The following is a 101805-nucleotide window of genomic DNA, read 5'->3' on the forward strand; positions in this document are numbered from 1 at the left end:
ACCATAAACTTCGACTACAGGTCAAGAACTTCCAGAACACGAAGCTCCTCTCTCTCCTCTAGTTGTATGCCTCTTGCCATCAGGGCCTTCCAAGGGTATAACACCAACAGCGTGTTATCAACAATGGTTACCATAGTATACTTACCTGAAGGAATAAACTTAATAAACACAAAGACTAGAATAAACAAGAAGACTAAGACCCCAAGGTTATTCAATTTTATATATTTGAAAGAAAGAGACCAGGCACGATCCCATTCCAAAATGCCACAGTACTAAAAGGGAAATGCTCAAATTTTATTAAAAGAACTGGAAGTCCTGTTTTTAAAACTCAGGAATAAAGAGCGCCCTTCCTATTGAATTTTCAGGGGTTGCCCGCTCTTCTGGAGCCCACCCCTCCCCCCGCCCGGGAAAACAGACGTTGACTAGCAGCATGCAGACACATCTCAGCATTGAAACAAGAAAAGTTTTATTTTGAAAATACAGTCTTTAAAGATAAATTTGGTTTCCATTTTCCATGTCTAGGTGCATCCAACAAGATACAAAAACAGGACGAAGACCCACGACATTATGTACAGAGCTCCAAAATGAGCCGTGAATATCTACAAGGATCTAGTATATGCTGGTTGCAAAGGGGGGTGACTTTCTAGAGAGTTCTCAGTCCTCCGGAAGAAGAGTTAAGGCGTAGGAGCTGCAGGTGCGGCTACAGCTGGGGAAGAGCTGGGGTCAGTGGGGGGGGGGGGAGTGGGGGTGGGGGTGGGTCCTCGGGTGGGAGGCAAGGAGAGGGTCTGGGGGAGGGAGCCGCGGACGCACAGAACGGATCCTGGGCTTCGCTAGAAGTTCTGCTGCGGGGTGTGAGTCAGGCTGTGCCGCCGCAGATCACAGTTTCGCCTGAACACTTTGCCGCACCGCTCGCAGCTGTAGGGCTTGATGTCTGTATGGGTGAGAAGGTGAGTTTTCAGATTACTTCTCTGATTAAAGGTTCTTCCACATGTGGGGCATTTGTGTGGAGATTCCTGTTCAGATGTGAAGCAAGGCAAAGGATTAATCCTTCACACCACCACGGGCACCCTCCTCAACAGTTTCTGTCTCCTCAGTACCAAGCTTTAACATAACAAGCGCGCGACAACAAAAGAGGGGACCTGCAGGGACAGATCGGGGCTCCTAATCCGCCAATCGGGAAACACACACGTGCAGGCGCCCGCGGAGGCCCGATTGCACCGATAAGACCACCTCGGTGGGCCACGTATTTCATCGCTACGTCAAGGGCAGGAAAGGGGGGTGCACCTAATCCGCTCCTAAGGAACTGCATTCTCCCGGGAATGAAGCTCCTGTTTGCTGGAAAATTAAACTATTCCTCAACGTCCTGAAAGCTACAAATTACGAGGCCCCTGGGAAAGAGAGCATATGGGATTTCACCATGGCTCCATTGTCAAAATTACCTTTATTTCCTCCCAAACACGGAAGTTTTAAACGCATGGATGGGATGAAAAAAAAAAGTATAAAAACTAACATTAGGATTTATTTTAAATCAGCTGGCCTGTTCGTTAAGAAAAATTCTTTGTTATGTAATATTAATTTTATATTTTAAAAACAAGTGTTGTTTCCCCACTAGAAAGCTAATCTAAAAAGAGCTTTAAGAAACAGACCCTGCTTTTTGTAAAGTCTTAATGATAAAAACGAACCATTCTTTTAGAGGAAGGAAATGAACTTACCTGCATATGTAAAGTTTTGTGAACCGCGAGAGTTCTAGACTGGCAAAATCCTTTCCCACACTCCTGACATTTGAAGGGCTTTTCTTTGGAATGAATATACCTGAAAATCAACACAAGGTTTCATTGAAAGGATCATCCCTGTGGCTTAGGATTTGCTTTCCACAATTATTCCAACGAAATTTTGAAAGGGCACAGGAAGCAGAATGTCTATTATTTATGTTGTTTTTAGACTTTCTGTGAAATTCTGTTTATAGTTAACCTCAACTAACAGATTCTTGGAAACATTCACGGGCGGTCTGGCTTTATCTACACTTGACCGCCCTCTCTGGCGGATTTCTGGGGTTCGTTCGGAAAGCGGCTCCTAGAGCCGTTCTAGGCCTCCAGGCTTTACCCTGGGATTTAACCTGGCCAAATCAAGACGAAAGGCGAGGATGGGTGGGTGCGGGGAGGGGGGGCGCCGATTTTGCGAATCACTTCACAGCCTCGAGGACCGATACGAAGTCCCACCTTAGAAGAAGACACAAATAAACATCGGCGAAACCTCCACACCCTACCATGGGAATTATTTTAACCCGCTGTCCTTTACTAATCCAGGACGGCTGCAGCTGTTGCTAAAGACGGGGACCTCAAGACCCCCTCAAAGAATAAGAAACTCTGTGGACCGCTCTAGGGTACTCGGGGTGGTGGTGGGGGGGACTCAATAGATTCTCCAAAATCTGCACCCTTCCACCCGTCCATCCAACTGGGAAGAAATCCGGGGTCCCGAGGCCTTTTCACCCCTCACTCAGTACCGAGGCAGACTCAGAGGAAATAGAATTACTGGCTCCTAGGCCAAGAACAAGCTACCAGATTTTTCCTGCTCTACGACCTAGGAAGAATTTGCGGCTGCAGGGTGGGGGGTGGGGGGTCCCTGAAGCCGGCTTTGGATTTTAGTGAAATTTATGTCTATCAGGACATTTCCTGGGCAAATTCACCTTCCTGTAGTTCCCGGTCTCACCTGTGATCCCGTAGGTGATCTTGCCTCCGAAATGCCTTGTGGCAGATGTCACACGTGGACGGCCTCTCGTCCGTGTGGGTCCTCTCGTGAATGAGCAAATTGTAGGATTTGGTAAAGTGTCTGCCGCAAAACTTGCAGATAAACTCCTTTTTCGTTTTGGAGGGCAATCTCCCTCGGGAGGGTTTTCTGTCCGGAGTCAGTTTACTGAGGCCGGAGATGGGGCTGCCCAGCCCGGGGCTCAGCTTGCTCAGGTCTCCCATTTTAGGGGGATCTTCTTGTGTGGCGGCCACCGCCAAGTTGGCAAAGTCAAAACGGGGCCGGTCTTTGTGTAGGGCCGGGAGGACGTGGGCAATGGCTCCCTGCTTGGGGTGGAACAGGTGAGTGGCGAAGGGCAGCGCGGGGAAGGGGAAGCGAGCGTCCACGAGGCCCTGCGCAGCGGCCATCTCCGTGATGGTGGAGCGTGTGATCTCGTGCATGTTGGGGTACCCCAGCGTCCAGTGGTTCATGTGCATAGTCTGCACAGCGCTGAGCCCGTACAGGCCCTGAAGGTGATCCACCGCGGCGGGGAAAGTGTTCACTGCCTGCAGGAAGGAGTAATTGGTGAGCTGCAGCGATGGGTGAAGTGGAATGGGCGCTGGCAGGGCTTTGCTCCCCATCTTCCTAACGGCTCCGGAGGGGTGCAGGAAGCCTCCCCCTTCTTCCAGGTCTCAGAGGCCGGCGGGCGTAAGAGAAAGGTAAAAGAAGCAGCAGCACGCAGAGGGACCCCTAAAAGTGTCCAGGGGAGAGAGGGAGACACCATGATTATTATCCAGTTCTTGGGCGACCGCGCGGGTCTTGCCTTCTAAGTTCCCTTCTCTTAAGTCTCCAGGACCTCAAGACATCGAGACACCAGAGGCCTGGCAGCAAGTTGGCGAACGGGTGGTAGGAAGATCGGATTTCGGGAGAGGGGACACCGCCAGGGCAAAGGCGGACGGAGGACTTGGGCGCTGTCACAGCCTGGACCCCAGTCACCCTCATCCTCTTAGGACACGGAATCAGGAGGGCTGAGAGATCAAGGCCCAAAGGCCGGAGAGTCAGCTGCTGTCGCTCGGAGAAGCGTGCCAGCTCCCTAGGACACTGTAGGTCGTGGCTCCAATCCGGCCCAAGAGGCCTGGTTCGATCCACCTGCGTGGATTCTTCCCGCGCTGTGCCCCACTCAGGTAGCCTCTCCCGCGCTTACCCGGAGCATTTCGTCCTACCCGGCCCTAGCAGGACTCGGCCTCGCCCCGCGCTGACCTCGCTGGCTTTCTTTTTCCTTCCTCTGCCTTAGTCCCATTTATCAGCAGTGACGGGCCCGCAGGAAAGAAAAGTGACACCTGGGGGGGGGGGGCTCGGCCTGGACTCACCCATTCTCCTCCTCAGGGGCTGCCTCGCCTCCCACCCCTTACCAAGATCCCTTCCAGATGGTTCAGACTCCAGCCGGTTGGAGTGAGGATACAGAACGTTTCTGAGGCCCGAACCTCTTTTCCCAGACTGAGCGCCAGACTCTCAGAAGAAGGGGGCTACTTCCTGATCTGGCACCCTCAGGAGGCGGGGGCGGGGGTAGCGCTCTGGAGGAGGCCAAGGAAGAGCAGCAGGGGATCCTTGCATTCGGAGAGTCCTGGGGTGTGTGTGGCCTGCTGGAGTCCACCCTGGGCAGCCCAGGTCTCCTGGAATACCTCACCTGCGTTCACAGCGGACCCACAGGGTCCCACAGCCAACTCTCTTTTACAAGCAGGTTTTGCCAGCACAGCCGAGGGTGGCCTCCCAGGGGCAGGGTTTGGAGCAAGCAAGGAAGGAAGCCCGCCAAATGCTAACCCCCAACACCCGAGGTTTGGGACAGGGCAGGAGGGTGAAGGGGCCTGCCAGCTCTCCCTGCCCTCCGACTTTTCCTCCCGAGAGCGGTTAAAAAGTGGCACTTGGGGCAGTATCTGCCAGCAGTTCAGGGGCTGCGCTAATGACGAGCGCTCTGGCAAGGCTGAAACTAGCTGCTTACGTGGGCCCCCACCTTCCCCGGCTGTTTGGAACAGTCTGGAGACAGAAGATTTATTAATGAACTGCTTCTGCCTGGTGGTATGCGGTCTGGGAGTTCAGGCTGGGAGTTAATGAGAGGTGTGTAACAGTCAGAGGGTCTCAGTCAGACCATTCAACCGAAACTGTAAACTCCCATTAGTGATAGACTTTCCCACCGCACAAATCAGTGTTCACTTCTGTTCAGCCGCAACCCTCACACCCTCTCCTACGTGTGTGGGGTGTGGGCGGGGGAGGAAGATTCTGCTAACATCACTGATTATTTTCTCTTCAATTAAAAATAATAAATTTCATCTTTATTTTCTTCTCCGTGGGTAATGAGAATTTTCCCCCCTAGTGTTGAAAAGCAGCCTCTCGCCTGAATAGAGAGGAAACCGAAATTATTAGTTGGGTGTTTTCCCAGACTAGATTTCTTAGAAATAAATACAAGAGGCAATGCATGATTCTCAGCATGGGCTGAGCAGGGCCAGGTAGGAGTGCTGGTTGACAGAATGACTATTAACATTAATGATTTTTTTTAAAATTCTAACTGCACTAAGTGAACTCTGCCTTAAAGGTCACACTCTTAATTCTGTCTGCAGAGACTTGAGTGCACTCTCCTCTTCCCAATAACTTAAAATGCAGAAACAAGACTTTTATCTTTTCTGTTGGTCCCAAATTGCCACTTCATATTACACAAGGTAGCTTTAATTTGCAAAGAAAGAGCAAAGCCAGTAGGCCCTCAGAAACCCTTTTACAAACAGGTATCCCCTAAACACCTACCAAACGCCGCTACCATAAGTAGCTATTGAGTTTCGTTCCCATATTCCTGTTTAGTTGTTACCAATGTATGTCAAACCATCGCTTAAATGAACGCAGAGATCTAAGGTACTTTCGTTTTGTTGGGGTTAAGTGCACACTCCATTTCAGGCACTAAATGCGGGGCCTCTGCCGCTGTCATTCCTCCACCAGCCTGGCTCCCACCACTGGCTACTTTTAATTTTGCAAGGAGAGAACCTTAAACCAAAAGTCACAAATGGTTCAGCGGAGATGAGGCTACATTTCTTCCATCCGTTTTCAATGGAATTCCCGGGCAGGTTGGATATTTCATAACATTTAGTTTCACTGGCTGTCAGCAAGGGAGAATTGAACGTACTGATTTCAGTTTGGTGAAGCTTTCAAAACACCGGGCAACACAGGATCTCTGGTAATTTGTCAAAGACTTTTCAACATTTGGTAACAGTTGTGTTACATTGAATTATCTAAAAATAATACAGTTCAGGGTCATCCGCTAAACCCCGAGTGTTGATTTGAGTGAAATGACGGACGGGTGAATACGCTCGCTGAATTTCAGCTCAAATTCAACAGGGTTGTATATAAATCAGAGAGCCCTAGTAGAAAGAGATCCAAATCATGATGGGAAGGGGGGGAAGGACTTGATCAGGTGTAGGGGCGGGGGGGGGGGGGGGAGGCAGCCACGAAGTTCCTGCCCTTTCCCTGAGCCTCTGCCCTCCCAAGGAGTTAATTAAATTAGGAAGCCTTCCGCACAATCTGGGTTTGTCTCCGCTCCCTCTCTCCCCCTGTGTCATTTTCCTATTCTGTTCAAGGCTGCAGTTTGTGGAGTCAGCTGCAGTTCGCGGTCTGTACCCAGTTTCGCTTCAGGAGCAGTCAGCGCTCTTTTGTTCTCTGTTCACAGGTGGGCAGACGGATTCTGCGCTACTGCCTCCACAAACACCTCGTCCTCCCTTCTTCCTACAACCGCGGCTCCTTTCCCGGCTATTTCTACAACCCAAGCGTCCTAGCCCCTGGAAAGCTTTCCTGCTGCCCTCTCGGCAAAGGCGGGAGTGGAGCGAAATGCAAGAGGCCAGCACATGCTTGGGGGAAAAATCACCTATGACCGGACCCGTGTGAACTGTGCCTCTGCAGTCGCTGGCTTGACCGCACCGCGTGTCCCGGCCCTTCTGTGCTGTGAGCCAGGGCTGTGGTAGGACGCAAGGGTCCGGGCTTTCTAGAGCAGGGGAAAAACGCCTCGGTTGATGGGGTTTGACTCCAAAATACGACGTTCTGTCTTTTTATAAATCATGCCGAAGGCGTAAATCTACCAAAACCAAACTAAGCGGCAGCACACAAAAGTTCGACTGGGTGTGTTTAGTCGAGAGTCGCGTGCGGGGGACCGAAGGAAGCCAGAACACGAGGCCCGGGACTGGGGTTCACCGGAGTGCTTTTCATTCTCTGAACTCGTGGCACTCCAGACAGAACCAGGGCGCCCTTGAACCCCCACATCCCTTCCTTCCTAGGACAACCACAGCTGGGTCCCGGAGACACTCACCGCCAGCGCGGAGGTCTGCCTGGCTGCAGCTCGGTTCAGACTAGGTCCAGGCAGCAGGGCGCACAACTTAGAAAGGTCGTGAAGTCCAAGTTGGGCGAACTTCTTTTTCGGCGCGCTGTCCCAGGAACTGAGATCATGATCTGGGGGAGCGAAAGCGAGAGCGAATCGTGGTCTTCGTCAGTCCGTGGGAGCGGAATGTGTAAAGAGCGAGCGTGCTCTGGATGAGTGCTCAACGCTCGCCCAGACCGCGGTGCCTGGGCCACTTTCTCGCCGCTGACTGCGGGCAAAGTCGGAACCCGCAGCCCTGCAGGGCCATCACCCTCCGGCAGCGAGCGCGCCGAGCTCCTTCCCAGCCCGCGTCCCGCCCCAGGCTGCCCCAGGCCGGGAGTCCAAGGCTTTAGTAGCGGCCCCGCCTCCCCTCCAGGCGGGCGTCCTGCAGCCTAGCGGGCCGCAGCATCCAGGCTCCGCCTCCACGCCCGGCGCCCGCTAATGGTCCACTCTGTTTACTTGTGTTTGGATAGCAACTGAGTCTTAAAGGCGCAGGTTTGCTTGAGTTTTCCCGGTTAACCCAGACTCAGAGCCCAAGGTGACTCAATTCAAATCTCACACACAAAGACAAGCCCGTCCTCTCTCTTAGGACGGCGTTTTTCCTCACTCTGCCTCACTCTGTGGGAAGCTCAACTTCTGGATCTACGCTTTTCGGAGTCCTTAGAGAAGTCCAAAGGGCATTTTGCATTTTGTACTTTTACTTCGTTAGCTGGCCGGCTTCATTTCCACGTCTTAACACGTTTATATGACCATCTGTTTCAAAGGGCCAAAACAACCACTTTTACATTTTGTTTCCTAGCGTGTACCTCCCCTCCCCCAGTGTAAAATAGTTCCGTCCATACTTTTGGTCAATTATGGCTATATGTGTAGTCTGTTTTCTGTTTTCCTCTGCTGTTTTCAAAACGAAGTTTGTTTATGGAAGTGACAATTGACTAATTTCATAATTAGTGTCAAGACATGTGGAATGTTCCAGAAGAAATTTCTTCCACCATCTAAGCTTTAATCACCTAACGTACATTTCAAAAGCAGCTAACCAACTTGGTTAAAGTTGTGGGCATCTGCGATCCATTGGCAAACAATAAAGAGCCCATCTGGAATGGGTGAAGAACAATCATTTTTAAATTTTAGGAAAATACTATTCCAACGTCTCGAAACACGCATTATCTTCATTCTCAGCAAAAATTGAGTTCATTGTTCAGCCCGCCAGGAAAACTAATCAAATTTGACGTGCACTGTTAGGCTTCCTAGCACCCCTAAAGGTTTAGTTACACTGTGAGTGTGTAAAGGAGAAGGAAGGAATTCCAGACCCTCTGGAATAAGGTGACAGGGAATGACAGGATCCACAGCAAGCAGCTTCCTTTCAGACGCGGTGCACCTGAACAAAACTGAGCAAACCATCCTTGGTCCCAAACGAGTCACCGGAGGGCACTTACGTTAGTAGGTACTTGGAGGAGCATAGATTCTTTTAAAGAAATTGTGCAATTCAAAATCGTTCCGCTAAAAGATGCTTTTCGGTCACCCTTCTCAAAGGACTGTGTGGGGAAGCGGCGGATGTAAGCAGAACGCTAAGAGCCGTCAAAGGCTATCAGAGGAGGCAGGCAGGCGCTATGCAAACCGTCTTGTAAGAAGGTAAAAGCCTTTTTATTTTATTTTTGTCGACGTGAATATAAATTTTCGTTTCTTTGGTAAAACATAATTCAGGAGCGGCAGGTTCTCTTTCCCCGTGCTTTCCAGTTTTAAGTTCGCAAGGATTACACAGTGAGCCTGTGGAGAGAGAGAGAGAGACTCCGTGTTCGGTGTCCTGCAGGGCTTGACTACTTGAGAATAAATTTGATGAACACCATGGACATAAGAGGCCGCTTCGGAGAGTTCGGAGGTCTAAAAACCCCTTTCCGAGTGGGTCCCATAGGGTGCTTTCATTTCAGCGCCTGGTCCTGAGCCTCAGCTCCCAGGATGCCTGCGGTTCCCTCTCCAAAACCGCCTCATTCCATCCACAGCCTTTCTCAATTTGGAGAACTGGAGGGAACTTTCTCTTCATTCAGATCTCCAGGACTTTTAAGCACCCGGTGGTGACCGGGGACTGTGCCTCCGGGCTTCTTTTCACTAAAGTGGAGGCAACCTCTCCAGCAGCAGGCTTCGCACCTTCAGGACCTGTGTGTATTGGGTACCGAACTGCTGGCTTCCCCCCCCCCCGGGGTAGACGCAATTAGCTGTACCCCCTTCCCCGAAAACCTCCGGAGCTAGGATGTTACTGCAAACACGTTTACCTCGTGTACCTCAGCCTCGTAAGAACTCGGCCAACTCAGCCCCAGCACTGAGGAGGCTAGAAAAGTAGTGAGGAGTCCGAGAGCTCGCACCTTTGAGCCGAGCAGCACTGCCTGGAGAGCCCCGGCGGCCTGCGAGCCCCGCGGCCCGGATGGGCAGGTGCAACCAGCCAAGCCTGCAGCCGAGCGCACTCAGCACCGCCACACCCCTCCAGGATGTGGGGCGCTCACCTGGAACCTTCAACGCAACTTCGGGGTGCTCAGAAGGGGGGGGGGCGCAAGTGCTGGCTGGCGGGCATCTAGGGCGCACTCAGAGAGAGAGCCCGCCCACGACTCGCTCATCAGCTCGACCTGCAAAATGCCGGATACAGAAAAACTGGCCCACGCGGCCACCAACTAGCTGTGGGGTCCTGGCGTGCAGAAGCCGAGGTCCCGGAGTCAGTCGCAGGCCAGCTGCGCCCCCGGTCTGAGTCTCCGCGAGCTGCCCCAGCTCCCTCCGCAGCTCAGCTGCCTGTTAATTTGGAAATTCTGGCGAATCGGGTCAGCTGCTGTCCTCGGGGCACTGGGCTTTCGACACCAGGGACGCTGGCGGGGGAAATGGCTAACACACTGATCAGCAGCGGGCTGGGCGATTGCAGCCCCAAACCCAACAGCAACGTTTACGCTGTGGGAGGAAGCTCGAGGCCTAACGCAGGAAACTCAGAGGAGCTGGGAGCTGCGGTAGTGTACTGCCCCCAGCCCACCCAGGAGTCTGCGGGTGGAGTCAACAGGTGTCACACACAGACTCCGAGGAGTTGACTGCACGCTGCGAACATTCTAAATAACTTGTACCGCTTTAAAAATAAAATTAAGGAAAGCTTATCTTTTTTTTTTTTGCTAGAATCCCTCTGAGGGCCGGCTTCCCAGTCCCCAGCTTTCCCCACACTCTGCGGAGCGGAGACCCTTTGTTGGGTTTTGCAGCAGGCAGTGCATGCTCTCCAGCCACAGAGCAGTGCGGGGGCGAGGAGAGCAAAGAGGCTGGCACACCTTAGGCGCGGAGGAGAGTTGAGGGTGCGGAGGTGGGTGCCAGGATTAAGAATCTCATCTACTAAGGAAGTGTGGCTGGTCTCGGGCTTTCGGGCTCAGGAAGGTGGGAAAGCGCCGCTGCCGACTCTTAGCTCTGCAGTTCGCTAGAAGGGCCGCAGCGCCCCCTGGAGGCATAGGTCGAACACTTCGTGGCGTGGGCTCCAGGGTGTGAGTGTGTGGCCTCCAGGGATCTCACTCACCCCTCGTTCTCCTTGACTTGAACCCGAGCCCCTTCGCAGAAGACAGAAAGTAGTGTGTACAGCAGGGGGCAGGACTGACACCACAGCCATGGGTCTTCGCTCTGGCTGTCCCAAGTCAGGCTTGATTGACCAGCCCCAGCTGCCCTTTGTTGGCCCATACCCACTAAAGAGAGGTGAGGAGGGTCTACTGTACCCAAGGGCACCCTCCTTCTGCCTGCGTCCCTCACTCAACTTCACCCCACCGAAGTCTGCAGCATACAAACTTCTGGCTACCACGTTGGGGGACACCAAGTCACACGGAAGGGAAAGCAATTTAGGGAGGCTGAACATGGAATCTCTGGGAAAACTTCATGATCAAGCGTGGAGGTGGGAGAGGGAGGTGGGGGCACACCCAGGGCTCTGTCTCGGTCTGTGTTTGGATTGTCAAGTACGGATGTGGATCAAGGCATCCCAGCGACCTGTCACCAGGGTGAGAGCCGCCCAGTCCTGCCTGCTAGACTACAGAATGTCTCCTTGTCTGGAAGTCCTGGTCAGGGCGGGAGGAGGGTATAGAAACTGTGGAACAGTGGACAGGAAAGACTCCCAAGAATTAACTCTGCATCTCAAGCCCCGTGCAGCAAAAGCATGCTTCCCAAGGTGCATGGTGACATGCATGGAGGGCTTTGTCCTCCCAGTGTCCCAGGGCAGCGGGTCTTCTGCAGTTTCCCAGGATGGAAGGAGCCAGGTCAACCCCTAGCCGACTTTCAATTCTTGGAGCTGAGCTGGTCAGTGTTGGCAAACTAGGAAGACAGCAGAGGTCAAGAACCAGGAGCATCCCAGGAGACTGCAGTTGTGGGACCAGATGGGTTATGGTGCCCTGAAAAGATCACTCTTAAAAGAGACAGCAGTTGGAAAACTGTGTTTCAACAGACTTTCACAAGGTGACACTGTGTGTTACTTGAGTGCCTGCATACATGCGTGTGTGTGTGTGTGTGTGTTAGTTGACTTTGGTTTTTTAGAATGCTGGTGGGAAGACAGCCCTAGGAGGCATGTCCAGCTCTCTACAGACAATAGGAGACTTAGCGATTTAGCATCGCTGAGGAGCTTGTGAGAGAAGCCAAAAGTATTGTCCTACCTACTGAGCCAGAATTGGGACTGAACCCTGAAAATTGTGTTTAAATAAGTCTTGCAGGTGAATATGAGACCCTATAAAATTTGGGAATCACTGACCTAGATTAAATCGTCACTAGGGAGCAATGGTGGAAGCTCCATTCATCTTTCAGGCATTGTCTTTCCCTCTTTTTCTCCTTCCCACCCTTTTCTTTCTTCCTTCCCCAGGGAAAACACACATCTAAATATCTGGCCTGGGACAACTCGCTCAGCCAGTCACTGTTTTATTCAGTCGGTCACCCTCTGGCTCTACACGGACAACTTCAGGGTCCTTGGACACCTGTTGAGGGTAACAGTAGGATTGTTAACCTAATACTAGATTTCACTTGACTTCAGAAAAAAAAAAGTTTCTTTTAGGGACCAAGTACATAGAACATCTCACTTTATTTTATAGTCCCTGGTCTTCGGATGCTCACCCACTCTCTTTATCCACGCGAATGTTGACCTTTTCTTACTGTCACTACCTTGGAGTGATTCTAAATGTCTGTCGTGCAGCCTTCCACACTCATCTGCCCTTGCCCTCTCAGTGTTAGGTCACAGGGTACCAGGTAGGATGCAGTGTGGGCAAGGAATAGGGGCTGCTGTGTTCCAGGGTCACCCCGAGGCTCTCCGGATGCTTGAAGGACCCTGGAACTCTACACATTCTGCTTATCCGCTCTGTCTGTACTGGTTCCAGCCCACTCCCGATTCTCCGTCTGTGGCCCCACACTGCCTACCTACCAGTCCACAGGTATCGACATAGGGGTTTTCATTCCAGACCTGCTAATTTGTCTCCTTCTCTAAGGACTGCAGAATGACTTCCTTGTGAAGTGACTAAAACCCTGACTGTAAGCAACACTTTCTAATCTTATGCCAACTGAACACTTTCCATGAGAGTTCTCTTTTCTCTTATGCTCTAGAACCCTGACTCCTGTGTCTGTTCTCATCGAGCAAAGGGAACCCCTCCACTGGACCCTCTGTTTCCCTTAGAGGTTTGGGGGTCAGAGGACTATTAGCAGTGAGAGTAATAGAAAACCTCACAGACAGTAGCCCTGCCAATCCAGTTTAATTAAAGGTTTTGTCATCCTCAATTTTCAGACCTTACAAAAGCTACTTTTTAATGAGTTAATACAGGAAAGCCACTGAAAACGTAGAAAAGTTAATTTTCCCACTGCCCAGAGTCATGAGTTGTACACACACCCGTCTCCAGTCTGACAAATAGCTACCATGTTAAAATGATCTTTTCTTATGAGGATTTTCAGAATATAAAATGTGTAATGGTCGGGGGCATGGTAATCTCTTTACAACCAGGGATCCTATTTCTTAACAGGATTTTGCTTCCCAGTGTAAATAGTTTGACACAGTAACTTTCAGGGGAGCCAGTACTTAGGAAATGCCAAGGCCAATATTTGAATTCAGACACAAGTTTTAACAAAGGAAAATGTATATCCTTGCCGCTGTTTGCTGTGAATATTTCCCTAGAGGATTATACGCTATTCTTGAACTCAATCCAAGTTGCCAAACTCCAAAAAAACGAATGTGGTGCCAGCGTATAAGGCCCGTACACTTCCCTTCCTACAATATTCCTTAGTGCCTATGTGTACTGTCTACTGGGCAACCGTGCCATGGTTTGAAGCCTTGAACTTTTATCCGGACTTGAGGTAGGGACAAGGAAAGTAGAATTTTTAAAATTGGTTCTTAAAAAAAAAAGAGCTTACTGTTTCTATTGATCAGTAGTCTTTAAAACACATAGCGAACTCTCCTGCCATTTTAGGGCATTCTGTGAGTCAAGGGGGAAAGGTCAATGTCTAAGCCAGCTCGTTTTTTTTTTTTTTTTGAAAACTGAAGGCCAGCCAGCAGGGTGGAGCACACCTTGAATCCCAGTGGGAGGCAGAGGCAGGTGGATCCCTGTGAGTTTGAGGACAGCCAGGTCTACAGAGTGAGTGCCACAGAGAAACCCTGTCTCATGAGGGCCAGCACAGGAAAGCCTTCGACTTCCTACCCAGAAGACATGTTACAGTGATGTTATTTCACATCAGAATGGCTCCCGGGATGGTCACCATGCATAACTCAAGCCTCTCCTCATTCTGACCCTGTAAGGAGTCCCAGAGAGAAAAGGATTGCTGCTCCCCTATCAGTAGGCCAGCTAGATTGGCCGAGTTCTTGTGGACCAGGATAAATCCAGAGTCAAACTCAAAGAGTTCAAATCTTATATAAAGTCAATAAGCTTTGTTAATTTGCCTCTGCGCCCCAAACATAGATAATGTCATAAATCAGGGGACACACCCCGAGAGGCCCACTCCTTTCTTATCCTATGCATGCCTGCTCACACTGCATGTGTTAACCACACACTCCAGTTTACAGTCACCTAACCCTCTCCTGTGTCCTTTGTCCCCACACACACCCAGGCCTCTGCTTAGCAAGCGGACTTGTCTCCAGGAACCAGACTGGGTGGGTGCTATGATGTCAGGGTCTCGGGCTGCAGCCTTTCTAATATGCATTAGGCCACAGTCACCTTTTCCTTAGCCTGGAAAAGCACACATAGAGCGTGGTGCTGCCCAGGCCATGAGGCACACTGGGCCCACCCAGACCCACCCAGACCCTGGAGAGTGTGAAGGAGAACACGATTGTGTCATGCGGGTGTGTTCAGTTGTCCTGTTCCCCTCTGCCTCATCCTTAACCACATTATCTTGACAGGACGTATGACCTAGGAGTAACCTGGTTTGCATTAGCAGCAATGGTTTCTAAAATGCTTGTATATCAAGGAAGCAAGGTCATGGGTATATTTTAACCGTGATTATTATTATTATCATCATTAGAGGCATAGTCTCACCATGTAACTCTGACTATTGATGTGGGAGGTCCTTCTGTATACATGCTGCTTTATTGGCTAATGAATAAAGCTGTTTCGGCCAATGGCTTAGCAGAGTAAAGCCAGGAGGGAAATCTGATATTTAGATATTTAGAGAGATATTTAGAGAGAGAGTAGCCGGAGTCAAGGAGACACCATCTACCTGCTGAAGGAGAAAGACGCTTTGGAACCTTTCCAGTAAGCCACAGCGTTGTGGCGATACATAGATTGTTAGAAATGGGTTAATTTAAGATGTAAGAGCTAGCCAATAAGAAACCTAAGCTAATAGGCCAAGCAGTGTTGTGATTAATATAATTTCTGTGTGATTATTTGGGTCTGGGCAGACGGGAAACAAACGAGCAGTCTCCATTTACAGACTGTCCTAGAACTCACTTTGTAGACCAGGCTGGTCTTGAACTCACAGACATCTGCCTGCCTCCTGAGTGCTGGGATTAAAGGTGTGCCCCACGTGTTAATTAACTTAAAATGTATGCCTTGTGGATTCAGTGTGTTCAGTCCTGGTTAGTGGGGTTCAGCAGTGAAGAAAGAGCTGGGGAGACAGACTCATTCATTTGTATCTATGGTACCATGTAAATCACAAAATCTCAGACCCAAGGTTCCTGGTTGATAACTCTTATTATGTTGAATAAATATTGCCCCTATTTGATGACTCAGTTAAACCTTCTACTCCAACATGGCTACCTGCTGGCCAGGTGCCAAAGAGGAAGACAGGAGGAAGGCAAGCTTGCTCTTTGATGAGACACTACAGAAAACAGAACCTAGTCACTAGGCACATCTGGTGGCAAGGGAGATTTCCAAATGAAATCTTGACTCTGGGTCTCCAGGTACAATACAGGCGTCTCCCACGTAAGAAGAAAATGGGTGCTGGGGGCAGCTAGGAGTCTCAGCTCTAGCATGTCTGCACTGCTGCCTTCTTCCTTCCGTGGGCTACCGTCTAACATCATGACCTGGTACCGCAATCACTGCCGGGTGTTTGGGACTTGTCTGGGCTCCTGTTCGTTCTGCCTTTGCTGCTCCAGTGGGAGGTGAGAGTCTCTATCTGAGGGATTCTGAAGACTTGGAGCTGGCTGCCATCACTTGTGCTTCCTTTCTCATCTGCTCCAGTTAGAGATGTCAGCAACCAGCCTGGAAAGATCCTTAAGGCCTCGTGGGCACCTCAGGGCACCGCGTCGTGCGGGCAGTTCTTCCTTGGGAGATGGGTTGAGAGAAGAGATAGTACACAGTACAGAGGCGGTCCTAGATTCTTCCTGGCCTTGCTACTTGAAGCAGACTGGGGTGGGGGGGCGGGTGAAGTGTGTGTGTGTGTGTGGGGGGGAAGCTGCAAAAGCCGGAACACTCTTTTTACAGCCTCTGTTGGCACACACTGAAGGGGGAAAAGTACAGCTCAGGTTCCACAGAGGGGCAGGGTCAAATCTGCAGGCGGACCTCACACACAGCCACACAGCGAGGAAGTCCCTGCTCAGCCAGAGCCCAAGGACACTCTCAAAAGATAAGTACAGAGAAACTTAATTACCATTTAAAGTTGTTCCGAAGGGAGCTCTGCCTGTGGTTTAGCTCTGCCTCTGAGCCTTACATGTGAGTAATCACCGGCTGCCGTTTCTCCTCCCAAAGTTAGGGTGGACAGTGGAGGCAGAAGGCCCCTAGCTCCCAGTCCCATCTGCAGTCACCCTTCAGGTTGCTACCTGGCTTGGGGCAAGTTTGAGTATTGGATCACATGTAAGGGTGTTAGTGCCAGTGGGTAGGAGTGGGAGTTTTCCCCTCTTCGGGAACATCTGGAGTGTCATTGGGGACAAACTGATATACATTTACACAAGCCCCAGGGGATTCCCGTGCCTGAGAGAACTGGCTAGATAGTTTCTTTTACACATTTATTTCCTTAAAGGAGGTATTTTATATTCTACCCTGTAATTTAATTCTTTTGGTTCCCACTCTGCTAAGGAGGAAAAGAACATACAGCCCAAACAAATTTTAAAACCCAGGTTCTCCCCCCGCCCAACTAGCAAATGTGCGCAGTTTGTGCTGACTTACACACATCTGTAAGCTATGACTTGTTTATACCAACCGTACGATATTTTAAAAATAAAAGTATAATGTTCAGTCTGTGTACAATCACATTTTCTTTTTTTTTTTTTTTTTTGGATTTTTCGAGACAGGGTTTCTCCGTAGCTTTTGGTTCCTGTCCTGGAACTAGCTCTTGTAGTCCAGGCTGGCCTCGAACTCACAGAGATCCGCCTGTCTCTGCCTCCCGAGTGCTGGGATTAAAGGCGTGCGCCACCACCGCCCGGCTCACATTTTCTTTTTATCAATCCCTTCACATACAAACTCATTTCCCCCTTTCAGGGTGTAATTACATGTCTAAATAGTAATGTATACCGTTGATGTGTAGGAAGGACATGTATGTTTTGTAGCAAACATATACAAGTATCTACAACACACACTTTCCAATAGCTTGCAAAGGTAGAAAAGCCCACCTAAGTTGGTTTGGTCCTTTTTTCCATGTTGGGCTTTAAGAATTTTGGACCAAGGAATGAGAAATTATTTTGGTGACAGTGTCATAGAGTCCTCTCCTCTTACACATTTGGCTTCAGAGGTAGGAAGGGGTTGAGGGTAGGTGGGATGAGTTTCCTCATGCTGGACCTGATTGGGACTTAACCTCTGAGATGAGGGCCCTCTTTGCTATGGCTTCACAACCACAGTGAAGCTGACATTTGGCTCCAGGAGAGATGCTGACTTGATCCGTCAAGTCTTGTCTGCTCCCAAGAACTCCCTTGGCTATCTTCTGTGTAGCTCGGAGAGAAGGGCTAACTTAGGAAGGGCTGGGTAGAACTGTCACTGATCCTGCTGACAGGGAATATTCCCTTTTAAGGAGGTAAATCCCTAGGGGATTTGGCTATCGATTGGATTTGGGAATTTGGGAAGAGCCATTGTCTACTGACAGGTGTTTCCTCAAGGAGCTTCTAAAACAGTTGCCTTGCAAAAATTAAGAACCTATAATGAGTTCCTATTGCTTATCTGTTTCTATCCAAATGTTTCAAAATTTTGATATCAATCAGTTTGTTAAACTGAGGAGTACTATTGCCCTGTTCATATACTAGACTTTCTCAAGAGCTGGAGTTGGGATTCCTGCCATTTAAAGTCCTCTCCATGTAGCTGGGTGTTAGAGAACCATTGATCCAAAACACTGCTTAGGAATAGATAAAGAGAAGTAACTATTTGAAAACAGAAAGTCTTGTTCCCCATGGCCTTCCTTTTTCCTCAGATCCCAAACCACAAACCTGTTTTCTCTTGCCCCCTTTTCGTTGGCTTTCACTTGCTTGTATTTGAGAAGATAAACTCTGCATGATTCTCAAATTAAGTCTCCTATTCCCCAGGGTTAATTACTGTCCCTGGCAGGATGGAAGTGCCCCAGAAGCCTGTTCAGTCAATTGGAGAATCCCGCCCTGGGATTACTTGGCTTTGGTTATTATCTGACATGCGGTCCCTCACTGTGACTGATTTAACTGATCTGATTTTGCTAACTGCAAGTCTCCACCTACTCATCATTCCGTTAAAGGGTTTCTTGGAACTGTCCTTGGTCGAAGGGAACAACATTCCTAGAGAGAGGGACCACTCAGCCATCAAAGTCAAAGCAACAAATGAGCTCCGTGCTTTAGGGAAAAAAGGAAGCACATGTTGTCCCTTGCAGATTTTGAACTTGACCTAACAGATCCAGGAAATGAGATGGCTTCTTGGAACTGTCCTTGGTCGAAGGGAACAACATTCCTAGAGAGAGGGACCACTCAGCCATCAAAGTCAAAGCAACAAATGAGCTCCGTGCTTTAGGGAAAAAAGGAAGCACATGTTGTCCCTTGCAGATTTTGAACTTGACCTAACAGATCCAGGAAATGAGATGGCTCTGCATTCAGGGGGAAGCCTAGCTCAGTCTGGTTGTTTCTGCTCATTAGGGCCCTTCCACAGGCAGGGCCAGTGGAAGTTCAGGGTCAGCTGAACTTTAATACCTGTGTTCACATAGGCTGTTCTGTAATGTCAGCCTTTTCCCCCTGGCTGTTCAGGTACCTCATTCAGGCAGTAGTGTCCCTCTTGAGTACCTAGCTTTACCACTGACTACAGCAGAGGCCTGGACATCATTACCTCAAATAATCTTCTTCCCCTCTTTTTTGCTTTTAAGCACATGCAGAATGATGGGGCTGGGGCAGGCAGGATAGGGGTGAGGGTGGGGGTGTCGCTCCTCTGAGAACAATGTCTGCTTGTCCAGTGTTGTGCCGCTTGCATAAAGCAAACTTTATGAGCTGTAAGCCTGCATTTTTGTTTTCTGACTTATTGTTTTTTATCCTACAATTGTTCTATTAATTTGATAGTATATACTTCCAGCCAAGCTTTTGTTCCAAGTTCTGCCAGATTAAGAGAAATTTCCAGGCGAAATCCTGCCCAGAGGCCTTCCTAAACAATCAAAGTTTCCTCAATTCATTCCCTAGCTACTTGTCCATCCACAGAAAGTCTTCTGAGAGCTGAGCTGGGTCAAGAGTTAGACCCTGTCTCAGCTTCTTTCGAGGATACTTCATTTCCCGCTGTCAAGGGACATCCCCTAGGCAATTCTTGGACAAGTTCAACAGCAGAAACATGGGTCAGACAGAAGCAATGGGTTAGGAGCTGGATCTGGGTGTTGAGCAATGGAACGTGCTGGGTTATCTTGCCTTCTTGGGTTAAGAGTTTTCCTTTAGGCTCCACGACGGTGGGTTCAACCTTGAATCCCTCTGCCCCCCCCCAGTAGCCTGTCTGTCTAATTCTCTGAGGATTTTCATGAGGATAGAGGTCACTGTCTGTGACAATTAAGCTTTAAAGTTAATTCCCTAGATAAATAGAGCAAATTGATACCACTTTGACCGTAATTTTTCTTCCTTCAAATGTTAGGACAGCAGGGAATCAGTTGCCAGACTCCCGGTTCCTGGAAATGCAAGGAATACATTTTATTTTCTACCTTTCTAAATGAAGCAATTTAGGGCTGTGAGAAACAACAAAACACATGTAAACATCTTAATTCTACAGTGTGCTTGCATTTCTGAGAGCACAGAGACCCATTGTTTCCTTTCGCGCTCTCTTTTTAAAGTTGAACAAGTAGTGGTTTCTGTTTAAAGTGGAATGATAGGAGGGCTGTAATCTTCTTAATTCAGACCTTGCAGCAGAAAAGCTGGGTTCACTTGCGAGCTGTGATTATTCAGTAACACGCTCTGCATTGGAACAGGGAAAGTAAATAACTGGATGCATACTTTATAATTACATGCAGGGGAAAATTCAAAGCTACAGAGCCTGGAGTGGAACTGGTGGGCCTGAGGCAGCAGCTGTACTTTCTGGCTTCTCCCACACAGGCGGAGGCATGGGAGAGAACAGGAGCCCGGAGGTCCCAGCAGGACCCCAGGTGCTAGGCCTCAGCTAGCAGGAGCAGAGTGAGGATTTACAGAGCAGAATGTGAGCCCTGGCAGGGACCCCCGGGACCTACGACAACTTCCTACATAGTGTTCAGGACGCATCAAAGTTTTAATAATTTCTCCGCAGTGCTGGTGGTGGGGTTGCTTCTTTTGTGAAAGAACTTTGAGAAAGGCCGTGCACTTGATCCTGCATCGGAGAAACAAAGCACATCCCAGCGTGTCTGAGCCCCAGGAACCACCTGCTTGTTGTGGTCTCCCCCATCTTCAGCCTTGATTTGTAGCAGTCCTGGCCTTGCTAACCACGCACTGGCAGCTTTTCCAACTAGTTCATTTTGTGAGGGAAAAAAACTGTGACAACTAATTCAATTTTTTGTTCCATTTTGTTTTCTGGGTATGCTGCGTGTGTGGTTTATGTACTTGTCGGCGGAGCTGTGCGTGTACGTGCTGACGTCATGAGGGATGTCTCTCGCACCCCGCTGCACTGCCCTTAGGCAGGCTGGCTGGTCAGTGAGCTCCAGGGACCCTGCTGTCTCTGGCCCCTCCTTCCAGTGGTTACAGGCCTAAACCTGGCTTTTTACATAGATTCTGGGGATTTGAACTCAGGTCCTCATGTTTGCAAGACACTTTGGGAACTGAGCCATCTTTTCAGCCCCTCAAAATTTTGAAACAAAGTTAAAATACACTCAAAAAGTATGGGTTATTTATCCCGTCAGTGCTGACAAAAAAAGCCGGCAAACTTTAATAACATTTTATTTATAATGTTATTGTTTTACTAGCAGTTGGCTCTTGGTCATTTGTCTTAATTTCTTAAGTTTTGACCTCTTTTTTTCATTCTAAGATCTTGACTTCCTGGATGCAAGAGCACCTTCTGCCTCAGCCTTTGTAGTAGCTGCTGGCATTGTAGACTTGAACCACCACACCTCTTTTGAGTTAGTTTCCTCTGATTCCCACCACCCGTACTAGTGTGGGCCTACTGACTAGAGAGCCATCTCCCATAGAACCAGCAGGTTAACCCTTCCATGCTCTCTCCACAGAATCTGTCAGTAAGTTTAGGAAATGCCTTGTGGGCCACAAAGTTGCTTTGGGGGGAAGTAATTTCAGGTAGAGTTGGTCTTCCTCTCAGGAGAATCAGCAATTCATTATAACTTTTTAAATTAGAAAAGTAATAAGAGCATTTTAGAAGTTGTGGGGGGGGGGGCGGGAAACGAAGAAACTATTGGGGTGGTGTTTGCGTGGACCATTTCAGGAGCCTGCCTTATGTTAACTCCACAGCTCAGGAACCTAGAAAGAACAGTCTACACTGGCCAACAGTGGGTGAGCCGTGGCTATTCCTCCTTAGAGGAGGTATGTAGATGTGTTACCAAACACACCACTATGATAATCTTGTTTATCACAGTTCCAAAAGTGTGTCTGTTTCGTGTTTAACCTGCATCCTATGGATTGTCTGCAGAGTGCTATAAATCCCAGGTATTTATAAGGCAGATCAAACATTTTCTCCTGCTAAGGCAATAACCTTGTTGCCTCCAACTTCAGGCTTCTTCCCAGGGGCCAGAGGATTGTGTCTGTGGACAGTCGGTTCATTTGTTGGTGGTCGCTGATACAAGCTGTGGTCATTAAAGGCTACTCGGAAGCCACAGTAATATCCACAAGATGCTCACCTGAGGCCAACGAGATGGCTCAGCAGGCAGAGGCTTTGCATCAAGCTCGACTACTTGAACTGGACCCCCAGGACTCCCAAGATAGCAAAAACCAGCTTCTACACCTACACGTTGTCCTTTTATCTCACGCATTCTATGGCACACAGATGTCCCCTCAACATACAACACATCTACACGCACACCTCCCCAGAATAAGAGATAAAAATAATTTTTAAAAAATGTTAACTTGGGGGCTGGAAAGATGGCTCAGAGGTTAAGAGCATTCCCTGCTCTTCCAAAGGTCCTGAGTTCAATTCCCAGCAACCACATGGTGGCTCACAACCATCTGTAATGGGGTCTGGTGCCCTCTTCTGGCCTGCAGGCATACACACAGACAGAAATATTGTATACATAATGAATAAATAAATATTTAAAAAAATGTTAACTTGGTCTTAAACCACATCCTGATTCACCTCTTTGCTCTCCTTTCCCCTGATCGCCCCCCAACACCCCTAAACAAGTCTTGCTAGCTATGATTTCTTATGTGTTAGGTGACAAAACCCAACTCTCTGGTTAAAGAGAGTTGACTGGTCTATGTCCCTGTATGTCCATGATTGAATGGGTTTAGACACACCTACATGCAGCAACTCAAATCATATTTTGATTTCTCTTTCCTTTCTTTGTTAGCTATTGGTCTCTGTTCCGCTCATCCGGTGTCCTGGGACAATGGCCGTTCATATCTCCAGTTTAGGTTATTCTCATAGTCTCAGGGTGGGCGCCTGTCTTTCCTTGCAGACGAGTAGGACAAACTGCTTCTGCACCCTTCCTCGGCCATCTAGTCATATAACCTCAGACAAATCACCGAACGTGTATTCCAGTATAGGGTTGCCATATCCAATTACATGGGCATTAGTTGAAAGAATACATTTTAAGCATTTAGAAAGGTTATCTGTAAATAATACATCCTAGTGTTGGCGTAGGGCGGAGTGTGCCTATCTGGCTAAACCCAAGTTCCATTCTCAGTCCTGGGCATGAGGAGGGCAAGACCCAAATCACCTGGGCAACAGACGCATCACTCTCAAAGGAAGGAGTACTGGGAAAACAAAATGCCCACGCCCACGGTTCTGGCTCGCCCTTCTCTTGTTGTAGTAAAGCAGCATGACCCAAACCAACGTGAAGAAGAAAAGGTTCATGTCTTCTTCTACTTCCAGGTCACAGTCTATCGTGGAGGGAAGTCAGACTTGGACTTCAGACAGAAGCCTGAGGCAGGAACTGAAGCTGAAACGGTGGGAAAATGCTGCTTGCTGGCTTGCCAGAGGAGCAAAGGTAAGCAGGCAAAAAGCAATGTTTTCTTCTTAGGTGCCTTTTTATCTGGGGCACAACCAGAAAGTGCCACCTGAATTTAGCTGTCTTCCAGATTCCAATAATCTGACCAGAAAATTCCCTTACAGAGATCTCAGTGGCTTGCATCTTAGTGATGCCAGATCAAGCCAATGGATAACACAGATTAGACATCATGTCCACTATAGGGCAACATCTGGTTAACTTGTGAGGGTGACAGAAACAGATGGGCCTTAGCCCTGGCCTCTGTATGACCTGGGATGAAACTGTCAGCATTTTTGTTACATTTAAAGTTTGAGCCTTGGGCCAAATGTAACCTGTAGTGTCAAGTCCTTCTGAATGGCATAAGATCAGAACAGGTGTGTCTCTACCAGCAGAAGACCATCCCTGGCAGAGTGTGGTGCAGTCCTCAGACCTTCCGCCGCCGCTACTCTTAGTCCCCCACATAACCTGGCTCCTGCTGTGCATGGCCTTGGGATTATATAGGATTTTTAAATACAGGATATGGAGGGTTGACTTGACCTGGTTACTAGCGGCATAGCTTCGTGAGCAGTAACTCATGCTGGCTGGGACTTCGTGATGACGCAGGAGCTTCTGAGTCACCCACCATGCTGGTTGGAGTTCTCGGTTTGACGCAAGTTGAGAAAAAGCCTCCAATGGATTGGCCTGTACGCAAGTCTGGGTGGCATTTTCTTGGTCAGTGTTGATGTGGTAGGACTCAGCTCACTGTGGGCAGTGCCACCCCTGGGCAGGTGGCCCTGGGTTGTATAAAACCACCAGGCTGAGCAAACCATGAAGGATGAAAGCAGCAAGCAGTGTCCTTCCAAGGTCTCTGCTTCAGTTCCTGCCTTGGCTTCCCTCCGTGACATGTGACTGGGATGTGTAAGCCAGATAAATCCCCAGGGTGCTTTGATCATGGCATTTACCACAGCCACGGAGAGCAAACCAAGGTGCCCAGGATCCTGTAAGGAACCCCTCACCCATGCGTCTAGAAGTAAGCTTAGCATGCTGCATTACCAAGCTGAACTTGAATGAAATAATTTCTTTGGTCTGATTTGTCCTGCCCGAGATTAAAAGATGTTTCTTCACACGAGCCTTAAAGTGGCAGCATCACCCTCGTCCTGATGCTTTCGGGTTGGTCTGTCTTACACATCTTGGTCCCACTTCTAAACTGGCTTTTGTGTCTTGCTTTGCCAGTTAGTTTTTTATCAGCTTGACACAAACTGGAGTTGGTTGAGAGAAGGGACTCTCACCTAAAGATGATTACCTCTACCACATTGGTCTGTGGGAATGTCCAAGGGGCGTTTTCTTGATTGCTGATTGATTGGAAGTGGGGGGGCACTGTCCACTGTGGATGGTAAAATCTCTGGAAGCCAAGGAATACAAGCAGGTTAAACAAGTGTTCCTCCATGGCCTCTGCTTCAGTTTTTGCCTCCAGATCACTGCTGAGAGTTCCTGCTTTGGCTTTCCTGGCTGACTTGTAAGCCAAATAAATTCTTTACCCATGTTGTCCTTGGTCAGTGTTTTATCAAAGAAACAGAAAGCAAACTAAAACATCAAGACATCAGCCTACAACTCCTAGCTCTGAAGATCCCTGTGATACCACAGACTTCACGTTGTGTGGCTGCGGCTCTTACATAGCCTGGTCTGGATTCTACTCCTATGACTCCCAAGATTCTGACTGACACACCTGGCGTCTCACCTCCCACCCTACCTCCACCCTGAGACCAGGAACCTTCCAGGGCCTTGCCTTGCCTCCTGGTTAGGAGCAGTTGATGGCAACATACACCCAAGCTTACTGTGTCCAAAGGCACGGGATCTTAGCTGTCCTGGGGTCATTTACCTCATAATGTTGTCCTCCTCTGAGGGAGGGATGAACGTCTGCTGGCCGTTTAAACAGGACCAGGTGGTATTTTATTTCCCTACAGTCTGTTCACCACAGTGCATGTGTCTTGGTCTCTGCTGGTCATTTTTTCATGCACCTTATGGGGAAAGCTACATTTACTTTCTCTTGAAGTGAGCGCTGGTTTCAGTGTCAGCCCAGAGCAACATAGGGGATGATAAATTTGAGTCTCTCTAAATGGCATCTTGAACGGAGCAGAAAGTTCCAGATTCCATATATATGCATTAAGAGATAACTGGTTTTCTAGCTGGCTAATAAATTACATTTCCCTGTCAGCAAGTGGGTTTTTATTTTACCATAAACGATTTCCCAAATACAAGAACTTCTAAAGAGCAGATAAAAGCAGCTGTAAATGTGATCTCAGAATAAATACCAAGGAAGGCAACACAAGCTGCCTGCAGAGTTCCAGCTGCTCGCTCTCTCCCCGGAGCTTATCAGTGTTCTATGGCCAGACACGCAGTGAAGCTGGAAGGCTCCTTTCCAACAGGGTGCACATTTCTGCGTGATTCTTAAAATTGCGCAGGCACTCTGGTTCCTATCAAAATAGCGGCCACTACCACCAAGATTATTCACTTCCTTCTTCTTTGTTTTCCCTCTGGCCCCTCTTTGGCATCTGGGTCTTCCATCCTGTTGTTGAAGATGACAAGTCTTGATTAGGGGAGGCTATGACGGTGTATGTTTTAATTCGGGCAGAGCAAAGGTTAGCCCCTGTGATTTATGGAATCGGGCTACTCACTGGGGTAAGCAAGGCTCTCTTAATCCCTCCCTACCTCCAAGCCGGTCGCATTTCCATCCTAGAGTTGCAGCTGCACTCAGAAACCCAACTGCACTTTTCCAGGGATGGTAATTCCATCTTCCTGAGCTGATTCAAAGATTAAACAGAGTTCTTTAGGGAGCTTGCACTGTCAGCAGGCAGAAGGGGGACTTGAGAAGTTGTCTTTGGGCCAAGAACAATACAAACCTCAGTTGGAAAGAAGGGCTGAAAAAAAATCCTACAATTAGACTCATTTGAATGAGATTGTATTATTTTTTAAAAACATAATTGTTCTTTCTCTCTTTGTGTGTTTCTCTGTCTCTTTCTCTCGTGTGTGTGGTGTGTGTGTTGTATGTGGTGTGTGTGTACGTGTGTGCTCAGGTCACCAGGCTTCTGAGGCAAGTACCTTTACTGACTGAATGTCTCACTGGCCCTGAATTTGTGTTCTTGACCCTGAAGGCTAAGGGGCTGCTTCTCTACTGTCGGCAGTATTGTTTGTCTCAGTATTACCTCACAACCTAAGCCATCCGTTAAATCAGCAGTGCATTCAGCATAGACACCATTTCCTCCTCAGTTCTTACGTCATAGTTTTCTTGCTTTGGCTTTGAGATAGGGTTTCAATATCTTGTTAAGATGGCCTCAAATTTGCACTCCTTTTGCCTCAGTGAACCGAGTGCCAGGATCACAGATGTGTGCCACTATGTTTAGTTCCACAGAAATTCTCATTCACATCCCGGTAACCATATTTTCCTGACACTGGAGGTCTGGATGCTGTCGTCTGGATAACTTTAAATCTGAAGCTATGTCCTCATTTAAGTTGGGTATGTAACTCAGTGGATCCGTTCTTGCCTAGTATGTATGAAGACCTGGGTTCAATCCCCAGGATGTAGGTGTGGTGGTATATGACTGCAATCCCAGCACTCAGGGGATAAAGACAGGTGGATTCATTTAAGGTCATCCTCAGCTGTACAGTTTGAGGTCAACCTGGAATAAAAACAAAACAATGCCAAAATTGTCATAAGGCTGGAAGAGAAATTAGGATTATTGAACCAAAGCAAGGTTCAAAAGCTGCTTTAGGAGTTGTCAGGAGAGTCTTATGAAGCTGTTGCATAGAGAAGGAAGGCCATAGAGCCTGGTGGGGACTTTGTTGAGCAGATGGGTATCAGAACACTGGCTCAATCCAGTCAATCAAACCCCTTCAAGGCTTCCCTGGAGAAAGCCTGGACCACAGCATGACATTCCCTTTGCAGAACCCTTTCCAGGTGAAACCACATTTGAATAACTATAGTAAATAGTTTCTCACCTGCTCTTCTCCTTTGTCTCTCATCACAGTAAAAACCAGGAGATTTTGTCCTCTTCCTTCTGATTGGTGCTGTGCTATGTCACTCACTGACTACATCCTGGGATGTTTTCTGTGCAGGCTGCCCCGTGAACGCTGCCCCACAGTACCGGAAAGAGCACATTCCTTGAACTCACAGCCTCCTAGCACTCTTTCTGCGGGCCCACCTTCTAATCTTTACCCTCCTACTCTCCAGCTCTTTGACCTTGGCCCAGTAAATTTAACTCTTTGTTCCTTAGTTCTGGCTTTTTATGAAGATCCTTGCCTGTGTGGTGCAGCTTAATGTCAAACCCTACCTCCGTGTCCCAACTTCAGTCGACAGTGACTCATTCCTTGGCCTATGATCTTTCTCATTTTTTTCAAGTTGTTGTTTTCCTTCATTTTCTTTTAAACTTAAAGACTGCTAGAAATAGATCCATTAGTCCTTAATAGGTTGATGCAAGATGAAAGCACCGGCTTCACAAGTCATCTGGACCTTTAAATGAGGGAGAAATATGCATAAAAAAGAAGAAAGGGTCTCAGAAATAAACTCTCCTGACTCCACGCTCCACGCAGGGCTGCCTGCTAACACAGCATTGCTGCGTCTTTTTCCCATGCACATACAGCCTTTATATAAGCAGTTAGGGGAAGAAGAAACTCAGCTTAGCAGAGAACCAGAAACAGATAATGCTTGTTTATTAACAAGGGAAGCGACCAGCCTCTTTGTTCACAGACAGACAAGTCCTTTCTGCGGCCTAAACTTTGATCTGAAGAACAAGATGGGGAGGCCACCAAGGGAAGCAGAATGGCCACAAAGTCTGCAGAGACAAAACAGGATTCTTGTCTTCAGGTGTCCACCCCTGCTCCGTGTGTGTGTGTGTGTGTGTGTGTATTCATGTGTATGGGGGTGATGTACCCATGTGTACACAAGTGAAGGTCAGAGGTCAGATAACAAAAAAAATGAGTGTTTTTATTTGTGGAGCCCCCCCCCTTTTTTTGTTGGAATAGGGTCTCTTACCGAACTGAGGACTTGATGGTTCAACTCAACAGGCTGGCCAGTGGGCTCCCAGCTTCACCTCCCCCCCTCACCCAACCCCCCCCACCTGACTCTCCAGTGCTGGGGTTACAGGCACATGTTACTCTCTCCACATCCCTGACGTTTCCATGGGTACTGGGATCTAAACGTAGGCTTTATCCTTGTGTAATAAGCATTTTGCTCACTGAGTTATCCCCCAAGCCTTGGCTTCCTAGTAATAGATGTCAAACCTCTTCAAGTACCCGCACCTTCGGTATGCCTGACAACTCCTCCAACGTGAGAATGTTTCTTTTTTCTTATATCATAAATTTAAACATCTTCCACAGGGGGAACAATAAAAACAACTGGCTGGCTTAACATAAAACAGGTGACGTGCATCTAGATTCTCTCTACCTCTTGTCAACACAAACCCACACACACATGTGCACACACATGTGGATGCACACACATGCGTGCACACACACACATTTTTCAAGTTTTATTGACTTTATTCATGGATGCTATGTCTTGACTTGGCTGGTTCCCCGAGCTCCAATTATTTGCTTTTTTATTTATTTGAAACAGGGTCTTACTATGTAGCCAGGCTGGCCTAGAACTTACCAGCATATGCTCCCTGCCTAGCTTCAACTGTTTTGAGTGACTAGAGAATAGTTCATCTTATTCATGGGTCAAAGGCTACATAATAATTTATGTTCACACTGTGGGCCTGTAGGATCTTCTGTCTTAGGGAGAACCCATCTATCTTCTCCTAAAGGACATGGTGGGACCTTCCTCAGGCTTTTTATTTATATTTATTTTATTTTTTTATGACTATGACTAGGTTTTTGGTTTATCGATTGGTTTGGTTTTGAGATTTTTTTTTTTGATCATGGTTTTTACGTGAGGATGTCATTTTGCTTTGCTTTGAAAAATATCACATTCATCTTGCCAGCTATCAGGGCACCGGTTCTCTATTGCAATCAAGGCCCGCCGTTAGAAGCCAGCCGGGCAAGGGTGGCCACCTGTTGATGGAAAATGCATTGCTCTCGTTTCACTTGGGCTCTGATGAAGAACAGCATGAAAGGAAAAGAGAAATCTTATTATAATCCCCACAAATGTAATCCCTAAGCTTATTAGCATAATATTTGCATCATTGCTGTTCCCTTTGTTATTTCAGACCCTCTTTAACATGGGTCATTGACTGTGGGCTAGTATACATTTTGCTTCATTATAATTTGCATTAGATATATTTAAAGCCTTTCCATTTGATCAAGGTTCCACATTTTTTTTAATTTAGAAGTTCCAAACATCAAACATTTTGAAACCCCATGGATGGTATATCCTAGCCCTCTAAACAAAGTGATGTCAGCAAACAGCTAGAGTTTGACAATCCTCAGCGGAACCAATTTCAGCTCATTTCAAAGAGGAGAAATAGTTTCCATATTTCATAGAAAGGGTCTGCTAATAAACATAATAGAGAAACTTAGAAGGACAATTCCTCTTCGCCAAGCTTCCAGAACAAATATGTGTGTGTGTTGTGTATATTGAGAAGACAAGCAAACAGCATACACTTTGATAAACCATACTTTATATAAATCAAAGAGCAAAAACCAAGAGTTACAATTGCTTGAAACCAATATCTTATAAATATGATGGTTCGAGAATATTCGACTGAATAAATTCCATGCTCAGCAGCCAGCAACACTTGTGCAAAACAACAGCTCACAGGCGACCTGCAGAAATGCTTTTAGTCACCTTTGATCCAGGTGTCTGTGCATTCAGTAGTTACCGCATTCTAAGCTAGGTGCTTGGAAGTAACTCATTTAAAATACAAAACTAAACAAAAACAACAAAACAAAACAAACTCTGTGGGAGTTAGGAAAGACACTGGTTAGGAGGTATTTAAAGACAAGTGACAGAAAATCAAGGGAGGCTGTGATGCAAACCTCAGAGATATTTATATTATCTTACTTAAGCAGAAGGCTGGAGATAATTAGTTCCAGAGATGGTTCCAGTGACTCAGTGAGGCACAAGGAGGCAGATTATTTTTATGTTTTTATGCTTCAATCATTGAGCATTGTATTTCCTTCCCCCTGTTTGCCACTCTTGGTTGTAAGATGAGGGTCATAATGTCTGACTTTGAGTCTATAGTCACAGCAGTGAAGAATGGGAAAAGGAAACTCTAGAGATTCTATTGTTTTATCTGAAAAAAATATTTTTTAGAAGTCAGGAAACAAGGTATCTTTTCCAGATGTGTCTCAGTGGTCTGCTCTTATGCCATATTGTTAGTGGTACCACGTGGCCACACCTGTCTGTAACGGAGCCCCTCCATGCAAGCTGGGCAGGTGCTCTACACGGGTTATATCCCAAGTCCTTATAGGGTAGCATTCTAACTTTTGTCGTAGGAAGGAGAAAGGCGAAAGCAGGTGGAAATGACTTACACCCCAGCTAACAGACAGACCTATGCAGTATGAAATTGCAGTAGGGCCTCACAGCCTGTAGCAACTCGATGACTTGATAGTCACCTATTCATTCATTCAGGAAAGATTTACTCGAGAGCTTTCTCTGGGCTATGCCCTGAAGGAATTCTAGTTAATAAGGCAGACATAGCCCCTGCTTCCAAGACACTGAAGATCCAAAAGGGAAGCAAACACTGGGCAATAAAAATAATGGTAATAAAATATGGTGACTTGCTATAATTATCTGATTTTAATGATCCACCCCAAATCCCGTCAAACCCCAAATCCCGTCACAGCAGGTTAACCTGCAGTTTAGAAATGTAGAGGATGGACAAAGGGATTTAAAAATACCTTATACATGTAACTGAGCTAACAAGCAACTGACTTGCTAATATGTTTCAACCAACTAACTTGTTGATATGTTTCAACCAACTGACTTGTTAATATGTTTCAACCACCTGATTGCTAATATGTTTCAACCAATTGATTGCTAATATGTTTCAACCAACTGACTTGTTAATTTGTTTCAACCAACTGGTTGCTAATAAGTCTCAACTTGTTAATATGTTTCAACAACTGAGTTGTTAATTTGTTTCAACCAACTGACTCGCTGCCATGTTTCAAGCACACACTTTAAAGGTGGGTGTTACAATTAGGCTTATTTGCAGTTCCAGAGACTGGTTTTAGGTGATTTTCATTTTCAACTGGTACCTCCCAGCTCTTCCACTGTGCGGAGAACCCAGGCACTGACAAGGTAGACCACAATTTACCAGGCTGAGGCCTAATCCTCTGTGGGTCTAACTTTGGCCTCGGGCTATGTTTCTCCATGGACCAGGGTACATGGCTAGGCAGTGGGTGTGGCTGAGGGCCAACACAGGAGCCTGGAGCGATTGCTCAGCATCCATGGGTAACATTTGGACACACTGGAGCTTCTGGAAAATTCAGACAGCAAAGTCTCAGCTCTCAGAAAAAGCCGTCAATGAACTCCACCAGGCCCAAACAACGGCTGGGCCACTTGTGGCAACATAAAAGGCCAGCATCCCAGCCATGAGTAATGTGCTCTTGGCAGCTGTTAAAAGGGGCCTAAAACCCCACTGGCTCCCAGATCCAGCCGGACAGGCCAGGTGCAGGCTGACAGGAGAACTGTGTTGATTCTAAAGGCCAGATATGTTATTTTGAGGTTTGACTGTTTATGTCTCATTACTGCTAATTTCCATGAGTTTGCAGACTTTTTTTTCTGACAACCCCAGGCCGCGGTGGAGAAATTCATCTACACATGAAGGCTATTCACGAAGTCACCTTCCCAGCCCCCCAGTTTTTGTTTGATGAGAGCCATTTCTGGGAACACAACAATCTTCATGTGGAAATTTCTTAAACAATTTTAGCTTGGGTTTGTGGGTCTCTCTCTGAAGTCACTTACTGGGTATGAGTGGAGCTGGCCTGGGACACATTTAAACAGTTTTTACCTTCTAAGTCTCCTTCCTTTGGAATGGTAACTTTTAAGATAGTGATCTGTGCTGTTATAGTTAGAACACTCAATGGGGAAAAATTCAAATTCAGTTGAAAAGGAGGGGGGGGGTAAAATAAGTAAAACTTTATACATAGGATTATATGTGAAAGCAGTGTGCAGGAAAGAAGGGGCTCTTTCCTCAGGCATTCTAGTCTGTTCCCACACTGCAGTCCTCTGTGTGGGCCTCAAACCTCATGGCTCCTCACTCTCTCCAAGGCTACCTTCCTTTGTTTTTAATAAAAACTTCCCTAGCTTTTATGTATGTGAAAAATTCTGAACATTCAAAGGAAGCAGAACATAGATGCATTCACCTCCCTGCTTCAACTTCATTACTATTTATCTTGTGTGTGTGTGTTTAAGTAAGGTAAGGTTTATTCTTTCATTTATTTAAATGTATTTTGTGTATGTGTTATATATCTGTGTGCATGTGTGTGTGGAAGGGCACTCACCAGTATAGGAAGGTGTGGAGGTCAGAGGGAAATGTAGGGGTGTCTTTCCTCAGTGGCTCCCCACTATGGCCCTCACTGAACCTGACTGACCCTTCCAGGTTAAACTAGTGAGCTACTAGGGTCAACTTGACCTGCCAGTGCTGTGGTTGCAGACACATGCTGCTGTGTCCCGCTTTTATGTAGGTGTTGGAGAACTGAATTGCAGTTTTCACCCTGCAATTTACACACCCAGCCATCCCCCCATCCTGTCTTACAGTTTTTAAGGTGATTTACACACGCAGCTCTTGGCCACATAAGTGTGGCAAATGGCTACATCAATTATACATGCAATTTCCACACCATCACAATAGTTATTTTCATGATCCAGGGAAAATCGCTGATGAAGTACTGTCTTACTCAGTCTTCTCAGACAATCATTGGATCATTGGTCTGAGATACACACACACACACACACACACACACACACACATATATATATATATATATAATTTAGTGCACACTTAAGTAAGATAACTTATTATCTTCCCCCTTGGAGATTAAATGAGTGAATGCATATAAGCCTGGCCCACAGAAAGTAAAATAGCATTTAATATTAGCGATGGGTGATTCCTCTGGACAGGGTTGCATAGGGAGGAAGGAGTACAGAAGAGGCATTGAGCATTCCATCTTTCTCTGCACCCCTGCAGATGCTCACTGAGTCCTCTGACCTGCACCCCTGCAGATGCTCACTGAGTCCTCTGACCTGCACCCCTGCAGATGCTCACTGAGTCCTCAGACCTGCACCCCTGCAGATGCTCACTGAGTCCTCAGACCTGCACCCCTGCAGATGCTCACTGAATCCTCTGACCTGAACCCCTGCAGATGCTCGCTGAGTCCTCTGACCTGCACCCCTGCAGATGCTCACTGAGTCCTCTGACCTGCTCACTCCTGCAGATGCTCACTGAGTCCTCAGACCTGCTCACTCCTGCAGATGCTCACTGACACCTCAGACCTGCACCCCTGTAGATACTCACTGAGCCCTCAGACCTGCACCCCTGCAGATGCTCACTGAGCCCTCTGACCTGCACCCCTGCAGATGCTCACTGAGCCCTCAGACCTGCACCCCTGCAGATGCTCACTGAGCCCTCAGACCTGCACCCCTGCAGATGCTGAGTCCTTAGACCTGCACCCCTGCAGATGTGCACTGAGTCCTCAGACTTGCACCCCTGCAGATGCTCACTGAGTCTTCAGACTTGCACCCCTGCAGATGCTAACTGAGTCCTTAGACCTGCACACCCCTGCTGATGCTCACTGCATCCTCAGATCCAAGGGTAAGACACCATGGGCTCCATTCTTGGTGTTTGGCAAGGGTTCTGTAGATTTACCAGAACAGGGTAGGAGGGTTTCTGACTAGTCAGATGGCATATAAACAGTAAAATAGTGCTTTCTTAGGTCAACACGATGACTTGAAGGGTAAAGATGCTTGCTGCCAAGTCAGACATTCTGATTTTGGTCCTCAGAACTCACAAGGTGGAAACCTCCTCAAGCACCAATAGAAACACATACCCACTCACCCACCCCACAAACACAAATCAGTTAGTGTAAAAAAAATTACTTCTCACAGTTTTAGAGGCCTTCAAGTCCAAAACTAAAAGATTAATAAATTCAGTATCTGTTAAGGAACCACTTCCTGATGTGACCAGAAAGGGCAAAGGAAGTCATTACAGCTTGTTGCGCAACAGTTTCTGGGACTGAAACCTTTCATCATTGAGGAAGTGTCTTAAACAGAGACATAAACAAACTCCCCGTAGCTTCAGGAAGTCCCAGAAGCTGACCAGATTCTCTAGGCCCCTCCCTGCCAGAGTAAGCAATAGAGTGTCTCTCAGATTTGGAAGGAGGCTGAGCTGCAGAGAAGATGCAAACAAGACCAGCAGCTGCCTGGGAGAAGCAGAGACACACCAAGCTGTCTCGCAGAGGAACCTGGAAAGGACAGTCTTTAACCTGCTGATTTGTGTGCAGGGTGTGCAGGGTGTGCAGGGTGCTCCAGGTTCCCACTTTGTGAGCTGTCACCCATGCCGGGTTGGGCCTTGGTGATGCAGCTGTCTTTGAGTCATTTCTGCTCCTGGAGGTAACCCCTGGAAGCAACTCCAATAAAATTTATTGGCTCTCCAAGTTGGACTTTGGTGATATCTGTACTTTGGTCTGTCGTAGGCTCTCTATCTGGGGAGAGCAGACATGTATATTGTGTCTTCCCAGGAAGTTTTGTCACACAACAGGGTCCCTTTCAAAAGGGAACTAACTAACCACATTCATGAAGGCCTTATTCTCAGGATCCAACCTTCTCTTAAAGGGCCCACTAACGGATACCATCCCGTTGTGGGTAAGAATGTCTAGACAGTAATGGGGTAAGGGCACAAACATTCTGTGTACTGTAGATGAGAAGCCTACCTGTGAACCCCACTCCTGGAATGTGATCCACATTGACGTCCTTTTTGAAAACATCACAATGAGCCCAGGGGTGTGGTGCACACATTTAATCCCAGCACTCAGGAGGAAGAAGCAGGAAGATGTGTGATTTCCAGGTCAGCCTGGTCCGTAGTGAGTTCCCCAACAAAGAAAAGCCAACAGACTGAGGTGTATCTGCTAGTTACTTAAGGCAGGAGAGCAATACCCTAAATACTCACTAAAGCTTGCTGTAGCTGAGACTATGCATTTCAGCAGGCCTTTGGAATAGTGAGCCTGCCATGACTGTCATACTTGGATTTTCATCTATTTTCTTTTTTAAATCATTTTAGGTCATTTTATTTTATGTGTGTGATGATTTGCTCACATGTATGTATGACACCATGTGTGCGTCTGATGCCTGTGGAGATCTGAAGAGGGTGTTGTTTGCCCTAAAACTGGAGTTATGGATGATTGTGAGCATCCATCTAGGTTCTGAGAATCAACCTGGGTCCTCTTTACGAACAAGTGTCCTCAACTGCTGAGCCATCTCTCAGTCCCTCCGTCTATTTCCTGGTGTCACCATGTATTGCATCCCATTGCTCACACTGCTCCAGCTGCAGCAGGCATCTCTCTAGTCCTCTGAACCATCAAGCTAATGCGGGCTCACAGCCTGCACGGGCAGTGCTGGTGCCTCTCTCAGCCCTACTCCCCCCTCCCACAGGCCTGCCCTCCCACAGGTCTGCCCCCGGTGGGCTCTCCTGCAGCAGCCCTACTCCCCACCCCCACCCCTGCAGGTCTGCTCCCGGTGGGCTCTTGCCCGTCACTCAGGTCCTAGATCATGTATGTATGAGTGCACATGTCTGTGTGTTTTAAATTACAATTGCCACTCTCATTTCTTACCTTGTACTAACCCTTAATACAACAGGCAGAGTCGTTAGTCCAGTTGTTCAATACGAGGTTCCCAGAGGTTACAGTGATGCTCTCAGTACCTATTGGCTATATAATAATTCAGAATGATAATCAAAGGTGATAGGGAGAAAAATCAGGTTCATCTGGGGTGGAGACTGACTCCAGACACAGAACTTGCCTCTTTTTTTCCTTTTTATGTGCTTGTATCTTTCACTGCATGTTTAAGACAAAGTTGGCAGCTGAAGTTTTTATACTCCGTTTAATTATTCATTAAAATTTTATTATTTTATTTATTTATTCCCCCCCCCCCGTGTGTGTCGCAGCACACATGTGGAGGTCAGAGGACAGCTTGCAGGAGGGAGTCAGTTTTCTCCTTTCCCCATGTGGGTCCCACGCATGGACCACAGGTTGCCACACGTGGTGGAACACACCCTTAGCTAACTTGGTAACCCTACTCGCTGTGCTTTGAAGAAACCTCCGCATTTGAGCTTTGGCAGGCTTATTGATGTCACAGCATTTTAAACACAGCTGCTGGTAAGAATATGGACTGACCATGCTGCTCAGGGTCTCTGAAATGGGAGAGTAGTCTCTTACTTTGCAAGGCTCTGAAAAAGCTGTCCAAAAGGTAGGAGGACAGACGAGGTGAGGGATGGCCGTATGGGCATGGTAAGGGTGTGGGTAGCCACTCTGTGGAGGAGCTGGATCAATGTTGGCAGGTGGGTGTTCCCTCTCAGTGGGTGTCTCGTGTGAGGGACAGAGTGATGGATATGCCCCACCCAAGGACAATTTTAAGACTCAGATTTTAAAACTACACACACATAATCAGTATTAATCTTAATAATCTTTTTTCTTTTTTTATATTTCACAAAATTTCCTAGGCTGGTAAAATAGTTAACATCCAAACAGCTTTCAAGCATGCAAGGTACTAAGGCAATCACTTTACCCGGTCTCCCGTTCATGCATGCATCACCCTGGCCTTGGAGGTGGGCGTGCCTCCGTTTCTGAGAAGTTCAAGCTCAGACAGAGTTGTCATGTATATATTAAGCCTGTGGTCTAAAGTCAGGAATTTGGCTACACATAACTCATAAATGAGACGCTACTGGGTTTTCAGGAGTGTTTCTCTCTGTCACCGCCTGGCCATTGTGTGGTATGTTATCTGCCTTTGAGGCACCTACTCAGCCTCTCAGCATCTTTCCCTGCCAAGGCCTCCAAGCAGACAGTGCTGGCTCCACAAGCCTGTGGAGGACCCACCGTTAGAAATCCATTCTGCTTAAAGAGCCATGAGGACAGTTTGAAAGGATGAAACACAATCCGACATAATTAACACGTCAATAGGCGCAACATGAAACCCAAGTTGAGCAATCTGGGCCTGTGCGAACAACAAGCAAGTGAGATAATTTGAAGGTCCTATGTGAGTAAGGTGTGTGTGTGCACACGTGTGTGAGTGTGCTTATACACAGCCAAGCCCACAGGTCTTTCTTTGAATTTCAACTGTTTTCTCCCCCCCCCCCCTCTCTCTCTCTCTCTCTCTCTCTGTGTGTGTGTATGTGTGTTTGCCCATGTATGCCATGGTGCATGATCAGAGGTCAGCATACAACTTGCGGAAGTCGGCTCTCTTCTTGTACCATTGGAGCCCCGGTGATGGAGCCCAGGTCATCAGGCAGAAGCCCCTACCTGATGAGCGATCTCTCCAGCCAGATAATTCTCTTCATGTTTTTAGTTGGCTTTACGGAGCAATCAAGCACTGAAATGATCTTAACCTTAATTTATTGAATCATCACAAAGACGTGTGGGTTGTTAGAAGTTGAAGAAGCGGGATTTCAAGGCAGTTCCAGTCTGATGAATCCGGTTTGGTTCCGGTGTATGGGTGTTGGTGTGCTGGGGAATCAAACCCTGGGCCGTAGGTGCTTTTCCAACTGAGCCTTACTTAACCCCAACCCTGGGCTTCTGGCTGTGATTAGAATGTAAAAGCCCAAGTTCTGTGTGGAGAGAGGACCCTGGCGCCTCAGCCCCTCGTAGCTTCGGAACTGTTTCTAGTCATAAATTCTTTGTTCCCAAGCAGCGAATTCATTCTGGCCTGGCGTGGAGGATGCTTTCCCTTGGGTTTGATCACACGGAGGTGTGGAAAAGGGGGTTCGTTTAATGCCTGGGTGAGGGAGCAAATGTGGGGTTTGAACCCGAATGCCTGTGTGGAAATGTCTGTTTTGGCTTGCCATCTTCTCAGGCGCGGGGTGGACACCTAAGGCCAAGGGGCTCTCACAGTCAACAGCTCTGGTTAGGGCTCTCCAGGGACGACTCTTTGAAGATTATGCAACTCCAGCTAAGAGGCTGGGCTTGCCTCAAACTTTACACACTGGATTAACTTCCTGAAAACAAACAACAGCTTCTCTCCTCTCGCACAGGGAGCCTCACTTTTTTTCTCTGTTTCTGGCTAAGTAATGTTTAAGAAGTAAGATGGAAAAGAGAACCCTACTGGACACACTTTTCTGATCTTGATGTAATTTGTTAAGTACTTTCAACACGCGGATATAAAAAGAAACTTAAATCAATACTTTTTTTTAAAATAGAAAGTTCTTGTTTGCTTTTCAGAATGTAAGAAATTCCTCTGGGTTAGAGATGGCTCAGTGGGTTAGACTGCTTGTCTTGAAGCGTGAAGTACCGAGTTTGGGTCTCCACACCCACGTGCGGTGTGTGCCTATAATCCCAGCACTGGGGAGGCTGGGACATGCAGAGCCCTGGGAATGACGGTCAGCCATTCCAGCCAGATCTGTTTGGCTCCAAGTCAATTGAAGTTCCTGCTTCAAAAATAAAATGGAGAAGAGATTGACAAAGGCATCTGATGTGCACAGCCTCCCCCCGCCCCGTATTTTCTTTTGCAGCTTACTTGATTGCTTAATATAGTAGAACATCCTAGAGCCAGGCATTGGTGGAGCACACCTTTGATCCCAGCACTCAGGAGGCAGAGGCAGGTGAATCTCTGTGAGTTCGAGGCCAGCCTGGTCTAAAAGAAAAAAAAAGAACAGTCTACTATGTATTTCAGGGTTGTGAGTTGTTAACTGGTATCGGTTCCCTATTTTTCCTACTGGAGAATGTAGTTGTTTTCTTAACAATGTGCAAAAATCCTTTTTCCCTAAAGGCAAATAAATAAATACATTTGTTTATTTAACAAGTGGACTTTTTGTTCCCTTGGGTTTTGGTCCTGGGCATTGAACCTCAAGTGTCACACGTGCTAAGCACATGCTAAGCACTGACATGCTGCATGTCATGCAGCCCAGCCCTGCTTAACTCGTGTTAATTAAGCATCCACTGCTATGCTAGGCTCAGAGGATACTGGACTGAATGAAACAATCATGGTCTGTGCTCTCACAGAACTTAGGTTTCTGGGAGATGGCACACACTTCATACATTTGGAAAAGTGCTAGGAAGGCACGTGCAGAACACACGGAGAAAGAACGACACTGTAGAATAATTTAAATCAGAAGCGAGGAAAAGTTTTCTTGGTAAGAGAGCGACATTGGAGCTGAGTGCTGAAAGATGAAGGAGGGGAGACTTACAGATAGAGGCCAAGACCAAACCAACAGAGGCACACACTACCACACACCAGGGCCAGAAGGAGTGGCGGAGCCCTGTGAGAAAAGGCTAGCTAGCACACAGTGAAGAGCAGAGATGTTGAGGGAAATGGTTCTGGGAACAGAGGCAGAGGAGAGCGGCAGGCATCACCTCTGCAGGAAAATGTGGGCAACAGTGACTGAAAAAGTCTTCATTCAAATTCTTTAACAAATGCTTTGAAAAGATTTACTTTTACGTGTATGTGTGTGTGTGTGTCTGTCTGTATGTGTGTATGTGCGTGTGTATGTGTGTGTATATGTGTGTGTGTGTCTGCATGTGTTTGCCCACATGAATGTTGGTGCCCACAGAGGTCAGATGAGGTCATCCGATTCTGACCCCCTGGAGCTCAGTTATGGAAACGAAACTTCTTCAAGGATAGCAGGCATCCCTAACTGCTAAGCCATCTCTCTAGACTCAAATTGACTCAAATTCTAACTATATTTGTTATAATTCTGAAAAAAATCACTTTATCTCCTTAAGCTGCAGCTTTCTTACTTGTAAAATAAGTTGATAATTGTAAAGTTGTAAGGTTTGATTGAGATTATATATGTAGCATTTATTGCATGCTGCCCAAAACATTAGCTGTTACTTTCAGTGGGCATCTATGAAAGTGTTTTTGTGTAAAATTGAAACATGAGGCCATGAATTGTATTTTAAGCGCTCCCTGGTTTCTGTGCAGAGGGCTCAAGAGAGAAGGGTTGGATGTGATGTTGACACACGCATGACAGTGGGAAGCTGTGAGCAGCTGCACAGAGGAGGAGCCAAGAGGGGTTGGTTAGAAGCTGCATAGAGAAGATGTGGGCAAAGAGTCAGGATGGTTGTCATCTAACTCTCCCAGTGCAGCTGAGGGTTACTAAGGAAGCCCAATGAAGAAACAGGGTCGAAAGAGAGGGTCAATGCCCCAAATTTTGGATATGTTGAATTACAGATTTCAGAAATGGCCATGTAGACCTCTTCTGTCTATGGCATTGGCTGAATCAGTGTGAGTCTCAGAAAGGAGTCTGAGCTGAAGATCACACTATAGGCATAGACAGTATTTTAAATCATGGGAAGAGATTAGGCCATTAGGAAAGAAGGAGGGTTCAAGCTGAGGGCACGCCTTCGAGCCATGCTCTAAGGATCGCTGCTGTTTGGAGCAGGGGAGAAGTGGGGGACTAGGAGGTGGAGCTGGGACCTGCAGAGATTCAGGAGTTGCACCCAGGAGAAGGTGGTGTCCTAGAAAAGCATGAGTGGATTTCCAAGACCCACGAGTGCGTGGCTATGTGAGGTGCTCCGGGAGTCTTCGAGGGGCAGCAGAAGGCGTCTTGGGAGTTTCAGGACAATGGAGTAAGGAAGGAAAGAGCCGGTGTGATGTCGGTCCTTAAGACAGGCTTGGCTGGCCCTTTGTCCTCTTTCCTGCCCATTCTTTCCCAGAGTGCCTGTTGGTGATTTATTTGACGTACACCAGTTTCACATTTCTGCGTAGGGATCAGTCCTTCTTTGAAAGGCTGAGGATTTCAGACAACTGAGAAGGGCTGGGGAACAAGGAAAGCTGCCCTGCTCTCCCAGCTGCTTCCATGCCCCTCCCCCAGGGGCTTCTGTCATCCTGAGGGAGTCAGTGTGGAATGAAACTGTTTGTGGGAGCAGGTGGACACAGCCCACACACCCCAGCAGGGACCAGCTCTGCCCTGTGAGCTACCTGGAAATGGAATTTCAGCTTGGGGACCCCTACTGCTTCTGCAGAGAAGGACCAGAGCCAAGGCAGAGCTACCCCAGAGCCAAGGCAGGGCTATCCCAGAGCTAAGGCAGGCAGAGCTACCCCAGAGCTAAGGCAGGCAGAGCCAACACAGAGGTAGGGCCTTTCTGCACCCAAGTTCTCTGCCTTCCGATTATCTCCTCTCACTTTTTAAATTCTCCTTTATTTAAAGCCACTGATTAACTGGAAATATAGAACAGCACTATTTGGATGAACAGAGAAAAGTTTGTAGCTAAGGATAGCTATTAATAAAAGCAATACAATCATAGAGGCATCATGCGTGTAATCTCACTTGATCCCCAAGCAATCCTCTGACATAGGAATCATTGACTCCATTGCACAGATAAATAAACAGAGGTTGAAAGGCTTAAGAAACTTTCCTAAGGGGACATGGAGATAAAATAGTCTCTCTCATACAGGGTCGAAACTTTTCATCACTGTTGTCAAGAAAAAAGTATTCTAGGACGGCTCATCTGTTTATAACTAGAAACCATGGGAAGGACACTATTCATATTATTGATTATGTTCAAAATGTTACAGTGTCAAGAGGAAAAAAGTGGAGTATAAAATTAGAAAATTTTATGTTTACATGGGAAAGCAGCAGTAGAAACACAAAACAACTGTGTGCAATGCATACATATCTGAAAATGTTGAGCTGTAAAGTATGGATATACGCAGGATGTGTGTGTGTGTGTGTGTGTGTGTGTGTGTGTGTGTGTGTGTGTTTCTAGGACAGGCCAGCAGGTTGTAGATTCTTGTCCCCAGCTGTGGAGAAGCCAGCAGCACTAGGTGGAGTCTGCTAGTATTATATGACATATTAGCTATATGTCAAACAGATATAAAACACTGGTCTTTTACTTTATCTTCTTTTGGAAAATGAATTAATGCTAAAGGAATGTTGCCTTGTGCTTAAGGCCTCTGGGTCCCAGAAAGTCTTTAAAGATGGCACCCTTATGCATTGTGAAGTTCACCTCTTCTCTAGGCCCCGATTCCTTCACAGTTTTCTACCATGCAGGAAAGGTAAGGTTTTGCTAATCGGGGAATGTAATATTTCATTCTTATTTCTTGCTGCCTTTTGTGTTGGTTGAAGTTATTAGAGCCTATAAAACTTCTCAGGAGGGATCTAGAACATTTTGGAGCAGTAGCTTCATGCCACACCTGGAGGCCAAACCATTTTTTCTGAAGATGATGCTCCAAACCACTCTTAATTTTTTAAAAAGTTTTTTTTGAGATTATAATATTATTATATCATTTCCCCTTTCCCCTTCCTCCCTTTAAACCCACCCACATACCTCTCCTTGATCTTTTTCAGCTCATGGCCTCTTTTTTCATTAATAGCTGTTATATGTACATATGTATAACTATATACATATCTATTCATACATTTAACCTGCTCAGTCCGTATAATATTGCTTGTATGTGTGTTTTCAGGGCTGACCATTCAGTATTCGGTAACAACTGGTGTGCTCTTCCCTGGGAAGACTGTTTCCCCGCTCCTCAGTCGTCTGTAGTTCTTTGTGTAGGTTTGAATGTTGACAGAGGTTTCTGTCCCTCCTGATCACGCAGCCATTCACTCCCAAAGAAACACACAGAGGTCTACATTAATTGTAAACTGGTTGGATTATTAGCTCAGGCTTCTTATCATTTAACTCTTACATCTTTTTTTTTGCTCTTTAAAATAATTTATATTTTTATGACACTGTAGCATTTTTTTATTTTATTTATTTTTTTTAATTTATTTATTTATTAAGGATTTCTGCCTCCTCCCCGCCACCGCTTCCCATTTCCCTCCCCCTCTCCCGATCCAGTCCCCCTCCCTCATCTGCTCGAAGAGCAATCAGGGTTCCCTGTCCTGTGGGAAGCCCAAGGACCGCCCACCTCTATCCAGGTCTAGTAAGGTGAGCATCCAAACTGCCTAGGCTCCCCCAAAGCCAGTACGTGCAGTAGGATCAAAAACCAACTGTGATTGTTCTTGAGTTCTCAGTATTCCTCATTGTCCGCTATGTTCAGCTAGTCCGGATTTATCCCATGCTTTTTCAGACCTAGGCCAGCTGGCCTTGGTGAGTTCCCGATAGAACATCCCCATTGTCTCAGTGTGTGGGTGCACCCCTCGTGGTCCTGAGTTCCTTGCTCGTGCTCTGTTGCGGGAGGTCCTCCCACTCCTCCAGCCTATCACCGCTGAGGTACCAGCCCACTGGGGCGTGGTTTCTCTCCCTTTAAAAAAGCGGCCACTTCCCTCTTCTCTCTCTCTCTTCACTTCCTGCTCCGCCTGCGACTAGACTCCTTTCCTGGTTGCGAAGAGGGCTGTTGCCTGGGACAGTGATCTGTAAGTTTTTTCCCCCTTTAAATAAATACCACCCTAATAATCATAACCTCGAATTAGTGTGGCATTGTTTGTGACTTATGCCTTCATTTTTGGCGCCCAACGTTTGGTTTTAGAACCTCTCCTTTCCCCACTCGCAGCCGCGAGTTCGGCTTGGCGGCCCCAAGTTCGGCTTGGCGGGTGCAAGTTCAGCTTGGCGGCCGCGGGCTTGGCGGGCTCTAGTTCGGCTTGGCGGGAGCCCCTCCTTCCTCAGCCGCCAGAGGCCTTGGACTCCCCACTTGGATTTAAACTCCACAGGCCCGCGCAGTCTCTGGCCGCCTGGTTTGCTCTTTTCTGAGTCATTTTTAAATCTCCCTTGCAAGTACAGCTCTTAAGTGGCACGAACCAGAGCACGTGGTTGCTGAAAGCTGCAACCCCTCAGGGTGACTTGTTCCGTCTCAGGAATTGATTTAATTAGATTTATTTTGTTGAGAAACTTGCATTTTCCAGTTTTTAACATCTACTAAGGTACTGAAACAGGACCATGTTTTCACCGCGACTCTGCAACAGCGCCACCTGCTGGATAATAGGTAATATTGCAGTTTTTGTTTCTAACGCAAATTTTACTGCTTTGTTTTCACTAATACAATGGATTAGTAAATTTATATTTACTAATACAATGAATTACATCATACAAGGTTTATATGATTATGGGGATACCTTAATTTGCTTGTTACTAGCCTTCAGTTTTCTTTTCCATATTCTATCATTAAGGAAGAATATGGCACTCCTAAAAATGATAGAATCTTTACAAACTAATAATGAACAGAAGAATATGACACTCCTAAGAATGATAGAATCTTTACGAACTAATAATGAACAACTAATTGACAGGATTAAAATTATTGAAAATCAGAGGTTATCTGAACAAGTGGATACTATGACAGACAAAATTGATTCCATATCCAAGGGTATTAGAAAGTTACCTGAAAGGGTTCAGGCTGTTGAATTTGACGTTCAGACTTTATCACAAAGTTTTGATAAGGTAACAGACAGAATGTACCTCCAAGATGGGAATCTACATGATATACAAGAAAAGTTTAAGGAGGACATGTTATCTTTGAAGGAAAAAATTAAAGCTTTGGAATCACAGGTGCAGAATGGGGACCAAAAAATTGATACCTCAGTGAAATCACTGGAAATATATACAGGTCAGGAGATTCAGGATTTAAGAGAGACAATGATAAAAAGATTTGAAAAGATTGGGGAAATTATTGCAGCTGGTGAACAGAGTAAGGAGGCACAAGGACAGGATACAAGGCCTCCACCAACTATTAGAACTGGCTTACCCAGGGTTCTAGCGACATACCCTATACTTAATTCTGAAAAAGCATCAACTTCTAAAGGCTCAAAGGGAGTCAGAGAAGCTAGATGGACGCCAATAGCAATGAATGATCTGAAAGAAATTAAGCAAGCTGTTGTTAATTTTGGCTTGCACAATGCATATGTAAAGGAAATGATAAGGACTTGGGCTTCTAATGCTAGAGCTACTCCCCATGATTTCCATCAGTTAGTGTCTGCAGTTTTAGATAATGGACCTTCCTTGATGTTTGGAATTTATTTCAGAGAAGAATCCAAACATATGGAACAGCAAGGAAGAGCAAAAGGTATTGAGGTTTCCCAAGATCAAATTCTTGGTGCAGGAGAATATGCTGATCCACAGGTCCAAGCTCTTTATGACGATGAAATACTGTGTCTATGTCACCAAGCAGCTTTAAATGCTTGGAATAGGATACAAGATCCAGCAAAAAGGGTTAAATCATATACCAGAATTAGGCAGGGACAGAGAGAACCCTTTATTGACTTTTTGCAAAGATTAATTAAGGCTCTGGACATAGGGGTAACAGACCCAGAAGCTAGACGAATACTTCTTGAATCTCTAGCTTTTGAGAATGCAAACATAGAATGCAAAAAGATAATTGGGCCTTTAAAGTCTAGATCAGCACCTATGGATGAATGGATTCAGCATACGATGAATGTTGAGACGTTTAGCTATAATGATGAATCTTGGGTAGGAGAAGCGATTTCCAAAGCAATGAGGAGACATCAAACTGCCAGGTGTTTTAATTGTGGTAAATTAGGACATTTGCAAAGGAATTGCAGGCAAAGAATTTCTAGGAATAATATCTCTTCTGGGAATGACAAAAATAGGAGACCTCGGCCTTCAGGTATATGTAGGAGATGCGGTAAAGGCAGGCATTGGTCCAACGAATGTAGGTCAACAACAGACAGACGGGGCAATCCGATATCATCGGGAAACTCCTTGGGGGGCCTCTCGCAGGCCCCCAAGCCAACAGTGGCCCAGTCATTCCCAGTCACAGTGGAGAACGTGCCTCACCAAGAAAATTAAAAGCTCCAATTTCTGCTGTAAAAAGTAATACTGGTCTAAATGAAGAATTACGTGTGGAGGATGAGTCAAAAAACCCAATAGGACAGAATAAACGTATATTTTGGCAGACTTCTATTAATGATCAAAGACCAAAGCTAAGAGTCTGTATAAATGGCACTTTTATTGAAGGCTTATTAGACACAGGTGCGGATGTAAGTATCATTACCCCAGAATCTTGGCATCCGAATTGGCCTCTTCAAGAGGTAGATGTTCAGTTCCTGGGAATTGGAACCCTATCTCGTGTAAAACAAAGCACAAGATGGGTTGAATGCATAGGGCCCGAAGGGCAAATAGGAAGACTAAGGCCATATATAGCCAATATTGCCATAAATTTATGGGGCCGTGACCTGCTACAGCAATGGAATACCCAGATTAACATTCCTGTATTTCCAGGAACTCATAATTCTGGGAAGGATATGATGAGGTATTATGGAAAAAGGTCACCAGCCATTCAGGCTGTACAAGAACATACAGCAAATACCAAACCTTTAGAGGTACCAACGGCCCTACCTTTAAAATGGCTAACTGAGAAGCCAATATGGACCAAACAATGGCCTCTAGCTGAAGATAAACTGCAGGCATTGGAACAGCTGGTGCAAGAGCAACTAGATGCTCACCATATTGAAGAATCAACCAGCCCTTGGAATTCTCCTGTGTTTGTTGTAAAAAAGAAATCTGGTAAATGGAGAATGGTGACAGATCTAAGAGCTGTCAACAAAGTAATTCAACCTATGGGCCCACTACAATCTGGAATTCCTTTGCCTTCTCTGTTACCAAAAGGATGGCCTCTTATAGTTATTGATTTGAAAGATTGTTTTTTCACTATACCGTTACAAGAAAAGGATAGAGAAAAATTTGCCTTCACAGTGCCTACTTATAATAATTCTCAGCCTAATAGGAGATATCAGTGGACTGTCCTCCCACAGGGTATGCTCAATAGTCCTACACTGTGCCAATATTTTGTAAGTAAGCCATTGGAAATAATTCGTAAACAATTCCCCAAGTCCATCATTTATCATTACATGGATGACATCTTATTATCTGATTCAAATAAAGATACTTTAGAAAGGATGTTTGAAGAAGTAAAGAAAGTCTTGCCTAGGTGGGGATTACAAATTGCCCCTGAAAAGATTCAAAGAGGAAATTCTATTAATTACCTAGGTTACAGAATAGGGTTAGAGAAAATTAAAACGCAAAAGGCACAAATTAGGAGAGACCGGTTAAAGACTCTTAATGACTTCCAAAGATTGTTAGGAGACATTTCCAGTCTACGACCAGCTGTTGGGATAACACCTGATCTGATAGTTCATTTAAACAAAACCTTAGATGGTGATAAAGATTTGAATAGTCCAAGAGAACTGACAGCTGAAGCAGAAAAGGAACTGACAATGATTGAGGAAAAATTACAGGAGGCACATGTGGATAGGGTGAACCCAAATCTTAGCTGCATCCTAGTCATATTGCCTTCCAGAATTTCTCCTACAGGGATTCTAATGCAGAGGGAAGATATTATTTTAGAGTGGATATTTATACCTAATAAACCAAGTAAAAAATTAAAAACTTATGTGGAAAAGGTCTCTGAATTAATTATAAAAGGTAAGCTGAGACTTCGTCAACTAGCAGGTATAGACCCAGCAGAAATTATAGTGCCTTTTACTACTGAAGAAATAAAAAAGTTATGGGAAGACAATGAACCGTGGCAAAGAGCTTGTGCTAACTTTTTGGGAGAAATTAATAGCAACTATCCCAAAAGTGATAGACTTAATCTCATAAAAAGAACTTCTTGGATTCTTCCTAGAATTGTACGTGATGCTCCAATAACTGGAGCCCGTACGTTCTATACTGATGCAAATAAATCAGGGAAGGCAGGTTACAAGTCAGATGAATTGAGTAAGGTGGAACAAAGCCCTTATAATTCTGTCCAGAAGGCAGAATTATATGCCATTCTCATGGTGCTAAAGGACTTTAAAGAACCTCTTAATATTGTTACAGATTCACAATATGCAGAAAGAGTTATCCTGCATATTGAAACCGCTGAATTTATACCAGATGACACAGAGTTGACTTCATTGTTTATCCAGGTACAAGACATAATCAGGAACAGGCTTTGTCCGATGTACATAACACACATCCGGTCCCATACAGGTCTGCCTGGTCCTCTAGCCCAAGGCAATGCTGAGATTGATCAATTATTGATTGGAAGTGTGTTGCAGGCCTCGGAATTTCATAAGAAGCATCATGTCAATAGTAAAGGCCTAAAGAAAGAATTTTCCATTACTTGGCAACAAGCTAAGGACATTATAAAGAGATGCCCTACTTGTTCTTTCTATAATCAAACACCGTTGCCTGCAGGGAGTAACCCAAAGGGTACTAAGAGAAATGAAATCTGGCAGATGGATGTGTTCCACTTTATGGAATTTGGTAAATTAAAATATGTACACCACACCATAGACACGTATTCAGGTTTTCAATGGGCTACTGCCCTGAGCTCAGAAAAGGCTGATTCAGTAATCACACATTTATTGGAAGTTATGGCCATCATGGGTATACCTGCGCAAATAAAGACAGATAATGGTCCAGCATATGTATCTAAGAAAATGAAACGCTTTTTTGATTATTATAATATAAAACACATTACAGGTATACCAAATAATCCTACAGGTCAGGCAGTTATAGAAAGATCAAATCGTACTATAAAGGATATGCTGAACAAACAGAAAGGGACTGAAAATACCCCCAGAAATAGATTACATAATGCTTTATTAACCTTGAATTTTCTTAACGCTAATGAGAAAGGAACGACAGCAGCAGAAAGACATTGGATAATGGAAAAGTCTGCTGAACTAAATCAACCGATTTATTTCAAAGATGTGCTGACCTCTCAGTGGAAGCCAGGAGATGTGCTACGTTGGGGAAGGGGTTTTGCTCTTGTTTCCACAGGAGAAGAAAAATTGTGGATACCATCAAAATTAATAAAGTTTCGATTTGAAGAGGAGAAACCTCTTGGAAAGGAGAAATGACAACTCATCCACAACGATGATATTCATACAGGTGGTAAGAAAAACATATAGAATGGGGGCAGGGTTCTGTTCTTATCTCCACAGGAAAACACTCATCTTTGAGAAATTCAAGGGACCCTGGATGTTTGGATACTGACAGATGGAAAAATACCTGCCCAATAGGAAATATCAAGACAACTGAATGGGTTATGTAAGTAATATTAAACCATATTTCTAAATTTATAAAGCTGGTTTTGAAGTTGGACTCTGGCTCAGTCCCTCTCCAATTCCAAGCCTGTTAGTAAGAGAAAAACCCAGAGTTTCTGGAGTTTCTGTCTCATGTCAAGAGCCATGATATGGGACAGAAAGAAATATGAGTTTAGAAAACATCTTTGATTTTCTTCATATCTATCATACTTTTCATTGAATATATCTATCATGTCTTTCATTGAATATATATATATGTCTATATATGTCTATATGATTAATGTTTAAGTTTTTCATAATGAACAATGAGTTTTTCCTGAAGTGACATTTGAAGTTTCCAGGAAGAAGATGGGGCCCCATAACAACAACTCCACCTGGTTGATATGACGTCATGATACTGATAGCGCTACTACAAGACCTGCTTTTGGTACCAGCTGCACAAGACAGTTCCAACTTGGTTAGCTGAAATGGTGCACATCTTATACAACATTTTGGCCAGACCTGCACAAAATACTCAGAGACTATTGGCAATTTTAAAAGACATTGATCTTGAAATTTAACCATCATTTTATTTTCACAGGATCCCCCAGAAAGAACGTCGCCCCCATGACAGCTGGAAGTAATTCTAGAGGACGACGTCCCCTTTCCCAATAAAACTTGCCCTTGGGTTTAGGGACATCATTTAGGGGTTGATTATAATTAGTATACGATTGAGGGTTGGGGGAGGAATTTTATACGCTCAGGGATCATTTTGAAAAAAAAAAAAGAGGGATGATGGGATAATAGATTTGTAATTGTGAGTTACTGTTTTTAGACAAATACATTGGTATAGATTCTTGTATATTGATACAAAGTTAAATTTTATTGACTATTGTACGCATGCATGTTTCTACCTCTGTTTAAAACATTTTTTTATGTATTGACATATATTGTATTGATATATATATATATATATTGTATATATTTACCATATTGCAGTGTACATTTCTACCTCTGATTAAGATACTTATATAATGATTGTGTATTGATATATATTTACCTACTGCAATGTTTATTTGTACATTGTTTATATTTGGAGGTCATTGTCCTCATTTGTTTCACAGTCGTTTATTGTCTTAGTCTTTAAGTTAGATAGATATTGAGAATTATATAGACTAATAGTCATCTAAGTTTGTCATTTATAATAGACTAATCAGGTTCTTTAGATATATAGAGATTATACTCAGTATAGATAGATAATCTTCAACTTCTTCAAAGAGCTGTAGAAAATGGCCTTTAATCTAACTCAGAGTTTTGTGGTAGTGAGACACAATTGCTCCTGGCAACACCACTCTATTCCCGAGAGAATGTTGAGCACCAAAGACACTCCACCTGGAGCCTTTCTTTTTGGCAGAACTGGCGTTTGGGCAAAGAAATGCCCATACCTCAACAACTGACAAAGATACAGAGCATGCATCAATGGATAAAACAGGACTGTCATATCCTGCCAAGACAGGGTAAGATAGTTTTGAAAAGTTGCTTGCCTTAGAAAATGGTATGTCAGTTATGTTAGGCCTTAGCCAAAGTTGGTTGCTTCAACGCTGCTAATGTGACTTTGGGTGATTGCCCAGGTAGCTAGTTGTCTCTGTAATTTGTTGCATGTTTTGGAAGTTGTTTTACTGAACTTCCTAATTACCCAGGTAACATTATTTCCCTTCTCAGATCTTCGATGGGGTTGAAGACTATATAAATGTAGTTACTTTCTCTCATGACTTGGCCAAGTTATTTATTATACAAGACCTAAGCTAGTTAGAATAGGATATTTGTACTTATTGTATATAATTTCATAGTAGGTTTAGAACTCTCTTATTTAAACAAAAGGGGGAGGTGTTGCGGGAGGTCCTCCCACTCCTCCAGCCTATCACCGCTGAGGTACCAGCCCACTGGGGCGTGGTTTCTCTCCCTTTAAAAAAGCGGCCACTTCCCTCTTCTCTCTCTCTTCACTTCCTGCTCCGCCTGCGACTAGACTCCTTTCCTGGTTGCGAAGAGGGCTGTTGCCTGGGACAGTGATCTGTAAGTTTTTTCCCCCTTTAAATAAATACCACCCTAATAATCATAACCTCGAATTAGTGTGGCATTGTTTGTGACTTACGCCTTCAGTGCTCCGTCTCCTTCTGCTCCTGATTTGGACCTTGATATTTCTGTCCGGTGCTCCCATGTGGGTCTCTGTCTCTGTCTCCTTTCATCGCCTGATGAAGGTTAATATTCATGAGGATGCCTATGTGTTTGTCTTTGGATTCACCTTCTTATTTAGCTTCTCTAGGAACATGAATTATAAGCTCAATGTCCTTTATTTATGGCTAGAAACCAAATATGAGTGAGTACATCCCATGTTCCTCTTTTTGGGTCTGGCTTACCTCACTCAGGATAGTGTTTTCTATTTCCATCCATTTGTATGCAAAATTCAAGAAGTCCTTGTTTTTTACTGCTGTAACTCTTACATCTTAAATTAGCTCATAATTCTTGTCTGTGTTAGCCACGCAGCTTGGTACCTTTTATCAGCGAGACATTCTCTTCTTGCTTCCTCTCTGTCTGGGTGATGACTGCAGACTGAGTTTTTCCTCTTCCCAGAATTCTCCTGTTCTCATGGCCCACTTCTATTTCCTGTCTGGCTATTGGCCAATCAGCATTTTATTAAACCAGCACAACTGACAAAACTTTACAGGGTCCAAGACCATTGTCCCACAGCATTTGAAGAAAGAATCCCATCTACTTTGATGTGTCTATTGGTGTCGTGCTTGGGCAGGCCTGTTGGTGAGACTGTGTGTAGCTTCTGACAATACTGGAAGACACAGCGGGTTCCTCAATCCTCTGGCTCTTACCCTCTTTCTGCCTCCACTTCCTCTATGTTCCTGAATCTTAGGTGCTGGAGTTGTTCTACAGCTCTAGCTGGGGGACTGGATTCCTCAACTCCACATTTTGATAGGTTGTGGTCGAAGCGCTCTCCTGGTGGAAAGAGAAGTTTCCTTGCTGAGGGGTGAGGTCTGCGTTACAGTTCAGAGGGCGAAGCATTGGCCACCATGGTGGGAGATGGCAGAAGACAAGCAAGCATGCCTGGCACTGGAGCAGTAGCTGAGCACTAACGTTAGGTCCGTAACCACAAGGCAGCGAGCCCAAACCATTCTTTGCCCAAGCAGCAAGTTTCTAAGTGTTTCCTGGTAGAAACTGATCCTGATGTCTTGCACAAAGATGATCACGGCAGAGACTGGTGTTCAAACTGAAGACACACACATGTGGAGGCTGGGGAGGAGGGGGGGTGACAGCCTCTGACAGAGTTGGTGTGTCACGCAAAGGAAACACCCTGTTAGAATCTACAGTTCCAGTTCACCACTAGGCTGGTCTTGGTCATGGCTTGGGTGTTCAGGGACCCAAAGTCTGCTTGGGAACATGGAAGATCAACTTCATTCCTACAGATGACTGGTAAAAAGAATCCCAAACCCCAACATCAGCACTCAAAACAACCAATCAAGTTTCTTCTTATAAGAAGGAAACTGCAGCTCAAAGACAAATGGCCCCATCATTAGCTTGTCGTGTACCCGGGAGAGCAGCTCAGGCTTCTTGCTTTCCACAGGCTGACTGAGGGTTCCTTCGCTCGACCAGGATGTCAGCAGCTCCAAGCTCCCAGTGTTAGCAGCAACTCCCTCTACTCACACCAGCTGCAGCCAGCAGCTTGCTGCAACTTCCTGGACCTCTTAGTAGCTGCAGCTAGCAGCCCGCACCAGCTGCTCCACTCCCAGCTACTCTCTGGCTACTGGCTGTCCCTGGTGTCTCCAGCCCCGGCTGCTAGTCACTTTTAGTGGCAACAGCTTTTCATGTCACCAGCTCATCCTGCTCCAGAGAGAGTCATCTCTAGAGGGCAAAATAAAACCGGAGCATAAGGCTTGGCCTGACTCATCACAGGTGAGAGGAAAGCTCTCTGTGCACTCATGAGTGAGCAGTGTTCCTAGGGCAGAGGTCCCCACCCCAGAATGGATATAAGAAAGAACTGTAGAGGGCAGAATCCTCCACCAAAGAGGGAGGTCATTTGGGGGCAGGTCCAGGATGGAATCTGGAATAGCTAATATGAAAGAACCTTTTTTTAAAATTAAAAAATTTCACATGTTATCTCTATCTATCTATCTATCTATCTTTCTATCTATTTCTATTTAGTGTTTGTGTGTGTGCGCTGTGGTAGGAGGGCAACCTGTGGAAGTTGGTTCTTCCTTTTACCATGCAGCCCCTGCCCCCAGGGACTGAACTCAGTCAGCTTCTTCATCATGAGAGCAAATACCTTTACCCTCTCTGCCATCGTTCCCACCGGTAAAGCAAAAGTTTCCACGAGCAGTCTCCAGGAGATGGGGATAGCTACGGCCTTCAAAGATGGAACACAGAAAAATGCAGAGCGTCTATTGGCTATGTCAAGCCCTGCTAGTCAGCCATCTTGTTTACTTAGTATGGTGCCTGGGACACAGATACTCTCCAGCTTTCACCTCACAGCTCTATGTAACCATTAGAAAGATCTCACCCTCACTTTGTATAAACAAGCAGCATGTTTCATTTCACCCACCTGGGAGATCAAAGATAGCCTAGAACCCAGGCTCAGCACAACTAGCAGGCTGGTGACATCATCAGTCATGGCATCGTGGTTTGCTGGGTACCCTTAGTGCCAGCTTCTTCCCGAGACGGAGGCTCCTTATGTGCTAGGACAACTACATACAGCGGGCAAGTCGCACGCCTCCTTGTCAAAGACACCAGAAAAGAAGAAACCATCACCCCCCAGAAGGCACAGCTTTAATTCCCATTTCCGTTCTCAGTGTGAAGAGCACCTTGTACGAGCTGACTCTGAGCTCAAGTCCTCTCTGTCCCTGGAGTTTGGGCTGGGCTCATTTGCTCTGTGTATCTGAGGAGGGAGGATTGGACACATGAACAATATTGAAGTTGAGTAAAAAAGAAACAATGGAAAAATGGGTCCATGATGCATATTTATTACTGTGTGGTTTGAGGACCAACCTAAGTATCACCTGGGACCTTTTTAAAACTGTTAAATCTTTTGGAGAACCTCAAGCCCACCAAGTAAGTCTATTTTAACAAGACAACTTATATGCAAGTAACATTTGAGAAACATTGCTCATGCTGTACACTTGGATCCTTTGGGGCGGGATCTGTCATGGAAAGCAGATGAACAGGAATAAGATTCCTTTGTTAAGAATCAACCTTGGGGGAGCAACTCCTGGATTCCCACGGCACTGTTTCTATTTCTATCGTACATTTTCATCCCATTGCACTATATGTAGACGCTTAAATTATCCTACAATCAGGGCCCACTCAGAAGTTAAAAGCATATATTGATAGCTGTCAGCCACTGGACCTGGGTGCTAGAAACCAAACTCAGGTTCCCAGGACAAGCAGTACTCACTCTTAATTAATTGCTGAGCCATCTGTCCAGGCTCTCAAAAATGTGTTTAGTGGAGGCAATATTATGAGCTAATTGGATTTGTCGAGCTGGGGCTTTCGGTGTAATATCTGAAAGAAAATGTCCTTGAGAAGATGAAAACTGTGGGCCTGGAATCTTACCAAGTCAGAGTGGGTGTCCCTTAAGCATCTTTGGTATGGAATGTAAATCTAAAAGTGAGAGCCGTGATATAGAACTGGTTTGTCAAAGAAAGAATCCAGAAGGAAAACACCAGGAGTTCATGGCTGAGCCTTGGAGAATGCTCTAATTACAGGGTTGAAAGAAAAAAATCTTTGCCTTGCCCAGAAACATTGCTGTGTGATTGATTGAGGTCAGTAGTAGAAGAAACAAACAAGATAATTTTACGTATTATCTTTTCTCTGTAGTGATCATAGATAAAAGAGAAACATATTTCCTACCAGGGAAGAGCTGAACATATGAAGTATGGGTTGGAGAAATCTTAATACGTCTATGAAAGCCTGTGATAAATAAAAATTAGTCAAAGGCTTGAGTGTCTAGACAAGTTCCAATTGGTCTGAATGGAGCCTTTCCAATCCACTGCCTTTTCTTTACAGCTTATGACCTGGTCCTGGTGTCAGAACACTGTACCTGGGCCAGCCTAGGATGCAGACACTGGCCCAAGTAATAGCAGCTCCCTGATCTAACCATACCATGGACCTGATTTCACTTGTCTGTCTCAGGGATGAAATGTACTTGCTATTTTCTTTGAATTGGCCAGCCCCTCCTCCCCTTTGCCTGTAGTATGTTTTTCCTCCCTTCCCATTCTTTGTTTATTGACTAGTCACTTCCTTTAAGTAACCCTGAGACAATTCTGCCTTTGTATCTTTAATGTTCTCACACATATCCTCAGGGTGTCATAGTAAGAAAAAGCGCAAGCATGATTATGATTGTCCAACACTAGTAGGATAACAGAAGATACTTCCTGGAATCCGTTTGCTCATCTATTTAATAAATATTTATCGAGTGACTATTGTGTGTGACAGACATCTTGTTATGATATTTTAGAAATACAGTTGAAAACAAGTACCTTCCTGGCATTCGTGAAATACGTAGATGAAGTTTGCGTAAGAAGAAAGTGCTGAGTAGGAGCAGTTTATAGTCTTTGGGGTGTTGGAAAAGTGTAGCAGGGAGGTCCTAAGACGGGGCCGTGTGTACAAAGACCTTGTGTGATGACTGATCTCCATTGTCACTTGACACACTTGGGAGGAGGGCACTCAGCTGAGGAACTGGCTCCATCAGATCGGCCTGTGCATGTCTCTGTGGAGTATTTTCTTGATTGATGATTGATGTGGATGCCTTACCCTCCGTGGGTGGCACCATCCTTAGGCAAGTGCTCCTGGGTTGGAAAGGTGGTTGAAGGTGAGCTTGGGAGAGAGCCATGGAGCAGTGTTCCTTGGTGATCCCTGCTTCAACTCTTGCTTTCAGGCTCCTACCTGTCTCCCCTCAGTGGTGGATTGTTGCCTGGAGGGTAAGGTGCGATAAACCCTTTCCTCTTTGAGCTATTTTGGCTGTAGTGTTTCCTGCAGCAGGAGAAATCAAGCAAGAACAGGCTCTGGAGTCAGAACAATGGGTTGCAATACTCCAGATGTCCAAGCATCAGAGTGTGGGCACTCAGCTTGGTGATGCAGGAAAGCAGTAGAACCTTTAAGAGGTAGGTTGTGTTTGTCACCAAATAATGCACATTCCACTTCATACTCCATAACAGTGGGCCGAGGCCCAGGTTCAGGCTGGATAGTCATGGCCCAAAGTCGACAGTACTGTGGGTTAACATTGTGAGTAAGCCTTTTCTCCCTCTAAAGGAATTCATTGAATCTGTATCATGGGAATGGAAAGCTGACACAAGGCTGGGGAAAGAGAGCGCGCCAATGGAGTGCAGGAGACAGGCCTGGAGTGGGCAACAGCAACCAGACCATGAGGGCCTAGTAAACGCTCATCCTGAGGGCTATATCGTCTCCAGCTGGTTTCCCAGGCCAGTCTCAGAGTTCCTGTGTTAAAGTTATCTTCCCACCTCTGCGTCAAGCGCTGGGATTGCAGGTGCACACCACTGCACCCATCTCTGGCTAATAATTTTAAACTGGGGGATTGTCATGGTCAGATTTGTATTTTAGAAAGACTGGATTTGGTGCTTTTGAGATGTAAAGAAAAAGCTGGTACCCTTGAGACAAGTCGGGAGTGACCTTCAGTCATGCCAGCAGCAGTCTGTGGTGGCCTGAACTGTCGGACTGTGAGAGTGAAGATGGAGACAGAGTGATGACCTCTGTAGGAGGACTATGTTTGCCTGAATGGGGGCAGAGTAGGAATGAGGCAGGAAGGAAGCTGCTCTGGCCCGAATGGAGAGTCTCCCTAATGGGGGAATTATCACTTTGTGATCCAGGTCTGTAGGACAGACATTTTTGGGATGTGAGGTTCAAACACCTAAAACTCATGCTGCCCCAGCCACCACCTACCCCAGTGTTTACCCAGCATGCTGCTGGCATGCATTTGTGCTTGCTTGTTCATGCGGGAACCAGAAGCCTGTGGTCTGGATAGCTTCAGAGTCTAGCAAAGGATCAGACTCTTTCCTAGAATTATCCGGATTATTGCCTATTTTCACCTCCATGACTTGAGTTCAATCCTCAGCCACTTGCAATAGGAAAATTTTTACCTTCATGCAAATTCTGTTCCCTCGAGTCCCATTTTTCACTTCTTTGTTATAGTGCGAGGAGCTGACAGTTGGAAGCCTCTTAAGAGCATGACAAACTGAGCTGAATTAGCCTTTTATTGCTATTTATATCTAAGCGCTGTGTAACACACACAGAAACACTCACATACACACAGCTCATACACAAAGTGTAAAAGTAAAGTTGAGGATGGAGGTAGCTGTAGTTCTAGCTAGTAGGGAGGCTGAGGCAGGAGAACTGAAGTCTGGAAATTCAAAGCCAGCCTGGGCATCATAGTAGAACTTTGTCTGAAACCCAAAAAAGTTTGCCTATCCTAAAATTAAACAATAACAACAAAAAACTTCAGGTACCTTCCACTGTCAGTCCTGCTGTGTATATATTAAAAGTGTTGTACCCATGCATTTTGATGTGAACCATCCTGAATGTTTTAAAAATCAATTAGTTAAGTGTTAAGGGTCTTATAAATTATGCTGCAATGAAGGACGGTTGACCCTGCACATAAAGAGCATTTGAAACACAAATGACAAAGCAGTGAGCTTTAAAAAAAAATGTACACCTAGTTTGCCTTCACAGCTTTTTAAAAGCTTCTTCCGGGGAAGTTCTTTAAGGAAATATGTCTCTGCTTCTGTTGGGGCTGCCAGCACTCCAGCCAATGCAACAGTTGCCCCCTGCAGCGCTGAGCTGCAAAACACCCCTCCTATGGCTGTGATTGCAGCCCCACTGGAGTTCCTAATTTGCATTCTCAGCCCCTATTATACCAGGCCCTGGTTTCAATCCTCAGCACCACAAATAATAAACAGTTAACATGAAAACATTAGGCAAAGCACTTGGGAGTTGGGCACTAATCCAAGACTCCAAGCTTAGAGGTGAGTCTCCCATGTCTTCTGCTGGGATTCCCGAGGAGTGGTGGCTTTCACTGCAGTCCCAGAATCCAGTTAAGTGTAAATTTTTACTATTAGCATTGCCAAGAGTATCTATAAAAATAATCGGAAAGTTAGATTCGCGTTTGTGTAACAATGTACAAGCCTAAAACTCTGAGCTTTCAACAGACTTCTTGGAATGAAAGGGGCTGGTGAATCAGGACTCACCCTCTGTTTCAAAGGAGTCTGTCAGTTATTAGCTCTGACAACCACACTCAAGGCTAAGGCAATAAAGTGGAATCGTTCTTCAATTCAAGGACAAGCGCGATGTCAGGCTTAGTGGTATTTAGAAGATGTATCGCTACCAAAATAGTGGCTTATCTGGGCATATGTTTTCAGGATAGTTGTGAACCATGGTCAAAAGAGTTTCATGGCCCTGGAATGAAAAGACAACCAAATTTGTTTTCTGGTTGTTTTCTTTTTCTTATTCCTCAAGGGCCTCCGGTTTCTGAGTTGTGTTATGAAGAGTGAAGGAGGAGGGCTGTGAATTCGAAAATCAAGTAGAAAGTGCGGTTTACATGGCCCCCAGGGCATAGTGAGAGTTATTCATATGCCAAGCTCAGTTTTGACGCCTGATGGCCTTATAACTGGCAGGCTGAGGCACAGGGTTTGGCGGTGTTTCCTACGAGTCTATCTTCCTTGCTGTTGCATGGACGACATAGACAGAGAGTTAGATATATGATACTAATTTGTCACTAGGCACTGTCACTAAAGCCTGATGTGACTATTAGACTGGCCGGCTCGCACTACCAAAAGCATGGGGAGGGGAGAACTCCTGGGCTGAGAATTTGAGAAGAGCAATCACACCTGTGTGATGAGTATGTGTGCGCACACATGTGTGTACAATGCCAGAGGAGGCCAGAAGAGGATTACCTGGAACTGGAGTTGCAGCAGGTTGAGCTACCCACTGTGGATGCTGGGAATTGGGCTACAAGAGCAGCGGTCCTCTTGGCCAGCGAGCCATCTCGTCAGTCCTTTTAGGGGGTGGGGAACACTGGAGTTTGAGCATTGCTCCCAGCATCTCAGAAGTTCTTAAAGTGTGATGGAGGGACCAGTAGCATGGGCATCCCTGGGGATATGCAAGCGATGACTTGGACCATCCCTGTGCCTATGGAAACAGAGACTGTGGGTGTGGGTCCCAGGCTGTGCTTCAGTGGGCAGCTCAGGCGATTCTGACACATGCTAACGGTCAATGTCCACTCATCTAGTCGAAGGGCGATGTGTAACAGCAAGGGCAAACAGCGTCAGATCCCTCGTTAAGCAGATCCAGGAACAGTCTGCTCAAGTCTTTATCTTTGAAAACAAGCCCAAGGGCGCTAGTGATAAGATGAGATTTGAAATGAGTTGCATCAATTCTGCACGTCAAAAGGTTGCCACAGTCGAACATCTTTACTTAAAAACAAAACAAAACAACAACAACAACAAAAACTGCTCTAAAGTATAGCCTCTAAACTATAGCCCCAGGGTTGGGCAAAGAGAATTCTGGGAAATGTAGTTTACTTATTATAGGAATACCTTGCCAAGGAGTGGGGGAGTTTGGGGTTCTGGGAACTGTCTCACAGGAGAGATACAAAACTTTCCAGGGCACCCCGGACTTGGCTGAAGGCAAGCCATTTCTCCTGCTGCTGGCAATGGCTCTCTGGTAAGAGCCCACTGCGTTTTATGTTTGCATGTTTGTTTGTTCTGCTTGTTGAACACTGACTTTCACAGTGTCTTGCTCTGTAACTCAAACCTGGCTTTATAATTAGGTCTGAAAGGACTGGTTCCCAGGCGATTCCCGTATGAAACTGGGAAAGACAGTTGCCTTTGCGTTGGCTTGTCTTGATGTAATTTATTGGAAAGGGCTTCAGGGTTTCTGTTTCAAGTTATATTGGGCAGGCCTCCCCGAGTGTGTGATGGGACACAGAGGGCTCGGTTCTGCTCTTGGGAACTTTGGATGGAAGCTCAGAAGATGCCACCACACTCTCGCCTTTTGTCTTTGGAAAGTAAACTCTGAATTAGTTAATATGTTTAAGTCTGCTGGTATCAAAGGTTTAACCGGCTAAATAATATGAGTCTTTTTTTTTTTTTTTGGTTTTTCGAGACAGGGTTTCTCTGTGGTTTTGGAGCCTGTCCTGGAACTAGCTCTTGTAGACCAGGCTGGTCTCGAACTCACAGAAATCCGCCTGCCTCTGCCTCCCGAGTGCTGGGATTAAAGGCGTGCGCCACCACCGCCCGGCCCGGCTAAATAATAACAGAGGCTGGGGGACTGCCTAGCAGGACCCAACAGAAAACCATCACTGCTTTCCTAACTCAACAGAGATGGGAAACTTTCTAGTTGATACACACCACAGACAAATATTGGGGTTTGTACCTAGCTTCTCAGTGCAAGTTTTCCCTTTCTCCCTTCCTTCCTTTGTTCCTTTGTTTCTTCCTCCCTCCCTCCCTCCCTTCCTTCCTTCCTTCCTTCCTTCGTTCCTCCCTTCCTCCCTTTGTTCCTTCCTTCCTTTGTTCCTTCCTTCCTTTTTTTTGCAGGACACCTGACTGAGCCAGAGAGATAGGGAGATATAGGGGCCCAGTTTGTAGGACTGTAGATCTGCTCTCTCTGTTCTTTGCTCAATTTGGATGGTTTATTCTTCTGATCTTCTTTGGCGGGAAGACTCTGTTGCTCTACAAAGTGTGAGGAGTGCTGGTTTGACTAGAGGTCTGCAGCCTCACTGGGACCCTAGAAATCTAGTTAATTCTCCTGTCAGTCCACAGAGCAAACCTGGAACCCTGAGACACTGAGGTTTCTACAAGGTTTTGTGCCGCCGCTCAGCCCTCAAGTGCTCCTGAGGCCATCGTCAACCACCCCTCTAATTCTTCCTCAGCTCTGCCCTCTTAAAAGTTTCCCATGATTCTCCAAATGCCTGGCACCTAGTCAGACCGCCAAGCACCTGCCTCAAAGGCAGAGGGCCAGTGACAGCTTGGGTCATTCCTTCTCCAGCTGTGTGGCCTTGTGGTGGTTTGTCCAAGTGGATCTAAGCTTCTTGGTGCCCTTGTGCAGAGGGAGTCATCTCTGCAGACTGTTCCTGGCTCTGAACCAGAGAAACAGCTATAAACAGTATCTTGTATTCATTTGTCATACAGTTTCTTTCTCCAATGTAAAGATCAATGTCCTGTCATTAAGCTCCACCCTCCGATCCCCCACCCCCTTCACCCCTCCATCCCCTCTAGTTACTTGGCTTCTGTGATCACATACTGGTATGATCGCGCTCTTTTAAATCCACACCTTTTTTTATTCCTTTGATCCTTTAAGAGGGTCTTCAGAAAAAAGCAAAGGCAGGAGTGTGTGCTGAATCAATTGTTTTCCTAAAAATTGTGTGTACTTTTTCTTTCTTTCTTTGTTTGTTTTTGAGACAGAGTTTCTCTGTGTAACAACCCTGGCTGTCCTGGAACTCACAGAGATCTACCTGCCTCTGCCTCTTGAGCGTTGGAATTAAAGATGTGCGTCCTACCACCCAGCAACTATTTTTTTAATAAATTTTTTTAAAGTCATTATGCATTTATCAGCAGTTGCAAAAGTAGAGAGATATCCCAGAAGCCTCAGGTGATTTCCGCTGAAGGTAAATTCTTCCTTTGTTGCAGGTAGTATACACCAGTTCAGGAGACTGATGAGGGTGTAATTCATGAGCAGAGTCAGATGTCAGAGGGCTTTCAGGGGTAAGGTTCTGTGTTGTCTGAGAACGTGTGGATTCTTGGAACCAGTTAGGACGCTGAACTCTTTTGTCCTTCTGTGTCATCGTCATGCCTGTCCCTCCCGTCACGTGCAACTTCCAGAACTCCTGATCCACTCTTCGATGCTGTCATTTTGTCACTTTTGAGACTTTTACAAATAGAATCATATAATATGTAAATATTTGACAAGGTTTTTGATCTTCCCCTCTCGACACAATTCCTTCCAGGCCCACCTGTGCTGTTTTCTGTCTAAGTAGTGGCAGCGGAGTGGTATTCCATGGTCTTTGTTACTGTGGGAAACCTTGTTTAAGCCTTTCCCCTAAGGAGGACCATTTGAATGGCTTCCAGTTTGAGGGAGTGATAGGTACACACTTTGAATTTCTGACAGATAAACACTTAAACAGAAAAAGCAAAACAGTGCAAATGTTGAGAATGATACCAATGTGTGTGTGTGTGTGTGTGTGTGTGAGTGTATGTGTGTATCTGTGTATGTATGTGTGTAATTATGTATGTATCTGTGTGTATATGTGAGTGTACTTGTGTGTGAACAGGCAAGAGTGTTTGGGATTGAACCTATGATCTCATGCATATTAAACATCCGCTTTCCCAGACACTTTTATTCTTCACAAGAGAGGGAAAACTTGCCTTCAGCATTACTGGTCACTGGTAGAGTCTTGCTTGCAGCCACCTTTGCTTATCTTTCAACTTGATCCATGACCTGCATCGGAGCACATGTGTATGGTAAGGCAGCAGGTCTGGTCTTGGTTCAGGTAATTACTTAGTGATTTCACAGTAAGAATAGACACAAAGTAAACAATAAAACATAAAAGGAAATATGCACATTTTCAAGTGTCAAAGGAAGGAGAGTTTAAGTTTTTAATTTCTGTTCTAAGAAAATACAACCCACTGCTCTAGTGTTTAAACTTAGATATGTTGGCTTTTGATGGGACTCTTATTTTAGAATGCCCATCCACGCCATAAAATATGTCAGAAATTATGTCTGTTTATCTGTGTACATATGGCATAAAGCCTAGGGTAGTGCTATCTTAGAGCCCTGGCTGTCGCTACCCCAGGTAGTTTTGATGTGGAACACGGTAGACTGGTGGTTAGCACCACCCTGCTGGAATGCTGTGCTCTGGCCACTCTAGTTAGTGTCTTTATGCTTTTGTGTGCATGAGAAGGAAGTACAGGGATCAATAATAATAATAAGTGCATGCTTATCATCCCAGGACTGAGGAGATGGAAGCAACAATCTCAGGAGTTTGAGGCTAGATTCAGAAATGTAATTAGTTTGAGGGGTGTGACTATGATGAAATATATTAATACATGTATGAAAATGTCAACATGAAACACATTGTGTTATGCCTAGCTAATATATAGAAACAACACTTCAAAATCGACCCTTAAGTTCATCTTTTACAGATTCAACAGAGCCTGTGACAGTTAGCACAGCTGACGTTAGGGGGCCAGACTGTAATGCCCATCTGTGGAGAGGAAGTCCCTGAAGTACCACGTTGAGTATGTGGGTTAACCATAGTCTGCGGCCCGCTTTCTCCACCTGTAAAATTAGAGAATGAAACAGCTCTCTTGAGTTTCTTCAAACCTTACATTTGCTTCCATTGTCAGTTTTGAACATGGAAAACAAAAGGTCCTGAGTTCAATTCCCAGCAACCACATGGTGGCTCACAACCATCTGTAATGGGGTCTGCTGCCCTCTTCTGGCCTGGAGGCATACACACAAACAGAATATTGTATACATAATAAATAAAGAAATATTAAAAAAAAAAAAATTTAAAAAAAAAAATAAAAAAAAATAAAATGACCTGTAATGATTCCAGTGTGCTTTCTTTTCTTTCAAAAAATCTGGAATGGTTGTTTATTAACATAATTTCACTATTAAATTTTAAAAAGTGAGCTTCATGGCTAACGGAGGAACTATGAACAGCTGATGGCTGTTAGAGAAGGGAGGGTGAGTTTTCTTGAGGGTTTAGCCCCCAGCAGGTTGGCTCCTGTAGATGGCTCCACACTCACTGGTACATGGGCAGCATAAAGTGGACTCAGTGGGTTATTTTTTAAAGGGGGGGCACAAGATTGGGAGTAGGGAGTTTATTGGAAGGCGTTAGGAGTAGTAGTGGGGAGTTAATAGGGTCAAAAGACATTTTAGGCATAAAATATATTTAAAACGTTATGGAAACCTGAAAGAAAACAGAGAAAGGGGTTGTTGTCACATCTTAACTTCTGGGGTTTGAACATTGGACAGTGTGGTCTCCTGAGCTTGAGCAGAGACAGGATGATGATGAGGTCAGCTCACTTGTATACGCCAGAGCCACAGCCGACAGAACTGGACTTGTTTTGAAATCGGGATGCACTCTGTACTGGACTACAGATCGCACAGCTGCTCACAGCCTACATGGACCTTAAGAGAGTGGGTTCCTTTAGATTTCTACTTAGCATATACAAGAGCACATGTTTCAAAACCCTTCCTGGGTAAATGCCATAACTCGAAATCACAGTTACCTATCTAATCAGAGTCATTCCAGCTAGAAGGATTTACAAAATGTGTAACAAATTCTTAGATAATGGTACAAGGTTGGCATTCCGTTAGAACAGCCAGGATCATTTTGTTCTGAGCAGAATAAAAAGCGCCTTTATCTTTTCTGCAAGGAGTTGGCAGTTTGCTCAAGGACATTTCTCAATTTTGAAATGCAAATGTAAGAGCATATTGCTTGCTTTCCAAAGAAAACACATTTTCCTCTTCGGGTCTGAATAGTCCCCGACAGGGGTGCTGTTGGTCATTCGTGAAGAATCTGAGGTGGAAACCCGGTCACAGTCTAGAGATGACTAAGGAAAGCACTTTGTTGAGCCCTGCAGAGAGGTAAGGACACCTCCTGACCTCCCAGCCCAGGGGAAGAAGTTGGTGGAGTTCCAGTGAGATGGAAGAGCCCCTGTCACTCTTCCCAACACAATGCCCGTTTCTCTGCCGGTGCCATTGGCTTGCCGTTCGCAGTCCTGTCCACTCTCTGGCTTACCAGCCTGCAGCAGCTGGAGATAGTGATTTCTCACTCCTCTGTAGACTTCAAAGTCTGGGCTTGAAGGCCATTGTCTTCTTGAAGAGTCCTTAAGGGACTAATCTCTCTTTTGGAAGAAAATGATGACAATGAGATGAGTTTCTAGAATCTTCTTAGTCTTTGACACATTTTAAAGCATCAAAGAGATCCTGGGTCATGGTCCCGCTTTTGTTTCTTAGATTAATTAAATGCCTTTCCCTTACTCTAGGTTCCTGAAAGCTGTGTAAGCCATGCAAACAGCAGCAGGACTTAAAGGCTCAAGGAAGCTGAGTGGACCACTAGATCTTACCATGTTGTGCTTCTGGGTAGCAGAGCAAACCTCGGGAGTGCTGAGCGACCTCCATAAACACCAAGTGACCTCTGGGGTGACAGGAACCGTGGCCCTGACTGCACCATGAAGAGAAAACATCTGAGTCTTGGATCTGCTGGCACCTGGAAGATTGATCACCAGAGACACAGCTCTAACTACACCAATCAGAGGAAAAGATGGTAGACAAGGTAAGAACACACTCAGCACCACAAAAACAACAACAACAACAAAAAAAAACCCCATAACACCAACAAATGATGTGGGATTCCCCTCTGTGTAGGGTGTATGCAGGAAATAATAAAATTGAGAGCTGAAATCAACAAAATACAAAGAAAACAACACAAAGAATCAATGAGACAACGAGTTGGTTCTTTGAGAAAATCAACAAAATAGGCAAACCTTTATCCAAACTAACAAAAAGGCAGAGAGAGAATATCCTAATTAACAAAATCAGAAACGGAAAGGGGGACAGAACAACAGACACGGAGGAAGTCCAGAGAATCATTAGATCATATTTCAAAATCCTGTACTTGACAAATTGGAAAACTTAAAGGAAATGGACAATTTTCTGGATAAATATCACTTACCAAAATTAAATCAAGACCAGATAAGCAAATTAAATAGACCTATAACTGCTAAAGAAATAGAAACAGTCATCAAAAGTCTCCCAACCAGATGGTCTCAACTCAGAGTTCTACAAGATTTTCAAAGAAGAACTAATACCAATACTTCTCAAATTTTTCCACACAATAGGAACAGAAGGAACATTGCCAAACTCTTTCTATAAGGCTACAATTACCCTGATACCCAAACCACACAAAGACATTACTAAGAAAGAGAATTACAGACCAATCTCACTCATGAACATTGATACAAAAATACCCAACAAAATACTGGCAAATTGAATCCAAGAACACATCAAAAAAAATCATCCACCATGATCAAGTCAGCTTCATCCCAGAGATGCAGGGATGGTTCAACATATGAAAATCTGTCAATGTAATCCACCATCTAAACAAACTGAAAAAAAAAACCCACATCATCCTCTCATTAAATGTAAATAAAGCCTTCAAAAAAATATAATATCCCTTCATGATAAAGAGAGCAGGGATAGCCAGGCGGCGGTGGCGCACGCCTTTAATCCCAGCACTCGGGAGGCAGAGGCAGGCGGATCTCTGTGAGTTCGAGGCCAGCCTGGTCTACAAGAGCTAGTTCCAGGACAGGAATCAAAAAGCTACGGAGAAACCCTGTCTCGAAAAATCCCCCCAAAAAAGAGAGCAGGGATACAAGGAACATATCTAAATATAATAAAGGCAGTATACAGCAAGCCAACAGCCAACATCAAACTAAATGGAGAGAAACTCAAAGTGATCCCATTGAAATCAGGAACAAGACAAGGTTGTCCACTCTCTCCATATCTATTCAATATAGTTCTTGAGGTCCTAGCTAGAGCAATAAGACAACAAAAGGAGATCAAAGGGCTACAAGTTGGAGAAGAAGAAGTCAAATTTTCACTGTTTGCTGATGATATGATAGTTTACATAAGCGACCCCAAAAATTCTACCAAGGAACTTCTACAACTCATAAACACCTTCAGTAATTTAGGAGGATACAAGATTATTCGAAAAAATCAGTAGCCCACCTTTATACTGATGATAAATGGGCTGAGAAAGAAATAAAGAAACATCACCTTTCACAATAGCCACAAAATAACATAAAATATCTTGGAGTAACTCTAAGCAAACAAGTGGAAGACCTGTCTGACAAGAACTTTAAATCTTTCAAGAAAGAAATTGAAGAAGTCACCGGGAAATGGAAAGATCTCCCAGGCTCTTGGGTAAGTAGAATTAACAGTAAAAATGGGAATCTTACCAAAAGCAATCTACAGATTCACTGCAATGCCCATCAAAATCCCAGCAAAATTCTTCACAAACATTGAAAGAACAATATCAGCTTCATATGGAAAAGCAAAAAAACAAAACACAACAAAACAAAACAAAAAAGCCAGGATAGCCAAAACAATCCTATAAAATAAAGCAACTTCTGGAGGCATCACAATCCCTGACCCAAGTGTGGCATTGAACATTTAGAGTAAGGGGATTTTAAAAAATCCTTTAAAATCCACATCTTAGTATCTCACTCAACAGTAGCGGGGGAGGTTTGCACAAGCAGGCAGCTTCATAGAAGATAAGTTAGCTGGGGCATCTTTACCTCGGGTTCCTGGAATAGACGGGAAATTTCCCACAAAGCTTCCCATCAAGGAGATCAAATTCTAGTTCAACCTAAAATGACCTTAGCAAGCGTCCAAGATGGAGGAACCTCTGCACTCTCTTGTTCTGTCACAAATGGACATTTAATGGTCATCAGATCAATTGAATGGGGAGACCAGATTCAATACCTAAAGTACTTGCCTCTGGTAACACCACCGAAGCTTCTACGGTTATAGGCAGCCCCAAAGGGAATGCAGAGACTAAGATCCTTCCCTTTTGAACAGACCCTAGAAGCCTGGCCAATGAACATTAGATACTGTGGCCATCCAAAAAGGGAGAGCTCTTTCTCAAGTTTTAAAAATTACGCGGATTTATATAAGGCCAATTCCACGCAAGTATGTAATAAGCTTTAAGCGTCTTGTACCATATTCCTCCATGCCTCTCTGCCCTGTATCCTCTCCCTGACCCTTTCGTTCCTCAGTTTGATGGCATCTGTACACACTGTAGAAGTAACCCAATGAGAAAAGTCAGATCTGTCAAGACTATGGCGGCAGCCTGTGTTCGCTGAGCCTGGCACATGGCTTAGCGGGCTAGTTTTCTATAATGGCGGCCTCCGTTCGCCCAGCCTGTCCACTGTGTGCTTAGCGGGATGATTTTACAAAGCTATTCCCTGCAGCAGGACAACTTGATAACAAAAGCAGCTGTAGCTTAAGTTCAAGGCTCATCGGCAAGGATTGACCAGAATTCTCCCATATCTTTTCCAGGCACTGTGTTCTGAAGCCGAGATTATGTCTCTTCACCTCCAAGCGGAATGAAACGGCCTTTATTTGTAAAGGTCTAACTCACAAGGACAAACTTAGAGGCCAGAGCTTCTGTGTTTTATTTGGTCTTAAAACTTTAAATGGATGCTCACAATAAAAAAAAATAAATAAAAGGACAATTACATATAAAAAAATCCAAACTTCTAGTCTCTCTTGTAAAAAGTCACAAGATTTTATACCTTTTGGCCTGGCTCCTGTAAGACTTAACAGATGGGGCAGGCTGGGAATTCCAACGTGAGAGAAGATTCCCTTCCCATCTCCCGAGTTCCCAGTACACCTGGGTATCTTCTGTGAACCCACTACAAGGAAATCTAGCTCTGCCTGGCTGCTGTGTATAAGCTTTGACCTCTAGACCATGGTATTTTGTTTTTATGTCTATGTGTGTGCTAGACAGTTTTATGTTGACTTGACACAAGTCAGAATCACTTGGAAAGAGGGAACTTCAATAAAGAAAATGTATCAGGTTGTAGGCCAGCCCGTAGGCATTTTCTTAATTAGTGATTGAAGGGGAAGGGCCCAGTCTATTTTGGGGGGTGTCATCCCTGGACTAGCCGTTCTGGGTTCTATAAGAAAGTAGGCTGAGCAAACCATGGGAAGCTGGCCAGTAAGAAGCACTCCTCTGGGCTTTCTGCCTCCAGGCTACGGTCCTGCTCAAGTCCTGTCCTGACTTCCTGTGACATGGAAGTGTAAGCAGAATCAACCCTTTCCTCCCAAGTGGCGATTGTCATGGTGCTTCACTACAGAGAGAGGAAGGAACCCTAGCTAAGACAATGCATGTTTTGCCTGCATGCATGTCTGGGCACCGCTTGCATGTCTGAAGAGGGATCCTATCTCCTAGATAAGGATGGCGGTGAGCTGCCACATGTGCTGGGGGTTGAACTGGGGTCCCCTGAAACAACAGTCAGGCTTTTAACTACCGAGCCATCTCTGTCGCCTCAGAATGTGTGCTTTGACGGGAAAAAATTCATTATTTCCACATAATTCAGAGAGATTGCCCACTCCTAGGTGTGGCCTGCTCATGCCTAGTCAAGGGGATAGAATCCAAGCTCTATTTACTTTGCACAATGGACAGAAAGCCTTCTGATGATTTAAATTTGAGTATATTCAAATCATAAACATCTTGATGGATAATGCAATTACATTTGTGGGTTATATAGGAAGCTATCAAACAAGATTACATATTGTGGTTGTTTGAGTAGGTACGGCCGCCACAGAGTCTCGTGTGTCTGAATGCTTGGTCTGTAGGGTGAGGCACCATTAGGAGGTGTGACCTTGTTGGAGGAAGCATGTCACTGTGGGGGTGGGCTCTGAGGTCTTATAAGCTGAAGTTTAGCCAGCATGACACAGACCCTTTCCCGTTGCCTGCAAATCAGGATGTAGACTCTCAGCTCCTTCTCTAGCATGATGCGTCTGCCTGCATGCTGCTATGTCCTGCCGTGAAGATAATGGACTAAACCTCTGAAACTGTAAGCACTCAATTAAATGTTTCCTTAATAAGAGTTGCTGTGGTCAGCAGTGGCACACACCTTTAATCTCAACACTCGAGAGGCAGAGACAGGCAGATCTCTGTGAGTTCAATGCTAGCCTGGTCTACAGAGTTCCAGGATGGGCTCCAAAGCTACAGAGAAACCTGTTTCAAAGAAGCCCCCCTCCAAAAAAAAAGTTACTGTGATCATGGTGTCTCTTCACTAAGATACACATTTAGTGTGTTTGTTTTGTGAAGCTTTTGTAGTAAACTAGTATAAACACAGTGGCTGAAAACAAAAGAAGTTAGTTTGAGTTTACCATGGAATTGCATGCCTTTAATCCTAGCTCGTGGAAGCCTAAGCTAGGAGGTGAGAAGTTCAAGGCCAGCATGGGCTGTATAGTAAGACTATCATAAAACCAATCACACAGGTTTTATTTCTTCAAGATTCTAGTAGTTTAGAAGGAGGTCATGCTCACTCTGAAGACAGGAGGAGAGAATTCTCTCTTGCCTGGCCACCTTCTGGTAGCTCTAGGACAGTGTATCCTGCACTCCAAGAGTTACTGCAGATGAAAACATCACAAAAATAGCTAACGTTCCTGTGTGCTTGTCACAGGCTGGACACAGCGCCAGGCCTGGCTGGTCCTGTATTTATTCTCTCCTCCTCGCTCTTACTTTATTTTGTATGCGAGTGTATGGTGTGTGAAGGTGCAGGCCCATGCTCTGCTCATGTGGAGGCCAGAAGACTGTCTTGGGTATTGTTTCTGAGGCGCTGTCTACCCCTCACTATTTTTTTTTTGATAAAGGGCTCTCACTAGCCCAGAACTTATCAAGTAAGCTAGGTTAACTGGCCAGAAGGCCCCAGAGCTCTGCCTATTTCTACACTTCTAACTCCTGGTATTGGGATGACGTGTATGCACACCTGTGTGCCCAGCTGCTGCTGCTTCTTCTTCTTCTTCTTCTTCTTCTTCTTCTTCTTCCTCTTCCTCTTCCTCTTCCTCTTCCTCTTCCTCCTCCTCCTCCTCCTCCTCTTCCTCCTCCTCCTCCTCTTCCTTCTCCTCCTCCTCTTTCTCCTCCTCCTTCTCCTTTTCCCTCTCCTTCTCCTCATGGTTTGAAAGCCAGTTCTAGGGGAGACGCAGCTGTACCGTGTAGACAGGTGTCGTACTGTGTAGACAGGTGCCCACAGCGCTAGACATGAGCACACAGAGTGTTTGCTGCTAGTTAGGTAAGGGCGTTCTGGACCCTGAAGAATAACTGCCATGGAGACTTAATATTAATTACAAATGCTCAGCCAATAGCTCAGGCTTGTTCCTAGCTAACTCTTACATTTAAATTAACCTATATTATTTACGTGTGCTTTGCTATGTGACTTGTTACCTTTTCTCAGTATGGCATGCCCATCTTGCTTCTCTCTGCATCTGCTGGTGACTCCAAACTCTACCTTTTTTCTTCCCAGCATTCTCAGTTTGGCTCTCCTGCCTAACTTTATCGTGTTCAGCAATAGGCCAATCAGCTTCTTTATTAAATGAATCACAGCGATATGTATTTACACAGTGTAAAGGAATATTCCACAAACACACAACTAAATGAGTACTCACACACTGAGCACACAATGCAGCCATTACCCAGGTTAAGAAAGAGAAGCAACCAGCATCTCAGAGACCCTAGCAGGTTCAACCTCTGGTCAGCTCCTTCCTCCAAAATGAATGCCTATCTTTATTTCCTGTAACAGATATAAATGGGACAGTACAGGTCACATTAGCTAGTGCCTGGCTTCCTTCAGTCAACACTGTAATTGTGAAATTCATCCATGCTGTAGAGCTGTAGAGCTAGTTATAGCTGCCCGTTCCTGGTGCTGCATAACACCCCACTCTAGTGTTTACTTACCTACTTACCCACTCTATTAATGGATATTAGAGGTCATTTATGAGCTATTATGACTCCCATTTCTATGAATGTACTTTGAGCTAAACATACTTGCTTCTTTCTGTTGCATGTAAACCCGAGAGAAGAATTTGGAGGTCAGATGGTACACATTTATTGCACTTTAATAAACACTATTAATCATTTTTCAAAATGTTTCATGTTTTTAAATTTAAGACTTTCAGTTAGAAGTTATGCAGGCTTGTCCAGGGCGTAGTTTGGTTAGAGTGCTTACCTAACCTGTGTGAGGATGTAGGGTCAATTTCCAGTAAAACATACATACACACACACACACACACACACACACACACCCTATGCAATCTAGAGATAAGGGGGCAGATTTTCAAATTCTGAGTGAAACTGATTTCAATCTAGATTTTAAAATTAGATATACATTTAGATATGAATATAGAATGCCTTTCTCAGCCTCTCCTGCAGCTGGATGTGCAGGGAGCTCTCCTCTGGCAAGTGAGATGAGAGCTGAACTGAGCCGTCCTCCAAGAAAGGGAGCTGGCCTTTCTCTTCCTGTTTGCCTCCTTTCTGATGGAGCAGAAGCATTCAACATGGACCACAAAAAAATTACCTACCGAAGATGTAGTACAAGAGGATAAAGTGTCTCTTCTGCTTTATCCACTGCACAGCAACCAAACAAGTATTTTATCTGAAGACCCAAATCTCCAAAGGTTTGCCTGTTATGTATTTGTCTCATGAACCTACGCCATGCTCCACCAACACAGGAAACCAGCCAAGAGAAAGGAATCCATGGCATTCAGGAAACAGAAAATGGGGCAGAGACAATGAAAGAACTCAGTGATTTGGTTTAACGATAGGAAACAGAAATTCTAAGTAGCTAGTAGCTCCAATGAGTATTTGTAGATGGATGTGTCTGTCCCTCTCAGTCCCACAGCTGTTCAGTTTCAAAGAAACACACAGAGGCTTATGTTAATTATAAACTCTTTGGCCTATTAGCTCAGGTTTATTACTAATTAGCTCTTACAACTTAAATTAACCCATAATTCTTGTCTATATTTAGCTACATGGCTTGGTATCTTCTCTGTGTGGCTTCACCTCTTGCTCCCTCTGTGTCTGGCTGGTGACTGACTCTGCCTTTCCTCCTCCCAGAATTCTCCAACTCCAGTAGCCCTGCCTGTACTTCCTGCCTGGCTACTGGCCAATCAGTGTTTTATTAAACCAATACAAGTGGCAAATCTTTACCTTGTACAAGAGCATTAGCCCACAGCAAGAGTTATTTTGGTTTTTGTTTTGTCTCATTAAATGAGAGGCCCAGAAGACAGGTGCTCATGGCTGGTAGCAGATACTCCATTATGTACTGGGGAACCCACTATCTTTCAATTTTTTCTTTCTATCATCTCTGTGGTATGCTTTTACATTTTAGATTTGCAAGATGACTGGGATTTCAACTCATGCTACCATTCTTGAACCACAGTTAAGAGTAAATTTGGTGACAAAATAATGTAAAATTCAACTAATTGAGCCTTCAGTTTAAGGAACTTTCCTGGAAGCACTATTCAACACCCATTTTATCACATTGGTTTTGATCTAATCACATGACTAACCTTATTGTTAAAGAAGCTTGGAAATGTAGTTTGTTACAATAATAAAGCCCCGAATGATCAATGAGGAGAAAAACAACAGTTGCAGCAGTAAATCGTTTTTTCAAGTGTAGAGGTCTAGATGGATGGGTAGATAATGGGAATGAGGTACAAGAGGGGAATATAGTGAAGGACAATAAAACTAAGGGCTATTTGAGGGGTCAAATGGAAGCCTACTATTGTAGAAGCTTATATATATATATATATATATATATATATATATATATATATATGAAAGTTTTTTTTCAGTTTTTCAAGACAGGGTTTCTCTGTGTAGACTTGGCTGTCTAGAACTAGCCCTGTAAACCAGGCTGGCCTTGAACTCACAGAGATCTGCCTGTCTCTGCCTCCCCAGTGCTGGGATGAAAAGTGTATACTGCCCAGCATATGAAAGGAATTTAAATGGAGTTACCATATAACCAGGGAGACAAATCCCTAACTAGATATCTCTCATCACCAAATGAAACCTCCCGTGTCAGGGATGGGTTACATCTAATGGAGTCATTGGCCAAAGGAGCTCTAGAGAAAGCCCGGACCTCCCAAGAAAGTTATTGTAAGGCTACTGATTGCCCTCTACAAACTAATGGTAAGGCCTGTGGAATGTTTGTAAACCCTGTGAAGATAAACTGTTGCGACTGGTTTGATGAAGAGCCAAACAGCCAGTCGTTAGGCAGGAGGTAGAGGTGGTACTTCCAGGCATAGAGAGAGTGAGGAAGAGGAGGAATCTAGGCGGGAGACACGGTCGCCAGCCAGCATGGAGGAAGCAGGATGGGCAATACAGAGAGATGAGGTATTGAGCCACGCAGTTAAATGTAGACTAAAAAGTGTGGGTTAATTTAAGTTATAAGAACTAGTTAGAAGCAAACCTAAGCTAAGGCCATGCTTTCATAGTTAATAATAGGTCTCCATCTGTGAGCTGGTAGCCCCCCAAAAAATCTGCCTACAAACACTGGATACAGAGAAGTTGAGCTGTGGCCTAGCTAGAGCCTTCACCCTTAGTGACTAGTGTTTATGGTACTAGAAGGTACTCTACATGCTACAGAAGAGAAGATAGCCAGCCAACAATCTATCTACAACCCTGCAATCTACAATGATTACCCAGCTGCATTATAGCTGGCAGCAGTGGCACAAATATTGTCAGAGCAACTAACCATCTCTGATTGGATTTAAGGCCTACTCTATGAGATGGGACCATGCCCAACCGTGCTCAAGGGGTCAAGAACCTGATTAATAAGCCATGGGCCTAGGGGAAAACCAAATACTATGGTCCTGCTGAAGGAACATCGTAATAAAGTGACTCTGAATGACGTTCTGCTAAACCCGTAGATCAGTGCCTCACTCAGCTGTCATCAGAGAAGCTTCCTCCTGTAGACAGGAACTAAAACATAGACCCACAGCTGGGCAGTGTGCAGAGAGTGAGACATTTCGGAAGATTCAGTCTTAAATGTTATATTTCTATCACACCCTACCCCAGGGCTCAGGGAGCTCTGCAGAAGAGGGGGCAGAAAGAGTGTAAGAACCAGAGGGGATGGATGACACCAGGAAAACAGTGTCTTCCAGACACAACAGGACACACACACACACGAACTTACAGAGACTGTGGCAGCATGCACGAGCCTGCACAGGTCCAAGCAGATGGGGTTCCATCTAAGACAGGGAAGTAGAAATGAGCTCCCACGCCTTAACCAAGAAACTGTCTCCAACTGACATCTGTTTTCAAAGGAAAAATTATTTTTCACTGGGTATATTGATTACCCTTAAGGGCAAGCTCCACGCCCAGCAGTAGATGGGCATTTTGTAAGCTTTTAGTCTCAGATTGCTTTGTTTGGGAGCTGGATGGGTAGGGATGTAGAGAGGATCTAGGGAGAGCTGGGCGAGGGAGGAAAAGTCAAGATCAAAATATAATGTCTGAAAAATATTTTTCAATAAAAAGAAAAACAATTCTGAAAATAAATGGTTGTTTCTATTATTATCAACTTAATACTTCCCATACCATATGTTTCCATTTTCTATAAATGGAGGGATTATGAATAGTTCTGCATTGTTTCCATCTTAAAAATGTTTATATGTTGGTTGCTTTATGCTAAATATATATGTGGTTCCAATCACCCACAAGAAATATAATAGCTATACTAGGCTTGCTTGAAACAGTATACAACACACACATACACACACACACAGAATTCCTCATAGAACATCTTTAAAGTGGGTACTACTAAATCTTATACATAATATATATATACATATATATAATACATAGTATGTAAACATATGAGAAAAGTATAACTGTATATGACGGAGACACCAGGGCACAGGGATGTAAACAACTTATGTCAGTCATTTAGTCACGACGAAAGGCAGTTCAAATCCAGGGAAGCTAGCTGGGAGTCTGCATTATGGTGTCTGCCTCACCTCCAAGGGTATTAAGCAAAAAGAATAAAGAAGAGAAGGGATCAAAATATATCACATGAAAAAAGTTTTTCAATAAAAAGTGAGACAATTCTGAAAAAAAAAAAGGTGGCTTCTATTGTTACCAACTTACACTTCCTAGCTGATCTCACTCATAACTTCCATCCTCATCATCTTCCTGAAGAAACATGTTTCCTGTCATCTCATCCGGCTCCATGTCAGGTGAGATTCTTGGTCCTCTGGCACACTCCACAGTAGAGGAATCACACGCCCTGCAATGGTGTCCCACCCGGAGGGTGGCAGGCTTGGGTTTTCCTCACTTTTAAAGACGTTTGACATCTCTGGCATCCCTAGCCATCATCATTACCACTTAACATATTTCCAAAGAGTCAGGTATGCTTGGGAGTGCCTCCTCACCTCAGACGGAATCGGCCACCCCAGCCTAGGCTGGTTCCAACCTGCTTTGTGTACACAAGAATAAGAAATATTACCCAGCTGTCATTTCACCCAATCAAGGCCCCCATCTGGTTTACCAACAGTGCCAAGAGCCTTTGAACTGTTCACCTGACTTCCCCTACAGCAAACTCTGTTTAGATGGATTTTGTGGTCCTTCCGGACCCAGGGTTCTCCTTCCTGTAGTTTTGTTTCTTTAAACAACTACACTGACTCTAATTGTGTGAGCTGAGATCACATTGACTGTGACTGGAGACACTTTGAGGGTTCCAGTGCCTCCAAAAGGCTCTGCTCAGTCTGGCCTTGTGCCATCTCCAAACAAAACGCCCGTCTCCCCAGCGAGAAGTCATTGCTGTGGAGTGTAGCGGCATTGTAGAGGGCTATGAATTCCCATGGCCCAAGAGCCTTTGCTAGAGTCCAGATCCGGTGCTGTAGAAAGTGTTTTCCCTCATTGAATATGCTGAAGATTGATTGGACTTAACTTGATTTAAATTCTGGCAGCTGGGGTTGGTGGTTCCTGTGTCTGAATCTCGTTATCAAGATCTTGGCAATAAGTGACTCTAACTCTATTATATTTTAACACCCTTGGATCCAGTCCTTGTGCTGATTTCCTGGACTAGGGGAGAAAATGCATTACCCTAGGAATCTGATTATTTTCTACTCAAATCTTCTTTGGCATTAAAGAAAATTTCACTTCCCTGTGCCCACCATCTAGGAAGCAATACTAACTTCTCTTGGAGACCACTCTTTTTCACTCCTCCCTTCTCTTCTGGGTCTGCAGAGTCCCAGTGCTTCATGGAGATTGTGTCCTGGCCATGCCCCCTGCATGTGGGCCACGGGCGTGAGCAGGGATGGACTGAGTCTGACTGGGATTTCCTCTCAAGTCACCCAATCAAATCTGCAGCTGATTTCTTGAGCTGACATTCTTTCAGATGAGAAAGAATTTCAAATAATTATGAATGATCTCCAGGTCCCACTGGGAAGCAAGTCTATGGGCTTTGAGCCTGGTTCTAGGTCTCACCGGGAAACAAGTCCTTGGCTTTTGATCCTGACACAGAAGGCCCCTCTGTTGCTTCCTTAAAGCCTCTGCCGTCTCTCTGCCTCTGTCTCTGTTCACAAGTCACAAGTGTGTCATTACTTTCTCTTTTATATATACAAATATGCTCATATGTTGATCATATATACAAATTCCTGTCAACAGAAAGGGTGCTATCCCTCCTCCCCCTCTCTCCAAGTTTAACATCTAATTGCATATTTTAAATTGTGTGCATGCCACTAATTAAGTTTATTTGAACTGTTTTGCACTCCTTTAATCCTAGCATTGGGAGGTAGAGATGGAGGAATCTGAGTTCAAGGATAGCCTGGTCTATGTAGTGAGCGCTAGGCAAACAGGGGCTACACAGTGAGGCTGTCTTTAAAAATGCAAACAAAACTCTCTATGATTATACTGAATTTCACCTCAAAGAACATAGCTTAGTGGGTCCTACAAGTAGTTAAGACCAACTTCATGATAATACATATCATGTTTCATTCATTGCTTATTACTAACACTTGAAACAGTGGCTACTACCATAGGGAGCAGTAAATCCATATTGTTGTAATGTGTGAATAGAGACTATCACTCAGTAGGTGCTGAATGAATGACAGAATTTGGTTTCCCCTTCCTTTGAATACTCACATCTTTTGTATACTGTAGCTGTCATCTCCCTGAAAATTCAGTGATCTTATTTCTCCAGGCAGACCTGTGGTGTAAGTAGCAAGATGCTGTATTAGTAACACTGTGACCAAAACACCTCATAGAATTCCTCAGGGAGGAAGTGTTTATTTCACTCTTTGTGTCAGAGGTTCTGTCCACGATTGCTTGGTACCATGGCAGTGGGAGACTGTGGCCAAGGATGCTGCTCAGACACAGCATACAGGCAGCAGGGAAAGAGATAGGAGAAGCCAAGAGAATTGTATTAATGACTTTTGTCATTGCTGCGATCAAATACCTGGGAAAATCAATTGAAGGAAGGAATGGAGGAAAAGAGGGAAGGAAGAGGAAAGGAAGGAAGGTAGAAAGGGGAAGGAAGGAAGGGGAAGGAGGGAGGGAGGAAAGGAGGAGGAAGAAGGGAAGGGGTTCATTTTGGTTTACAGGAGGTCATGATGACAGGAAATTGAGGCAGTTGGTCGCATTGTTTCCTTCCTTAGTCAGGAAACAGAGAGAGACGAACACTTGTTCTCTGCTCAGAGATCCCCCACCTCCGCCACAGTGACCCTAAACGTTATCAAGCTGAAAATCAAGATTAACCATCACAATAATACTCTCAAGGACCCACCCTCACCGACCTGTTTCCTCCAGCTCCACCCCATCTCCCCAAATTCTCAGAACTTCCTTGGAGACCAAGGTTAAAACATAAGCTTGTGGGAGACATTTCCTATGTGAACCGTAACAGATGCCACCCCATTGCTGGTGTACCCCTCTCCTTCTGTTTCCCGAGACCACAAAGTGTCCTTTGGATTACAGCCAAGGGTCCAGCCAATCCCTTTCTCTCCATGCCGAGTGGTCACCCTGCATCATATTGTTCTACGCAGAAAAGCACGCCACACGCAGCCAACCCCTTCTGTTATGCTTGGGCTCAGAACCAGACACGCCTAGCAGACATGGCAGTGGTGGTGAGGACAGAGGAATCAGCAATATCGGTTGTCGGAGTTCCAATCTTCTGAGCGTCAACAGCTCACGAGAGATCGTTACGGAGCAGCCTTTGCGCTGCCTAGATCGCTGTGCCCTGTGAGGGCTCAGCAGCCCAAACCGTTTCCATAACTGGAGCATGCACAATTTTCTCAGTAATGCGCTTGTTACCTTACGCTAAAGCCAAAACTCTGCCATTCCATGCCTGTATAGTTTACGCCTGTCATTCGGGCCGATCACTCCCTTAAACAGGATCGCTTTCAAATTTAGAGATTTTTTTTTTACTGGGTACTCTCTTTTCCAAAAACATAATAAACCATTAAATTAGTTTGACCTAGGATTGATTTGTTGGGAAATACCACAATTTACACTTCTCCTTTTAATAACATTCCTGCTCTGCTACTTTGACATTAATTCTTTATCCATAATAAAAAACCCTCTGCCTGGTCCAAGGGTAACTCAATTAAGAAACAGTCATTGGTGTGAAAAATTCGCATAGACTTTTCCGAGAGGAAAATACATGCGTGGTTTTCCTTCCTCCACAAGTTTATTTTCCCTTCTGAAAGAACTTGTGTGGGTTAGTCCAGCATTGGTTCTTCGCACAGAGACCAACTTGGCTTTCCTATAGTCGACAAGTTTTGCTGGTCCTGCTATTCATTTGCATTTAAATTAATGTATAGACAGTTCCCTTTGGAGGCTGGGTCTATTCTCACTGCTCCTTCACCATAAGCAAATAAGATTGAATCTAGACTCAATTCAGCCTGTCTTTATTAAACATAGGAAACAGAGGCAAGACAGTATTTTAATTACCACTAGATATATGTAAGTATTTAACAGTTTTCTTACTACATAACAAAAATTAGTCATGTATTTCCAACCATTGGTAAATGTGGACTACAGTTAGTTTAAAATCCCAATATTTTCAGGGATCAGGGTGTAGCTCAATGACAACCTCTTCATGACATGATAAGGTTCAGGTTCGGTCCCTGACCCTAAGAAACAGATTGCATTTTCCAGCACGCAGCTAAATGTGTTGTCCACGCCTTTCCTTGCCTTTGCTTTCTTCTCTTCTTGATTGGTTACATCATCTTCCTGTCTAGGTGTTATTGCAGTTTAGTCTTCAGGCATTATACTGTTCTTTCCCCTCTATAACTAAACAATTCTTGTATTTATTTTCTTTGCTGATAGCCAGTAGTTTATCCAGCAATTAACTTGAGCTTGAAATACCTGGTCAGCTCGTGCTGATGGTTGCTGATGTCACTCTGAGAAGTTTTAAATGCACTCTGATGTATTAGTTCTCCAAGGGCTTCAAGTGCTAGAAACTCCTAAAGAGGTTTGAGCCTTCCAGCTCTCCTCTCTAAAACACTCAGCAAATATTTCACCCTCCTTGGTGGAAACTTAACACTCTTGATTTGTTAATAAGGAAAATAAATCTTCCTTTGAAAGCTGTGACAGGTTCTGTACTTGTCTTTGGAGTCATAACTAGAAATTCTGAGTTTCTGAGTAACAATGTTTTTTCGCTTGCCCCTTTGACCTTCATTAATTGCAAAATAAACAGATCCATGAAGCAAAAGCTTTTTCATAAAATTGAGATTGGTGAGGCTCTTAAGTGGATTTGATTATTGTTTCTTCTCAATGTTTACTGAAATATAATTCATATACCATATAACTCACCTTATAAAAATAAATAAAATGTTTTTTAGTGTTTTCACAAGTATGCAGAGCCATTCATATAGTCAAGAGTAGAACATTTTTATAAGAAAAGCTTGTTTCTTAATCTATTCCTTTTTGTCTCTTCTACAGCTTTTTTCTCTTGCCCTAAGCAATAACTCTTAAAGAAATCTCTCTATCTAAATTTCTCTATTCTGAACAACATACAAATTGAGTCACATAGCGTTTGCTCTTTCACTTAGCCCGGTGTTCATTCTCAAGATTCATCTAAGTTGTAGCAATACATCAATACGTTGTTCCCTTTTTATTTTATTTATTTATTTATTTATTTATTTATTTATTTATTTATTTTTGGTTTTTCAAGGCAGGGTTTCTATGTGGTTTTTGGAGCCTGTCCTGGAACTAGCTCTTGTAGACCAGGCTGGTCTCGAACTCACAGAGATCCGCCTGCCTCTGCCTCCCAAGTGCTGGGATTAAAGGTGTGCGCCACCACCGCCCGGCACATTGTTCCCTTTTTAAAGGGTGGTATTGTGTGGGGAACTACCTCTCTTGTAAGAATCATCTGCCACTGTTCACTTACAAGGCAATGTAGTTACAGGGTAGAAGGGGCAGGCCTTCAGAGATGGTTATCCCTCATCTGACATTCTTCTCCTCACTCACTAGCCTGGGTTTGCTCCTAGAAACAGCCCATCTCTGAAGGCCTGCCCTCACTGGGCTTTTGCAGGGGTGAGGTGTGGCAGGAATCTAGACTTCAGCTCTGGAATGCTAATTACTGTGAGTTCAGAAAATTGTTACTTTTTAAACCCCAAATGGAAAAACCTTTCAAAGTGGCGTAGTCACGGCTAATTTTCCTGACTTTTGTTTCAATGGGCATGGATGGGACATAGTTGTCATGCATATATAGCTCTTCCTGCAAGATGAGGTCAGTACTCTCAACAGGGGTTCTCAGAGCCCTCTCTCGTGCGGGAAATTTGGCGTGAGAGAGATGTTGTAAAGGAGGGGCTGTCCTCAGTGTCCTCCAAGAGGGCTAATTTCTCTGTAGCTACCTAACACTTGCCCCTGGAGAGCTGAGACCCCAGAAACACCAAGGAAAGGGACATAGATTCAGTCTGTTTCCAGCTGATACTGTGGGTGGAGAAGGATTTAATGTCTCTACTCTTGATGCCTTTAAGGGATTAGAGGGCAGCCAAGGGGACTCAGATGGATGAAATCAGATTGTTCCAGGTCCATATGAGAGTGAATCCACTGGAAATTCAAGTAGAGAAAATTATGATAGCAAGTCCAGAGATTAACCGCATCGCTAAGACTAGAATAGATCTCCAGAGCTTCATTTTAAACTGTTCACTAATGAGACGGTGGCACTCATGATGATGAGCATGGTCTTAGTCTTTAGTTGGGGACTGTGGATCCCCAGACACTGAATTTCCTGTGACCGCTTGCCCGCTGGAGTAAACAACTTGTTTCCCTATGCTTGCAGCTGCTCTGAGCAAACAATTTGTTTTGCTTCTATTCTGAGCACAAAACCCTCAGGAGTTCCTAATGGCAGGGGAGTGGTTTCTGGTGAGCTTGCAGCTGACAGTTAGGGTGTGGCCATTAGCCAAGGAGACCCTATATAAGCTGCCCTGGAACACAATGAAAGGAGCATTCTTGGCACCCGTGTCTCTGTGTATTTGTGTCAATCTCCAGGCTCTTGCCCGATTCGTGAACTGTAGCATGTAGCGCGTAGAGCAGGCCTTGCACTACAGTCGGGTTTTGTGGACCTTGTAAAGCAAAGGACACATGAGCAGAATTATTAGGAACTGTCAAACAGCAGTATGTTTATGAAAAGGAAAAGGATGGGCATCTGACTATTCCCCTGGCCTGCCAGCAGCCCATGCAGAGAACTCTAAAGATTCTGTTTCCTTTCATGGCCCAGTGTGCTTTATTCTGCAGCTAGTCCACATTTTAATCCATTCATGAATTGATGGACATGGGATTCTTTTTTAACCTTTTGGCTTATATGTGCAATACTGCTATAAACAAATATTTGTCTGGTTATGTGCTTTTATTTCTCTTGAACATACACTTAGGGTTTTTTTCTTAAATAATAATCTTAGGTTTCATAGTTTTGGAACTTCCACCTATTTATATTACTTAAACCCCCAAGAAGAATGTATGAGAATTCTAATTTTTCCACCCACCTCCTCATCAATATGATGCTTATCTGATTTTTGGTTCTAGCTATCCAAGAAGGTGTGAAGTGGTATCTCATTATGACTTCCATTTGCATCTTCTGAGTCTGGCTCATTTCATTAAACATGATCCATGTCCCTGCAAATGATACAACTTTGTTTTCCTTTATAATGGAATAAAACACTATTGGGTATATACACCTCATTCTCTTTATCCACTCATCTCTTTATGGACATATAGTTGATTCCTTATTTTGTCTTTTTTTTTATTTGGGGGATGGTGTTAACCATAAGAATAAATATACAAATGTCCCTGGTATGTCATTACATACCTAGTTCAGTTATTTTCTCAGAATTGGTATAGCTGAATTGTAGGCTTGCTCTATAGATCTATCTATCTATCTATCTATCTATCTATCTATCTATCTCCTATCTATCTATCTATCTCCTATCTATCTATCTATCTATCTATCTATCTATTTATCTATCTATCTCCTATCTATCTATCTATCTATCTATCTCCTATCTATCTATCTATCTATCTATCTATCTATCTATCTCCTATCTATCTATCTATCTATCTATCTCCTATCTATCTATCTATCTATCTATCTATCTATCTATCTCCTATCTATCTATCTATCTATCTATCTATCTATCTATCTATCGGAACTGCCACACTGATTTCCAGAATGGCTATACTAATTTACATCCCTACCAGCCGTATCCATCCCTGCCCTTTTCATTTGCTGTTTTATTCACAGAAGCCATTCTGATTGCATTGTCCAGGGAAAAGTGATAGAATCTCAATGTAGTTTTGATTCTCTTATGGTTAAAAATGTTGGACATTTTATCGTATATTTGTTGGCCACGTGGCCTCCTTAGGATGAGATCTCTGACACACCCTTCCTCTCAGGAGACACAGGGCTGGAGCCTTGTACTGCTGGCTCTGTTGCTAGGTGGCCTTTTTGGGTAGCCTCGCTGTGTATGTCAGCAGTGCCCTGACAGTCTTTGTGATTTCCGATGCTCTTTCAATCATTCCTTCTTTGGAATGGAGTCTATCTGTGCTGCCCCGACTCATTTGCCAGCTTCTAATCACACCCAGGAGTCAAAGCACTGTTTTTTGTTTCATGCCTGTGCAAAGTCTTTTGATACAAGAACATGAGATGTTTTCTCATTTACTTGGCATTCTTAAAAATTTTCTTGACAGAGGGATTTTAGTGTATAGAGATGAAGATTTATATGTCTTTTATTAAATTTTTTCTTATGTGTGTTGATGCTGTTATAAATAGATGATTTTCAGGTTGATAATTGTATATGTAGAAATACAGTAAATGTAGCATTCACATATTGTCCTTGCCTATTCAAACATTGCTTGAGTTCTTTACTGATTCTAAGTCTTCTGGAAATTCCAAAGGATTTTGTATGTACAAGATCATGTCATCTTCGAAAGTAACTCACTTCTTTTCTAATATGGATGTATTATTCCATTTTCTTTTTTTCTTTTTTTTAATTCCATTTTCTTATGTACTCCTTAATCAGCAGGGTCTTTGAGAAATGTTCTTAGCCTTCTTTTTGAATGTGTATACAAAGAATCAATACTAATTCTTCACTGAATAGTCTGCAAATTCTATGGTGAAGTCTTGGCCTCGGTTTGTATTTTGTGTACTCAAAACAAAACAAAACACACCCTGATTCAACCTCTTCATTTGTTACACTCTTGTACAATTTTTTTTATTTCCTCTTGAGTCAGTTTTGGTAGTTTGTACCTGTCTCTTGGTTCCTGATTCTCTAAAGCCTTCTCACTTGATTGTTTTTAAGCACTGACAGAAGTGCTATGTCAGAACCACCTGTAGAACACCAATGCGTGAGACTGGGCGCAAGGGCAGGCAGGGATAAATGGCAACAAGGAGTCATCAACTTATGATGCAACTGAAGTCAAAGTGTGTATTTGCAGAGAGGTCAGTACCACGAGATAGTGCCAGTTGGAGACCAGACTACAAAGAGAAGTGGAACCAGGGGTGCAATTGTGGGAAGGAAAAGTAACAAAAGAGAGACCAGGGATGGTAATAAGATCAGGGTGTAGTGCCTGCTTCTAAACCCACTCTTGTCTCAACTCAGTCTTTTTCTGACCTTGTGGTGAAGCAAGGAACCACACATTAGGCATAGTGTTAAAGTAGTCAACGATGTGGAGAAATGGGACTGACTTCATTGGGCGATGCCTTGGGTTTTCTATTACTGTGAATAGACACCATGACTGTGACAACTCTTATAAAGGAGAACATTTAACTGGGGCTGGCTTACAGTGCAGAGGTTCAGTTTTTTATCTTCATGATGGCTGTGGGGCCAGTTATGGTAGTGTGCAAGCAGACATGGTGCTGGAGAAGATGAGATTTCTACATCGTGCAGGCAACAGGAAGTCAACTGAGACATTGGGCAGTATCTTGAGTACAGGAAACCTCAAGGCCCACCCCCACAGTGACACACTTCCTCCAACAAGGCCACACCCACTACAACAAAGCCTCGCCTCCTAATAGTGCTATTCCCCATGAGATTATGAGGGCCAATTGCATCCAAGCTACCTCAGGTTATAAGAGAGGAAGCTGAAATACCATGAGAAGCTCAGGAGGAGTCCTGTAGCCTGTCAAGACACATCCTAAACTCCTTTGTGCTGACAGAGACGTCCAAGAATGATTAATTTAATTTAACATCAATACATGTCATTTAGAACCTATTCTTGACCCAGACATAATCACTGACAAAATGCACAATTATACTGTTAATATATACGTCCCTAAAACAAGAAAATTATTTTCCCATATTTTGGAATATAGAAGTTGAGCTTTTATTCCAAATTAACTCTTGCCTAAAAAAGAATGAGTAACATGAATCCATTAAATAAATAAAAGAAGTAAAATGGAAAATATTTTTGATCACATACTTGATTAAAATATTTAGTGTTATGTGTATCTGGAAAAAGATGTCCCTTGAGAAATACAAATTCCAGCTAAGCTGGGGTTTATTTTAAAGGGAGAAAACCACAGCTATGCTAATAATCCCTTTTAAGATTCTGTGGATAACACAAGACTCACAGCAGTATCTAATATAAACATGTAAGGAGATTTGAGAGAAACACAACAAAAATAAACTGTGAGGATCACCCCTACAGAGATTTTCCCTCCCTCTGACTTGCTTAAAATCTCAAGGAAAGGATAAAAAAAGTTACAAGGGTAGAAGATTGCAGAAACTAAAGTCATAAAAAAACAATAACTTGTAAAATGTGCTAAGTCCTTAAGAGCACATCAAGACAAATTTAGATATAGATAGATTATCTGATATGTTATTGACTGGGTAAATATTTTAGTTAAATGGCAAAATAAATAAATTAGCCTTGCTCCAAAGGTAACTTGTTGGTTGACAAAATTACTAGGTGTTTGTCCCCACTCCTCTGTCGCCTGCCTGTCCCTTTCTCCCTCCCTCTGTCCCTCTTTCCTTCTTCTCTTCCTGCCTTTCCTCTCCCCTTTCTCATTTTCCCTTCCTCCTCATCTTCTTTTATTCCATAAATGGATTCTCTTGTGTTTCTTGGGAAGACACATTCTGAATAAATTAGATTCATATTCTTTATAGATAACTGTGGGTTAAACTAGATCCCTGATAAGCATATTTTCAGAAAGTCCATCTCGGGTGACAGGAAAGACACAAGGCGGGGCCTACAGAAGGGCTCTCTTTGTAGATTCAGCAACGACCTGGACCTGAGAGGCTGCTGCAGGTTGTCTGAAAATTAGATGCTTTGGCATCCAACACCGACCCACTCAACACTTAAGTTCCTTCTTGATATGAATTCTGGAGTGCAGGGGTCAAGACAGATGGGAGAGTAAGGCATCCGAGCATTGCCTTAAAGACAGTCTTTAGCCACATGTACACTGAATGTGGAGAGAGAAGATCCCTAAGGAGACACCCACTGAACATCCATCAGAAGAGGCTACAACAACACTCTACACCCATATACACAAGACTTGCACGTAGCCCGTATTCACACTCACACTTGTTTACCCACATTCTTAGTCGCATGCTCTTGTAGACTGTCACACATACATACTCATGCATATCCTTACACTCACATTTACACACGCACATGCATACTCTCACATTTTTCAAATATGCATGCTTATACACACACACACACGTACTCACATTCATACATGCTCAAACATTGACTCATGCATTTATATACTTGCACATATTCTGACACACATCACACCCACGCATAGTGACACGCGTACTTCCATACTCATATGTACACACTCAAATTAATACTCATGCACACAAGCATGTAAAAACAGCTCATATATCCCCACTTACTCTAGTGTACTAACACACTCACATGTACTTACCCACTACACTCAGACAAGTTCATGTATACATTCACACTAGCATATACATACGCATTATCACAGACCTTACTCAATCATAGATTCACATTGACACGCACTCACTCAAACAATCACACACTTGCTATCTCTTGCAGACACAAACTCACTATTCACAAACACACACCCAAAACACGTAAAAGATATAGTTACACACATGCTTGCACACACATTCTAGAAAACAGATGCTCACTCAAAATCCAGCACTCACCATGTTCACACTCATACACACAGATGTACACTCAGTCACAATCGTACACTCGTAAGCATATACTCATACAACCAAGCTATGACTCACAATCTTACAAATACACATACTCACACATGCATACATACTCATACTCACACAAATGCTCAGACACACCTACTCACTCAAAAAACATATGTTTAGATATACACACTTTCATATACTGACAAACCCATACATGCTTATGTTGGCAGAGGCTGCCCAGACTCGAAATAACCACACAGAAATTGTATTAATTAAATGACTGCTAGACCCATTAGCTCTGGCTTCTTATTGACTAACTCTTACATCTTGATTTAACACATTTCTATTAATCTGTGTATCACCATGTGGCTGTGGCGTACCAGCAAGGTTCCAGGGCATCTTTCTGAGGTGGCTACATGGCTTCTCCCTGACCCAACCTACTTTCTCCCAGCATTCAGTTTACTTTTCCTGCCTAGATCTATTCTGTTAAGCCATTGGCTGAAAGCAGTTTCTTTATTAACCAATGGCAATAAAACATATTCACAGCATACAGGGGGAATACCACATCATGCTTATACATATTTATATATTCATACAGCAACATACATACCACCCATCACAAGTTCACATATATTCACATTCATACGCCTACACAAGTTCACAATGCACACTCAAGCACACTCCCATATTTACAAACATGAACATTCACACAGACTGACATACAATATCACATGAATACACTCGGACACTTACTCTCTCACAAACACATTCTATGCTTGTTTAGATATGTGCACGCTTACGAACTCTCACATGAATACATACTTATTCATACTCATGCATGTAAGCTAAACATATCCACACATATAATTTCACAGCCTCACTAGATTTCACATTTGCACACTCGCTCTTGTGTCAGGGCTTTCTTTGGATCACAGCTTCCAAATAATGACATGGGGCATTCTTATTAATTATGAAAACTTGGCTTTAGCTTAGGCTTATTCCCAACTAGCTTTTATAACTTAAATTAACCCATTTATATTAATTTAGGTTTTGCCACATGACTTGTTACCTCTCTTCCATATTGTACGTCCAACTTCCCTGTGTCTCGCTAGTGCATTCTGGACCTCAGATTCCTCCCTGACTTCCATCTCTCTCCAGAAGTCCTGCCTCACCTCTCCTGCCTAGCTATTGGCCCTTAAGTTCTTTATTGAACCAATCATAAGGTGCTTGGACAGGCAAGGGAAAACAGTGACACATTTTCACACAGTGTGATCAAATATGCCTCAACAAACTCCTTCACACATGAAGACACTTACAAACACACGTTCACACATTCATATTCCCCCACACACTGCCACACTCAAACTCACATGCACACATATCCCTTCACACTCATGCTTATTCTCACAGACACAGATGCCTTCATATCCTTGTACATGTTCACAGTTTCACACTCACACTAAGAAATATAGTCATATGATCAGACACCCACACATTCCCACACACTCAGGCACACTCTTACCCTATCACACACAAGCTCACATGTGTATACTTACATGTGCCCAAGCATATACACCTACCTAGACACTTAGTCTCACACATCCAGGACACTTCTTTTACATTAATACACCAAGAAATACACTATCACACATGTCCAGACACACCCTCATGAACTTGTGAATTTGCACTCACTCATGCGTGCTCCTGTATGTACTCTTGTACACCTAACACTAACACACTGTCACAGACATTTTCATACTTGCACACTGATACATGTTCACCCCACACCCCAATCCAGGCTCACATAGACACCCTTAGGCCCTATACTCACACACTCCCATTGAACACACTCTCACACACGCACATTTGCATACACTTTCTCATCTATTTCATCTCACGCTCATACCTGCCTGCAAGAACATGTTCACAAGCACACTTACAAAACACACTCACTTCCGTAGTTTCACACATGCTCATGCACCTACTGGCACACATTCACCTTCACACTCTCATGCATTAGCGTGTAACCCGACATACACTCATACCTTAGCACATTCATGGATGTTCACTCTCAATCACTAACACATGCTCATCCACTCACACATAACTGTTTCTATACAGTTTGTGTGCATTTTTCTGTATACTGCCATGCATTCAACACACTTACTCACCAAATCAGACACATTTACACCTCTCACACCCTCACGTAATCTCCCACATTGTCATAGACTTTACGTGCACACGCGTGCACGCACATGCACGCACACACACACGCTGAAAACAGACTCATGCTCTTGAACCCACACTTCAAGCATTCAAATTACTCTCCATGTCATGCAAAGCTGGGGCTTCTGGGAGGTGGCATTAGTTCTGATTTATAATGTAAAGCATTTGCCATTTTGGAAAAAGAAGAAAAAAGGAAGAGGAAGAAGAAGAGGACACAACTATTATGAATCTGTTCAAGGTGGTGAAGAAGCCTCCGGGTTCTGAGGTCATGTGCATGAAGGTGAAGCTGGTTTACATGTTTTTTTTGTTTTTTTTTTTTTTTGTATAAGAGGGTGGTGGAGAGTCACTGCATGGCACCCATCATTATTAGTTTAAGATGTGTAAAACTGCATTAGTGCTGGCTTTGCCATGGTTGTTTTACAGTTTCACTTAAGTGAAGAAAGTTCTATGTGCCCTCTTTGGGAGAAGAGAGTGTTTTAACTCGAAGAAGAGAAAATTCAACTTTAGTAGGGAGAAACATGTACAAAAGTGTGTGTGTGTGTGTGTGTGTGTGTGTGTGTGTGTGTGTAAGAGCTGGGTAGTTTAGTAATGGAATGCAACAGACATCAACTCTGCTCGTCATTTCAGCACCTCTTCCTTTGGGGAGCAGCCTCTTCAACATCTGGAGGACATATGGGCTTCGATGCATCACATAATAAAACCAATTAGAGTCATTTATTGCTTGGAATTTATATGGATTCTGGGAGAGGAAAGCCCATTCTTCTTGTGATATCCCCAACAGTGGGTAGTGTATGAGCTTTCAGCTCTTGGGGGTGATTTGTGCTGCCATTTTCAAGGGCACTGTGGGGGATACGAAGCTAACAAGAAGGCAGGCTCCAGCAGAGGGAAGATTCCTGTGTGTTGCTCACCGTGGTGTCTCAGCGCTCGCAGCAGTGTCTAGCATGTGGTTGGCACTCAGGAAGGATGGAAATCAGAACTGAGAAACGGGATGAAAAAGCAATGCTGGCAGTGCGTTCTAACCTCCAGTTCCATTTGTTCCCAGAGATGTTTCTATGTTTGGGGCCAATCGGGTTTGCGAGTTCACAAGTCCCCTTTTATTGTCTTTAGCTAGTTTGACAGATATCGCTCCGTTCAGTACCACCACAGCCGCACAGGAACACGGCTCTGTTTACATGGCGTCTGGAAAGTGAAGTCTAACTACGTCTATGTTCCGCAGTGAGGATTTCCGCCTGTGATGTAGCAATCACTGAATGCACCTGAGTGACATTCGCGCTCAGATTTGCACCCTGAACTGCAGGGTGTGACTGCCTTGGCGTCACTGTAGCTGAAACACTCTGGTACCCCTTTACTGAGGCTGTGTCAGCATTTGTCGGGCAAGAGTCTAGCTCTGTGGGACCTACAGTGACAGCAGCCACTTCCTGATCTGACAGGTTTCTTTTAAAAAGATTTAATACATTTATTTATTTATTCAGTGTATGGGGGGGTGTGGGGGGGTGGGTGCACGTGTTGGCAGCAGAAGAATATTCTAGGAGTCAGTGCTCTACTTCAACCATGTGGATTCTGGGGGTTTAACTCAGGTCCTCAGTCTTGGCAGTGAGCACCCTTACCCACTGAGCCATCTTACCAGCCCTTGAATGCATTCTTTTTTCTACAATTGAACTCTGGCTACTACAATAACTTTACGTTATTTTTCTGTCAATAGCAACTACAGAGACTGGATAACTTCTAAAAGCCAACAGCAACAACAAACAAAACGAAGCAGAAATAGTAACAAAAAAGATGCAGAAAAAAAGAATATTTTCAGTGAAAATCTATTAGACTGACATTGTACCCAGAATTCACCGTGCAGACCAGGTGAAACTTGAACTCACAGAGACCCACCTGCCTCTGCCTCCTAAGTGCTGGCATTAAATGACTGGGCCACCATTGCCAGCTTCAACACCAATGTTTTGTACCAGCGATTTCCAATATTCAGAAATTAGTAAATCCTGGTATTTTGTTGTTGAAAACACCAGAACCTCCCTTAAAAGGCCTCGAGAAAGGGTTGTTTCAAGCCAGTGTGCAAGCATACCAGTGTGCAAGCATACCAGTGTGCAAGCATACCAGTGTGCAAGCATACCAGTGTGCAAGCATACCAGTGTGCAAGCATACCAGTGTGCAAGCATACCAGTGTGCAAGCATACCAGTGTGCAAGCATACCAGTGTGCAAGCAGAGCACGTACTTCTAGCCTCACGCTTCTGTGGCAAGCAGCCTTTGTTTTTCTCCTGTATGTACACTAGTGGCTTTGGGCATCTCTGTTGTCCTTAACCAGGAGGTGTGAGAGCCAGTTTGACCTCCTCCATCCCAGTTAGACCCCTGATGACTGAGCCAGCACAGCTATTTCAGCGGAATCAGCTTCATCTGCAATTACATCTCTTCGTGCCTCGGCACTTTCAAAATATATTCCCATAGAAATTATACCAGTAGTTGTTTGTTTAAAGTAGCGACTCTGCTCACCGCTGGAGTGTCAAAACCAAAATCCAAACAAAACACCTTTAAAAGGACAGCCCTGGCCAGATATCTGAGGCAGCTGTCGCCACCTGCTCTTGTCCCACATGTACTCTTGGTGGCACAGTGACTTGCGGGACCTATGGACGAATGTGCCAGGAATGGAGCGGTCAAAACTGAAGAACGTTTTCCCTGTAGCGATGTCACTTCTCTAAAGAACTGAGGGTGGGAAGAACGACAAAAACTTGCATGCCTTTTGTAAAGTATGCACGGTTGCTCCCTCTCCTAGCATGGATGAGAGCAGCTTTGGAAATTAGGGTAAGGGGTCATCGTATTAGAGATGCTCTCCAGGTTTTCCCATAAGCAACCTCCCCCGCTCACCTCTCCTTCTCAGGGAATCCCTAAGACACACCTGCCATTAATCATGACTTTCATAGTAGGAGGGAGAAGAAGTTGTTGTTTCTTCCTTCTTCGTAATACATAGTGTTCATCTTTCTGGCTATCCTGTTCTTGTGTGAGTTGGATCAGAGGAAGTGACAAGGCTCCAGCTCTAGCCACTGTTTTGTTGTTCCTGCTGCCATGAGAACAGTGCAGTCCTTCATGGTGGGTCCCAGCATGAGAAGAAACAGAGCAGAGCTGCAGATGTCAGGGGACGCTCTGCTATGAATGCGCCTGTAGGGTGTCCTTTCCCTTATTGTCAGCTAACACTTTGTACAGGGTAAGCTGTCCACACCCAGAGGCATTCCTGACCACCACTGTTACCTTACAAACCTACGCTCTGTGACCTTGAGCTAACCATTCTCCAAAATGCAGTCTCTCCTGAAATGAAATTATGACCTTAAATGAAGCACACTCAGGAATGTACTCCTTAACTGAGCATGCTCAGGAACGGACTCCTTAACTGAGCATGTTCAGGAATACACCGTAACATGTTTTCACACACACACACACACACACACACACACACACACACACACACGTATATATGAATTTATATGAATTCTCATATATATATATATATATATATGAGCTTATATACACATACATACATACATATACCCAGATAAACCCCTCTGCCTCCTTTATTCAAGGAGGCCATTGCTTTGGAAATAACACTGTATTTTCCTCAGCTGCTTCTGCTTCAGGTTCTGAACCCCTCTGCTCTTTTGTTTCTCCGTCAGGCTTGCTTAGGTTGGCACTTACTGAGATGTGACCCTGCAGCCTTTGGTTCACAGCCAGATGTGTCCAACAAGAAATCAGAGCTGGCTTTTTGAAGCGGAAGAGTCTTGAGTTGTCTGTTACTCAGTAGATCTGGCCAGTGTGCACCAAGTGACACTTTTCACACCAAGTGACACTTTTCACACCAAGTGACACTTTTCACACCGACACCTCGAAGGGTTTGGTTAGGTCTTTGAGGTGACACCAAAACCTGAGTTTAGGAACGTGGATTTTTAAAGAGCAAAATTGATGTGTACAAGAAAATGGGAAATATAGTGGGGAATTGGCCAAGGAAAGAAAATATAGAAATCAGAGATCTAAGCAAGGAAGAAGAAATATTCAAAACTTATGCGTTGACTTGTAGACCAGGTGCATCGCACTTGGAATTTTATATTGCTTCTATTTAAAATAAGCATACCACACACACATGCCATACACGAGTGCATTTTTGCTGGAGATCAAAGATAAGCGGGGCTGTCCTTCCATGAGTGTGTGGTAGGCATTCAAAGCAATCTTTCCGAGCTCCCGCAGCTTCGGAATATAGCAATCGACAGATCTGAAAATCGTAATATGATATTATATCAAGTCTAATTACACACTAAATAATAATTCACGTCAACCAAGAAATGTTAGTCCCAGGAATCCAATTATATTTTAATATCAGGAAAGGTATGAGGATTTCTAAAAATAACAGAAGAAATTTTAACAGCTCCCTAATGTTTAATGAATGACATCTGCAGATGGATGAGTTACTTAAGAAAGAAAGTACTCCTTAAAAAGATAAAGGAGTTAGTAACCTGCTCAGTCATTTCAGGGTCCATGCTGCTCTGACTGTAACCAAGCCTGGGGGCTGAGTTTGACCCCCCAGGAACTGCATGGTAGATTGTGAAGAAATGATTCCTCCACCTCTGGCCTCCATGTGGGTGCTATTCAGAGTGCCCCATCCCCGCTCGTGGGAAGTAAGTGAACAAAAATATAATGAAATAAAGTTTAAAAGAATGGAGCTGCTTTTCTTCTCAGTATCAGAGGGCTTGTTTAGCATATATGAGGCTCTACCTTTGACTCCCCAGCAACACACATAGCAGTAAATATATATGCGTCACACGCATGTGCAAAATAATGCGTAAAATATATGTCAACTATACTTAAAAGTGTTTTAAACAGCCACCACAAGGCTTTTTGGTGAGGAAACTTCCAACAACTTTATTCCCAAATTTAAAACCAGCATTTAGGCAGAAATTGGGCAGAAAATCAAAATTGTAAATGTTATAGAGTGATGTCATTAATATTTATAGAGAGAATGATTGAGTACCTGGAGATTTGGAAGGACTGGGAATAACATTAGTGAAATAGGCCTCCATAAATCACAGAGACAGGGACAGACACATCGTACTTCTTTTGGAAAAATCTAAGGGTTTAAAGATGTCAGCACCTTCCCGAATAAATTCATAGGTTTCTCTTCCGTTTGTTTCCTTGTTACTAGTTTCCTCGTGTGTTTCTGGGAATTTTGTAACATGATTTTGAAGTTCATTTTCAACAATAAGTACACTATAGTAGCCAAGAAAAGTTTTTTTTTTTTTTTGGAAACTAAAATAAAGCACATAATTAATTTATCCTATGTGCCAGAATCAAAACATAAAAATGCATGATGGTAAGATTAAAACAGTATGGGCTTTGAATCCAGTAGATTTTGGTTTCAGGCCAGGCAGTGGTGGTGCACTCCTTTAATCCCAGCACTCAAGAGGCAGAGGCAGGTGAATCTCTGTGAGTTCAAGGCCAGCCTGGTCTATAGAGTGAATTCCAGGACTGCCATGTCTACACAGAGAAACCCTGTCTCAAAAGAAAGAAAGGAAGGAAGGAAGAAAGAAAGAGAGAAAGAAACCTCAAAACAACAACAACAATAACAAAAAAACCCCAAAAAACAAACAAAAGTTGGTCTCAAAACCAAGCTCTGACACCATAGACCATCAGTGTTAGCATCTGTAAATAAAGTGTGCATTATAGATGGGAATTATTCCAATCTTCTCCTCACTGCTCACTGTGAATTCTTGGCCTGGAGCAGTCATGGATGGGGTACCTGTCCCTGCTTCACGACATTGGGCCTGACCGTGTGAGCACCAATAGGCACAAGCCATTGTCTCCATTTCAAGTGTAGGCCCTCAGAAACCTGCATGGTCCAGAACCTTCTTCTCTCTCTCTGCTGCCACCCTTCAGCCTGGGCTTGGGGGCACACATGGAACCCAGCTGCCTCAGCTGCCCCACAGATCTGAGAACACAAACCATTGCTGTTTTGACCGATTGAGAACTGGTCAATATAAGATACTAGCTGTTTCTCTTTTTTAAAAGTGCCCTGGAAGTTCCCAGGAATTAACTCAAATACTTCTACTTTGACCTCATTGGCCAAATTTTAGACACATAACCAATACTAACCACAGGAGGCCGGGAAAACAGTCAGGCTAAACTTAGTATTTTATTACCTTAGAGGAAAAAAAAGTCTAAATACGTATTCAGACATATGTGCAGATGAGTGTGTATGTGCGTGAGTGGTGCTGATGGCTGAATCCATGGCATTGCATCTATGAAGCGTGTGTGCTACCACTGAGCATACCCCAGCCTCATCTCTCCCCTTGTCTAAGAGATCCTTCCATGTCAATAAAGAGCTTCAATCACAACAACTTCATTTTTTTCTATTATATAGCATATCCCATCTTGTGGAATATTGATTTAAGATGTGTTGCATTTGTTTAGGCTGTGGAACATTTGTTTAATGGTGCAAAGATGTGTTGCATTCTTTTATGTTGCATTTGTTTAACACTGTCAACCTGGTGTTGCCTTGCCTGCCTAAAACACCTGATTGGTCTAATAAAGAGTTAAACGGCCAATAGCTAGGCAGGAGAGGGATAGGTGGGGCTGCCAGGCAGAGAGAATAAATGGGAGAGGAAATCTAGGCTCAAAAAAAAAGAAGAGAGAGAAACGAGAAAAGGAGAAGGCAGATGCCAGAGGCCAGCCCCACAGTCACGTACCAGCCATGGAGTAAGAAGGAAAGAAAACATATAGAAAAAAACATAGGTAAAAAACCCAGAGGCAAAATGTAGTAGAGAGATGGGTTAAGTTAGAAAAGCTGGGTAGAAACAAGCCAAGCTAAGGCTGGGCATTCATAAGTAAGAATAAATCTCCATATATTTATTTGGGAGGCAGGTGGTGGCTCCAAAGAGTAAAATACCCAACTATAATCCAGTTCATAATTTCCCTTAACATTATTTCCAGTTTCCTTCCTGACTCAGACAGAGCAAATATAAACCACATGCCCATTCATATTTGTTTATATGTATGGGATTTTTTGTTGTAATTATTCCTCGAACTGAGATTGTTGGTTCAAAGCAAACATGTATTTTCACTTTGAAAGATGTTATAAAATTATGCTTAGAAGGGCTTTACTAATAATGTACATTTCTAAATAGACACAGGAAAATGTCTCTTATCAATCAACTTAATTTTTTAATGTTTATTAATTTTGTGTGTATGTGTTTGTATGTGTACACCTGTGTCACGGTGCACATGGGAAGGGCAAAAAAAAAAACTTGACGGAGTAGGCTTTCTCTTCTCTGGACCCCACTTAAGGCTGAGTTCTGATGCTGGCGAACGGATGATGTCGGCATCAGCAGCAGCAGCATCAGCGGCAGCGGCGGCGGCATCAGCAGCAGCAGCAGCGGAATCAGCAGCATCAGCAGCAGCGACAGCAGCGGAAGCAGCGGCGGCGGCAGCATCAGCGGCATCAGTGGCTTCAGCAGCGGCGGCATCAGCAGCAGCGGCGGCATCAGCAGCATCAGTGGCGGCGGCAGCAGCAGCAGCAGCAGTAGCAGTGGCATCTGAGTAGATGCATGCACCAACAAAAGGGCAAAGGTCGACAGATTAAAAGCAACAGCAACACTGCCACCACCACCTAGGGGAGAGTGTTCCCTTCTCAGCCTACCCTTCTAAGGACGTTAAAGATCCACTTAGAGGTATGTCTCTTAGTTTATTTTGGATCCATTTAGGTTGACAACCAAGATTATTCTAAGTTCATAACAATAGTTCAGTCCTTGATTACCAGCCCTGTCTTGAGACAACACATCACAGTGGGGTGTACCATGTAGCTAAGCTCCTCCCTCAGGGCCAGGAATTAGTGAAGACAAAGAAGAAGGGGTCAGGGCTCCAGTGTCCCTTCGATGGGTGTGCCACCAGTGGCTAGAGGACCTCATCCCTTAAAAAGCCCACTCTGGGGCTGCAGAGATGACTCAGTGGTTAAGAGAACTAGAGTCTCTTCTAGAGGACAGGGGTTCGATTCCCAGCACCTACATAGCAGCTCACAACCGTCTCTAGGGACGCTGACACACTCACACCAATACACATAAAATAAAACTAAATAAACTGTATATTTAAAAAAAACCTTAAAAAGATCCCTCAACCTCTCAATAGCACCACTCCAGGTTTCTATCAATTAACCCTTTATTGAATGCCCTTAGGGACCACAGCAAAAGTGTTATGTACTCACTAGATAATCGATACATTCATTGATAACAATCCCTGAAAGTTACTTGTTGTTGTTGTTGTTGTTTTATCTTCGCAGACAGGAGTCAACTGGAAATACAATACAGCCAATGTCTTGGGCTCATCCTGTCTTGAGGCATATGTACATTTCTTATCTCAGAACTGTGAAGCAAGAAATACTTTTTTTCTGCCTTTTATACCACTTTACTTCCCTTCAACTCGGGGTTCATAGTCCTCGTTCTAGACCTGAAGGATGTTGCTTTATGTGTGAACAGGGAATGACTTCCAAAGTGAAAACATTTAGAAAAAAAATCAGATATTTAAAATGAAGAAAACTCTAGAAAGTTCTTAGCTCAGTAAGTGATGGGTGGTGAAGGCATGGGTGGTCTTCCCAGTGGCAGGGCAGGGTGGGGAAGACTGGTCATTTTTCACAGTGACAATTCCAAACTTTAAGAACTTCTTAAGTTAAAACCCCTGATAGGTACATAATCTGCGGATTCCAGATAACGACAATGATGAGAACTCTTAAAACCTGGTTAACTTACGCGCTAATGGGTTAGCAGGCCCCCATTACCAGTCATTAGCACTTTCCTCTACTTCATTACTCTAGGGTACAATGCTCTGTGAAGCTTGCAAGTGTACCTTCCCAGCTAATACTTAATGAATTTGATTAGTTAATATTAAATTAACCCCTTTCATATCTGAAACATGCCTTGACTTTCTAAGTCGAAATATACGATGTATTTATTTCCTTCTAGGAATCACGGTAAAGACTTGGTAAATGACCGCACTAAGGAAATGATGCACACTGAAGGTCTACATTTTTCTAGCATTAAATCTATTTTTTTTCTATAAAAAAAATCACTTCCCATATTTCAAATAAATATGAACTAATTACAAGCCATCGATGCTTACTTTTCAAGACAACTTAGAGACCAGGTCTGGTGGCTCATGCCTGTCATCCCAGCACCTGGGGCTGAGGCAGGAAGGTCACTATTCAGCTGGAGGCTAGCCTGGGCTACAAGTGAGTTGCAGGCCAGTGAGGGCTACCCTGCCTTCCCTATTATCAGGTCCCAAAGTAACCCAGTACAAATGGCTAAGTGCAAGCATAGGGAAGCCTAGACTAGCCTCTAGGCTCACTCAGTACCTGTGTCCCTTCCCAGAACATCTCACCCTGCCCCACCCTCTGCTTTCCCTTCCCCCAGCTTCTCTTTCCTATATAAACCTGCTGTTTTTGACTCTCTTGGCTCCTCTCTTAGCTTGCTTGGCCTCTTTATCCCTTGGCTTTCCCCCCTCTCTCATTTCCTCTCTCAGCCTGGTTTAGTTTGGACTCTCCCAAGGATTCTGGCTGTACCCTTCCTCACATCCACAGTACAGTCCTTCTCCTCGCCCACACCTTGGATGGGTCATGATTCGCCTCTCAGGATTTACTGCACCCCTGAACTACCAATCAGATCTTTCCTTTCTTAAATTACGTTTGCTAGGTGTCTTGTCACATCTATGAGGCAGGCTTTCAGAAAATAATTAGGATATGCCTTCGTTAATGGGATCAGTGTCCATTAAAAAAGGCTGGAGGAGCTCAGTCCTGTTTCCATAAATGTCCCTAGTCTGGGTCTGTTCCTGTGGAGATCTCTGGCTTGGACTTGGTCCCACAAAGGTCTCTGGTTCTGGTCTACTCCCTCGATGTCCCTAACTCACACCCAGACCTGCAGAGGTCTCTTGTTACACAGATTTTAAATACATAATTTAAGAGGAGAGATACCCAGAGAAATAGTAAGACATACTTAGTGATATATGTGGTAATATTTTGCTTATGTTTTAACAAATCTTGCCTGAAGATCACAGTGCAGAGCTAAGACACTAGAGACCAGGAAGTAGCACACACCTTTAATCTCAGGACTCGGGAGACAGAGGCAGAGGGGTCTCTGTTAGTTCAAAGTCACCCTGGGCTACACAAGATTGAATCTGTCTAAAAGAGAAACAGAACTCACACAAAGGTGATCCCAGCACTTGGGATCCCATGCCTTTAACCCCAGCACTAGGGAGGTGGAGACAGGAGTGATATGGTTGGGTGGAGGGAGGGATATAGGGTAGGAGGAGACAGGAGCTCAGGGCAGTCTGAGGTTCGGTGAAGACAGATGAAGCCTGGAGATGCAGTCTGAGGACAGGATTGCCCCTTTGGTCTGAGTACTAGTAGAGGTAAAATAATTCTCGGGCAGCTGACCTCTCGGCTTCTCTAATCTTCAGCATTATATCTGGCCCTATATTTGACTCTGAGTTTTTATTATTAAAACCAACTAAAATCCGTGCTACAGATATAGGCTTCTGAATATCTTATCATTAACTGTATATATGATTGTGGGGCTCTTAGGTTATAACTCAGAGAGACAAGAAACTCCCTCCTCATTGCTTCTTTTGATGAGGAAAGTTAGAGGATGTCTCTAGATGCCTTGGATGGGCCTATAATCTGATAAAACCAGGAGCCACTAAACCCCACGTGAGCTATTCTCATTCAAACCACCCAGAGGGACAAGGGCAACGGAGGGAAGTTGCTAGTTTGTCTTGAGATGAACGCCTTAGATGTCCTCACTAGAAGGCTAGAGGCGTAAGTAAACAATGCATTCTTTCTTCTCCACTTCCTCCCGTGTCTATCATCAGCAGAGCACAGTGGTCTGGGACGCACACTGATGGTTAGCATTCACTAGAAAGTACAGGAACAGAAGGATAAGGAACCCGAGTTAGAAAAAGGAACCTGTCCAGTCAGGCACTTGCTTCTGTGAGAAGCAGAGAGAGTAAATGATATGGTTTGACTTTCAGATGACTCACACTGAGGTTGGGATGGATGAGAAGGAAAAGTTCGCCACAGAGCATCATACAGACGCCAGCCATCACCGACCCCCCTGGGAGTAGCCAGTGAGGGTTCTAGTGGTTGGGCTGGGAATGACTTCCTGGAGGACGATGTTGGTAAGGCAATAAGGGACCTGCTGTAAAAAGGACGACAAGTTGAGTCCAATTTAAAGTCTGATAGGTTTAAAAAAAAAACCCACAAAATGAACTTCTCAAGGTGCTTTCTGCTGAAGACATGGAAACAGTGAGTTTGGTGTGGAAGTGAGTAGAATGGAAGGTGAATGGGATAGTTTTAAAAGTCCTTCCCAGAAATGATGTTTAAAATGACATTACTGTGTACGTGTGAGCATGCGGTGCAGGGTGCCATGGCACATGTGTGTGTGTGCAGGAAACCTTGTAGGTCTATTCTCTCTACACACCTTTGCAGTCATTGGGACTGTGTGGCACTGACTCATGGCCTCATAGTGACGTTTCAATGACTTAGTTTCTGTAATTGTTGCTATTGTCCTGTCCGTTCTGAACCGTCAGAGGTAGATATTGAATGGATGAAACAGATTTACAGTTGTGTACTACTTCCTCTTGTTCACAGAATTCGGACTGATATTCCTCTTGACCAATATTCAATCCATACACTTGGCTCTAACCTCTAAGAAAACCTTGAACAATTCTTCATTTAAGAATATTCTAATAAAAATTAGCAAACTGATTTGTATAGTTGTGAGATAGTGTGTGTGTATTTTAAGTTGAAATAGTATACAAACAAATGAGTGTGTAAGAGGTTAAATTACAATGGTTGTAGGGCTGTTGGGGTCCGGGAGAAGGACGAAAGAAAGAAAGAAAACGAAAGAAAGAAAGTAGTAAAGAAAGAAAGGAAGATAAAAGAAAGGAACTTCTCTTTTATCTTTTCCCAAGCTCCCTAACTAGTGGTCAGTTTCCCAGGTTACCCAACAGGTCAAGAGCAGGACCTGGCGCTCTAAGTTGTGCACTGAGAGATCTGCAGTAAATATTTTATGTCATTAGACTGTAATTATTGTGCTTGTACACAATCAAAATCAACCAGAATTTCCAGAAGTATCACAGCTATTGGAGTTACAAATAGCAAATGGCTAGGTGGCTAGGGGAACATAACTAGTAAGAACAGCTAATAATTATAAGTAGACGAGCGAGGGAAGTGTGGGCAGTTAGTTATACTTCAAACGTATTTACAAGAAGAT

General features: G+C 44.4%; 1 protein-coding gene and 1 long non-coding RNA gene across 3 annotated transcripts; one reads left to right on the forward strand and one right to left on the reverse strand.

The window, feature by feature from the left end:
* Positions 1–445: 445 nt before the first annotated feature.
* Positions 446–7438, reverse strand: LOC121442649 (protein odd-skipped-related 2-like). 2 transcript variants are annotated; one of them, XM_041644249.1, is made up of 4 exons: positions 7067–7438; positions 2710–3474; positions 1713–1812; positions 446–931 (listed from the first exon to the last, which is right to left on the reverse strand). In XM_041644249.1, the coding sequence occupies exons 2-4, from the start codon at positions 3363–3365 to the stop codon at positions 857–859; spliced, it is 831 nt and encodes a 276-aa protein (XP_041500183.1). In that variant the 5' UTR covers positions 3366–3474; positions 7067–7438; the 3' UTR covers positions 446–856. The 2 variants fall into 2 exon arrangements, with proteins under 2 accessions (XP_041500183.1, XP_041500182.1); XM_041644248.1 differs by having other exon boundaries at positions 446–1013.
* An 8703-nt stretch (positions 7439–16141) lies between these two features.
* On the forward strand, positions 16142–65192 carry LOC121442650. Its single transcript, XR_005973579.1, has 3 exons — positions 16142–16218; positions 22918–23032; positions 65133–65192. It is a non-coding gene; the product is annotated as an uncharacterized LOC121442650 (long non-coding RNA).
* The last annotated feature ends 36613 nt before the right edge of the window (positions 65193–101805 follow it).

The sequence above is a fragment of the Microtus oregoni genome, unplaced genomic scaffold, assembly GCF_018167655.1.
Source record: "Microtus oregoni isolate MIOR12 unplaced genomic scaffold, Mior012 000092F_ref0000046, whole genome shotgun sequence".
Taxonomy (NCBI): Eukaryota; Metazoa; Chordata; class Mammalia; order Rodentia; family Cricetidae; genus Microtus; species Microtus oregoni.

What these genes read in the sequence shown, in the direction of transcription:
- LOC121442649 (XM_041644248.1), bottom strand. Translation starts at nt 3,365, where the DNA reads ATGGGGAGCAAAGCCCTGCCAGCGCCCATTCCACTTCACCCATCGCTG. An exon ending in GATCACCTACGGGATCACAG is followed by an intron (nt 1,813 to 2,709) that starts GTGAGACCGGGA and finishes GTTGATTTTCAG; the next exon opens with GTATATTCATTCCAAAGAAA. An exon ending in ACAAAACTTTACATATGCAG is followed by an intron (nt 1,014 to 1,712) that starts GTAAGTTCATTT and finishes ACATCTGAACAG; the next exon opens with GAATCTCCACACAAATGCCC.